The following is a 115,977-nucleotide window of genomic DNA, read 5'->3' as shown; positions in this document are numbered from 1 at the left end:
ACGTGTTCATCCAATGTCCTTACGTCCATCCACCATGGTCAAACGAAAATCTCATTTTTCTACTCTCTCCTCCACTTCTAAACCCACCATTGACTACAGCAATGTGGAGCCCATCACCTACACCCAAGCTAAATCATACCATCAATGGCAAACTGCAATGCAAAGTAAGATTGATGCCTTACTTGCTACCAAAACTTGGACCCTTGTTCACAAGCCACCAAGTGCAAATATCGTTGGTAATAAATGGGTTTATCGCATTAAGAGAAAACCCAATGGCACAGTTGATCGCTATAAGGCGCGGCTAGTCGCAAAGGGTTACCATCAACAATCTAGAGTTTATTTTCATGAAACATTTAGTCCCGTTGTCAAAGCCACTACCATACGTACCATTCTCGCTTATGCTACAACTCAACAGTGGCCTCTTCGACAACTTGACGTCTCAAATGCATTTTACATGGGTATCTTGATGTTGATAAATATATGGAGCAGCCAAAAGGATTTGTTGATGCTTCCAAACCCCATTATGTCTGTAAGCTTGCTCATTCTTTATATGGACTCAAACAAGCTCCACGAGCTTGGTTTGAGCGGTTGAGCACATTTCTATTTTCTCTTGGTTTTATTTCCTCCAAAGCTGACACATCTCTATTCATTTATACTAATGGTGCTACCAAGATTTTTATTCTTGTGTATGTAGATGATATTATTATCACAGGTACTTCTACTCATGTGATTCAGTCCTTTATTGAAGCATTACAATGAGAATTTCCAGTCAAGGACTTAGGCAACCTTTCCTACTTTCTTGGAATGGAAGTCATTAATACACAAAAAGGATTGCTTTTGAGTCAACAAAAGTACATTCAAGATCTTCTACAACACACGGGAATGGCTAATGCTAAAGGATGTTCCACGCCTATTGCTACTGCTCCTCCATTGGCTAAAGCTAATGGCATTCCACTTGCAAATGGCACTTAATATCACCAAACTATTGGTGCCTTACAATATGCCACAATAACTCGGCCCGACATCACCTTTGCTGTGAACAAGCTATGTCAATATATGCATTGTCCCACTGACCTTCATTGGCAAGCTATCAAACGATTGTTATGGTACTTGGCTGCTACAATCTCTTATGGCTTGTTTTTCTCTCCAAATTCAAATTCTGCTATCCAATGCTATACTGATAGCGACTGGGGCGGTTGTAATGATGATCGTCGTTCTATTAACGGTTACGCTATCTATCTTGGCTCCAATTTAATTTCTTGGGTGGCAATGAAACAACCTACCATAGCACGATCTTCAACTGAAAGTGAGTACAAATCTATTGCAAATGGTACGGCAGAAGTTCTTTGGCTGCAATCACTTCTTCGTGAACTTGGGGTTGAATCAGCCACTCCTCCCACACTTTGGTGTGACAACATTGGTGTTATTTACCTCTCCTCCAACCCAGTTTTCCATGCTCGTACAAAACATATCGAACTGGACTATCATTTTGTTCGTGAGCGTGTTGCTTCAGGTCAACCTCAGATTAAGTTCATTGCAAGTGAGGACCAGATTGGGGACATCTTCACCAAGCCTCTGCCTACAGCTCGTTTCCTCTTCTTGCACAGTAAACTTCGCCTACTTCCCCGGCCGGCATCTGCTTGACGGGGGGGGGGGGTGTAAAGAGCTTTGTATAGCTATTAGTATTCCTTTATTCTTGGCAATGATTACATTTGTATAGCTGTTATATTCCATACCAGATGCACATGTTATACTGTCATAGTTATTTTCATAATTACGTCATAGCTGTATATTTATGTGCACATGTTATACTGTCATAGCTGTATATTTATGCTTTTCATAATTATGTCATAACTGTATATACTCATAGCTGTATATTTATATGGCTTTCATGCCTAAGTAATAATACAATTTTAGCTTCCTCTTCAGATGCAACTATGAATCAATTAAAGCACCATCCATTTGATGTGTCCAAAAACATGAAGTATTACCATCATCTACATTCACATTCGTTGTTGAAGGATTTTTCCTTTTCGGCACTATTGATAACGAAAAAAATATATAATGAATGAAATATAGCAATGATGCACTTATGGAAAATACCAACAAAATATAATTAACTAAATAAACAATATTATTCCACAACACAATAAATTGATCATACTTCATTTCATAAAGAATGCCAAATGTTAAATTGAAATATATTAGAAAATCCGTAAATAATAACAAAATCTAATAATGAAAGTAAATACAATATGAAAAAAAATATCATGCATTATAATCAGCCCAGATACGAGTTGTTATAGAATTCTTCAGCAATTCCCGCATTCTAGCATCTTCATTATTATTGCTATTATTATGATATTCCTCTTGCGAAATGTTACGCTTGGAAAGTTCATTATCAACTTCTGCAAGTATTATTTCATTTGGATCTACACTTATTAAGTAATTATGCAAAACGCAACATGCAAAAATAATTTCCTTTTGAGTTTCTACACTAGAATATGGCTCTCTTCCGCTTTCTACTATATGGAATCGCTTCTTAAGTAATCCAAATGCTCGTTCAATTGCATTATGCAAAGATGCATGTCGAAGGTTAGATAATTCACGTACATTTTGCGGTGCATTTCTTGAATACTCTTTTAAATGTTATCGCTCATCCCTATAAGGTGTAATAAGTTCACTTTTCAACATTAATCCGACATCAATAATGTAGTATTTTCTTATGATAAGTAACTTTATCATTATTTTGTGAACTAAAATAATATATTTAATGCCTAAGTAAGTTTAATTTTTTTAAGTTACATTCTGGAATTTTGAGTGGACATTGTTTAGAATACATCTTTAATGATTTTGAATCATATGCTATCCCTTCCCACCAGGTAATACATATGTGAATTTCAAATCGAATGTGCATGTAACCAATACATTTTGTGTTGGATAATCTTTCCTTCCACGATATATGGGAGCATCTTTGTTAGAAACCTTTACACAATTATGTCTTCCATCAATAGCACCGACACAATCCTTACATTAAACTTTAGAATTAATTCTCAAAGTAATCTTCACCAATATAAATATTTACTTAAGTAGAAATTTAGTCACCTTAAAGTATTGATAGAATCTATTGGTGCTTTCTCTTTCCAAAGGAATTTGTGATCCATTGGGTTGTTTCAAAAATTTCTCTTCCAACTCTATTATAGCTTGTAAGATATTATGGAAGTGACAACTTTTTGACTCCCTAGAATAAAGAAAAAAGAAAGAAACTACACGATTGGTAACATTGTGTCCTAACAAGTAAAGTGATTTTGCAACTTGTTCTTCGACAATTACTCACATTGTTGATCTAAGACCACCCTCTCTAACTAAAATATCACACAGTTCTACAAACACTAAAGAGCGCATTCTTATTATACGTTGACAAATATCACTTGAAAGTAATTGTGTCAAAACTTTTTCTCTAACTTGTTCTCCTTCAAGCCTCATTCATGTGTCAGATGACTCTTAATATGTTTAAGCTCAAGCTTACGTCTCATATACCAACAAATTGTAATACAAACAACTTGTGCTATTGCTAAGTGTTGCATGAATTTGAATTTCATGATAGCATTATCTCGAACTTTTTGCAATTTCACAATATAATTATCTCCAATATAATGATCACCCATCTAAAATGAAATTTAATTTATTTTAATGCATGTTTAATGATATAACTAAAGAATAATTAATACTTAACAACACATGTAATATGTACCACTTAAGAAAATTTAATATGTAGGAAAATACAAATTAAATTTAATTCACTATCTGAAAAAGTATTGCAAGAATAAAATAAAGCTTAAATGAACAATTTTCAACATATAATAGCCTATATAATATTACAAAATCAAACCATATGAACAAAAAATGAAATAAATGTAAGTTGAGCAACTAACTGTGATTAAAACTTAAATAATTTTTTTAAATGGAAAAGTATATTTGAACTTATATAGTTTGGTTTGCCGGATGTTCTACTTTTTTTTTTTTTTTTTAATTTACTTTATAATTTTGTATCTTTATTTGGCAACTTAAACAAGAACATATTATAAAATAAAAACAAGAGTCTTTGTACCGGGCAAAAAGGCAAATGTTTATAGTAAAGAACAATTCAAGCAATTTCATCAAAGTAAAGGGAGAGGTTTTATTCGACAAAAGGTTTCATTCCAAATATTTTAAAGTCTTAAAAATAAAAATTTTAATATTTTTTTAACTAATTTCTAATATTGCAATTAACAACAAAAAAAAAAAAAGTTTAAAATATATTTTCCAAGAAAAATAATTTTTCATGAAAAATATTTTTAAAAATTCGTTATTTTTCAGTGGCCACAAAAGTTTGCAACAAAATACCAATTAACCTTGTTAAAACTTTAGAGCATAAGATCCTTTCACGTGAATGGTAAAAGAAATAGCTTTAAATTTTGTTTATTAACATCCAATAGTTAAAAAACTTCAAGCATACAAACATAGGCTACTGCGTACATATATGCAAAGAAAATTTACCAAAATAAATCTAGGTGCTCATATGCCACTAAAAATTTAAGTGCATCGATAAAGGAAAATTATGCAAAGACAATAACTCATGAACTAGATGTTCACTGTCTTTATTGGCTCATTATATAATTTAAGTGCTGTATTATTTATTATTACAAAAGTAACTCAAGAAATTCAAATAAGATAATTAGAACAATTCTAAGAATTTGGCTTTTTGACTAAGATAAAAAGACTTCTAAGGTAATCAGATGAGAAAGTAAAAAAATTTTAACTGTGCATCCACTTCCAAGAATATAATTGAACTAGCAAACTAATTTGTGCTTTAATTGCAATGCAGACCCATTTACATTTCACAACAATCATAAATTTTTCTAGCCGTTAAACTTAGCCCAAGCCAAACTTGATAGAAATTGATAGCAAATGTTTTCGGCAAAAACTTCAAAGTGCAGTAACAGAATTGGTTAAGATTAGTGCTTTGGGATTAGTCTATATTCTGCAAGACCAAGTTAATGCCCAACGATACAGTTCTCGGATATCAATATACAGTAAAATAACGGTGGTCACAACAAAAAATATATAACGAGATTGATTCATTAGCTTTCAGAAAAAAACTTTTTCATGAGCAGCATTAATGACTAGTATCAGAGTAATAAACTCAAAAACATATCTGAATTTGTTTCACATTGAATGTTGAAACAAATCGACACTAGTTACCCAAAACAACTTCCAACACATGAAAGCTAGATAAAGGCTATAAATTCGAAAGAATAAAAAAATTCAAACAGACTGTGAAAACTATTGTGAGAAAAATATAAGATTAGTTGGCGCGATCTACTACCAATAGAATACAAAATTCATAGTAAATTGAACAGAACTCATAAACGGGTTATAAAAGATTGCGTAAAGGATCAAATTTGGAGCATTCATATTATATGAAAACAAAGGAAAGAAAGTAATACCATGAAGGCAAAAGGTCGTCTATGAATTATGTGAGTTGAGAAGGAGATTATCTATTGTTGGTGGCAACAACTAGGAGTTGTCTATGGTTGGCAGCAGCCAACTTGCACAATCGCCTTATAGAAAAAAAATTTTTGAAAAAGGATCAAGGAATAAGTACTTAAATAGAATATAAACAATAAGGGCAAGATTGAATTTTTAAATATAGCTATGGGTAATTTTGAAAATTAATTTTTTTAACAAATCCTTACACCCCAATTCGATGGGTTTAAGATTGGATATTCTAGCTAAAAGCTAGATAAAGGCTATAAAATAAAAAAAAATAAAAAATAAAAAATAAAAAATAAAAAATTCAAATGGACAATGAAAATTATTGAGAGAAAAATATAGGATTAGTTGGAGCGATCTACTAAGCAATAGAATAGACAATCCATAGTAAATTGAACAGAACTCACAAACGGGTTATAAAAGATTGCATGGAGGATCAAATTTGAAGTATTCATATCATAGGAAAACAAAGGAAAGAAAGTAATTACCTTGAAGGAAAAAGATCGTCTATGAATTATGTGAGGTGAGAAGGAGATTATCTATTGTTGGCGGCAATGACTTGGAGTTGTCTTCAGTTGGGTTAACTGACTTGCACAAATGACTTACAGAAGAAAAAGTATTTAAAAGGAATCAAGGAATAATTACTTAAATAGAATATAAATAATAAGGGCAATATTGGATTTTGAAATATAACCATGGCTAATTTTGGAAAGTAAATTTTTTAACACATCTTTACACCCTAATTCGATGGGTTTAAGATTGGAGATTCTAGATGAAAGCTAGATAAAGGCTATAAATTTGAAAAATAAACAAAAATTAAAACCAACTAGGAAAATTATTGAGAGAAAAATATTTGATTAGTTGGAGCGATCTACTAGCAATAGAATACACAATCCATAGTAAATTGAATAGGACTCATAAACAGGTTATAAAAGATTGCATGGAGATCAAATTTGAAGCATTCATATCATAGTAAAACAAAGGAAAGAAAATAATTACCTTGAAGGCAAAAGGTCGTTTATGAATTATATGAGTTGTGAAGCAGACTATCTATTGTTAGCAGCAACGGCTTGGAGTTGTCTATGGTTGGCATTAACTGACTTGCATAAATGACTTATAGAAGAAAAAATATTGAAAAGGAATCAAGGAATAATTACTTAAATAGAATATAAACAATAAGGGCAATATTGGATATTTAAATATAGCTATAACGGGCTCCCCACCCTCTTCTTTTTTCCATCTAATTTGTTTATGTGTGCACTATAGGATAGGATAAAAAGATGTGAAATGGTTTCACAGGATTCAGCCAATTGCCGACTTGGTTATTGATAGAGTGAATAGATATGCCAACAGTACATTTTTGTTACCACGAGGTATATTGGCAGCTGCGGATCATTTGGATAATTTTGAAAATCAAAATTTTTAACACATCCTTACTCCCCAATTTGGTGGGTTTAAGATTGGGGATTCTTGAAAGCTAGATAAAGGCTATAAATTCGAAAAATAAAAAAAATTCAAACCAAATATGAAAATTATTGAAAGAAAAATATAGGATTAGTTAGAGCGATCCACTAGCAATAGAATACATAAATCCGCAGTAAAATGAACAAAACTCACAAACGGGTTATAAAAGATTGTATGGAGGATCAAATTTGAAGCATTCATATCATAGGAAAACAAAGGAAAGAAAGTAATTACCTTGAAGGCAAAAGGTCGTCTATGAATTATGTGAGTTAAGAAAGAGATTATATGTTGTTGGCAGCAACGACTTGGAGTTGCTTGCATAAACCACTTATAGAAGAAAAAATGTTGAAAAGAAATCAAGGAATGATTACTTAAATAGAATAAAAAAAATAAGAGCAATATTGAATTTTTAAATAGCTATGGGTGAAATTCAAATTTTTTAATTAATCCTTATACCACAATTCGATGGGTTTAAGATTGAGGAGTTTATATGGGTTCCCAATGACAGCTTTTTCGTAAGTATACAAAATCACAAACAAATAATAAAGAGTGAGTAAAGTATCATTCCACGAGGATTGTATACTAAGTGTAAAAATTATTTTAACCTATTATTATTTAAACAACAATATAGAGAATAATTGTAAAATTAAAACATATAAAATAAAGTGATTAAAAAGAACTCAAGCAAGTAATTCTTGAAAGGAAATCAAAAATTAAAAGCTACTAGGGATTATAACTTGACTTAATTCTATCCAATTTATTCTATTAGTTTGATAATCAATTTTAATTTTTCAAGCAGGAGAAACAACCTAAAATCACTAACAAGTTCTCCCAATGTATTGTTAGCTATTTTAACCCGGTTTAATTACCTATCTTCCAATAGCGCAATCAAACATAAATTAAATCATTAAGTTTTATGGTTTGTTTATGAATTCATAACCTAAGGTCGTTAACTTATGAAAACCCCCCATGAGTCAAACCATATAGATTCCGCATCAAATTATTATTCTCATATAATTATTACCTTTTTCATATCAAAAACCATTCTCCCGATAGTGATTAATGAAATAAATCAATCTAAGGGAGAAACTCTGCCTGGAAGCATTCAATTCAATAATAAATTATACTTTGAACAAAGAAAAACAAATCTAATATTATAAATTGGAATAGAAATTAAGCTATATCAAATCCCTAGTATAAGAGTTTAGTTCGACATATTAATTAAACAAAACTCAATTAAATTTGTAAATAATCCCATAAAAAATAATAAACAAAAAGAGAGTTTAGAAATAAAAATTAGTCAACGATTGGCTTGAGCGGCTTCCTTGAATCATGATACCAACTTGAATACTTAAAGTCTTAAAGAGAGAGAAAATTTATGTAGAAAACAATTGAACAAGAGATGATATATACAATGCATGGATTCTCTTAATCATGGCTAGTCTCTCGCTTTATATAGACTTTCTGGAATATCTTCGTATTTGTTTAGGAAAGTGAATCTCTATTGAGTAAGAAATTTTTTGGAGATAAGAAACTATTTAGACTTTGTATTTCTTCCCAATTAGGACTCTCCCAACGTCTAAATATGACTTCAGCTTTAATAAGGTACATCCCACAATATCTTCATATGGGCAGTACGGGCTTAATATGAAATTTCGGCCCAAGTTGAACTCTACAGAGTAGCACGGGGGTGCTACTTACTGTAAGTCTTTGACAATTGATTTTCTCTTGCATTTTTTGACTGGTTTCTTATAAAAATCTTGCAAAATTCCTCAAGATCAAGTGAAATATGATTCAATGAAGCTTTATTGAAAATCATAAATAAAAACTAATTAAAGTAATTAAAAATACTAAAAATACTAATAAAAATTATATTAAAAATACTATAAAAATAACATCTATCACCCAACCCTTGAAATAACTTTCGAAAAGCCATCTTCTCCTTTAAACCCTCTTCCCAAACAACTAAATAACCACCCTTTACAACCATGCATACTCTTCAAACCCATGAAATAACTTCCATCCAAACAATATGTAAGGGCGTTGGTCTTGAGTTCTACTCTCTAATCTAAGATTGTTCAATAGAAGAGTTTTATCAATACTTATAAGAAAAGAGGGACATAATACCTTGAGGAGCGGCTAATGGTAATTAAGGCGCACTTGAGTATAATAGACGATTTCTATAAGGTTAGAGGTATAATCCGTGGAAAAAAAAAATACTCATTGGGAGTGATAGTTACAACCCAAAATGACAATAGTCTCACACTTAAAGCTATGAGAATACCCGTGGTAATACTAAAAAAATGAGAGAGATATAATGTTGCATTCGAGTACTAAGCTTATTTAGTCTTTTACTTGATAAAAAAAAAGAAAAAAAATGAGTACCAGAAAGTAGTCAATGACTTGCTAATCAGGTATGGTCTGATTAATCTTGTTACTTATGTAAGGAGTGAGAAGTCTTAGGTTCGATACCTCCAGACCAAACACTTTCACCAATTTGATAGTTAAAAATGAGGTTACCCTTTACTGTGTAGCCCACAATGTTTTTTCGGCATTCAGCCTTCCAATGGACAAAGGAAAAGTAGTTAATGACTTGTTATTTGTTATATTATATTATATGCATGTGTGTGTGTGTGTGTGTGTGAGAGAGATGAGACAATTGGAATGCAAGCTTAATATAAATAATTTGGCCAAATGCATAGATTTGCCCCTAAAGTTTACGCGATATGCCTTGTGGCATCCTCAAGTTTGCAGGGAACCTATCATAACCTATACTTTTACATTTTAATTGATTATATGCCCATCGCCAAAATAAGTGTAAATGAGCAGATTCATGATTGAACTATTGTAGAGCTATTTTATTTTAGTGACAGGTATAGTTATTACTAATATATGAAAATGTACGGTCATGATACCTCCCTGCAAACTTGAGGGTGCTACAAGACAAATCGCGTGAACTTCAAGGGCAAATTTATACATTAGACTAAGGAATTTTTACAGGAGGAGATGATTGAATGTGCAATATCCATTCATTGGACATTTTATTTTCATTTTCATTTTCTTTTTGAAAATATAGAAAAGAGATGAAATTTGCTAGAAATTAAACCTCCAGTCTGCTGATTAAGAGGCATGCATAGGGATGGCAACCTACCTAATATTTTTGAGTACTGACTTAACCTGCCCTAATATACATAGATATACACACACACACATAAAGACAAGTTTTTATGTGGTGTCACCACGTAGGATTTTAAAGAAGTAACATGTGTAATTCTTAATTGTTTGCTTTATTATTATGTGAATATAACATAGAATTCCAAATTAATAACATGTGTAATGTTTTAATTGTTTACCTTTATATATTTGAAAATAAATTAAATTTATGATTGTTTATTGATTGAATTAAAACTGTGTTAAATATAATTGATTAATATAATGTTAGAGAATTAGTAGCATATTCAGTAACAATTTATATGACTTTCAATGATATGAATAAATTACTTAATTTATAGATTTTAATGATATGGACAGTTATTATTTTATATAAATTTCAAAATAAATTATTTAATACTAAACTGAGTAATTATTTATTTATTAAATTATATTATGTTAAATATAATTGATTAATTATAGCGTTATAGAATTAATAACATGACAAGGTAATGATTTATACAACTTTTAATTATTTAAATTAATTACTTATGGAATTTAATTGTAACATCCATTATTTAGTGCCAGAAGATTAGACAATGGATGTCCACTTGGTGCCGGAGACACCTTTTTAAGATATAGATTCAAATCTTATAACTAAAGATATGGATATTTTTTTTTTTAACTTGTTATAACTCTTATTAGTATCACATAAGCACATCATATTTCTTAAACTTAAATACCAATCATAAATCGTATCATTTATTTAAGCTCCTTCCCTTTTATATTCTTAATGTTCAATTTATGCAAAACGCATTTCATAAACTATAACAATTCATAAAATATAAATCTTAAACATCAATCATCTTATTAATATGACATTAGTTAACTTATTAGTTTGGCCCTTATAAACGCTTAGAAGGTTCAATGAGTAGATAAGGGAAACAGAATCAAATACAGACACTACAAAAAAAATAATCAAATACCTACAGAAATTACCGACTGAATCTTTTCTATAGGTATTTTACCTATACTTTACCGACAAACAGCGATAGAATTAAAGAAATTGAAAATTATTAAAAAGAGGAAAAAATAACGATAGAATTTGGTAGGAATTTAGTCGTTAATTACCGACAAAGTTCTTTTATAGGTAATTAGCAGGTAAAATTTTTTAGTGGGATAAAATTCTGACAAAAAACCAATATAATTAATGACAAAAAATAGTGACAAATATACTAAAAAAATTTCAGTCGGCGAATAACTTTACCAAAAAAATACCTACAAAAAGTATAGAAGTTAAACAAATCAACCCTAAAACAACAATTTTAGCAACAAAGTTTTTTTATATACCGACAAAACTTTATGTCGGTAAATTTAGGAATTTGTTTATAGTATATTATTTCGATCAATTCTTTCTTCTCTCAACTATTACATCTCTGCGTTCTCTCGTCTTTCTCCTTCATTTTACAAGAAGGTCTAACCTTGTTAGAGCATGATGCACCCTAACTGATCTATGCAGTGATTCTTCAACTTGTGTCTCCGACTGTTCATCTACTGTAATATCCTCTTGTTCTTGTTCCATGTGAATATCAATTTGTGGTTCTTTAACCTCTTCAAGTTCTACCTAGCTCCCATTTCTTCCTTTAAGGATAGACTCATTTTCTAGAAAGGTAGCATGCTTTTAGACAAACATTTTTCTTTCAGTTGAATGGTAGAAAAACTATCCAATAGTTTCCTTTGGATATCCCACAAACTTGCATTTATCTGATTTAGCTCAAAGCTTATCAGATACCATACGCTTCATATAAGCATCACACCCAAGATCTTTAGGTGTGATAAGACATGCATTCTGTTGGCACAAATCTCATATGAATCTTATCGATGGATTTGGATAAAACTCATATTTATAAGGTAAATCGCAATATTTAGGCCATATAACCCAAAAAGATAGAGGTAAGTCTGCAAGACTCATCATGGATCATATCATATCTAATAAACTGCAATTCGTCCTTTCTGACACTCCATTATGTTGGGATGTTCAAAGTGGAGTTCATTATGAGAAATTTTATGATAGATAATCTTGAAACTCTTGGCTTAAGTATTCTCCATCTCAATTTGATCGAAGTGTTTTAATAATTCTCTCAGTTTGTTTCTCAACTTCATTTTTTAATTCTTTAAACTTTTTAAAAAATTCAGATTTACACACACACACACACACGAATGGGAGTGGGAACATTGGGATCATAGAAAATGCTCCTACTAATTTTATGGATTGACAAAAATATCATTAAGGGTTTTAATTTTATTGGTTGAAAAACAATGGTAACTTAATTTTGATTGGTTACATCAATTTCCTATTTAAATCTGAATTATATTGGATAAAAAAAAGATATTACATATTTGTCTTATGAAAGGCTCACAACTTACCTATTCATCAATATACGAATATAAAAAATCCTTTATCTAAATTAATGAAAGAAGAATTCCTTTTATAAAAAATAAAATTTATTTTAGATGACATTTCAAATACTTAGAAACTAATGTATAGAATTAATCATTGACAAAAATGGAGAAAAATAGTCTAACTAAAAAAATACAATAGATATTTTTCTTTTACAATTTTAAGCTCCCCCAATAACAGAATGCAAAGATAGTGGATAAAGATCCTTAGCTGATGTGGAAGGACCATTTCAAAGGTCCTCCAGTTGAATACTTTGCTTCTGGCTCTAAGTTTTGTTTTCTTCACTGATTAGTTGAAAATGCTTTCTCATTGATTCAATCTTCAAATCATCCAAAACACTTGAATTCAAATCCAAATTTTTAACAAAAGCTTGTCCTTCAAGCATGCTCATAACTGAGGACACTGCAGGCCTAACTGCGATAGAGACGTTAGTGCATTGGAGAGCCACAGAGATCACTGTCTCAACATGTTGTTTGCTGTGGTCCTTATCGAGTCTTAGATCTACAAACTCCAGTAAACTCCCTTTCTTTTAAAACACATGCTTGAGAAAAATTAGACAAAAAAATATGTACTTGAGAAAACCCTTTTCTCCTAACCAATTATCAGCATATCCATTAACTTAAAGGAAAGAAACCAAGTAATTTTCATTTTTTTTTTCGATTGAATGAAATCGACTAATTTTCAATACTTGAATTTTCTTCCTTCACAAATCACATAAACAATAGCACAAGAAAATATTTGGGGATAATTTGTAAGAAAGAGATTTCCTACCAAATCAAGAAGATGAAAGTTGTCCTACTTCATATTATGTTTGCCATTAGTGTTGCTTCTGCCATTAGTGTTGTTTCTTCCACTAACAATTTCTAAGACAAAAATTCCAAAACTATATACATCTGCTTTATCAATTAAGTGATCCTGCATTACATATTTAGGTTCTATATATCCACTACCATATCAACAGTATCATATATTAAATATTAATATTTTTCTTTTCATTTTTAATAAAATTTTCAAGTCTTATATATTTTCAACTTTAGATTTTCCTACTTAAATAAATAACATTATTTTAGTTTTCCTACATAAACAATAATTTAATAGAGGGTGACTATTGTAGATATAAGAACACGAACTCATAAGGTTCTAGCAATTCTAGTGCTTATGTGGGTTTTTTCTTCCTGATCAAGCTTGGCTAGACCAAAGTTGATGTCTTTGGATCCAAAGTTTTATCGAGAAGCACGTTAGTGGCCTTTATGTCTTTATGTACAATCTTTAACCTTGATTCTTCATGAAGAAAAGCCAAACCTCTTGCTATGCAACACAGATATTGTGTCTTATGGGCCAATCCAAATTCAGCTAGTGTTCTTCACGACTGTTAAGGTCATCATTTTGAAAGTAAGCTTAAAGAGATTGATAAATAAATATACATATAACTATTCATATTTAGTTAGGATATGTTTGTTAAACTTATGAAACAAAGAACAAGCAGGCTGTTATTTTCCATATACTCATACATTAGCAACAATTGATTTCCTTCAATACAACATTCGTAGAGCTTTACAAGGTGAGGATGTTGCATAGCAGAAACCATGCCAATTCGATTCACAAACTCGCAATTTCCTTGCTTTGATTTAGAGGAAAGCTGCTTTACTGCAATTATAGTGCCATTTGAAAGAAGCCCATAAATTAAAGAAGATAAGTTTTAATATTTGGATTAGACTCTATTTGATGAGTCGAAATAGAATATAATTTAATAAAATTAATTAATTTCTAGTGCAACATTTATATTAGAAGTGCATTTGATTATATTATATTATATTATATTATACGTTTAATTGTAGTTCACTAAATGAGGTGTAAGGTCTTTCATTGTTAAAAGAGTCACTTTGTACTTTGATACCTCGGAAATAGGACAAAAACCACCTTCTCCAATTTTATTAGCATGATCAAAGTTATTTGTAGCATCTTTGATTTGCCTCAATGTAAATAAACCTATTTGTACGTCTAGACCTCTTAGATCTTTACAAGCAGTAGATTTTTAATTATCTGAACTGTTCCGTGGAAACTATAAATATTTTTATTTTATAATGTATAATAGTTAATTTTATAACTATTGTAGTATGAAGTTTGATATATCAAACCAATAAAGCTCAAATGAAGAGGAAAACCATAGAAATAGCAACAAAAACAAATAAATGAGTAATGAGAATTACCTTGATCTATTGTATCTTTGCACCATATACAACCTTTCTACCAGAGGAGACCTAGAACTAGCAAGATGATGACTACTACAGAAACCACAATGCTTGCAGAAATACTACTACCTTTTGAAGAGGAATAAATCTGCACAAGGAAAGAATGTCTAAAGGATTTTAACAATTTAACGAAAAAATGAAAAAGGAAAACAATGTTGCAAGTTTTGCTCCAACTTCAATAATGGTGTATACTGAAAGTGGAAACTTAAAAGGTCATTAACTCATGTGGAGTGACACAGATAACAAATATAAGAGGACTGTAAACTCCTCTTTTAGGAATACCAGTTGTGCCTTTTTCATTCCAATAAAATCATATTTCCAATGTTTGGCTCCTAACAATGGCGGTAAAATTTTTAATAACTGCTTTAAAAACCCCATTAGCATTATTCACAATGTTAAAATCTTTTTGTACACGCTTAACCTGTGTCAAAGGCAACAAAACTCTAGTATCAAATATTTTTGGTGAAAATTGTAGGAAAAATACTCAATTTTCCACTTGAACCTAATCACGATGTATAATTTACTAAAAATTAAGCATTTGGAAAGCTTTTAGAAAGAATTTTAAACTAAAAGACGAATTAAGCTCATTGTTTGACCGAAACAATAGCACTGACCAGGTCCTTAGTATATAGACCAAATTAATATTTTGGTTGGAAGTTACTATTAGAATTGATTCAAAAAAAAATTTACGTCAGAAATTAGGGGAAATTTGAGTTATAATTGCAAATTAGGGTAAATTATTATTTAGTCCCTCAGGTTTTACATAATTAACCAACTAATCCCAAGTTTTGAGAAAATATCTAGCTAGTCCCTCAGGTTTAACTCTGTCTAATTAAAAGGTCATTCCGTCCGAAAAGTTAATTTTTTTTCCGTTAAAATCAGTACAAAACAAAGGCAGACAGTCTGTAATGGCAAAGAATGCCCTTACTGAAGCTCCTATAACTATCAACAAGGTTTGACGAAATATGAGTATCACAAAAACGCAGAGAAAGGAAGAAAGGGAAAAAACAAACTCATCTCCATTTCGTTTGCTGGTAACAAGCGACAGCGTACATGTCTTCTTCAAGCGCAGCCGATGGAGCATGGGAAGGAAGGTATGTGAATATGTATTGCAAGTGTGGGAAAAAAGCAGGCATTAGGATCTCAGAGACACAAAAAAACAAAAATCGACTGTATTATTATTGTATTGAAAATGCATGCGGGTCTTTTCTTGGTTGGTGTAAAGCTATAGATTCATCAGATCGATCTCAAGGAAGCGAATTCGAAGTAAGGCAAAGAAGTGTAGCTACTGACTTGTTTGAATTTAAGGAAGAGATGTTGTACATGAAGAGGGAGATGATGAAAATGTACAGTGAGATTGTGACCATTGGAGGAAAAAGGGAGTGCTTAGAGTCGGAGATTGGCAGCTTGAAGAAGTTGATTTTCATATGCTTGATGGCTATCATGATGCTTTTCACCTTACTTGTAATGTTGCTGTTCAAGGGTAACAGAGGATTGTGAATAATAAATTTTTTTTTTTATATGTATTTAGGGTAGTTTGGTTAGTTTTTTGTAGTTTATGTTGTTTTTGTAGTTGGCTGTGTTAATATGGTGGGTTAGTTGTTGAATGTTAGTAGCTCAGCTGGGCACAGTCAATTTGAAGATGACTTGAATGTAATAAACATTCTGCAATGAAATATGTACTTTTTCTTAAGTATAGCAACTGCAAAGCAAAAATATTAATTCAAACTTGGCTCCCATGCAGAAGAGTGGTTACAAATAGTGCCATTGTCATTAGTCAAATGTTTGCAATTCACAAAAGACAAAAACAACATATTTACATAATGTGCATCCCAAAAACCCTACTCAAATCAAACTTGGTCCACACTTGCGTGTTTGCTGTCAAGAAAAAGACAGACACAATGCAAAAAAAAAAAAAAAAGTTACACATTTGTTCCTGTGCTTGCTAGAAAATCAAAAGATTCCTTGTTCTCCCTAACTTTGCAATCTGTTGTCAGCAGCAGCACAACTTCACACAAAATGCACATAGCAGGATATCCATACTGCAAGATGTGAAGCCCAAAATACCATCTGCAACACCTCAACAAGCCAAAACCACATCCGCATCATATTAGTTCACAAAAAAAACCATCTTCAACATTTGAACCAAAAAACCAAATCTGCTATCATTCTTAACACAGAGCAAAATACATATGTTCACGATATAGGATGTCCTCTCCCTCTTAAACCAGAAGCTCCTCTCCCTCACAAACCAGAAGCTCCTCTCCCTCTCAAACCAGAAGCTCCTCTCCCTCTCAAAGTAGAAGCACCTCTGTCTCTTGTTGCAGTAACACCTCTCCCTCTTGTTGCAATAACACCTCTTCCCATAGCAGCAGCAGCACCTCTTTCCACAATAGCATCAGATCCAGATGAATTTTTTCCTCCTCTTTGCACAAGTTATTTGTTCCTCTAATAAAACAAATGGTACGTAGTAAGTATTCACATAGTATAAAACATCATAGTAATTATTGAGATTGCAAAAGTGAATCTGACCTGAGATGTGGCTGGTGGGGCTTGCTCGCATGTTCTCTTATTATGGCCTAGTTGCTTGCATGTCACACACCTAACTGTGCAAGATCTTTTAGCTGTGCTTGGAGGAGCTTCTTCCTTTTGAAGTTTTCTCCTTTCTCTTGGTCTGCCAGGCTTCCTTTTAACGGTTGGAGGCTTTAGGAATGGAAAGTCAGTTTGTGGTGGGATGCTGTAATTTGGAATTGGATGAATGACTCCTTTGTAGGCTTTTACATACTTCTCTACTATGAAATACTCGTGACAAAAGTCTTCAACATTGAGTCTCATGTATCCAAGTGCAATGCAAGCATGTTTACATGGAAGACCTGAAATGCCCCAATAATTGCAGGTGCATGTCCTTTTCCCAATGTCAACAGCAAAAGCCACAGGCCCCTCTCTCACCTCAAACTCATTATTGTTGCTTGGTAGTATCTTGCATTGTCTAGATTCTTTTATCAATCTGTTCAATGTACTCTTGCATTTTGGAGTTACTCTCCCTTCCCAAGCAGAAGCCACTACAAACCTTTTATGAAGCATGACCATGCATTTCTGCCTAATAGAGTCTATTAGCTCAACAATAGGTTTGTTCCTCAAGTTTCCAAGCCAGCTGTTGAAACTCTCTGTCATGTTATTTGTCACATCAACGCTTTTAGCTGCTGGATGAAAGGCATGTCTACTCCAATGTGAAATAGGAATATCCAGTAACCATTTTGTAGCCCTTCCCTCATTCTTAGCCTCAACATTCTTCATATGCTACTTAAATGCATAACTATGGCTAGACTTAGCTGCCATCCAAAATTTCTTCCTCAACATCACCCCTGGAAAGCGGTTCTTGAAGTTCATTAACAAATGTTGACAATAATATATGCGGATTGAACCTTCAAACTGTGTCCTCACAGCCTCAAGCAATCCCTATGTTCAAAAAGAATTCAACATCATTAGCTAAATAGTTGAAAGTGAAATGTGAAATACTTTGGAGGAAGTTACCTGTTGTCTGTCTGAAATGAATGTCCATGGCTTTGACTCACATCCCGGTCCAATGCATTGTCTAAGACAGTCAAGGAAGAAGGTCCATGTTGCAGTGCATTCATTTTGAACAATTGCAAAAGCTAGTGGGAACACCCCCTTATTCCCATCTAGTGTAACAGCACTCAGTAAACATCCTCCAAAAGGGCCCTTCAGGAAGCATCCATCCAATCCAATGAGAGGCCTACATCCCTCCAAAAATCCCACTTTCATTGCTTCAAAACATATGAAAATGGAGCTAAAGACAAGTGGCTCATCCAAATTGTTCCTTGGCATTGATTCAAATTTGATAAAAGTTCTAGGGTTTGACATTTGAACTTGTGCAATGTATTCTTGCAACTTATTGTAGCTCTCAACGTGTGAACCTGCAACTTGCTCTCTAGCAGCTGTCCTTGCCCTATGAAGCTTCCAATATTCAGTCTCAATGCCCCATTTTGCCTTTAACTCAACTTGCATTAAAGCATAGCTCATTCCTAGATCAGTAGCCAATTGAGATTCCAGTTTCTTCTTCACCCACTTTGTTGTTGTAGTGGGATTCTTGTTGTTTAATGGCCTCGTGCATGTATGCTCAAGTTGTAGGGTTTTTACTACAAAACTCACTAAGTCTGGAGCCACACTAGCATGGAACCTAAATGTGCAGCCCTCCCGCTTACATTTTGCTGTCACTCTTCTACTATCATTCTTGATCATCCTCAGTATGAACCCTCCCCTAACAACATAATCCCTTAAAGCTTCCCTACAACTATCAACACTTAAGAATGCATGCCCAACTCTGAATTCAATGTCACCTTCAACTGGTGTTTCAAATATATTGTCATATATTTTCTTCCAAGGATCTCGTGTTTTCTTTTTAGGTCTTCTCCTTCTTGGTGCATCAACCTCCATGTCACTACTTTCAGCTGACTGTTCCTTGTCAGTATCAACATCACTGGGACCATCATCAACATCATCATTGAAGTCAACTTCCTCTTTTGGATTTGTTTCCATTCCCTCAGGTGTTTCAGCTTCACTACTCTCATCTTCAGTATCAGAAAAGAAATAGTCATCATCTGTGGACTGACTATCAACAACAGTTTCTGTTTCTCCCCCCTCCCACTCCAATGGTTGTTGTTGTTGTACTCTATCTCTAAAGCTGTAAGAGGCTCCAACTGCAATTGCTCTTTTCCCCTTCCTATTGTCCCTATTCACATTGGCCTCATGAACATTTGCCCTGCCTCTACATCGCCCTCTGCCCCTCCCTTTTCCCCTGCCTAACTGGTTTACATAGCCTGAATACTCAATGTTGTCAGCTAGCACAATATCCCACATCTGTGATCCTATCAACATTTCTGCCCCCTTCCCCTTACCACTACCTATACCCTCTGTATTTCCAATCCCAGCACCTACATTTTCTTGCTCAATAATGGTCACATCTCCAACATCCCCACTTATCTCAGTTTGTGACCCAATATTACTTTCTGCCTCCCTAACACCATTGCCTGGAACTTCCCTATTAGGCTGTAAATTTTCATTATGTAAACTCATATTATCTGCCACCTGACTGTGGAACACATTTGGCATAACAACACTCGGTTCACCTTGCCTCCTAACCAAATTCAGTTCAATATAATCAGTGTCCTTGAATCTTTCAAACATTAGAGTAACGTCTGCATCATTCTCTATTCTATAATTTTCAGAGCATGTAATATCCACTTTCCCATCCTTTATCTTGTGAACTTTGCATACGTTTTGTAAGAGGACAATGTAACTCATTCTGTCAGGTTGTGCATCATACAAATACACTATATCCCCTTCATATATGACCCCAATGGTGTAACTTTCAGGCAAAGCCATCAAATTCAAGTTTTCCTACATTGTAATTTAACACAGGTGTTACAAAAAACCCTCAATACATTATGATTAAGCATTATCATTATCATTATCATTACACACAAAACGTCTGCAAAAACCCTCAATACATTATCATTACACACAAAACAACTCATAACGATGCTTAAGCATTTCAATATACCAAAAATCATCATCATAAAGATCCTCAATAATATTGATTTTCAATTTTTTTTCAAACAAAAAATGAAGTGGGTCTGAGTATATGGTATTTACTTGAAAACAAAGCTTGAAGACTGTGATTCCACGCAAACGAAGCACTACAAGCTACAACCACTCAATTCGTTTCGTCAATAAACATTATTTTCTAGCATGGATTCTTCAACACTTCCACTGGAGATGAAGACGTTTTTGCGTGAGAGAGTTCGGTCTCTAGGACAGTTTGACCTACAGTTTCCCTCGCTTGGAAGGTCATACTTGTCCACGTCAGCTAGGGAGGGGCGTTTTAGTCTTTTAGTCTTCAATTAACGGAAAAAAACCAACTTTTCGGACGGAAGGACCTTTTAATTAGACGGAGTTAAACCTGAGGGACTAGCTAGATATTTGCTCAAAACTTGGGATTAGTTGGTTAATTATGTAAAACCTGAGGGACTAAATAATAATTTTCCCTTGCAAATTATAATATGATTAGCTACGTACCTGAATGTAAATATCAAAGATGAGCCTTCCAAGGCTGCTATATGTATTATCATCAGTACAAATTATTTCTGCGAAGTGGAGGCCAACTGTGTAGTTCCCATTTTCCATGTAGAAACCATAATAAGTAAGTTTGATCGGAGAAACATGTGCATTCATGAATAATGCAAAAGTGCCTCCAGAGAGTTTTATTGTATTTGTTCTCTCGATATAAGAATCTTTGGTGATGTTATTATGCATGAAATGTGAAGTAATGTAAAGTAAAGCATTATAAATAATGGTAAAATATAAATTGCATCAAAGTGAAGGTTTCCACAAATAAGAATTCGAGCCTTTGATGTTCATCCTCTAAAGGATGAAAAAATATGACTATCATAATCCAAATTCATGTTTATTATTGATTTGAATAATACCTTCAATTCTAGAACACCATTTAAGCCTCAAGGCTTTGTGTTAGACCCAACAGGACCAATGGAATCAAATTTAAGCATTGAGAATTAAATAGATAGGCTCCAGGATGGAAACCATGTTTGCCACAAGTAATGGCATGCACATTGCTCTTGTGGCGTGCTGGGTTTCACAGATTAGAGCTAGAACAGAGCATGTAAAGGCTTGAAGCCCATGTGGCTGGGCAAAAGTGGCGTGCACCACCACCTTATTGTTGACCCTGAACTCAGCACCAGGAGGGCCATGACAACCCACCCATGGTGCCGTGGGAGGGCCCATGGCACTATATGGGGGCCCCAAAGTGCTTTAAAGGTAGCCAACCCCTCTATAAAATGCACACTCTCACCTAATTTTCGGCACCTTTGCTTGATCAAGTATCAACGACTTTATTCCCCCCCCCCTTCCAGCACGCGTTTCGAAGGTCTTAAAATCCAATTTTGGTTTGATTTCCTTAATCGAACCAAAATTCGATTTGGTTCTCAATAGTCGATCTTTTTTACTTTCAATCACACCTTGGTCCTCCTTAGTCCAAAGCTATAATTAATTAATAATTAATTATTATAAGACTAATTTGGGTCCTCGTGCCCATCCTTTGCTAATTTGGAGAAAGACTCGATCTCCTTGATCGGGAAATCAAACTATGGAGCTCCTATCCAACCTGACCTGAGCACCACAAAATTATCAAAAGCCTTAAATCTGATCTAAGCACCTCAAAAGCTTTAGACCGGACTTAAGCACCTCAACTGGGGGCATCCACCCTGAGTCAAAGCCTCAAACAACGACCTAAGCACCATAAAATTACCAAAGTCTCAAACACTGACCTAAGCATACCAAAAAGCCTCAAACCTTACCCGAGCATACCAAAAAGGCTCCAACACTAACTTGAGCCCCATAAATTACCAAAATCCTCAAATATGACCCGATCATACGAAAAGCCTTAAACCAGACTTAAGCACTTCAATTGGGGGCACCCCTCAAAAACAAAGCTTTAAACACTAACTTGAGCACCACAAAATCTATTAAAAAGCCTTAGATTGGACTTATGCACCTCAACTGGGGGCATTCGCTCAAACCAAAAGCCTCAAATCTGTGCCGAGCACCACCAAATTATCAAAAGCCTCAAATCTAACCTGAGCATACTGAAAGCCTCAAACCTGACCTGAGAACACCAAAAGCCTCATAGCCAACCTAAGCACCTCAAGAACATTAACTGGGAGCAGTGGCCCCGAACCAAAAGCCTCAAACCTGCCATAAGCATAATTAATCACCAAAAGCCTCAAATCCAAGCCTCAAACATTGACCCAAGCACCACAATATTTCCTAACCTAAATTGCATGCTTTAATCCTGACCAAAGAAACGCTGACCTTCTTCTTTTGCCTATTCTGTCTTTCAGAGAATAGGCATGGCTACCGATGCTGCAACAGAAATGAGACAAATGATCACTGACATGCTCCGAGAATAAGAAACCTATTTTCAGAACATGCTTTCTAAAAAACAAAACCAACTTTAAACCTCCATAACAGCTCAGAGAGAGACCATCTTGGGGAAGTGAGAACCATGTTGAACTCTAGCCAAAACGACCCACTACAAGATCCTCTTCCACCTCTAAACAAAAATGTGGGGCCTAATGAGAATAACTCCCGCCAATAGCAATCCCACCACTCCAAAATATTAGCACTCTTACAACAAATGGCATAGTTCCTGAAGGTGCCACTACTTTCAATGCTACTGCTCCTTCGCCTCTGATCGGAGAAGACAATGCATATCTTGAAATGAAGAAGATGATGGAAAAGATAGAGACATTTGAAAAATTTTTAGAAAACATCAAGAAGTATGAAGACTTGATTGATGTGGATTCTCTTCCTCTCTTTCTTGACACTAGGCTGCCACCTAAGTTCAAGATGCCTAGCATGGATAAGTTTGATGGGAGAACCTACCCGCCCAAAGAAGCACTTGAAAATGTATATGGGGGCACTGACTCCATTTGGTGTGAATAACGAGCTCCTTGCATAGTTATTCCAACAGTCCCTCACAGGTGCTGTGTTCATTGGTTTGTCACCCTAGACAACAATAGGAAGAAGATATGGGACGAGATTTGTAATGACTTCAACTAGCAATACCACTACAACATTGAAGTGGACATTACTCGACGTGATCTTGAGACCACAAAGCAAGGGCATAAGGGATCCTCCTCCTTTCTTATAAGGTGGAGAGGCAAAGCTTCCTAGATGTTGAATAGGGCAACTGAATAAGAGCATATTGACATCATCATCAAGAATCTCTTCCCTTCCTACAAGAATCTATTAAGGACATAGTATTTACAAGAATTCAAGGCCCTGATTAGCACCACCATAAAGATTGAAGACTTAATTCAAGTTTGGTCAGATCAAGGAAAACCAAGCTTCTAGGTCCAAGTACAGGAAGACCCAGTAGGTTGGTCAACCAGTTTCTTCATCTACCAATAAAAAAGGAGGGGATGTGGCTAATCTAACTAGCTAAAGACAAGTTCCTCCTTCTATTGCTCGCTCTGAAAAGTGCACCTTCCTTGATTTTGGAGTACCTTTGTCTGTCATTTACTAGAAAATCGTTAAAGACAACCTCTTAAAGCCTCTTGAATCAAGAGCACCACCCAGCCTATTACTTAAAAGTTACAATATCAATGCCTACTGTGTGTTCCATCAAGGGGCAAAGTATAAAACTGATGAATGCAAAACCCTAAGATACAAAATACAAGACCTCCTTGAGAGTTGCCAAATCCCGCTTGCTCGACCCAGACCAAACATCAATATAAAGTCCTTGCCCCAACATTAAGCCAACATCCATATGATCCACTAAGAGGCAGAAATTGACTTTGTCTCCCTCATCCAGCCAATCCATGATGACCTCTAAATGGTGTTTTGGATAAGATCAATGTCATAATAAGGATTGAAAGACAGTACTCCTCTCCTCCTCTAGAAGCTCTTCCAAACCCAATAAGTTTTGCCAAAAATGCATAAGATCCAGTTTTGGGCCATAGCCTAAGAATGTCATACTGGAACAGTTGAAGAAGACCAAGGCTAATATTTCCATATGCGGTCTGATTTAATAATCATACAGTCACTACCAAGCTCTTTGCAAGGTATTGAATCAGTTCAAGCTCCTACGAACATTGCCCCTGAAGCTTTGGTTGCTTTTATAACAAGAAATCCCCCAGCGGCTGCAATCTCCTTCTGAGACCAGGAGATCCCCAAGGGAGATAACACCCATAACAATGCACTCTACATCACTATCCAGACTAAAGGAAAACTATACCTATGCTATTAGTAGACAATGGTTCAGCACTCAACGCCTGTCCATGGAAAGTTACAAGTTGCCTCAGACTCACTGCCATAGACTTCTTGCTTTACGATCAGATTGTGAGGGCCTATGATAACACAAGAAGAGATGTTCTAGGTGTGGCAGATCTAGAGGTCACAATTGGACCCTGACAATGACTATTCCATTCTAGGTTGTGGATGTGCCTGCTTATTTCAATTTGCTTTTAGGTCATCCATGGATTCATCAACAAATGGGTGTGGCCTCCTCTTTGCACCAAAAGTTGAAATTCCCTCATAAAAGAGCAATAGTCACTATTATGGGTGTAAATGACCTAAGTCAACTCGCGAGCTACTCGAGCTTAGCTCCCGAGCTCGAGTCTAATGATGTTCAGCACAAAAGCTCGTCGAGCATTATCGAGATTTTATATATACATATTATAATATTTATTTTAGACTTACTCGAGCCTCGAACCTCAAGCTTAAAATTTTTCGAGTCAAGCTCGAGCCTAAAATATTTAGGCTCATTCACTTTCGAGTCGAGCAAAATCCTATCGACTCGAGCTTTGAGCGTGGTAGGTTTGAGTTCGGCTCAGCTCGTTTGCACACCTAGTCACTATCCATGGAGATCTCGCTAGGAAAACTGAAGTCCTTGCTATAAGCACTCTCTTTGAAATCAAGATCAACTTGTTGTGTATCTGCTTTCGGGTTTTTCCTTTGACACAGTTCAATTTATTGAAGTAGAGCCTGGTACTGAATTATTCCCTATGGATTTTGACCTGCATAATAATCCATTAGTGGCTAATATAATAAGAGCAATGTGCTATTTTCAAGGAATGGGTCTGGGCCGAGATCAATAAGGCATACCCTCCATAATTGACTATTTTGTAACTGAGTTGCTTTTGGCTTTTGGTACAAGCCGACTTCCTAAGACTGAGAGGAGATGCAAGAAGCTAAGATGCTAGCAAGGAAGAGAGGTGAACCTCGGGACATTCAGATGCGCCCTGTACTTCAAAACTCTAAATGGTTATTTCATTAAGGAGGGAGAAACTAAATTATATTATCGTTTTCCTAAGCCTTGGTACTGCCTCGTATCAAAGAAACTAATCCTCGATTTTGAAATTTTCTTTGATGTCAAGCTCTCAATCGAAGATTATGAGCCTCCCTACACACTGCAAACTAACTATGAGGAAAACATGGAAGCTTCACTCTTTGATGTCTGTATGGTTAGTGATCAGATGGAAGCAGACCCCATTAGCCAAATCCAGCCTACCCAAGCACCTCTATAAAATTGGTCCTTGGAAGAGCCTGTCGAGCTATCCCCTATGTCCATCGAGTCTAAAGCCAAGTCTGAGTTAGAATATGAAGTTGAGTCAGAGTCTAGTTCCTTAGAGTCTATGTCTTCTATCTTCTTTGTCAAAACATAGTGGTCTTTTTATTGAACTTGATATAAATGTCGACTATGGCTCTTTTGTTCGTAAAAGTCAATAAAAATAAATAACTGGATTTTTACTGATTAGTCAATTTTTTTAATTTTTTTAATCAAATATAGAAAGCAATTTTATAATTATTCAAAATAATATATGAAACTGTAATTTTAATTAGTTATCCAAAATTAATTATGGGAAGGTAATCTTATTCAATACTATAGAAAGTGAATTTGGAAAAATCAAATATGGAAGGTCAAGATTGAATGGGGTGCGCATGAGTCGCGTATAGAGTGAATGGATTGTAATGGAATTTACATATCGAGTCATTATTTGTAATATCCAGTTTTTAAATTTTTTTTTTTAGTAGAATAATTAATATCTAAACTAAATTATGATCAGAATTTTTATATGATTATTTTTATCAAGATAGAAAAACACAACTTTTAATTATAAAAAAATTGACAAAAAGAAAGAAATTAAATTCCACAGGAATTGTACATATTATTTTCCCTTTATAGTTATTTACATTAAAAAACTATTACTTTTTCTATATGTATATATACACTATTTTGTTTTCTTACTATTCAGTTTTGGAGAAGAAATCAAAACTGGAATCTCATTAAGAGAAAATTGTATAAAGATATACAATATGTATTAATATATTTCTATATTTTTGTATAGAAATTGTAGTAATAAATAAAAGAGTAATCTTAGTTTGACATATTCAATCGAGTTAATATAGAACATGATACATGTACGCTCGCTTCACTTGGTAGCTGTTGACTTTTATAAGTCCAATATGATCATCTTTAAATTTTTTCGTTCTACGAGATGGAAGATTCAAACTTCTTTGTGTAAAACTATCCAAACAATAATACTATAAACAAAGTCACCGTAATGGCAGCGATAAAATAAATGCAAAAACTTTCGAAATGATGGCGGATCATAGAAGAACAAAAGAGGGCTTTTAGGTTTTCGAGAGAGATGACACACAGACTCTTTTCCATTCAATTATTTATCTGAGTTTAGTCTATATCCGCTGCTCTTGATAGCTACTATTCAGTTTTAGACATCTTAAACTAACCAAATAAAGCCTAAATAACATGCTAATACTTAATAACTCTTTGAATCAACTTTTCTTTCTTTTTTTTTAGTTTTTCAGTTGTAAAAATGCTTGAAGACATTCAGATATAATAATCCATTGATTTTAATTTGTCTCTTTGATTTTGTTATAGGCTGCTTAGTTCCAATAATTTTCATGGACAGTTGCCTGAAACATTTTCAAAGCTCACCGCATGAAGGATTTTGTAAGTTAATTTCAAGCTTATCTTAGTATATGGAAAAATGCACAAACTAAATCCTAATTTTTCATTTAAAATCATAACAACTATGTTTTTATAACAAAATGTAGTCAAATTGTTGATAACCAGTTCACAGGCCAGATTCCCAGCCTCATTGAGAATTGGACTAATCTTGCAAAATTGAAAGAATATTTCGTCCCTTTAAATTTTAGTAAAGAAATACTATCAGTCTCTTGATTAGTTGTCTGAACAAAATTCTGATTGTTGTAGAGTGATTCAGGCCAGTGGTTTAAGTTGGGCAATTCCATATAGAATAAGTCTTTTAACAAAGATGATGAACTGAATTCTGGATGGTCTATTGTTATTAAAACAAAGCCTCATGACTTATATGAAATGGGTGATGAGCTATAATTTGATTCACATATAGATACTACCTTAGCCAGTGACATAATTTTTGAAGAATCAGGTGAACATGCAACAGATGGTTGGGCAAGAAAGGATATAAGTGGCATTTCTGTTCATGAAGAGCATGAAGCAAGAAGCAATAATGCATCTGATGGAGAATAATGTATAATTTATAGAAGAATATGGTATCAAGAACTTCTGATTTCTATAATTTTTTTATGTTAATTATAATAATAAATATCTCTTGGTGATTTTGATTAGATTATATTCTATGCAAGGGCCATGGTGTTTTTCTTTTTTCTTTTTTCTTTTTGGCTTTTTGGAGAACTTAAAAACTTTAGAATATATATTTTATTTTTTGGTTGACTATCAAGAATTTAAGTTTTATCCAAGTATGGTTATGGATAAACTATCATTTTTTTAATTTTTTTTCAGTCACTATATCTTCTTTTTCTAATATTTATACTTTTTAATTAATTTATATTTCTGTAATCTTTATATTCCACCTATTTTATATTTTCTTCATTTTTAATCTCTTTGCAATTTTTCGTGTTTTGTCTATCTCTTTCTTCCATTTTTCCAGTTTGCTAATTTTTTTTTTTTTTCTCGAGCAGAATGATGAACTACTTAGATATATAATTAGGTTTGGCGAGACTTTTCTTTACTCATAAAACAAAATAAAGTAGATATAGCTATTTACGAATACAAGTTAAAATAAGCTTATAGATTACTTATTAATAATGTCAAGCAAGTAGCAGAAGGTTATTCCATAATTACTAAACCATATCTTTTAATAAACTGTTCAAAAATGTGTCATTCAATTTAAGTTGTAAAAAACATAATCATATCGCATTATATAAAGAATTTGAATTTTTTTTTTTAAAAAAAAAGGTGGATTTGATGTTTAAAGTATTATCTCTACTTCCTTAGAAATTAATTTTGACATTACAACATCAGGAAAGCAAGGAACACAGAAATGATTAAGATATTAAATCGTGCAAAAGAACAAAAAAGAAAATATACATTAAAAAAAATCATATAGAAAAAATAAAAACTTACAAGTCATTTATTTTAGCGTCATATTGTTGAATAATTTTTAATATAGCTCATATCTATTGTTCATAGAATTTGTTTGATAAAAATATACAATAATCAGAAGCGTACCTTGATCCATAACAGTAGATCTATGTTATGGATTATCTCATTGCGACAATTCAATTCTCACCGTAACAGCAGATCTATGTTTCTTCCTCTGGCCTTTTGTCCGTAAGTTTCTCTCAATGGTCAGAGAATTATCAACAGCTACAGGAGTTTGTTTTCACGCTCTCTCAAACAAGCTATCACCGTATGTATTTGAGGCAGCCATCACACTCTCTATTTTGTTTTCTTTTCTGTGTTAACCCTAAGCTATTGATTCCTTTATCTTTTTAAGGTAGATGAAGGATATTAAACCCTAACTGACCCTTATCCATTAAGCCCACTAACCATCATCTTGGACCACCTTAATTAGAACCAACCCTTTAATCACATGGGCCACATATAAATTATTAAATAATCTAACAATCTCCCACTTGGCCCATGTGCATTTCTCGAATCTATCATGTTTACCTTAATTAGAATTAAAATGATCGGATTATGGCGGTCACAAGTCATTAATCGACATGATTCCTTCCATATATCACAGATCACTTCAATTCATAAAACTTTAATGGAGAAACTATTCACAAAACAATAAATTGTCACAATCAAATGTTATTGTTATCTCACTCAAACCGTTATTGTATACAACTATAATGTGGATAACACATAAATAAGCAAAAACACATCTTTAATTGTATTCCAAATGTCACAATAATATGAGCAAAATAACCATATGTATATATATATACAAGTTTAAACATCATGCTAAAAAGGACTTATCCATAATGCCCATCCTATCAATATGGCCAGTGAAGATTTTGGATGGTAAGCCTTTAGTTAGCGGATCTGTTATCATCAGATCAGTATCGATATGCTCAATTGACACTTTGTGTTTATGCACTTCTTCTTTCACAGATAGGTACTTTAAATCCATGTGCTTTGCACCCTTAGAGTACCTATCATTCTTAGAGAAGAAGACAGCTGCGAAATTATCACAGTAAATTCTCAACGATCTAGCTATACTGTCGACAATGCCTAGACCTAAGACAAAGTTGCGGAACCACAATGTATGAACAGTGGCCTCAAAGCATGCCACAAATTCAGCCTCCATTGTGGAAGTAGCAATGACAGACTGCTTTCCACTTTTCCATGATACTGTTCCTCCAGCTAGGAGAAACAAGTAGCCAAATGTAGACTTTCTAGAATCTACACAACCGGCATAGTCTGAATTCGAGTATCCCACCACTTTTAGATGGCTGGACTTTCTGTGAGTATATGATCCTTAGTGCCTTGTAAATACCTAAGTACTTTCTTTGTAGCCTTCCAATGGTCCATCCCGGGATTACTTTGATATCGCCCTAACATTCCTACGGCGAAACTAATATCCGGTCAAGTACATGTCTGAACATACATTAAGCTTCCAACCACTGACGCATATGGAACAGACTCCATCTCTTTACGTTCCAAATCATTCTTAGGACATTGCATTTCGCTGAATCTATCTCCTTTCTGAATTGGAACTATTCCTGCGGAGCATTTTTCCATTCTGAATCTCTCTAATACCTTATCAATGTAAGCTCTTTGAGACAATCCTAACAATCCTTGTGACCTATCACGGAATATTTCTATTCCAATCACAAAGGATGCCTCTCCCATATCTTTCATTTCAAAGTTCTTAGACAAAAACTCTTTACATCATGCAACAACCCATCATCATTTGCAGCAAGAAGAATGTCATCAACATATAGGACTAACATGATGAAGTTGCTCCCACTGACCTTCATATAAATACACCGATCAACAGTGTTTTCTATAAAACCATATGAAGTGATGGTATTATTGAACTTAAGATACCATTGACGGGAAGCTTGCTTCAGTCCATATATTGATTTCTTTAACTTACACACCAAATTTTCCTTTCCTATGACCACAAACCCCTCTGGTTGGTACATATATACTTCCTCCTCTAAGTCACCATTAAGAAAGGCTGTCTTTACATCCATTTGGTGAAGCTCTAGGTCATAATGAGCCACCAAAGCCAAAATAATTCTTAAAGAGTCCTTTTTGGAAACTGGAGAAAAGGTCTCTTTATAATCAATTACATCCTTCAGAGTGTAACCTTTAGCAACAAGTCTGGCCTTATATCTTTCAATGTTGCCCTTAGAGTCCCATTTTGTCTTGAGAACCCATTTACAACCAACTTATTTTGACCCCTCAGGCAACTCGACTAAATCCCAGGCTTGATTACCACTCATTGATTGCATTTCTTCCTTCATGGCATTAAACCACTTTTCAGAATTATCACATTCTATGGCTTTCTGGAAGAGACTGGATCCTTATCAATGCTCAATTCACATTCATGCTCAAGTGAATAAACCACATAATCACTAGAAATAGCGGGCCCTCTTTGCCTTTGTGACCTCCGTAATGCTATTTCTCGTGAAACCACTTGATCATTTATGAATTGTTCATTATTTGTTGGTTCATCATTTATATGGTCATTTTGTGGGTTCGGAATGTTGTTTTGTTGTTCAACCATGTTGTTAAACCATGATACAACAACCGAAGAAGAGACATTAGGAAAATCCACCTGAGTTGGATTTTCAATCTGAATCTCTTGCACATTCACCTTACGTGGTTCACTGCTCCCACTAATTTGGACATTTTCAATAAACCGAGCATTACCAGATTCAACAATTCCCGTACTATGGTTAGGACAATAAAATCTATACCCTTTTGACGTTTCAGGATATCCTATGAAATATCCACTAACCGTTCTAGCATCAAGCTTCTTTTCATGTGGATTATATATCCTTACTTCCGCTGGGCAACCCCAAACATGAAGATGCCTCAGACTAGATTTCCTTCTTGTCCACAGTTCATAAGGGGTCTTAGGAACTGCCTTACTAGGAACCTTATTAAGTAAATATGCATCAGTCTTTAATGCATCCATCCATAATGATAAAGGTGTGAATACTCAAATTTTGACCTTGCTACAGTAAATTTGACTTTTCTACAGTGTCAATGCCGGACTGCAAACAGTCCGGCCGGACTGAAGGCCATTTTGGACATTTACTGGAAGTATGTCAATATGGTACTTGAAACGTCCGGAATTTCACGAGGATCGCAGAACCGGTCCCGGAATGATTTTTGGAGGTCGGAAACTCCCAAAAAAAGCTCCCGGAGCGAGACATGGTGGCCACCACCAGCTACGGCGGCGCCGGCCGCCGGACACGGCGGCTCCGGCCGCCGGACACGGCTGCAGCTGCCGCCCCACCGACTGGGCGGCACCTGCCGCCAGCTGCCGCCCATGCTGGGCGGCAGGTGCCGCCCCACCGACTGGGCGGCACCTGCCGCCCTCCCAGGCGGCACCTGCCGCCCAGCATGGGCGGCACCTGCCGCCCAGCATGGGCGGCACCTGCCGCCCCACCGACTGGGCGGCACCTGCCGCCCTCCCAGGCGGCACCTGCCGCCCTGGACCCAAAAATTGCCTATAAATAGGCCATTTTCAGCCTATTTCTGACTCCCCTGTCTGTGTTGACGGACGAATCCTTCTCCCTCTCACGCTCCTTGCGTTTTCTTTACCGCTTTTTGCATTTCATTTAATTTTTATTGCATTTTTATTGTGATATTTGGACATTAAAATTAAACAAATTAAAATTAATTAATATTTCCTAAGCGAGGAGCTTAATCTGGAGTTAAGAAGCGGTCGTCGATTAAATCAGGTATGTAAACAAAACTCTGCCTATTTAATTTTAGCACTTCATGCATATTTCTCTTCTACTCTTAATAATTCTACAATTGCATAAATGCATCCACGTCATTATTTTTTGGTAAATAAACTGTCTTAATTAAACACGATTAAGCTTAAATGTCCGGTTAATTAATAACCGTGGTATTAAAGTTTAAATTCGACAATATTGGCTAAAAGAGCCTAGTTAATTAATAGCTACGGTTCAATTGCCTTATTTCGAATAAATCTGGCTTAAGTCCAATTAATCAATAATTGTGGCTAAAAGCCTTAATCAATCACGTTTCGACAATAAATTGTGATTAAGCTCGAACGCTCGATTAATTGATAATCGTGGCATTAAAGCCTAAATCGCACATTTTGGCAAACTAATTGCCTAAAACAACACATTTTGGCCAAAGGCCTTAAAATCAACCATTTTAGCGACAAATCGCTTAAATTAATCAATCTTTTGGCCAAAGGCCTTAAAATCAACCATTTTGGCGACAATCGCCTAAATCGCACATTTTGGCAACAATTGCCTAAATCAAATCATTTTGGCTAAAAGCCATTAAAATCAACATTTTTGGCAACATGCCTAAAAATCAATCAATCTTTGGCGAAATGCCTAAACAAAATGAACAAAGCATACACACACTCATGCACAAAGCATACGCACAAAATGCACAAAGCATACACACACTCATGCACAAAGCATACACACACTCATGCACAAAGCATACACACAAAATGCACAAAGCATACATACACTCATGCACAAAGCATACACACTCATGCACAAAGCATACACACTTATGCACAAAGCATACACACTCATGCACTAAGCATACACCTTCAAAGCCCTTCGAAGAAGGCCTATCGAACTACGTTGACTTTGATCTTCCATTCAAACGGAAGTACGTAGGCACGTTCGGGATTTCACCCCAGGTGGCAAGTCGAAATCACTTAAACATTTTCATCGGTCCAAATACATCATTCACCCTGCAAAACATTCATTCATCGGTTAGTTCATCATCATGACATAGTCTCGGGATCCACCTCGGTTCCGTAGATCATGCCTTAATCATTGGGTTAATTAATCTAGTAATTAGGTTAATTAAAATTGGAGTCACTTAGGGTTTTTTCCTAGTTTACCCTAAAATAATTAAACAAGGTGGCGACTCACACATCACGTGCATTTCTTCCTTAGTCACATGCATCATATGCCTATATGTATTCGGGGGGAGGGGTTCACAAAAGGTACAGTATAATTATATAGCATACTCCTAACCATTTCCATAAAAGTATGATTTCGCTTTTCAGCTACACCATTCTCTTGAGGTGTATCTGGCATTGTGTATTGCGCACAAATGGCACGACTTTCAAGGAACTTTGCAAATGGACCTGGACATTGTCCATTTTCATTAAATTTACCATAATATTCACCACCTCTATTAGATCTCACCACTTTAACTTTCTATTTAACTGCCTTTCTACCTCATTAATGAATATCTCAAGGATATCCACTGATTGAGACTTTTCATGCAGCAAATATACAGAACCGTACTGTGAGAATCATCGATAAAAGTAATAAAATATTTTTCACCACCCCAAGAGGGAACATAAAAAAGATCACATATATCAGTGTGTATAAGTTCAAGCAATTCACTGCTTCTTGTAGCTGGATTCTTTAATGTGTGCTTAGTTTGCTTACCTTTAATGCAATCTATAAACACATCACAGTCAGTGAAGTCCAATTGAGGTAAGATTTCACCTTTCACTAACCTCAAAATCCTTTCTTTGGATATGTAACCTAACCTTTGATGCTACAAGAAAGCAGAACATTCATTATGTGCATTACGTTTATTACCTATATTGTGTTCAACATTAAACAGGGATTCAATAAATTCAACATCAAGATTAAAACGGTACAAACCATAAATCAAAGTACCAGAACCATAATAGTACTTATGTTTGTATAATGAAAAAACACTATTACAAATCTTAAAACTGAAACCAGCATTATCTAACCTCCCTATAGAAACTAGATTTCTACCACATTCAGGAACATAGAGACACTTTTCAAGATCCAGATAACAACCAGTGTCCAGTATCAATCTATAAGTCCCAATTCCTTCTATTCGTGCCTTCATTATGTTTCCCATGTATAGGAACTTTTCAGTTTCGTTTATGGGTTGGATCGAAAGAAATCCCTGTATAACATAAGATAATGAGTAGTTGCACCAGAATCTAACTGCCAGGTATTATTAGGCACTTCAATAAGATTTGATTCAAAACATACTGAAACATAAAGTATAGCTTTCTTTTCAAACCAAATCTTACTTTTAGGACAGTCCTTCTTGAAGTGACCATTCTTCCTACAAAAGTAGCACTCAATTCAATTCCTTACGGATTTGACCTTCATTGGGGCACTGTCCCTTTTCTTGCCTGTCTTCCATGATTTGTTATTGCTGCTGCTAGCTTCATTATGAAATGTGAGATTGACAGAGTGTTCCTTCAATTTCTTTAACCTCCTTTCCTCTTGTATCAACATGGCCTTGATTTCCTGAATGTTCCATTTTTTCCTTAAGGGTGTTGTAATTCACTTGGAACTGACCAAACTCAAGAGGAAGTGAGTTAATAATAAATTGAACTAAAAAGGATTCATTCACATCCATTCCCATTAATTTCAGTTTGGCTGCCAAATTCTGCATGCAAGTCACATGATCATAAATGGATTGTGACCAATCAAACTTCTTGGTCGTCAGCTCACTCATCAAGGATCCTACGATGGACTTGTCAGCTATGTCTGATTGGGAGTATTTCCTAATTTTCAGCATGTACTCTCTTGCATTATCTGTTTCTGGGCATTGATGGCTTAACATTTTCAGCCATTGTCATCCTCATTAAGTTCAAGCTTAGCCTGTTAAACCGCTCACAAGCCTCATAATGAGACTTGTCAGCTTTAGTGATGGTCTCTCTAATGGCTGCTGGCTTTCAAGAGACTAATGCCAGATCCAAGTCCAAAACTCCTAACTGATAATGGATTTGTTTTGACCAATAAGCATAATTCAATCCATTGAACTAAATCAACCTATTGCCTATAGCAAACATGTTAAAAGAAGCTCAACATTATACATATACTCATACATACTCAATAGTTTCCTTGCCACGATAATGATTTTGCAAATTAGCAAGCTGATTAATATGATGGTTATGAGGCCTCGGCTTTCTGCTTTTACTACAGTCATCAAGTAATGTGAATGCTTCTATTCCAACTTTTTTTATATTGCTTCAAAAAGCCATGTTCAACAAATTTCTACAGCCCTCCCTGCTTACATAAGGCCATACAGGCATAACCCATTTTATAGAATTAGAGCTTGTGATTCCTTTTCTTTTTTGTCTGATGCACTTTCGGTGGCCACTTCCAGGAAGCTGCAAGTTTAAATTCGTATCTATCTTGAAAGGATGAGCATCTCGTTGTGTGTGGTTAGGTTAGAGCTGCTCAAACTTAATTATTCACTTTTAAATTCTTTGCTTTGACTAGAAAGCAAAATGTGGATCCATAAGGATAACAATACTTTAAGTAGAGTATTTGGCAGTTGGCACTCGATATAAACTCCAAGGTTTTCTCCGAGACACAGTGTCTCCAGGCTGAAACACTGTACTCTGATGCTTTTAAATTAATTAACAAAGAGGGAGGTGATGTGGCAAATAAAATAATTTAGAGTATAAATTTTAAATTGAGAGTTATAATAGAATTAAAAACTATCGGAATGACTAAAATTATTTCTATAAATTATTTCTTCACGAAAAAAATAAAGAAAAATAAATTCTTAACTCTAACCACTGTGGGATAGGAATTTGTGTAACATTGTTATATGCTAACATTATTTTTAAGAATTCTCCATGTGACCATATGCTTTAACATATTGTTTCAACATAATAAAACCTATGAAGTGTGAATAACAAGAGAATATCAATTTGGTGAGTAAAATGATTCAAGGTTTTTCTCAGGCTTGAGTTTTCACGAAATTAGTGAATGTTATTTGAGGTAGAACGATATCATTGCATCTCATTTGTCTCCGTTAAGTTATCTCAGTATGACAATAATCATATTACCATAACATGTCTTTTCACTTACAAAATCTATCTACCTAGTATATATAAAAGTGGGAATAAGAGGGAATAATCGGATTACCTATAATAACCTGAATGAAATTTTAGAAATCCTAAAATATCGTTTTGGATAATTGTTAATAATTTTAGTTTATTGAATAACGTGAGTTTTAATAATTGATAAATTATGATATTAATCAATTGACTTTCTTTTCATAGTTCTTTTTAACTGATGTAAAAAGTTTACATTCGATTATATCTCTATTGCATTAAATTATTGCACAATTTCAAAACGAATTAATTACTAAATCAATCAACAATCATATTTATCTTTAACGGCGTCCATGAGTATTTGTTTAAACTTTAATTTCTATGGTATATGTAATTATTTATTGTATTCTAATACCGGAGTATGTCCCTAATCTTTTCTTTTAACATTTGTGTAAACTAAATTATTATATAAAATAGTATAAATATTTCAAATACACAAGAAAAAACCATGAAAAAATAATTTAAGAATTTTAAATACCAACATAAGTTTATTTTCTGAAAGATGTAATGTGGTTGGATATTTAATATAACACGGATATTTCATATAACACATGATATTGTTTTCAAAAAGAAAAACAGTGTGAATATATTATTTTTTCATAAATAAATACGATAATGAGACATTTGAAAATTTTATATTTTGTTTTATAAATTTATTTCTTAAAAATTTGATTCCATTTTTATTACAATTTAAAATATTTTATTTAGGAGGGAGGAAAAAAAAAAGAAAAAAGTATATTTTTTTATAACAAATTTTCAAATAGAATGAATATACACAGTTAAGCCTTTCAAAATTTTTAAATCTTTGCCTTTAAAATTTATTTTTAAATAAAATGAACATATCTGTGTATAGGATAAAGGACAGTTAAAAATTTTAATTTTAAAAATATATGTAATATTTTATTCTTATATCTGTGTATCTATAAATATTGAAACATATTTATTAGGTGGCATTATAGCGATAATGAATTTTAGATAAATGACGATATAAATTAAGGCGAAATGTGTGTGTGTGTGTGTGTGTATACATTGCTGTTTTATTAATTAATCGTTGTATTCACATTAATCTTATATGAAATTTTATTTTAACATTATAAAAATTTAAATAATATAAGATAAAAATTATAATCAATATTTAATGTTAAAAAATAAAAAAGAGTGTAAATAATAAGTAAAAAAGGACATAAAAAATTGAATGAGTACGAATAACGAGTGTAGTCAACGTGCAACGCATGTCATAAAAAGACTAATCATAAAAAAGAATTACACTGCAATTAGCAGCATGCAAAAATCTTACAATGAAGTCCGCCACAGAGTGACGTAAAATAAGCCTTAAATTTCTTGCTCACACGTAAAATGATTTTCTAAGCTCAAAATTGAAAGGGAAAAAGTAAGTAAAAACAATCCAAATATATATACGCATTAAGTGCAAGTAATTGCTGGATTTTGTTTGCCGCCACAGGTCACTTTGGCATTGGAACATGAAGCAGATTCAGTTGAAGGTTTATCGCCTATGTAGGTCAAATCTATATCAGAAAGTTCTACTCCTTCACAAGGAAATGATGAGCTACATTGGAAATCGACTGCTACAGGTGAAACTGATGTGCCCTTAATGTTTCTGAAATGAACATCACTAACCTTCACCTTAGAATTAGATGGTTGCGCCTGCATAATATTACACAACACTTTAAATAAATGTTGTCATAAGAATCCATCTTTTTATTGATAGGATTCCCTGAATTAATTACCTCCTTATCTTTGATACCATATTTCTGATCTATGATAATCGGGTTCTTTACATGGTCCATGATAATATCCTCGTAAACGATGCCACAAGCATTGCTGGGATCTGAATCGGAATATGTTTTGATTCTAGCACCGTTTGTAGTGTTTGAAAATGTGCAGTTGATCACAAGAATCCCGCTCACATCGTCCTCATCAGGATATTTGCCAAGGCTTCCGACACTAGACCACAATGACAAACAAAGAAATTGAAAATTTCATAATATTATTCTTAAAAATTGGAAGTACCCAAGAACAGAAAAGATTTAAAGAAAAAGTTAATTACCTGATGCCATGTCCCGGGCCACAAGTAACTTGGGAAACTGTAAGATTTGTGGTTCCATCTCCGATTGAGACGCAATCATCACCAGTTCCAATCATACTGTCAGTGACACTGATACAACTCGAACCGCTTATATGTATGCCATCGGTGTTCGGACTGTCGTCTGGAGCCGTTATGGTGAGATGGTGGAAGGCAACATTCTGACATTTTACAACGTGGTAGTGGAAGAACATGCTATTGAGGGAGGTGATCCCAGAAACTTCTGAATTGTTCACTTTATGGAACCTAAGCGACTAAAACAATATCCCAAAAAATAGAAAAATCATTTCAATACTATATAATCAAAAACAGCAACATAATTGATTAATTACATGCTTACAGCAGGAAGCTTCTGGCAATCCTTGTTTGATTTGCAGTCATTGTATTCCCAAACAGCGGGTCCTTGGCCGTCGAAAGTTCCTTTACCGGTCAAAGTTAAACCGTCGATAGATTCGAAGGCCATCCATTCTGGTGAAGTATATTCGCTGAGATCAGTGCTAGCCTTTACACACCCTTGCACCTCAAAAATCACAGGCCCTGCGCATGGCCCTTGAAATACAGTAGGGCCTGTTAAAAATGTTCCATCTGGAATAACAACTTTTGCAGGAGCAGTGGATTCGCAAGCTGCCTTCCACGTTTGTATAAATGGCTACATCACAGTTCCATCGTTAGTGCTTAATATAAGATATGGCTGCATTCAAAAACCCTGTTAGAGTTTAAAGTTCTGATATGTCTTACCATTGCATTGTTCGTTTTATCGTCTGCCTTAGCACCATGTTCTGTGACGTCAAAAACTGTAACTGCAGCACCGCTCGTTCCTCCAAGGGCACGGCGATTACGGAGACCCACAGCGGTGTGGCTTAGTGCACCATTGGCCAGACAAGAAAACAAAGCTAAGACCAGCACAGCTATAGCCTTAACCTTGAATGTTCCTGTGCTGGCCATGGTGACTTAAGCATCCAGACAATTACTTTTATCTATTGCTAATGTTTGCAAAATCTCATGAATTTATACCTCCTTTGAATCTATCTATAGTAATCTATAAAAGAAAATAGACTTAGTCCTACTCCTTTTCCTTCGATGCATTGTTTAAATTTAGCGCTACTATTTAGTGGATCATACATGGAAAATCCATGTCATTCCTCCTCCTTGGCTACCATCCACATCCTTATTAATCGGAAAGAAATGAAAGGTTGAACCACTCCCAATACAAGGCCAAAATTATACATGGGTTCTATTCTTATGAGTCTAAGTCAAGAGCATATTTTGGCTAAGCACAATTTAACATATTAAATTTCATCTTCCTACATCGATATACATATAACATATATGTACACACCCAACCGAGCTAATAAAAATAACGAGGTGGTGGTGTAGCCGGTGCTGGCACTGCTAGTGTTGATTTGCTGGTACGATATTCCGCAATTATGAAACCACCATACGTGAAAGCTGCCTCGCAGTCAATAGTTTCCTTGCCACGATAATGATTTTGCGAATTAGCAAGCTGATTAATATGATGGTTATGAGGCCTCGGCTTTCTGCTTTTACTGCAGTCATCAAGTAATGTGAATGCTTCTATTCCAATTTTTTTTTATATTGCTTCAAAAAGCCATGTTCACCAAATTTCTACAGCTCTCCCTGCTTACATAAGGCCATACAGGCATAACCCATTTTATAGAATTAGAGCTTGTGATTCCTTTTCTTTTTTGTCTGATGCACTTTCGGTGGCCACTTCCAGGAAGCTGCAAGTTTAAATTCGTATCTATCTTGAAAGGATGAGCATCTCGTTGTGTGTGGTTAAGTTAGAACTGCTCAAACTTAATTATTCACTTTTAAATTCTGTGCTTTGACTAGAAAGCAAAATGTGGATCCATAAGGATAACAATACTTTAAGTAGAGTATTTGGCTGTTGGCACTTGATATAAACTCCAAGGTGTTCTCCGAGACACAGTGTCTCCAGGCTGAAACACTGTACTCTGATGCTTTTAAATTAATTAACAAAGAGGGAGGTGACGTGACAAATAAAAGAATTTAGAGTATAAATTTTAAATTGAGAGTTATAATGGAATTAAAAACTATCGGAATGACTAAAATTATTTCTATAAATTATTTCTTCACGAAAAAAATAAAGAAAAATAAATTCTTAACTCTAACCACTGTGGGATAGGAATTTGTGTAACATTGTTATATGCTAACATTATTTTTAAGAATTCTCCATGTGACCATATGCTTAAACATATTGTTTCAACATAATAAAACCTATGAAGTGTGAATAACAAGAGAATATCAATTTGGTGAGTAAAATGATTCAAGGTTTTTCTCAGGCTTGGGTTTTCACGAAATTAGTGAATGTTATTTGAGGTAGAACGATATCATTGCATCTCATTTGTCTCGGTTAAGTTATCTCAGTATGACAATAATCATATTACCATAACATGTCCTTTCACTTACACAATCTATCTACCTAGTATATATAAAAGTGGGAATAAGAGGGAATAATCGGATTACCTATAATAACCTGAATGAAATTTTAGAAATCCTAAAATATCAGTTTGGATAATTGTTAATAATTTTAGTTTATTGAATAACGTGAGTTTTAATAATTGATAAAATATGATATTAATCAATTGACTTTCTTTTCATAGTTCTTTTTAACTGATGTAAAAAGTTTACATTCGATTATATCTCTATTGCATTAAATTATTGCACAATTTCAAAACGAATTAATTACTAAATCAATCAACAATCATATTTATCTTTAACGGCGTCCATGAGTATTTGTTTAAACTTTAATTTCTATGGTATATGTAATTATTTATTGTATTCTAATACCGGAGTATGTCCCTAATCTTTTCTTTTAACATTTGTGTAAACTAAATTATTATATAAAATAGTATAAATATTTCAAATACACAAGAAAAAACCATGAAAAAATAATTTAAGAATTTTAAATACCAACATAAGTTTATTTTCTGAAAGATGTAACGTGGTTGGATATTTAATATAACACGGATATTTCATATAACACATGATATTGTTTTCAAAAAGAAAAACAGTGTGAATATATTATTTTTTCATAAATAAATACGATAATGAGACATTTGAAAATTTTATATTTTGTTTTATAAATTTATTTCTTAAAAATTTGATTCCATTTTTATTACAATTTAAAATATTTTATTTAGGAGGGAGGAAAAACAAAGAAAAAAGTATATTTTTTTATAACAAATTTTCAAATAGAATGAATATACACAGTTAAGCCTTTCAAAATTTTTAAATCTTTGCCTTTAAAATTTATTTTTAAATAAAATGAACATATCTGTGTATAGGATAAAGGACAGTTATAAATTTTAATTTTAAAAATATATGTAATATTTTATTCTTATATCTGTGTATCTATAAATATTGAAACATATTTATTAGGTGGCATTATAGCGATAATGAATTTTAGATAAATGACGATATAAATTAAGGCGAAATGTGTGTGTGTGTGTGTGTGTATACATTGCTGTTTTATTAATTAATCGTTGTATTCACATTAATCTTATATGAAATTTTATTTTAGCATTATAAAAATTTAAATAATATAAGATAAAAATTATAATCAATATTTAATGTTAAAAAATAAAAAAGAGTGTAAATAATAAGTAAAAAAGGACATAAAAAATTGAATGAGTACGAATAACGAGTGTAGTCAACGTGCAACGCATGTCATAAAAAGACTAATCATAAAAAAGAATTACACTGCAATTAGCAGCATGCAAAAATCTTACAATGAAGTCGGCCATAGAGTGACGTAAAATAAGCCTTAAATTTCTTGCTCACACGTAAAATGATTTTCTAAGCTCAAAATTGAAAGGGAAAAAGTAAGTAAAAACAATCCAAATATATATACGCATTAAGTGCAAGTAATTGCTGGATTTTGTTTGCCGCCACAGGTCACTTTGGCATTGGAACATGAAGCAGATTCAGTTGAAGGTTTATCGCCTATGTAGGTCAAATCTATATCAGAAAGTTCTACTCCTTCACAAGGAAATGATGAGCTACATTGGAAATCGACTGCTACAGGTGAAACTGATGTGCCCTTAATGTTTCTGAAATGAACATCACTAACCTTCACCTTAGAATTAGATGGTTGCGCCTGCATAATATTACACAACACTTTAAATAAATGTTGTCATAAGAATCCATCTTTTTATTGATAGGATTCCCTGAATTAATTACCTCCTTATCTTTGATACCATATTTCTGATCTATGATAATCGGGTTCTTTACATGGTCCATGATAATATCCTCGTAAACGATGCCACAAGCATTGCTGGGATCTGAATCGGAATATGTTTTGATTCTAGCACCGTTTGTAGTGTTTGAAAATGTGCAGTTGATCACAAGAATCCCGCTCACATCGTCCTCATCAGGATATTTGCCAAGGCTTCCGACACTAGACCACAATGACAAACAAAGAAATTGAAAATTTCATAATATTATTCTTAAAAATTGGAAGTACCCAAGAACAGAAAAGATTTAAAGAAAAAGTTAATTACCTGATGCCATGTCCCGGGCCACAAGTAACTTGGGAAACTGTAAGATTTGTGGTTCCATCTCCGATTGAGACGCAATCATCACCAGTTCCAATCATACTGTCAGTGACACTGATACAACTCGAACCGCTTATATGTATGCCATCGGTGTTCGGACTGTCGTCTGGAGCCGTTATGGTGAGATGGTGGAAGGCAACATTCTGACATTTTACAACGTGGTAGTGGAAGAACATGCTATTGAGGGAGGTGATCCCAGAAACTTCTGAATTGTTCACTTTATGGAACCTAAGCGACTAAAACAATATCCCAAAAAATAGAAAAATCATTTCAATACTATATAATCAAAAACAGCAACATAATTGATTAATTACATGCTTACAGCAGGAAGCTTCTGGCAATCCTTGTTTGATTTGCAGTCATTGTATTCCCAAACAGCGGGTCCTTGGCCGTCGAAAGTTCCTTTACCGGTCAAAGTTAAACCGTCGATAGATTCGAAGGCCATCCATTCTGGTGAAGTATATTCGCTGAGATCAGTGCTAGCCTTTACACACCCTTGCACCTCAAAAATCACAGGCCCTGCGCATGGCCCTTGAAATACAGTAGGGCCTGTTAAAAATGTTCCATCTGGAATAACAACTTTTGCAGGAGCAGTGGATTCGCAAGCTGCCTTCCACGTTTGTATAAATGGCTACATCACAGTTCCATCGTTAGTGCTTAATATAAGATATGGCTGCATTCAAAAACCCTGTTAGAGTTTAAAGTTCTGATATGTCTTACCATTGCATTGTTCGTTTTATCGTCTGCCTTAGCACCATGTTCTGTGACGTCAAAAACTGTAACTGCAGCACCGCTCGTTCCTCCAAGGGCACGGCGATTACGGAGACCCACAGCGGTGTGGCTTAGTGCACCATTGGCCAGACAAGAAAACAAAGCTAAGACCAGCACAGCTATAGCCTTAACCTTGAATGTTCCTGTGCTGGCCATGGTGACTTAAGCATCCAGACAATTACTTTTATCTATTGCTAATGTTTGCAAAATCTCATGAATTTATACCTCCTTTGAATCTATCTATAGTAATCTATAAAAGAAAATAGACTTAGTCCTACTCCTTTTCCTTCGATGCATTGTTTAAATTTAGCGCTACTATTTAGTGGATCATACATGGAAAATCCATGTCATTCCTCCTCCTTGGCTACCATCCACATCCTTATTAATCGGAAAGAAATGAAAGGTTGAACCACTCCCAATACAAGGCCAAAATTATACATGGGTTCTATTCTTATGAGTCTAAGTCAAGAGCATATTTTGGCTAAGCACAATTTAACATATTAAATTTCATCTTCCTACATCGATATACATATAACATATATGTACACACCCAACCGAGCTAATAAAAATAACGAGGTGGTGGTGTAGCCGGTGCTGGCACTGCTAGTGTTGATTTGCTGGTACGATATTCCGCAATTATGAAACCACCATACGTGAAAGCTGCCTCGCAGTCAATAGTTTCCTTGCCACGATAATGATTTTGCGAATTAGCAAGCTGATTAATATGATGGTTATGAGGCCTCGGCTTTCTGCTTTTACTGCAGTCATCAAGTAATGTGAATGCTTTTATTCCAATTTTTTTTTATATTGCTTCAAAAAGCCATGTTCACCAAATTTCTACAGCTCTCCCTGCTTACATAAGGCCATACAGGCATAACCCATTTTATAGAATTAGAGCTTGTGATTCCTTTTCTTTTTTGTCTGATGCACTTTCGGTGGCCACTTCCAGGAAGCTGCAAGTTTAAATTCGTATCTATCTTGAAAGGATGAGCATCTCGTTGTGTGTGGTTAAGTTAGAACTGCTCAAACTTAATTATTCACTTTTAAATTCTGTGCTTTGACTAGAAAGCAAAATGTGGATCCATAAGGATAACAATACTTTAAGTAGAGTATTTGGCTGTTGGCACTTGATATAAACTCCAAGGTGTTCTCCGAGACACAGTGTCTCCAGGCTGAAACACTGTACTCTGATGCTTTTAAATTAATTAACAAAGAGGGAGGTGACGTGACAAATAAAAGAATTTAGAGTATAAATTTTAAATTGAGAGTTATAATGGAATTAAAAACTATCGGAATGACTAAAATTATTTCTATAAATTATTTCTTCACGAAAAAAATAAAGAAAAATAAATTCTTAACTCTAACCACTGTGGGATAGGAATTTGTGTAACATTGTTATATGCTAACATTATTTTTAAGAATTCTCCATGTGACCATATGCTTAAACATATTGTTTCAACATAATAAAACCTATGAAGTGTGAATAACAAGAGAATATCAATTTGGTGAGTAAAATGATTCAAGGTTTTTCTCAGGCTTGGGTTTTCACGAAATTAGTGAATGTTATTTGAGGTAGAACGATATCATTGCATCTCATTTGTCTCGGTTAAGTTATCTCAGTATGACAATAATCATATTACCATAACATGTCCTTTCACTTACACAATCTATCTACCTAGTATATATAAAAGTGGGAATAAGAGGGAATAATCGGATTACCTATAATAACCTGAATGAAATTTTAGAAATCCTAAAATATCAGTTTGGATAATTGTTAATAATTTTAGTTTATTGAATAACGTGAGTTTTAATAATTGATAAATTATGATATTAATCAATTGACTTTCTTTTCATAGTTCTTTTTAACTGATGTAAAAAGTTTACATTCGATTATATCTCTATTGCATTAAATTATTGCACAATTTCAAAACGAATTAATTACTAAATCAATCAACAATCATATTTATCTTTAACGGCGTCCATGAGTATTTGTTTAAACTTTAATTTCTATGGTATATGTAATTATTTATTGTATTCTAATACCGGAGTATGTCCCTAATCTTTTCTTTTAACATTTGTGTAAACTAAATTATTATATAAAATAGTATAAATATTTCAAATACACAAGAAAAAACCATGAAAAAATAATTTAAGAATTTTAAATACCAACATAAGTTTATTTTCTGAAAGATGTAACGTGGTTGGATATTTAATATAACACGGATATTTCATATAACACATGATATTGTTTTCAAAAAGAAAAACAGTGTGAATATATTATTTTTTCATAAATAAATACGATAATGAGACATTTGAAAATTTTATATTTTGTTTTATAAATTTATTTCTTAAAAATTTGATTCCATTTTTATTACAATTTAAAATATTTTATTTAGGAGGGAGGAAAAAAAAAAGAAAAAAATATATTTTTTTATAACAAATTTTCAAATAGAATGAATATACACAGTTAAGCCTTTCAAAATTTTTAAATCTTTGCCTTTAAAATTTATTTTTAAATAAAATGAACATATCTGTGTATAGGATATAGGACAGTTAAAAATTTTAATTTTAAAAATATATGTAATATTTTATTCTTATATCTGTGTATCTATAAATATTGAAACATATTTATTAGGTGGCATTATAGCGATAATGAATTTTAGATAAATGACGATATAAATTAAGGCGAAATGTGTGTGTGTGTGTGTGTGTATACATTGCTGTTTTATTAATTAATCGTTGTATTCACATTAATCTTATATGAAATTTTATTTTAACATTATAAAAATTTAAATAATATAAGATAAAAATTATAATCAATATTTAATGTTAAAAAATAAAAAAGAGTGTAAATAATAAGTAAAAAAGGACATAAAAAATTGAATGAGTACGAATAACGAGTGTAGTCAACGTGCAACGCATGTCATAAAAAGACTAATCATAAAAAAGAATTACACTGCAATTAGCAGCATGCAAAAATCTTACAATGAAGTCCGCCACAGAGTGACGTAAAATAAGCCTTAAATTTCTTGCTCACACGTAAAATGATTTTCTAAGCTCAAAATTGAAAGGGAAAAAGTAAGTAAAAACAGTCCAAATATATATACGCATTAAGTGCAAGTAATTGCTGGATTTTGTTTGCCGCCACAGGTCACTTTGGCATTGGAACATGAAGCAGATTCAGTTGAAGGTTTATCGCCTATGTAGGTCAAATCTATATCAGAAAGTTCTACTCCTTCACAAGGAAATGATGAGCTACATTGGAAATCGACTGCTACAGGTGAAACTGATGTGCCCTTAATGTTTCTGAAATGAACATCACTAACCTTCACCTTAGAATTAGATGGTTGCGCCTGCATAATATTACACAACACTTTAAATAAATGTTGTCATAAGAATCCATCTTTTTATTGATAGGATTCCCTGAATTAATTACCTCCTTATCTTTGATACCATATTTCTGATCTATGATAATCGGGTTCTTTACATGGTCCATGATAATATCCTCGTAAACGATGCCACAAGCATTGCTGGGATCTGAATCGGAATATGTTTTGATTCTAGCACCGTTTGTAGTGTTTGAAAATGTGCAGTTGATCACAAGAATCCCGCTCACATCGTCCTCATCAGGATATTTGCCAAGGCTTCCGACACTAGACCACAATGACAAACAAAGAAATTGAAAATTTCATAATATTATTCTTAAAAATTGGAAGTACCCAAGAACAGAAAAGATTTAAAGAAAAAGTTAATTACCTGATGCCATGTCCCGGGCCACAAGTAACTTGGGAAACTGTAAGATTTGTGGTTCCATCTCCGATTGAGACGCAATCATCACCAGTTCCAATCATACTGTCAGTGACACTGATACAACTCGAACCGCTTATATGTATGCCATCGGTGTTCGGACTGTCGTCTGGAGCCGTTATGGTGAGATGGTGGAAGGCAACATTCTGACATTTTACAACGTGGTAGTGGAAGAACATGCTATTGAGGGAGGTGATCCCAGAAACTTCTGAATTGTTCACTTTATGGAACCTAAGCGACTAAAACAATATCCCAAAAAATAGAAAAATCATTTCAATACTATATAATCAAAAACAGCAACATAATTGATTAATTACATGCTTACAGCAGGAAGCTTCTGGCAATCCTTGTTTGATTTGCAGTCATTGTATTCCCAAACAGCGGGTCCTTGGCCGTCGAAAGTTCCTTTACCGGTCAAAGTTAAACCGTCGATAGATTCGAAGGCCATCCATTCTGGTGAAGTATATTCGCTGAGATCAGTGCTAGCCTTTACACACCCTTGCACCTCAAAAATCACAGGCCCTGCGCATGGCCCTTGAAATACAGTAGGGCCTGTTAAAAATGTTCCATCTGGAATAACAACTTTTGCAGGAGCAGTGGATTCGCAAGCTGCCTTCCACGTTTGTATAAATGGCTACATCACAGTTCCATCGTTAGTGCTTAATATAAGATATGGCTGCATTCAAAAACCCTGTTAGAGTTTAAAGTTCTGATATGTCTTACCATTGCATTGTTCGTTTTATCGTCTGCCTTAGCACCATGTTCTGTGACGTCAAAAACTGTAACTGCAGCACCGCTCGTTCCTCCAAGGGCACGGCGATTACGGAGACCCACAGCGGTGTGGCTTAGTGCACCATTGGCCAGACAAGAAAACAAAGCTAAGACCAGCACAGCTATAGCCTTAACCTTGAATGTTCCTGTGCTGGCCATGGTGACTTAAGCATCCAGACAATTACTTTTATCTATTGCTAATGTTTGCAAAATCTCATGAATTTATACCTCCTTTGAATCTATCTATAGTAATCTATAAAAGAAAATAGACTTAGTCCTACTCCTTTTCCTTCGATGCATTGTTTAAATTTAGCGCTACTATTTAGTGGATCATACATGGAAAATCCATGTCATTCCTCCTCCTTGGCTACCATCCACATCCTTATTAATCGGAAAGAAATGAAAGGTTGAACCACTCCCAATACAAGGCCAAAATTATACATGGGTTCTATTCTTATGAGTCTAAGTCAAGAGCATATTTTGGCTAAGCACAATTTAACATATTAAATTTCATCTTCCTACATCGATATACATATAACATATATGTACACACCCAACCGAGCTAATAAAAATAACGAGGTGGTGGTGTAGCCGGTGCTGGCACTGCTAGTGTTGATTTGCTGGTACGATATTCCGCAATTATGAAACCACCATACGTGAAAGCTGCCTCGCAGTCAATAGTTTCCTTGCCACGATAATGATTTTGCGAATTAGCAAGCTGATTAATATGATGGTTATGAGGCCTCGGCTTTCTGCTTTTACTGCAGTCATCAAGTAATGTGAATGCTTCTATTCCAATTTTTTTTTATATTGCTTCAAAAAGCCATGTTCACCAAATTTCTACAGCTCTCCCTGCTTACATAAGGCCATACAGGCATAACCCATTTTATAGAATTAGAGCTTGTGATTCCTTTTCTTTTTTGTCTGATGCACTTTCGGTGGCCACTTCCAGGAAGCTGCAAGTTTAAATTCGTATCTATCTTGAAAGGATGAGCATCTCGTTGTGTGTGGTTAAGTTAGAACTGCTCAAACTTAATTATTCACTTTTAAATTCTGTGCTTTGACTAGAAAGCAAAATGTGGATCCATAAGGATAACAATACTTTAAGTAGAGTATTTGGCTGTTGGCACTTGATATAAACTCCAAGGTGTTCTCCGAGACACAGTGTCTCCAGGCTGAAACACTGTACTCTGATGCTTTTAAATTAATTAACAAAGAGGGAGGTGACGTGACAAATAAAAGAATTTAGAGTATAAATTTTAAATTGAGAGTTATAATGGAATTAAAAACTATCGGAATGACTAAAATTATTTCTATAAATTATTTCTTCACGAAAAAAATAAAGAAAAATAAATTCTTAACTCTAACCACTGTGGGATAGGAATTTGTGTAACATTGTTATATGCTAACATTATTTTTAAGAATTCTCCATGTGACCATATGCTTAAACATATTGTTTCAACATAATAAAACCTATGAAGTGTGAATAACAAGAGAATATCAATTTGGTGAGTAAAATGATTCAAGGTTTTTCTCAGGCTTGGGTTTTCACGAAATTAGTGAATGTTATTTGAGGTAGAACGATATCATTGCATCTCATTTGTCTCGGTTAAGTTATCTCAGTATGACAATAATCATATTACCATAACATGTCCTTTCACTTACACAATCTATCTACCTAGTATATATAAAAGTGGGAATAAGAGGGAATAATCGGATTACCTATAATAACCTGAATGAAATTTTAGAAATCCTAAAATATCAGTTTGGATAATTGTTAATAATTTTAGTTTATTGAATAACGTGAGTTTTAATAATTGATAAAATATGATATTAATCAATTGACTTTCTTTTCATAGTTCTTTTTAACTGATGTAAAAAGTTTACATTCGATTATATCTCTATTGCATTAAATTATTGCACAATTTCAAAACGAATTAATTACTAAATCAATCAACAATCATATTTATCTTTAACGGCGTCCATGAGTATTTGTTTAAACTTTAATTTCTATGGTATATGTAATTATTTATTGTATTCTAATACCGGAGTATGTCCCTAATCTTTTCTTTTAACATTTGTGTAAACTAAATTATTATATAAAATAGTATAAATATTTCAAATACACAAGAAAAAACCATGAAAAAATAATTTAAGAATTTTAAATACCAACATAAGTTTATTTTCTGAAAGATGTAACGTGGTTGGATATTTAATATAACACGGATATTTCATATAACACATGATATTGTTTTCAAAAAGAAAAACAGTGTGAATATATTATTTTTTCATAAATAAATACGATAATGAGACATTTGAAAATTTTATATTTTGTTTTATAAATTTATTTCTTAAAAATTTGATTCCATTTTTATTACAATTTAAAATATTTTATTTAGGAGGGAGGAAAAACAAAGAAAAAAGTATATTTTTTTATAACAAATTTTCAAATAGAATGAATATACACAGTTAAGCCTTTCAAAATTTTTAAATCTTTGCCTTTAAAATTTATTTTTAAATAAAATGAACATATCTGTGTATAGGATAAAGGACAGTTAAAAATTTTAATTTTAAAAATATATGTAATATTTTATTCTTATATCTGTGTATCTATAAATATTGAAACATATTTATTAGGTGGCATTATAGCGATAATGAATTTTAGATAAATGACGATATAAATTAAGGCGAAATGTGTGTGTGTGTGTGTGTATACATTGCTGTTTTATTAATTAATCGTTGTATTCACATTAATCTTATATGAAATTTTATTTTAGCATTATAAAAATTTAAATAATATAAGATAAAAATTATAATCAATATTTAATGTTAAAAAATAAAAAAGAGTGTAAATAATAAGTAAAAAAGGACATAAAAAATTGAATGAGTACGAATAACGAGTGTAGTCAACGTGCAACGCATGTCATAAAAAGACTAATCATAAAAAAGAATTACACTGCAATTAGCAGCATGCAAAAATCTTACAATGAAGTCGGCCATAGAGTGACGTAAAATAAGCCTTAAATTTCTTGCTCACACGTAAAATGATTTTCTAAGCTCAAAATTGAAAGGGAAAAAGTAAGTAAAAACAATCCAAATATATATACGCATTAAGTGCAAGTAATTGCTGGATTTTGTTTGCCGCCACAGGTCACTTTGGCATTGGAACATGAAGCAGATTCAGTTGAAGGTTTATCGCCTATGTAGGTCAAATCTATATCAGAAAGTTCTACTCCTTCACAAGGAAATGATGAGCTACATTGGAAATCGACTGCTACAGGTGAAACTGATGTGCCCTTAATGTTTCTGAAATGAACATCACTAACCTTCACCTTAGAATTAGATGGTTGCGCCTGCATAATATTACACAACACTTTAAATAAATGTTGTCATAAGAATCCATCTTTTTATTGATAGGATTCCCTGAATTAATTACCTCCTTATCTTTGATACCATATTTCTGATCTATGATAATCGGGTTCTTTACATGGTCCATGATAATATCCTCGTAAACGATGCCACAAGCATTGCTGGGATCTGAATCGGAATATGTTTTGATTCTAGCACCGTTTGTAGTGTTTGAAAATGTGCAGTTGATCACAAGAATCCCGCTCACATCGTCCTCATCAGGATATTTGCCAAGGCTTCCGACACTAGACCACAATGACAAACAAAGAAATTGAAAATTTCATAATATTATTCTTAAAAATTGGAAGTACCCAAGAACAGAAAAGATTTAAAGAAAAAGTTAATTACCTGATGCCATGTCCCGGGCCACAAGTAACTTGGGAAACTGTAAGATTTGTGGTTCCATCTCCGATTGAGACGCAATCATCACCAGTTCCAATCATACTGTCAGTGACACTGATACAACTCGAACCGCTTATATGTATGCCATCGGTGTTCGGACTGTCGTCTGGAGCCGTTATGGTGAGATGGTGGAAGGCAACATTCTGACATTTTACAACGTGGTAGTGGAAGAACATGCTATTGAGGGAGGTGATCCCAGAAACTTCTGAATTGTTCACTTTATGGAACCTAAGCGACTAAAACAATATCCCAAAAAATAGAAAAATCATTTCAATACTATATAATCAAAAACAGCAACATAATTGATTAATTACATGCTTACAGCAGGAAGCTTCTGGCAATCCTTGTTTGATTTGCAGTCATTGTATTCCCAAACAGCGGGTCCTTGGCCGTCGAAAGTTCCTTTACCGGTCAAAGTTAAACCGTCGATAGATTCGAAGGCCATCCATTCTGGTGAAGTATATTCGCTGAGATCAGTGCTAGCCTTTACACACCCTTGCACCTCAAAAATCACAGGCCCTGCGCATGGCCCTTGAAATACAGTAGGGCCTGTTAAAAATGTTCCATCTGGAATAACAACTTTTGCAGGAGCAGTGGATTCGCAAGCTGCCTTCCACGTTTGTATAAATGGCTACATCACAGTTCCATCGTTAGTGCTTAATATAAGATATGGCTGCATTCAAAAACCCTGTTAGAGTTTAAAGTTCTGATATGTCTTACCATTGCATTGTTCGTTTTATCGTCTGCCTTAGCACCATGTTCTGTGACGTCAAAAACTGTAACTGCAGCACCGCTCGTTCCTCCAAGGGCACGGCGATTACGGAGACCCACAGCGGTGTGGCTTAGTGCACCATTGGCCAGACAAGAAAACAAAGCTAAGACCAGCACAGCTATAGCCTTAACCTTGAATGTTCCTGTGCTGGCCATGGTGACTTAAGCATCCAGACAATTACTTTTATCTATTGCTAATGTTTGCAAAATCTCATGAATTTATACCTCCTTTGAATCTATCTATAGTAATCTATAAAAGAAAATAGACTTAGTCCTACTCCTTTTCCTTCGATGCATTGTTTAAATTTAGCGCTACTATTTAGTGGATCATACATGGAAAATCCATGTCATTCCTCCTCCTTGGCTACCATCCACATCCTTATTAATCGGAAAGAAATGAAAGGTTGAACCACTCCCAATACAAGGCCAAAATTATACATGGGTTCTATTCTTATGAGTCTAAGTCAAGAGCATATTTTGGCTAAGCACAATTTAACATATTAAATTTCATCTTCCTACATCGATATACATATAACATATATGTACACACCCAACCGAGCTAATAAAAATAACGAGGTGGTGGTGTAGCCGGTGCTGGCACTGCTAGTGTTGATTTGCTGGTACGATATTCCGCAATTATGAAACCACCATACGTGAAAGCTGCCTCGCAGTCAATAGTTTCCTTGCCACGATAATGATTTTGCGAATTAGCAAGCTGATTAATATGATGGTTATGAGGCCTCGGCTTTCTGCTTTTACTGCAGTCATCAAGTAATGTGAATGCTTCTATTCCAATTTTTTTTTATATTGCTTCAAAAAGCCATGTTCACCAAATTTCTACAGCTCTCCCTGCTTACATAAGGCCATACAGGCATAACCCATTTTATAGAATTAGAGCTTGTGATTCCTTTTCTTTTTTGTCTGATGCACTTTCGGTGGCCACTTCCAGGAAGCTGCAAGTTTAAATTCGTATCTATCTTGAAAGGATGAGCATCTCGTTGTGTGTGGTTAAGTTAGAACTGCTCAAACTTAATTATTCACTTTTAAATTCTGTGCTTTGACTAGAAAGCAAAATGTGGATCCATAAGGATAACAATACTTTAAGTAGAGTATTTGGCTGTTGGCACTTGATATAAACTCCAAGGTGTTCTCCGAGACACAGTGTCTCCAGGCTGAAACACTGTACTCTGATGCTTTTAAATTAATTAACAAAGAGGGAGGTGACGTGACAAATAAAAGAATTTAGAGTATAAATTTTAAATTGAGAGTTATAATGGAATTAAAAACTATCGGAATGACTAAAATTATTTCTATAAATTATTTCTTCACGAAAAAAATAAAGAAAAATAAATTCTTAACTCTAACCACTGTGGGATAGGAATTTGTGTAACATTGTTATATGCTAACATTATTTTTAAGAATTCTCCATGTGACCATATGCTTAAACATATTGTTTCAACATAATAAAACCTATGAAGTGTGAATAACAAGAGAATATCAATTTGGTGAGTAAAATGATTCAAGGTTTTTCTCAGGCTTGGGTTTTCACGAAATTAGTGAATGTTATTTGAGGTAGAACGATATCATTGCATCTCATTTGTCTCGGTTAAGTTATCTCAGTATGACAATAATCATATTACCATAACATGTCCTTTCACTTACACAATCTATCTACCTAGTATATATAAAAGTGGGAATAAGAGGGAATAATCGGATTACCTATAATAACCTGAATGAAATTTTAGAAATCCTAAAATATCAGTTTGGATAATTGTTAATAATTTTAGTTTATTGAATAACGTGAGTTTTAATAATTGATAAAATATGATATTAATCAATTGACTTTCTTTTCATAGTTCTTTTTAACTGATGTAAAAAGTTTACATTCGATTATATCTCTATTGCATTAAATTATTGCACAATTTCAAAACGAATTAATTACTAAATCAATCAACAATCATATTTATCTTTAACGGCGTCCATGAGTATTTGTTTAAACTTTAATTTCTATGGTATATGTAATTATTTATTGTATTCTAATACCGGAGTATGTCCCTAATCTTTTCTTTTAACATTTGTGTAAACTAAATTATTATATAAAATAGTATAAATATTTCAAATACACAAGAAAAAACCATGAAAAAATAATTTAAGAATTTTAAATACCAACATAAGTTTATTTTCTGAAAGATGTAACGTGGTTGGATATTTAATATAACACGGATATTTCATATAACACATGATATTGTTTTCAAAAAGAAAAACAGTGTGAATATATTATTTTTTCATAAATAAATACGATAATGAGACATTTGAAAATTTTATATTTTGTTTTATAAATTTATTTCTTAAAAATTTGATTCCATTTTTATTACAATTTAAAATATTTTATTTAGGAGGGAGGAAAAACAAAGAAAAAAGTATATTTTTTTATAACAAATTTTCAAATAGAATGAATATACACAGTTAAGCCTTTCAAAATTTTTAAATCTTTGCCTTTAAAATTTATTTTTAAATAAAATGAACATATCTGTGTATAGGATAAAGGACAGTTAAAAATTTTAATTTTAAAAATATATGTAATATTTTATTCTTATATCTGTGTATCTATAAATATTGAAACATATTTATTAGGTGGCATTATAGCGATAATGAATTTTAGATAAATGACGATATAAATTAAGGCGAAATGTGTGTGTGTGTGTGTGTGTATACATTGCTGTTTTATTAATTAATCGTTGTATTCACATTAATCTTATATGAAATTTTATTTTAGCATTATAAAAATTTAAATAATATAAGATAAAAATTATAATCAATATTTAATGTTAAAAAATAAAAAAGAGTGTAAATAATAAGTAAAAAAGGACATAAAAAATTGAATGAGTACGAATAACGAGTGTAGTCAACGTGCAACGCATGTCATAAAAAGACTAATCATAAAAAAGAATTACACTGCAATTAGCAGCATGCAAAAATCTTACAATGAAGTCGGCCATAGAGTGACGTAAAATAAGCCTTAAATTTCTTGCTCACACGTAAAATGATTTTCTAAGCTCAAAATTGAAAGGGAAAAAGTAAGTAAAAACAATCCAAATATATATACGCATTAAGTGCAAGTAATTGCTGGATTTTGTTTGCCGCCACAGGTCACTTTGGCATTGGAACATGAAGCAGATTCAGTTGAAGGTTTATCGCCTATGTAGGTCAAATCTATATCAGAAAGTTCTACTCCTTCACAAGGAAATGATGAGCTACATTGGAAATCGACTGCTACAGGTGAAACTGATGTGCCCTTAATGTTTCTGAAATGAACATCACTAACCTTCACCTTAGAATTAGATGGTTGCGCCTGCATAATATTACACAACACTTTAAATAAATGTTGTCATAAGAATCCATCTTTTTATTGATAGGATTCCCTGAATTAATTACCTCCTTATCTTTGATACCATATTTCTGATCTATGATAATCGGGTTCTTTACATGGTCCATGATAATATCCTCGTAAACGATGCCACAAGCATTGCTGGGATCTGAATCGGAATATGTTTTGATTCTAGCACCGTTTGTAGTGTTTGAAAATGTGCAGTTGATCACAAGAATCCCGCTCACATCGTCCTCATCAGGATATTTGCCAAGGCTTCCGACACTAGACCACAATGACAAACAAAGAAATTGAAAATTTCATAATATTATTCTTAAAAATTGGAAGTACCCAAGAACAGAAAAGATTTAAAGAAAAAGTTAATTACCTGATGCCATGTCCCGGGCCACAAGTAACTTGGGAAACTGTAAGATTTGTGGTTCCATCTCCGATTGAGACGCAATCATCACCAGTTCCAATCATACTGTCAGTGACACTGATACAACTCGAACCGCTTATATGTATGCCATCGGTGTTCGGACTGTCGTCTGGAGCCGTTATGGTGAGATGGTGGAAGGCAACATTCTGACATTTTACAACGTGGTAGTGGAAGAACATGCTATTGAGGGAGGTGATCCCAGAAACTTCTGAATTGTTCACTTTATGGAACCTAAGCGACTAAAACAATATCCCAAAAAATAGAAAAATCATTTCAATACTATATAATCAAAAACAGCAACATAATTGATTAATTACATGCTTACAGCAGGAAGCTTCTGGCAATCCTTGTTTGATTTGCAGTCATTGTATTCCCAAACAGCGGGTCCTTGGCCGTCGAAAGTTCCTTTACCGGTCAAAGTTAAACCGTCGATAGATTCGAAGGCCATCCATTCTGGTGAAGTATATTCGCTGAGATCAGTGCTAGCCTTTACACACCCTTGCACCTCAAAAATCACAGGCCCTGCGCATGGCCCTTGAAATACAGTAGGGCCTGTTAAAAATGTTCCATCTGGAATAACAACTTTTGCAGGAGCAGTGGATTCGCAAGCTGCCTTCCACGTTTGTATAAATGGCTACATCACAGTTCCATCGTTAGTGCTTAATATAAGATATGGCTGCATTCAAAAACCCTGTTAGAGTTTAAAGTTCTGATATGTCTTACCATTGCATTGTTCGTTTTATCGTCTGCCTTAGCACCATGTTCTGTGACGTCAAAAACTGTAACTGAAGCACCGCTCGTTCCTCCAAGGGCACGGCGATTACGGAGACCCACAGCGGTGTGGCTTAGTGCACCATTGGCCAGACAAGAAAACAAAGCTAAGACCAGCACAGCTATAGCCTTAACCTTGAATGTTCCTGTGCTGGCCATGGTGACTTAAGCATCCAGACAATTACTTTTATCTATTGCTAATGTTTGCAAAATCTCATGAATTTATACCTCCTTTGAATCTATCTATAGTAATCTATAAAAGAAAATAGACTTAGTCCTACTCCTTTTCCTTCGATGCATTGTTTAAATTTAGCGCTACTATTTAGTGGATCATACATGGAAAATCCATGTCATTCCTCCTCCTTGGCTACCATCCACATCCTTATTAATCGGAAAGAAATGAAAGGTTGAACCACTCCCAATACAAGGCCAAAATTATACATGGGTTCTATTCTTATGAGTCTAAGTCAAGAGCATATTTTGGCTAAGCACAATTTAACATATTAAATTTCATCTTCCTACATCGATATACATATAACATATATGTACACACCCAACCGAGCTAATAAAAATAACGAGGTGGTGGTGTAGCCGGTGCTGGCACTGCTAGTGTTGATTTGCTGGTACGATATTCCGCAATTATGAAACCACCATACGTGAAAGCTGCCTCGCAGTCAATAGTTTCCTTGCCACGATAATGATTTTGCGAATTAGCAAGCTGATTAATATGATGGTTATGAGGCCTCGGCTTTCTGCTTTTACTGCAGTCATCAAGTAATGTGAATGCTTCTATTCCAATTTTTTTTTATATTGCTTCAAAAAGCCATGTTCACCAAATTTCTACAGCTCTCCCTGCTTACATAAGGCCATACAGGCATAACCCATTTTATAGAATTAGAGCTTGTGATTCCTTTTCTTTTTTGTCTGATGCACTTTCGGTGGCCACTTCCAGGAAGCTGCAAGTTTAAATTCGTATCTATCTTGAAAGGATGAGCATCTCGTTGTGTGTGGTTAAGTTAGAACTGCTCAAACTTAATTATTCACTTTTAAATTCTGTGCTTTGACTAGAAAGCAAAATGTGGATCCATAAGGATAACAATACTTTAAGTAGAGTATTTGGCTGTTGGCACTTGATATAAACTCCAAGGTGTTCTCCGAGACACAGTGTCTCCAGGCTGAAACACTGTACTCTGATGCTTTTAAATTAATTAACAAAGAGGGAGGTGACGTGACAAATAAAAGAATTTAGAGTATAAATTTTAAATTGAGAGTTATAATGGAATTAAAAACTATCGGAATGACTAAAATTATTTCTATAAATTATTTCTTCACGAAAAAAATAAAGAAAAATAAATTCTTAACTCTAACCACTGTGGGATAGGAATTTGTGTAACATTGTTATATGCTAACATTATTTTTAAGAATTCTCCATGTGACCATATGCTTAAACATATTGTTTCAACATAATAAAACCTATGAAGTGTGAATAACAAGAGAATATCAATTTGGTGAGTAAAATGATTCAAGGTTTTTCTCAGGCTTGGGTTTTCACGAAATTAGTGAATGTTATTTGAGGTAGAACGATATCATTGCATCTCATTTGTCTCGGTTAAGTTATCTCAGTATGACAATAATCATATTACCATAACATGTCCTTTCACTTACACAATCTATCTACCTAGTATATATAAAAGTGGGAATAAGAGGGAATAATCGGATTACCTATAATAACCTGAATGAAATTTTAGAAATCCTAAAATATCAGTTTGGATAATTGTTAATAATTTTAGTTTATTGAATAACGTGAGTTTTAATAATTGATAAATTATGATATTAATCAATTGACTTTCTTTTCATAGTTCTTTTTAACTGATGTAAAAAGTTTACATTCGATTATATCTCTATTGCATTAAATTATTGCACAATTTCAAAACGAATTAATTACTAAATCAATCAACAATCATATTTATCTTTAACGGCGTCCATGAGTATTTGTTTAAACTTTAATTTCTATGGTATATGTAATTATTTATTGTATTCTAATACCGGAGTATGTCCCTAATCTTTTCTTTTAACATTTGTGTAAACTAAATTATTATATAAAATAGTATAAATATTTCAAATACACAAGAAAAAACCATGAAAAAATAATTTAAGAATTTTAAATACCAACATAAGTTTATTTTCTGAAAGATGTAATGTGGTTGGATATTTAATATAACACGGATATTTCATATAACACATGATATTGTTTTCAAAAAGAAAAACAGTGTGAATATATTATTTTTTCATAAATATATACGATAATGAGACATTTGAAAATTTTATATTTTGTTTTATAAATTTATTTCTTAAAAATTTGATTCCATTTTTATTACAATTTAAAATATTTTATTTAGGAGGGAGGAAAAAAAAAAGAAAAAAGTATATTTTTTTTATAACAAATTTTCAAATAGAATGAATATACACAGTTAAGCCTTTCAAAATTTTTAAATCTTTGCCTTTAAAATTTATTTTTAAATAAAATGAACATATCTGTGTGTAGGATAAAGGACAGTAAAAAATTTTAATTTTAAAAATATATGTAATATTTTATTCTTATATATGTGTATCTATAAATATTGAAACATATTTATTAGGTGACATTATAGCGATAATGAATTTTAGATAAATGACGATATAAATTAAGGTGAAATGTGTGTGTGTGTGTGCATGTATACACTGCTGTTTTATTAATTAATCGTTGTATTCACATTAATCTTATATGAAATTTTATTTTAACATTATAAAAATTTAAATAATATAAGATAAAAATTATAATCAATTAATGTTAAAAAATAAAAAAGAGTGTAAATAATAAGTAAAAATGGACATAAAAAATTGAATGAGTACGAATAACGAGTGTAGTCAACGTGCAACGCATGTCATAAAAAGACTAATCATAAAAAAGAATTACACTGCAATTAGCAGCATGCAAAAATCTTACAATGAAGTCCGCCACAGAGTGACGTAAAATAAGCCTTAAATTTCTTGCTCACAGGTAAAATGATTTTCTAAGCTCAAAATTGAAAGGGAAAAAGTAAGTAAAAACAATCCAAATATTTATACGCATTAAGTGCAAGTAATTGTTGGATTTTGTTTGCCGCCACAGGTCACTTTGGCATTGGAACATGAAGCAGATTCAATTGAAGGTTTATCGCCTATGTAGGTCAAATCTATATCAGAAAGTTCTACTCCTTCACAAGGAAATGATGAGCTACATTGGAAATCGACTGCTACAGGTGAAACTGATGTGCCCTTAATGTTTCTGAAATGAACATCACTAACCTTCACCTTAGAATTAGATGGTTGCGCCTGCATAATATTACACAACACTTTAAATAAATGTTGTCATAAGAATTCATCTTTTTATTGATAGGATTCCCTGAATTAATTACCTCCTTATCTTTGATACCATATTTCTGATCTATGATAATCGGGTTCTTTACATGGTTCATGATAATATCCTCGTAAACGATGCCACAAGCATTGCTGGGATCTGAATCGGAATATGTTTTGATTCTAGCACCGTTTGTAGTGTTTGAAAATGTGCAGTTGATCACAAGAATCCCGCTCACATCGTCCTCATCAGGATATTTGCCAAGGCTTCCGACACTAGACCACAATGACAAACAAAGAAATTGAAAATTTCATAATATTATTCTTAAAAATTGGAAGTACCCAAGAACAGAAAAGATTTAAAGAAAAAGTTAATTACCTGATGCCATGTCCCGGGCCACAAGTAACTTGGGAAACTGTAAGATTTGTGGTTCCATCTCCGATTGAGACACAATCATTACCAGTTCCAATCATACTGTCAGTGACACTGATACAACTCGAACCGCTTATATGTATGCCATCGGTGTTCGGACTGTCGTCTGGAGCCGTTATGGTGAGATGGTGGAAGGCAACATTCTGACATTTTACAACGTGGTAGTGGAAGAACATGCTATTGAGGGAGGTGATCCCAGAAACTTCTGAATTGTTCACTTTATGGAACCTAAGCGACTAAAACAATATCCCACAAAAATCAAAAAATCATTTCAATACTATATAATCAAAAACAACAACATAATTGATTACTTAGATGCTTACAGCAGGAAGCTTCTGGCAATCCTTATTTGATTTGCAGTCATTGTATTCCCAAACAGCGGGTCCTTGGCCGTCGAAAGTTCCTTTATCGGTCAAAGTTAAACCGTCGATAGATTCAAAGGCCATCCATTCTGGTGAAGTATATTCGCTGAGATCAGTGCTAGCCTTTACACACCCTTGCACCTCAAAAATCACAGGCCCTGCGCATGGCCCTTGAAATACAGTAGGGCCTGTTAAAAATGTTCCATCTGGAATAACAACTTTTGCAGGAGCTGTGGATTCGCAAGCTGCCTTCCACGTTCTTATAAATGGCTACATCACAGTTCCATCGTTAGTGCTTAATATAAGATATGGCTGCATTCAAAAACCCTGTTAGAGTTTAAAGTTTTGATATGTCTTACCATTGCATTGTTCGTTTTATCGTCTGCCTTAGCACCATGTTCTGTGACGTCAAAAACTGTAACTGCAGCACCGCTCGTTCCTCCAAGGGCACGGCGATTACGGAGACCCACAGCGGTGTGGCTTAGTGCACCATTGGCCAGACAAGAAAACAAAGCTAAGACCAGCACAGCTATAGTCTTAACCTTGAATGTTCCTGTGCTGGCCATGGTGACTTAAGTATCCAGACAATTACTTTTATCTATTGCTAATGTTTGCAAAATCTCATGAATTTATACCTCCTTTGAATCTATCTATAGTAATCTATAAAAGAAAATAGACTTAGTCCTACTCCTTTTCCTTCGATGCATTGTTTAAAATTAGCGCTACTATTTAGTGGATCATACATGGAAAATCCATGTCATTTCTCCTCCTTGGCTACCATCCACATCCTTATTAATCGGAAAGAAATGAAACGTTGAACCACTCCAATACAAGGCCAAAATTATATATGGGTTCTATTCTTATGAGTCTAAGTCAAGAGCATATTTTGGCTAAGCACAATTTAACATATTACATTTCATCTTCCTACATCGATATACATATAACATATATGTACACACGGAACCGAGCTAATAAAAATAACGAGGTGGTGGTTTAGCCGGTGCTGGCACTGCTAGTGTTGATTTGCTGGTATGATATTCCGCAATTATGAAACCGCCATACGTGAAAGCTGCCTCGCAGTCAATAGTTCCCTTGCCACGATAATGAGTTTGCGAATTAGCAAGCTGATTAATATGATGGTTATGAGGCCTCGGCTTTCTGCTTTTACTGCAGTCATCAAGTAATGTGAATGCTTCTATTCCAATTTTTTTTATATTGCTTCAAAAAGCCATGTTCACCAAATTTCTACAGCTCTCCCTGCTTACATAAGGCCATACAGGCATAACCCATTTTATAGAATTAGAGCTTGTGATTCCTTTTCTTTTTTGTCTGATGCACTTTCGGTGGCCACTTCCAGGAAGCTGCAAGTTTAAATTTGTATCTATCTTGAAAGGATGAGCATCTCATTGTGTGTGGTTAAGTTAGAACTGCTCAAACTTAATTGCTCCTAGCCATAATGGATTTAACCATATCCATGAGAGTGCGATTACGTCTCTCTGCCACACTATTTTGTTTAGGGGTTCCAAGCATTGTATATTGGGCAACAATCCCACATTATTGTATATTGGGCAACAATCCCACACTATTTCGTGTTTCCCCATATTTCCCATAATACTCACCACCACGGTTAGATCTCATAATCTTAATTCTTTTATCTAGTTGATTCTCAAATTCAATTTTAAAAATTTTAAACATATGAAGTGCCTTAGATTTTCCTTTAATAAGGTAGACATATCCAAAATGAGAAAAATTATCAATAAAGGTTATAAAATATGAAAGACTAGACAAGGTGGAAGACAAAGGACCACTAATGTCAATGTGAATAATTTCTAAAAGATTTTTACTACGAGTGGATCCCTTTCTTTTGTTCTTAGTAAGTTTACCTCTAAAACAATCAATGCAATCTTCAAAATTTGTTTTGTTAAGTGGAGGTAAAATATTATCTTTTACAAGTCTTTCAACTTTTTCTTTAGAAATATGACCCATATGTTTATGCCACAACATGGAAGACTTTTCGTTGGTCAAAGGGCACTTACAAATCGCTTTATCAACATGCATAGAAAAATTTTCAATTTTGGATAAAGACAATTTATAAAGATCATCACAAAGATATACATTTTTCACAATAGAAGAATTAAAAGACACATCAATTTTTCTAGAACCAATATTTAGAAAAAAAACCTTTCAAATCAAGTTTCTTAATTGAAATCCAATTTTGTCACATAAACGGTACATGAAATATATTTTTCAAACAAGACTGCAACCTGAATCTAAAACTAAGGCAACTTCTCCTACGAATTCGACTTTGACTTTATGCCCATTGCCTACGACCAAAAATCTTTCAAGTTCACTTGGCTTCCGTTTGTTTTTGAACCCCTGCAAGCTATTACAAATATGAACAAATACTCCAGTATCAATCCGCCAAGAATTAAGAGGAACATTGATTAAATGGGATTCAAAACAAACATAAGCAAAAGTGTTACTTTCCATATTTTTTAAGTGGATCTTATATTTTGTGCATTCATGTCTCCTATGACCCTTCTTCTTGCAAAACTAGCACTTTTCTTCTTTCTTTACATTAGCTTAAAGACCAAGATTGTGAGACTGACCATATTTTTCTTTGGGAACTTATTATAGTTACTAAACCCCCTTTTTCTCCTACGGATATTTTGGGTAGAAGGTTTAGGTTTGGAAATAACTAAAGCAATTGCTTCTTTCACCAAGTTTTCAACACCTTTTTCCTTAAGTTGTTTTTCCTCTTCTTGAAAACATTTAGCTATAAGCTCACTAATGGATGTTTTTCTTTCATAGCATTATAAGCAGTTTTTAGCAGACTAAATTGAGAGGCAGAGTATTAAAAACTTTGTAAACGATGAACTCATTAGGGAGGACAATTTTCATGCCACTAAGTCGTTTTTGGTAAGTAACCATTTTACAGATGTACTCTCTTACCCCACCTACCCATTCATATTTCATACCCATAAGTTTCCCCCAAAAGCTCTCTAGATTTAGCCTTATCAGTTCCTAGGTGTAAATTGCCTATCGCATCAAAAAGAGTTTTAGCATTATCGCTATCAGGAATAGAACCCAAGATATGTTCAACTACAAACTTCTTAATAGCCATCACAGTAAGGCGATTAGCTCTTTTCCAAATGATACGTGCATCCTTTTGCTTGGTAGTACTAGTTTCTAAGGGTACGTAAGGCTCAGGCTCATATAAGGCAATGTCTAGACCACTCATTCCTAAAGCAAGTTCAATATCCAATTTCCATTATTTATAGTTGGCTCCAATTAAAACCTCAATACTAGCAGATTGGTTGTTGGCAGCAAAAGTAATTGTTTAAGAGATTATCCCAACAAATATAAGAGAAAATACAATAATGGACAGTTTGAATGCAAGAATAAGCTTTATTCTAACGAGAGTCCAGGTGTATGATTATAAAATCTCTTTTGGGTAGATAATACAATATACAAATAGGTCTCTCAAATATTAGAGTAACATATATAGAAAACATAGACTCCCAAGAAATAAAATATATCCCTTTGGGTAGATATATTTTTAATCTATGAATTCTCCCTCATATTAAATTTCATTAAACCTTAATTTATTATATATATCAATTCCTTTAGAATAGATTAATATATATAAAAATCAGAAAATTCCATCTTAAGTACATCATGTAATGAAAATTTATAAATCTCTATGAATAATTCACTTTGGTGTAGATATTCATATCAATATACAGATTTTCTAGCAAGACAATATTTATGCCCAAAAAATTCTTTTAATTAAAAAACCATATCTCCAAGATATATACATGAATTGAAAATTGAAAAGGAAAAAATACAAAATTTATGCTTTGGTGATAAAATCAAAACAAATTGAACAACCAATAATTCAAGAATTCCATAATCAATTCAAAACACCCAAGCGTTTAGATTATTGATTCAATCACATATGCAATCCACACATCAAAATCGAATTTCAATTTTTATAAGTAGGCTCTAATACCACATGTAAGAATTTGAATGTGCAAGATACTCATATATAAATTGAAATTACATAAAATAGAATAACTTATAGGTTCTCTTGTCTGCTTCCATTGACACCATCTTAATCCCAAAAGCTAGGTTGAACTTGCTAGTCATATGCCCTATAGCCAATTTGATTGGTTATATTTTGGATATAATATTTCATGTAATAAATATTTTATTATCAATAAAAGACATTTATTTATCTTTTATATTCTATTGATTGAATCTTGGTAAAAAATAAAGTCCATGGCACAACACTGCTTTTCGAAATAAATTATAATGCGATTATAATTATGAGTTTCATATTTACATTAAAGCAATGTCTTTAAACATTCCTGGTCAATGTTCTTCTCATTATTGGATGATAATTAGACCTATTGAGACTAGTTCATATTATGTTCTTTTCTTAGGGAAGCAGCTATTCTCATAAGCTGAGATATATGTGATATCTAGAACTATATGTAGGTGCTTATTATTTAAACAAGTCCACTGAATTTATCTGCATGAGAATTTCATATGGAGAGTTACATGTGTCTATGAAATACTCAAGTGATGGTTGTGTAAGTGATCCTTTGACTTGAAATTACTTAGATATCTTGTGCGGGGATGACTATGTTTTGATTCTTCATTCACAATATCCATTCATGAATAATAAACAGTGATTTTTTGGACATAGTAGGAACTGAATCGAGATATTTGTGTAATTAAGAGAAGATTCATTACCCTAGGTAAATCAGAAAAAATGTTATCATTGTTCTCTGTTAGTATTGATTAAAAAATCGTTGCGCAAGGTATAATGAAATTCGCAAATTAGATTTGAAATTTAATTCAAATGATCAATGGCTAAGATTAAAAGAACCAACATGATTTAGTAAAGCAGACACTCTTCATGCCTAATTATTAAATCAGAATATTAATGATGAAGGAATACTAATTACACTGATAAATCACGTACTGAAAAGTTAAGTCAAACCACATTGACTTTCAAAATATTTGGATAGTATTGACATATTGGTAGACAATGTACTTGACCTTTAAATATTAATTAATTTAATTTATATTTGTTGCCAACATATTTAGAACCTAGAATGTCACATGCATTCTTGGATATGAAAAAGTGAAAATAAGAAATCAAATCAAATATGACTTGATTACAAATTAGTTTTGGGACATTAAGGATAAAATTGTTTTTTTATATTTAATTACAATTTTACCTAATTTATTGAAACATCCCAAATTTTTATTTTCGAAACTTTTAAATTTTTATTAAATCAAAAATCAGAAATTTTAACTGTGTGGGCTGCAAATATGATACAGTCTCAATTCGAGCCCAAATTGCAAGTTGGGCTCAAGCCCAAATATATTATCGGAATTTTCGATTTAAGAACACTTAAAATTTTTTTTTAGGAATAATATAGAACTCCAACTACTAATCTATTATAAATATATGTATATGTGTGTGACTACTATATAAATAAAATATCCTAAAATCAAATATCATGATTATTATGGTTATTATTGAACAAATCAAGGACATGTTCTAGAATCTAACAAAATAATTATATATATATATATATATATATATATATATATAAATCAAACCGAACCGGGAAACCAACTTGATTCGTCGAAAAACAGTAAAGAATCCATAAACCAAGCGAAAATCGAGTCAAATCATTGAATCAGACCAAACCATTTCAAATTGAACCGGAATGATCTAGAAACCGACCTACCTCTTTCTTCTCTTTTTCTTCCCCTTCCTTACGCCAGCGCCATTTGCCTCCTCTCATCCCACTTTCTGGCCATCGCTTGACGGAAATGAGATGGCGACAGGCCCCCTTTGCGATGGTTACTCTAGTTTCCGCCTCCCCTTTTGATGATCGAATCTCCAGAAGCACGAACAGGAGATTTTCTTTCCTTTCTTCTTCGACAGTTTCAATCGCCAGCGATATCAGGCGACTCCGACGACGTGGAGCTGCAAGGTGAGTCTCGATCAACTCAGCTTCTCCACGCGAACGTTTTCCATCAAAGAATCAATAGAAATGGTGGAGAGAACGGAAGCCACCATGAGCGGAGGTGTGGAGAGGGCTGTGGCGGTCGATTCGGCCAAACAAGCCACTCCTCCTTAAAACGACACTGTATTCGGCTTCCACAAATGATTTCGAGCATTTTGGTGTGCGAATTGCAAAATTCTGGGTTGCTTGGGATTTTTCGGCCACTGTGCACGGAGGCGGCAGCGATACTCCGGCGAGGCACCAAGAGACAGAATCTTTCTCTCCTCGCGTGGATCCTGGAATCATCACCCGAATTTCGATCGGTACGCCCTAAGACCTATCTCCCGATTTGTGTTATAAACTTCGAATTTAAAACTATCAATTGATTAAATGAATTCGAATAAATAATGAATCAAATATAATATTTGCTAGGAATTAGTTAACTGGTATAATGTAGTTACAAATTAATTTTGAACATTGTCAAATAAACTACATGAATTATTATTATAATTAGGTGATTTGAGGAGGAAGATAAATTAGAATTAGTTAATTGGTTAATTAGATGATCATTAGTCTAAAACTAGTTGGTTGTGCATAAGAAAAGTAAGATGAGCTTTAGTCGGTTAACGATTAGACACAAAATTTTGATAAATTAAGGTTTGGGAGGCCTAACCACTTTCGATATTGACTTAAAAATCGAATTTAAATAGGCAGTAGTTATAATTAGTTATCGTTAAAGTAAGTTTTAACAGCTTAACAAATTAGTTACCTAAAGCTATTAATTTAATTAACTTATGATTTATTAAATAATTTTATATTGGAACTGGTGAAGATTAAGGAATATGGGTACTTAAATTTGATTGATTACCCGACGAATGGATTGTGTGAGTTGATTATATAAGTAGATGAATGAATAATGGTTATGGCAAACGGGGTTAGTTGTTTTGAATTTGCCCAAAGGATGGGCTTTGAAAACGTACTATTGAATTGTGGTTTAGTCAAATTTTAGGGAAGGTGCTGCTGAAATTTTGATAGAATCTAGGCTAGTCTTAATTAATAATATAATTGATAGGTTTAATTAGATTAATTCTTTATCTCTACTTATATTATTATTATCATCATTATTCATTCATTTATTTAATTATTTATCTATTTTCATCATTATTGTCTATTATTGTTATTATTTATTTTATTATTGTTGTTTATTGTTAATACTATTTATTTATTTATTTGCATTTGAATATGGATGTCTAATTGTGTATTGCATTATGATGTTTAATTGATTAATATGTCTGCATTTAATTGCAATGCTTGATTAGTTGTGATGTGACAATGTTTTGCCATGTTTATGTGGAGTTGGAATGAAGTGGGTCACCATGGGTTTGTGAGGGCGGTCTACGAGACCGTTGGCCGTATGGAAGATCGGCGCCCCCATGTGCACCTAACATGATATGGATAATATGGATAAACCATAGGGTGACCTCCTGTTGATATGAGAAAAAAAAAAGAGAATGGAAAAACAATGAGAGGGCTGGTCAAATGAGAATTAGACCGGTTGGCCGGATATGGAGATCGGCTCCCTAGTGAACACGTTATGAGAGGGTGGGCTGTGTGTGAGGACGGCTCATTGGGGGTTTAGGTGACGCCACAGACTAATTTTCACGTGATGTGATTATGTGAAGATGTTAATAATTGTGAGTGTTGTTGTGATGCCATTTGTATGGCTATCTGCGTGAGCATATAACTAGTCGGATGACTAGATTAAAAAATTTGCACGTTTATGTGAATGCATGTGTTGTGCAATAACTATTATTCATTAATAACCTCACATGTCTTCTGTTTAACCTTTCAGGAAGTAGATTCTTCTAAGCCTAGTTAAAGCTCTATCTCTTTCCTTGCATAGCTAGAAAATAAATTTTAGAATTAGCAACTATTTAAATTATGTAGCCATATGTATAAGAATCTATCTGCTTGTGAACTCTGCAGTTGTAGAATTTATAAACTTTTAGTCGTGTATTAATATAGATGGAATAATTCTAAGAGCTCATATTATAAATGTGATACATTGTAAATTAGATTCGATCTGTGAAATGTTTAAGATGTTAAATTTGGATCGAAGTATAAAATAATTATGAGATTTATTTTGCATAGTAATATGGGCTGAATGTTTGAAATTTATATTGAAAAAGTGGAATTTTAGTGATTCAGGCTTACTACGGGCCTCGGGAGCCTTAAGCTTACCTAGGCCCTAGTGCCGGTCCGGCCCATGAAAACGGGTCGTGACATTTATTAAGTGTTGACTTAATTGATTTATGTGTAAAATTTATTAAGATAAATTTTAGATTAAATAAACCTAATATTTTAATTATGATTTATTTATTTAAATAAATAAATATAATTGATTAAATTGAAAATCCTATTACTATATGTATTATGATTTATTTATTTAAATTGTTTAAATAAATAAATAGGCACATATATAGTTTTATTATAATTTATTTATTTAAAAGATTTCAATAAATAATTATAATTTATTTATTTATGACATAATGCTTTCATATATAAGGTTTTAAGATACAGTCTAAATAATTAAAGCCATAAAACTAAAACTAAACATAGAGCGTAAGATAGCTAGCACCAGTATATTCTCTAACCTCTCAACTTTCTAAAATAGTTTTAGATTTTTTTGATTGTCGATTAGTGTTAATACTACTAAAGGCATGATACTTGGACGGTTTATGATTTGCGACAACCTAATCACATAGATCAAAGTTTCGAAAAATCTACAAAAGAGATATTCTTTTAAACAATTTTATTACTTTAATTGTTTAAACATGTCTTTATAATCATTTTGTTATAATTATCTCTTCTTGCTGGGTAATATTAATATTGAAATTCTAATAATAGTATGAGAGTCATCGTTTAAACATTTAAAATGTAAAACAATATGCTGATTATTGGGAATAATTTCGAATTAATTCATGCACTGAGATATGGTGTTTTGACAAAAATCAAATCTGGTGTTCTTTAAACTTCTCAGATCTATTTTTCTATTAAATTTGATTTAATAAAATTAATTAAAAAAATTTTTTGAATCTGAAAATGTTTATTGAAGAACACCATAACAAGTTAGTTTGTCTTGCCATCGCTGGATCGCCAGCCAACGTAGAACCGCAGGTGGCTGACAACGCGTCCGGCTCGCCTGAACATGCGCCGGCCCCTGCGAGAGCTTCGGTGATGGCTCAGCGAGAAGAAGGCAGGCTGCTTGTGCTTCGATTTAATAAATAAAAAAAATTTTGAAAAACTGGTTTTCCGGCGAAGTCCGCCGCCTCTTGGACTGACCGGTGGTCTCCATGCTCTTCCGACCACCATGCGACCTGCATCAAACCTCGGCATAGCCAGAAGCGACAGTGGCCATGGTGAAGCTCTGTGCGCGGCGCTAGGTTTCAATCGGTAACATACTTCCTGCTTTTGTTCAATTGGGTCCAAAAAAGTTTGGTTTGTTCAATGAAGTCCTAAAATTCGTTTTAATTGGGTATTTTAATTAATTTGGAATCAATTAAATTATCGGGCTATTAAAATTAATATTTAGTAAATTAAAATTGATTTTAGAATATTTTTTAATTTTGTTAGAAAAGAAAATTAAAAGATTTTAATTTATAACAAAATTATTTTGTGAATTTATTCCTAATTGGATTAGGAATAAATTAAATTGTTTAATTGTTTATTAATTCTAATATAATTAGAATTAGTAAAATTGATTTATGAAATAATTTTATAAATTATAAATTAGTTTTAATAAGGTTTGATACATGAATAAAATTGTTTTATTCATACATTGATTTTGAAAAATATCAAAAATAAAATTTTAATTGTTAAAATTTTATTTTCAGCACATATACCAATAATTGTCCTCACAATTATTTTGTTAAAATAGAAACAACCATGCACAATTATTCGTGGAACGACTACGTGCTTCTTCTCTATGTCTACAAACTCCCAATGGGTAGAGAATAATTTCTTTTTTTTTTACAGTGTAGACTAGAGAGAGATGACATATCATATATATATATATATATATATATATATATATATAGGAGACTATCAGGGTCTCCTGTCATAACCCTCATAGAATATTCAATCCTGACCCGAGTTAGAATTTAACCACACTTAACCCAATGATGGGATTATTATTTGCCGAATAACCTATGAAAATGTGACTTTTTTAGTCATATAATTTGGTATTTTTGATGGGTTTGTTGGTCTATGTGATTAAATAGATGCAGGTATTAGTTTGATTCTATTTATTTGCCTTTTTGGGATAAAATCACTAAGTCAGAAGATGAGGAGCTGCTGGATTCTTTTTGGAAGATTTATTCAAAGGTTTTGAAGAATAGAGAGGATCATGAGATTTTATTTTGATGGATTTGATTTGATTGTAAATATATTTTTCTCAGTTTTCTTTGAAATAGTCTTCTCTTCTCTTCTATAAAAGGGAGAGATGGGCTATTAGTTGGGATATCGGAGTTTTGAGTTAATAATTCTTTTCTTTAGTTTGTAAGCTTGGAAATGGCCATACGTGGCTGAATTCTTTCAATTCTAGCTTAAGGTTTAATCAAGTGCTAGTTCTACCGAAGTGTTGTGAAAATTGTTCTTCTTTTTACTCATTTAACTCTTCAGTATTTGTTTATCTCTTGCAATTAATGGTTTAGATGGATATTGTTGTTCTATTTAATTAAGTAAATGGCCAGTTATTTGATTAATTTAGAGTGACAGGTGCTAGTTAATATAATCAAATCCGTAATTGTTTGATTGAGTTAATAATTTGTAGCAATTAATATAGCTTGTTTAGAGCCAGATTTTCAAGTTATATTAAAGGGATAAACAATCTTCTTGAATAGACTACACATGTTGTTTATTAGATTGAATTGGGTCAAAATTAGTTATTGCTAAGGGATTAATCAAAGCGCGTTGTCTTGCTTATTCTGTTACTACGGAAAGACTAGGTTGTTTAAAGCATTTTTGGTAACCATAACCAATTTATTGATTATGTTAATGAGTCAATTTGAATTCAGTGATCAACATGAAGAACTAGTACAAGATTGACCTTGGCTGGAAATATTTCTCCAATTGAATTTCCCATTTTTAAATTACTATTTTTGCTAGATTCAATAATTTTTCCAATCCTCCCATTCATAATTCATTTTTATTTTCTGGTTTTAAAAATAATATTTTTAATCTCTAGTCTCTGTGGATTTCGACCTTACTCACCATTTTCTTCAAGTTCTTTAAATTGGTAGTGAGATTATTAATTTTGGCGGATTCGACACCGGCCAAATTTTGGCGCCGTTGCCGGGGACTAGAGTTAATTAATTATATATTTTTTTTATGACCAGATCAGATAGTACAGGTGATCTCCAATATGATTCTGAAATCGAGAAAACTGCTAGACGATTGAGAAAAGAGGCAAAGCAGAAGAAACAATTGTCTGCAGCTGCTAAAGTGACTCTAGAGTAAACAATTGATCCTGAAGTTCCTACAACTACTTCACACCTAGAAGAGACTGTTGTTCTTGAACTTTCTGAAAGTTCAGGTGAGTTTGAACCGGAAGAGGAGATGGCTGATCAAAGATTGGTTATTTTATTTGCCATCCGGATCTATTACGTCATGGACATAAATGGTAAGAACTTTCTTAGATAAATTCTTTCCTGCTTCAAGGGCTGCCAGCATTAGAAGAGATATTTGTGGGAGTCGACAAAAGAATAATGAAACTCTACATGAGTATTGGGAGAGATTTAAGAAAATGTGCGCAAGTTGTCTGCAACATGGGTTTTCTGATCAAGCCTTAATACAGTATTTTTATGAAGGTTTATTACCTATGGAGAGGCAAATGATAGATGCAGCAAGTGGTGGAGCAATCGATAATAAAACTCCCCAAGCCGCAAGGGAATTGATTTCCACGATGGCTGCAAATTCTCAACAATTCGGGTCTCGCCATGAACCTTCGAGAAATATTAATGAGGTAAGTGTTTCTTCTCTTGAAAATAAAATTAATGATTTAACATCTTTGGTTCAGAATTTAGTTGTAGGGAAAGGGTAGCAAGTTAAAGCTTGTGGAATTTGCGCCTATACTGGACATCCTACAGACATGTGTCCAACTTTGCAAGATGAAAGTCAAGAACAAGCCAATGCAATGGGAAATTTTTCAGGTCCTCAACGGAAATATGATCCGTATTCAAATACCTATAATCCGGGCTGGCGAGACCATCCAAATTTGAGCTATGGAACAAAGCCGTCAAATTTTCCAAAATTTCAGAATAGGCAGCCAGCACCTGATCATGGATCTTCTAGTTCAGGTATGTCTCTTGAAGACATTGTTAAATCACTTGCTACTAACACTATGCAATTTCAGCAAGAGACACGAACTAGCATCCAAAATTTGGAGAACCAAGTTAGCCAATTAGCCACTTCATTGGGTAAGTTAGAGTCTCAAGGTAAGTTACCTTCTCAAACTATTTTGAATCCGAAACAGAATGCAAATGCAATTACTTTGAGGAGTGGCAAGGAGCTGGAAATTCCAGCAGCAAAAAATTGTGTACGTGACTTGGTACCGGAGGAAGAAGTAGAGAAGGTTAAGCCAACCGATGGTGCGGAGTTGGAGAAATCTGAAATTCTTAAGATTCAGCCCCTTTTTCCTCAAAGATTTGCTAAGTCTAAGAGGGAAGAAGAAGAGAAAGAAATTCTTGACATATTCCGGAAAGTGGAAATCAATATTCCACTACTCGATGCTATCAAGAAAATACCTAGGTACGCAAAGTTTCTTAAAGAGTTGTGCACTAATAAAAAGAAATTATCTGGGTATATTGATGTGGGAGAAAATGTTTCTGCTGTGCTTCAAAGAAAATTACTCCAAAAATGCAAAGACAAAGGTATGTTTGCCATACCTTGTCAAATTGGTAATTTCGGGATTGATAGGGCTATGTGTGATTTAGGAGCATCGATAAATGTAATGCCTTATTCTATTTATTTGCAACTAAATGCTGGCCCTTTAAAAGAAACTGGGATACTTATTGTTCTTGCCGATAGATCTATAGTTTACCCCAAGGGAGTGTTGGAAGATGTGTTAGTTCAGGTGAATAACTTAATATTTCCAGCAGATTTTTATGTTATTGATATGGAGGATGATAAATCTTCTAATTCCTGTAATTTACTGCTTGGAAGACCCTTTCTTAGTACCGCTAGAACTAAGATAAATGTGTATGAAGGGACATTAACTATGGAATTTGATGGTGAGGTGATTAAATTTAATGTTTATGATGCCATGAAATTTCCCAATGATGTTTCTTCTGTTTGTGGCATAGATGTTATTGAACCATTGACTGAAAAAGTGCTTCATTTGAATGAAGAAGATAAGCTTAAGGTTGTGCTTTGCAATGACTTAAATTCAGAAAGCCTTGGAAAGCTTGAAGAAAAGTTTGTGATTGAAGAAGAATTACATGAAGTGGTGCTTGCATTAAAAGCACAAGACCCTAAGGTAAGTGATGGACCTATAATTAATTTACCTAAATGTCACCATGCTCTTTTGCCTTCTGTTTTGCAGCCACCAAAATTGGAGCTTAAGCCGCTGCCTCAACAATTGAAGTATGTGTTTTTGGGTGAAGAAGAAACCCTTCCAGTGATTATTTCAAATAAACTCAAGAAGGAGGAGGAGGAGAAGTTAATTCAGGTTCTTATGAAGTACACGAATGCTATAGGGTGGACTATTGCTGACATCAAAGGCATAAGTCCATCCATATGCATGCATAAAATTTTGCTTGAAGAAGATAGCAGGCCAAGGAGAGAAGCACAGAGGCGTCTTAACCCACCTATGATGGAGGTTGTCAAGAAAGAAATCGTAAAGCTTTTGGATTCTGGTGTGATTTATCCAATTTCGGATAGCAAGTGGGTAAGCCCCGTTCATGTAGTACCTAAGAAAATGGGCATACTGTGGTAGAAAATCCCGATGGTGAGTTAGTTCCTACTCGAGTTCAAAATGGATGGCGTATTTGTATAGATTACAGGAAACTAAATGCAGCAACGAGGAAAGACCACTTTCCGCTGCCATTTATTGGCCAGATGCTTGAAAGGTTAGCGGGTAGAACTCATTATTATTGTGTAGATGGATATTCAGGATTTTATCAAATTCCAGTTGCACCCGAAGATCAAGAAAATACAACATTCACATGTCCATTTGGAACTTTTGCTTACCGACGAATGCCATTTGGGCTTTGCAATGCCCCAGCAACGTTTCAACGGTGTATGGTAAGTATCTTTTTTGATTTTGTAGAGAACATTATAGAAGTTTTTATGGACGATTTTACTGTTTATGGAAATTCTTTTGATGAATGTTTAATAAATCTTGAAAAAGTTTTGGGAAGATGCTTAGAATCTAACCTTGTTCTTAATTATGAAAAATGTCATTTTATGGTTGATCAAGGGCTTATTTTGGGTCATATTGTTTCTTCTAGGGGTATAGAGGTAGATAAGGCAAAAGTCGATGTTATAAAATCGTTACCTTACCCCGTAAGTGTACGGGAAGTTCGCTCTTTTGTTGGACATACAGGCTTTTATCGGGGATTTATCAAGGACTTCTCAAATATTGCTCAACCTTTATGTAAACTCTTGCACAAGGATGCTGATTTTCAGTTTGATGAAGCCTATAAGCAAGCATTTGACATATTGAAAGAGAAGTTGATCACAGCCCCTATTGTTCAAAATCCAAACTGGAATTTTCCATTCGAGATAATGTGTGATGCTAGCAATCATGCTGTAGGGGCTGTTCTTGGGCAGAGAATTGGCAAGGAACCTCATGTTATTTATTATGCCTCAAGAACACTTGATAGTGCTCAAAGCAACTACTCCACAATGGAAAAAGAACTGTTAGCTATTGTATTTGCTTTAGAAAAATTCCGTTCTTATTTGCTTTGCACTAAGGTTATTGTGTTTTCTGATAATGCAGCTCTGCGGTATTTGTTGGAGAAGAAAGAAGCTAAACCTAGGCTAATAAGATGGATCTTGTTACTGCAAGAATTTGATGTAGAAATTAGAGATAAGAGGGGGTCTGAAAATTTGGTGGCAGACCATCTTAGCCGGGTACCTTTGACAGAGGAAACTCTACCTTTAAATGATGCATTTCCAGATGAGTATCTTTTCTCTTTAAGTAATAGTACTCCTTAGTTTGCTGACATTGTCAAATACTTAGTTACTAGATCATTGCCTGATGATTTAACTAAGCATGAACAAGATAAAATTAAAAGTGATGCCAAATACTATGCTTGGGATGACCCTTATTTGTGGAAATATTGTTCAGATCAAATAATTAGAAGGTGTGTCACTAATGATGAGGTTGAGTCCATTCTTACATTTTGTCATTCTTATGCTTGTGGTGGTCATTTTGGACCTAAGAGAAAAACTCGTAAGGTTCTTGAATGTGGATTTTATTGGCCAACGTTATTCCATGATTCATATATTTTTTTTAAAGCTTGTGCTAATTGTCAAAGAACTGGAAATTTAGGACATAGAGATCAAATGCCCTTTAATCCTATTTTGATTTGTGAAATTTTTGATGTGTGGGGTGTAGACTTCATGGGTCCTTTTCCTGCTTCTTTTAGTTACACTTACATATTGCTTGCTGTTGATTATGTTTCTAAGTGGGTAGAAGCTAAGGCTTGTCGAAATGATAATGCTAAAACTATTGTGGATTTTGTGAAGTCTAATATTTTTGCCAGGTTTGGAACTCCAAGAGCTATCATTAGCGATCGAGGGACACATTTTTGTAATAAGACAATGGAAGCTCTCTTTAAGAAATATGGGGTTACTCATCGAACTTCTACTGCCTACCATCCTCAGACAAGCGGGCAAGTGGAAGTATCGAATAGGGAAATTAAGTCAATTCTGGAGAAAACAGTGAGTCCAAATAGAAAGGATTGGAGTTTGCGTTTAGATGATGCTCTGTGGGCGTATCGCACAGCCTATAAAACACCTATAGGAATGTCTCCTTACCGAATGGTTTTTGGGAAACCATGCCATTTACCGGTGGAATTAGAACATCGAGCTTTGACAGCTTAGTTCGCAAGTGTACGAATCGCTATAAGTAATATATGAATGAGTAAGAGATCGTTCCCACGAGAATTGTAATCCAAGTACCAAAATTGTGTTATCTTGTTATTATTTAAACGATAATTCAGAGAATTGTTGTATAAAGTAAAATAAACAAAAATCAAGTAGACAAAAGTTGATTAAAAGGAATCAAGGGGTTGAAACTACTAGGGGTTTCGATTTCACTTAATTCTTTCCAATTTATTTCATTAGTTCATTAATCAATTTAATTATTCAAGTAGGGGAAACAACTCTGAATTTACTAACAAGCTCTTCCGATGTATTGCTAGCTATTTTAATTCCATTTAATTACCTATCTTCCAATAGCGCAATCAAATATGAATTAAATCATTAAGCTATGTAGTTGTTTAAGAATTTACAATTTATGATTGATAAATCGTAAAAACCCCCCCATGAGTCAAACCATATAGCTTCCGCATCAAGTTATTATTCTCATGTGTTTTATTAACTCTTTTCATATCAAAGATCCTTCTTCCGATAGTGATCATTGAAATAAATCAATCTAGGGGAAAATTCTACCTAGAAGCATTAAGTTCATTAATAAATCATAACTTGAATAAGGAAAAATAAATCTAATTGCATAAATTGGAAAAGAAATTAAGCTACATCAAACCCCCTAGTATGAGAATTTAGTTACACATAGTACTTAAATAAAACTCAACAATACTTGATAAATATTCCATAATCAGTAAAGATAATGAAAGAAATAAACAAGATTAAGAGTTTAGAAATAAGAACTAGTGATAAGTTGCTTGGATGGCTTCCTTGAAACACTTGACAACTCTTGAATGCCTAACTAAAAGAGAAACTATATACAAGCTATGAGAGAGAGAATAGATGTAGAGTGGAATGTAATGTGTGGGATGGGATGCTTTGAGATGAACTCTCCTCTTCTTTATATAGACTTCTTTGGTATAGGATTCCATATGGTTTAATGATCAAAGTCTTCTTTTGTTAGGTTGTAAAGCTCTCTTTTAGGTCTCCATTTTCTTTAATCATGACTCACCCATGTGCATAGAGTTGATCTTGGTTTGCATGTGAGGAAAGTTGTCCGAGATTTGCTTCATAATTTGGTGGAAGTTGGTTGGCAACTTTTGACTAAATTTTAGTTTTCTTGATTGGCATGGGCGTGCTGCCTGGCACGGTCTGGGGCGTGCCAGGCTCTGGAGGTCTGGGGCTCTCAGCACGGGCCATGCGGTTCCGCACGGTCTGGGGGAGTTCCAGGGCACGGGCGTGCGTACTGGCATGGCTGCGGGCGTGCACTCTTTTGGAAGTCTGGAAGTTGTGTAGCACGGGCGTGCTTCAGCTGCACGGGCCAAGCTTCTGCCTCCAGTGCGCGCACGGGCGTGTTCTTCGGCACGGCTTGGGGCGTGCATCTCTCTGGAAGTCCGAGAAATTTGAGGCACGGGCGTGCGCCTTAACATGGGCTGGGGCGTGCGCCTTCTGGCTCTTTGCTTTGATTTACCTTGTGTTTGGCACGGCCGTGCGCCTTAGCACGGGCTGGGGCGTGCTAATCATGTTTTGCCTTATTTTTGTCCTTTTCTTGCAAAATCCTACATTTTTCCTCAAAAGTCAAGTGAGTTGTGTTTCAAGGAAGCTTTTAAATAAAAACATAACAATATTATATAAAAACTAATTTAGACAAATAAAAATTGCTAGAAATCTTAGTAAAAATTACAATAAAAACATTATAAAAATTAACACTATCAAGCTTATTGGGCTGTAAAGAAGTGCAATATGGACGTGGATGCTGTTGGAGAACATAGGAGGTTGCAACTATAGGAGCTAGAAGAGATTAGAAATGATGCTTATGAGAGTTCTCGGATTTCAATTTCAAGAAAGCAATTTTTAATTGGCCAGAAAGTTTTACTCTATCATTAAGACTGAAATTGTTTCCAGGAAAGTTAAGGTCGAGATGGATTGGACCTTTTGTGGTTATCAATATTTTTCCTCATGGTGCAGTGGAAATTCAAAGTTTAGAGACTAATAAAATTTTTAAGGTTAATGGGCACCGATTGAAACCATTCTATGAGGGATTTTCAGCAGCAACAGAGGAAATATCATTGGAAATTCCTAAAGTTCAGGTTTGAAAGTAGGAAGTTTGAAAATAAAAGAGTAGATGAATAAAAAAAATAATAAAGTTTCTTTTTGTTTTATTTTAATTTTATTTATTTATTTATTTATTTTTAGTCATCTTCTTTAATAAAATGATCCAATTTGATTGTTTTTGGATGCAGAAGCCGTGATCTTTCCTTGGGAGAGTTTAATGGAATATGAAATTTTAATAGGCCTTATAAGCGTCAAGTGTGGGCTTTTTCTTATTATATTATGTTCTCCTATTTTGTTTTTGACTCATATATACAGCACGTGAGTAAGGTGAGAACAAAAGAAAAGAAAGAAGAAGTGAATTTCATTCAGTCGACATTCCCAGACTCTCTCCCCCATGCGAAGCAGAGATCGTTCAGTCTCTGTTTAGATCGCCCAACGCCAGCAAAAATATAGCCCAATCAGTAACTTCGGAGCCATTCCCTCTTCTTCTAGTAGCAGTGTTCGAAGGTTTTGTACCCAATAGATGCGTCCCTTGTTTTGGTTTTAGATCACAAGTCCAGCAGTTCAGGTAAGTTTTCTTGGACATAAATTTCAATTTCTATTTTTTTTGCTTGGATTTGTGCTGGGTATTACATTGGGACAATGTAATTTAAGTGTAGGGGAGGGAATTTTGAGCTAGAAAAATCATTAATATGAAATTTGGGTTCAATTGCTAATTGTTTTGGTTAAATTTTGCTGGGTATTGTAATAATCAGCAGCAATTTTGTTGGGTCTTGTTAAAATGTGAGTAATTTGTTCTAATATTTGCTTGAATTTGATATTGATTTTGGGTAGCTGAAATTCTGATGATTAGGAAATTTTATCTTAACTTAGAACAGCCCTTTGAATTCAATAGAAAAACCCTCTTAATTACTTAAGTAAAGTTAATTTGGTAGCTATTATCTCTTGTCCATTTAGAATAAATTATTGAATGTAGTTATTCTTTTTGACATAATAAATGAGGCTTGAATGAATCATGGTTAAATTTCTGAATTGCTTGATCATAATTCACATCCATTGCTTTTCCAATTATTGTATAAACAGCTTGGGTATGGAGTTGAATATGTGTGTGTTTACTTTTGAATTTAAGGTTACCAAATCAAAAAAAAAAAAAAAAAAGCAAGTAATTAAATTAAGACTTGAGCAGTCGAGGTACTCCGCTGTCCGAGGTTGGGCAAAGAGTAGTGTTAGTAGCCACTTGAGTTTGTGACTCCAAGTACCCGCAAGCGGGTTACCAATGATGACACACTCAGGCAATTGATAAATGTTCAAGCACACACAAAAAAAAAATCAAATAAAAAATAAATAAATAAATAAATAAAAGTTCAGCATTATTTGTTTTGTGTGTGATTGCAATGATTTTGTGTTACCAAGCTGTTTAACAAAAGCAATGGTTTAATTGATATGGAATTTAAATTGCATGTTTAAAATTACAAAGTTCAAGCCTAGTCTATTATGTTTGAAAGAATGTAAATTCAATTCTTTATTCTCCATAGATTTCAGATTTGAATATTCAACTCAGCTTTACTTTTGTAATTAAGGTTGCTTTTCTAAAGATGTTCTTATAAGAGTTATGAAGAGTTGGGTGAATTTCCTTTTGTGTAGATTGAGCTTTTCCTTGAGGACAAGCAAATATTAAGTGTGGGGGAATTTGATGGGTTTATTATTTGTGCCGAATAACCTATGAAAATGTGACTGTTTTAGTCATATAATTTGGTATTTTTGATGGGTTTGTTGGTCTATGTGATTAAATAGATGCAGGTATTAGTTTGATTCTATTTATTTGCCTTTTTGGGGTAAAATCACTAAGTCAGAGGATGAGGAGCTGCTGGATTCTTTTTGGAAGATTTATTCAAAGGTTTTGAAGAATAGAGAGGATCATGGGATTTTATTTTGTTGGATTTGATTTGATTGTAAATATATTTTTCTCAGTTTTCTTTGAAATAGTCTTCTCTTCTCTTCTATAAAAGGGAGAGATGGGCTATTAGTTGGGATATCGGAGTTTTGAGTTAATAATTCTTTTCTTTAGTTTGTAAGCTTGGAAATGGCCATACGTGGCTGAATTCTTTCAATTCCAGCTTAAGGTTTAATCAAGTGCTAGTTCTACCGAAGTGTTGTGAGAATTGTTCTTCTTTTTACTCATTTAACTCTTCAGTATTTGTTTATCTCTTGCAATTAATGGTTTAGATGGATATTGTTGTTCTATTTAATTAAGTAAATGGCCAGTGATTTGATTAATTTAGAGTGACAGGTGCTAGTTAATATAATCAAATCCGTAATTGTTTGATTGAGTTAATAATTTGTAGCAATTAATATAGCTTGTTTAGAGCCAGATTTTCAAGTTATATTAAAGGGATAAACAATTTGCTTGAATAGATTACACATGTTGTTTATTAGATTGAATTGGTCTTTCTTATTCTTAATGCTACCAATATATTTTAATTTTAGGTGCGTGTCAAAATTAGTTATTGGTAAGGGATTAATCAAAGCGCGTTGTCTTGCTTATTCTGTTACTACGGAAAGACTAGGTTGTTTAAAGCATTTTTGGTAACCATAACCAATTTATTGATTATGTTAATGAGTCACTTTGACTTCAGTGATTAACATGAAGAATTAGTACAAGATTGACCTTGGCTGGAAATATTTCTTCAATTGAATTTCCCATTTTTAAATTACTATTTTTGCTAGATTCAATAATTTTTCCAATCCTCCCATTCATAATTCATTTTTATTTTCTGGTTTTAAAAATAATATTTTTAATCTCTAGTCTCTGTGGATTTCAACCTTACTCACCATTTTCTTCATGTTCTTTAAATTGGTAGTGAGATTATTAATTTTGGCGGATTCGACACCGGCCACCCAAACACATTCCACTAACCCATCAATAAATTTCTAGTAGGCTTAACCCAAATATTTTATAAAACCAAATAAAACACAATCAATAAGCTCAAATAAATAAATTTCTAACATTTATATCTGCCATCTCTGTCATATCAAGTGAGTTAATGAGCTCTTTAAGCTTCAACTTTCAGCGTACATCGTTGTTAAAGTTAGAGCAGAACTTACAATCTTGCTTTTCCTTTTTATGTTTTCATGAAATAACAAATGTTCTTAATACTTTCATTCTGTAGGTTTTGTTCCCCATTCAGAAGGCGGTGCTAGTAGTAGCAGTAGTAATATGTCTGTAGGCACAAAGGTCGGTCATGTGGTTACTATGGTAGTTATCATCTTCCTGGTTTTAGGTGTTCTTGGTGGAAAAGATGTCTGTGGTATAAAGACACAATAGATCAAGTTATTACTATAATAGCTGTCAACTTATTTGCTTACATTGCTATTTCTCTGAATTTCCTCTTCATTATTGACTCAATATGTAAAAGTATATTCCAAGAGCTACAAAATTAACTAATAACATAACGAAAAGAAAAACAATTATTTTTGTTGAGAATACGAAATTTTGTAGTTTCCGTGAAATAATTGTGATAAAAATCTACTTTGTGTGATAGATTTGAGGGGCCTAGAGTTATAAATAGGTTCATTGACATTGCGACAAATAAAAGCTGCAACAAACAACTTTGATCATGCTAATAAAATTGGAGAAGGCGGTTTTGGTCCGGTGTACAAGGTATTGAATACAAAGTTACTCCTTACACAATCAAAGATAATTGCTGCTAGAACCCAAATATAATATGGAATTGAGAGCTTAAGACCATACTTCTATATCAGAGATGTTCTAGAGTGGGCTTATGTTGAGGCCTACCTCCTATTTGGGTCAATACCTTGATGGACCCTATGTTGGACCATCATATAATTATTATTTGTTGAGAAATTGTAGTAAATGTCATTTTTTAAAATTTATTTTTACAGAATGTCAGTTTGACTTTAAGATTTAAATTATTGTCATTTGTGATATATTTTGACTAGTGTGCCCTTTTTTTTTATTGGTAGGGCATTAATTTATTAATATTTCAGTGTTTTAATATATTAGTGTTTCCTTTTATATTAATTTCATATTTCAGTATTTTAATATGTTAGTGTTTCCTTTTGTATTAATTTTCTATTTTCACCATTGTTTCCTCTTTTTTTTAGTATGTTAATAATATTTTTCTGCTATCGTTTTTTCAGCCCTCATTATTTTCTGATGGTTTTTTCTTCTTTTGTTGTCTTTTATTGCTTTCTTATCGTTCTTTTTCCTTTTGTTGTTTTTTTTTTCTCATTATTAGTGTTGTTCTATGATTTTGTTTTTTCATTCATAAGGTATATTGATTTTTATTTTTGATCTGTTGTTTATTGTTGAAAATATTTCTATTAATTTTTTATATAATCAGTAACTATTGTAAAAATAAGATAGGACTCAATTTTTTTTGGATTGATACGATACAGTATATATGTATACACTGTATTTACTTGGTTATCGTAATTGATTGGTTTGATTCAATGTGTTAATTGATATATATATATATATATATATATATATATATATATATATATAGTATGTACTATGTATATTGTATTTACTGTTGCTATTGTCGTAGTCGCGATCATTAGTAGCATTACCTTCTTTTATTATTTTTCTTTTTTTAGTATTTTTTTTTTTGGCAATGTTTTCTTTTTTTCAGTGTTTCCTTTTGTTTAGCGGTTTTTTTCAGTGTTTTCCGTTTCTCTTATAAGGTCAGTTTTGGTATTATTGAATTCTTTTTACCAAATTTGTTATTATTTTAATAAGTATTCTTTTATGACATTTAGTTAAAAGTAGAATATTAAAATCTAACACTTCCTTAAAAGCCCCCCCTTTTTTTTTATGCAGGGCTTTCTACCAGATGACACCCTAATTGCAGCTTTCCTCTAAATCAAAGCAAGGAAATTGCGAGTTTGTGAATGAAATTGGCTTAATTTCTAATATCTAACATCCTCCCTTGTAAAGCTCTACGGATGCTGTAATGAAGGAAATCAATTGTTGTTAATGTATGAATATATGAAAAATGATATCCTTGCTCGTGCTTTGTTTGGTAAGTCTAACAAACTTATCCTAACTAAATTTGAATATTTTTATATATAATTATATCAATCTCTTTAGACTTACTTTAAGTATGATGCCTTAAAAATGTCCTAAAGAACACCGATTGATTTGGATTGGCCACAAGACAAGACCTGTGTTGGTATAGCAAGGGGTTTGTCTTTTCTTCATGAGGAATCAAGGTTAAAGATTGTGCATAGAGACATAAAGGTCACCAAAGTCCTGTTGGATGAAAATTTAAATTCTAAGATGTCTGACTTTGGTCTAGCAAAGCTTAATGATGCAAAAAATACTCATATAACAACCAGAGTTACTGGAACCTTATGAGTTTTTTTTTTTTTTTAATAAACCTATATCTGCATTTTATTTTGGAAAATACTTACCTATATGAGGGGTGTTCCTTATATACTTGGCCAACAATTTATCCCATTTAAACATAGGCTTAATATATAGAATACTCCAAACTTGCAAGTTTTTACAATTTCACTCTAATTTGACTTTGTTCTGTCAATTTTACCCCCATTTTTAAATTTTTGTAGTAATAGCATCTTCAATGCAATTAAAGATGGAACTGCAAATAAAATGTTATTTTCATTTTCTTAAAACATTAGTAATAAAAAAAAATTTAAATAATCTTTGAATATCAAATTATTTTCACATCTAGTGAATGAAACATGTACAAGTTTAGAAATATGATATTTAAGACATGTGTAACTAAAATGATTAAGAAGTTATTTTTTTTATTAAATACACAATAATTTGACTATATTATCAATCCAAAAATTACTACAATTAAAATTTTTTCCATCCTTAAGATATATATATAGCGTAAAACAAAATCTATAATTAAAAAAAATATTTTATTAAGTTAATTTTTATTCCATGCTTGGAGGTTTTTTGGTGAGTAATAGAAGTTTATATTATTAAATTATAAAATAGAATATTTATTTCAAACATTAAAGTTTGCACTACAAAAAAAACGCCATTTTGCGACCGACCAATCGGTCGCAAAATGGCACAGATCGGTCGCTAATTTCGCTTAGCGACCGATCTGAGACCGATAGATATCGGTCGCAAAATTTTTTTGCGACCGATGATTTCGTCGGTAGCAAAGGAGCGACCGATATAATCGGTCGCAAATTTGAATAATCGATCGCAATTTTTGGTCGTGGTTCATTTGGAAACTCTGTCGCAAATTTGGTCGCAGAAAAATGTGTTGCAATTTTTAAAATTGGTCGCAAAATGTAAATTTAAAATTTAATTTTTGGTATCAAATCGGTCGCAAATCGGTCGCAAAAGTGAAAAAAAATAAAAAAAAATTAAATATTATTATGAAACCATAATTTTTCCGCACCTGTGAAAATTGACATATACATATATATATCACACACGCAATTCAAGAACAATATAAAAATGTAATTTTTATTGTACTGAACAAAATATCAAAATACAAATGAAAAACTAAAAAGGTCCAAAATCAAATCTACGCTGCTGCTCATCTGCCGGATCCGATGTCGGATCGCTGGGAGGAGTACCTGCTGGATGTGATGTAGCGCCAGGAGGGGTGACCAAGGTATCGTCTGCATCATCGGGATCAGGAGCCGGTAGTGGCTGCTGTTGAGACGTCGAAACATTTCGGTCTGTAGCAAGCGCAGGATCAGAGGAAGAAGTAGCAGCACCGGGCTCACCGGATAGCCGCATCACGTGCGCTCTAAGCTCTGCAATCTGTCTCTGTTGATCAGCAAGCTGAGCCCATAATTCAGTATAGTGCTCGTCAGTGTGCTCGGGCTGTGGTCCTGCGCTGGCTGTAGAAGCGTGAGCTGCTGAGCCGTAGTAAAACTGTGATGCCTGAGACCCGATGCCATATACCTTCCTCTTCTTCTCGCCCCCTACAGCCTCGAGATAAAGCGCTATCTCGTCAATTCTTGACTCAGCTTCAGATTCTTCGGTCTGAGAAGTAACAATACGCTCCGGAGCTGTAGTATAGTTCTCCTGAAAACAAAAAATTAATTAATCAATGCAATTGCAAGCTTTATTATATTAAACTTTGTACATCTTCGGAATGAGTAGAGGGTAAATGTAAATATTATTCATTGTTACTTACATTGAGGCTCACCGCACGTCTGTCGACAAACGTATTCAGATCGTGGTCCTTCGTGTGAGTGTATGTAAACACCTCAATCGGTGTGGGCTCACGACCTAATTTTTCAGCCTGTAATGAATTTTTATGCATGATATATTAATATATATAGTGTCCTTTCATTAAACATCAGTTTCATATAAAGGGACTAGTTCACTTACTAATAATCGAGCTATCTCTATAGCAGATATTGATCCGCCTGTGTGTCGAGAAGGTCCTGCTCCATCACCGCCAGTCTCACTGCGCCTTTTTTGTGCAAATATCTCCCGCTTTCTCTTGAATGCAGGATCCTCCCAAGCCTTTTGCCAGCTCTCCCATATCTCCTGAAACATGCACTGCTGCTTCTTACCGCTTCTTCTCATCCTATAGGTGAAGTCAGCATATCGATCAACGCATATCTTCTCCCAGGCTACTTTCAGCATAGCCGTAATGGCCTCGTCCCATATGAAATGTTTTTGCAAAAAAATGAAATATAGCATTTCAACACTAAGGAGGTATCTTGATGAATTGTAAACATTGAATGATGATATAACTTAAACCAAAGAGTACCTGAAACTCCTCCCAATAAAAGTCTCTCGCCTCTTATGGTACGGCATCCCATGTGTATCCTTCTTTATGCAGCTGTAGCTTGATTATCCTCAAAATTTGCCTCGTTGCTCGAGAAGATGGATATATGCTGAAAAAAAAAACAGAAGTGAAATATAATTATACGAAAGCATCACAATCTGAACAAAATATGCCTGTGGAAAAATTGAATAAGTATTAACTGTCCTGCTACCAAACTGAGGGTGATACGTGGATCTGATGAAGCTGCAAAAGAAGTGACAAATGTTATAAATTTTTAGATAATTAATATATAATTAAAATGACAGTTATGACATTTATGATTACCTTGCACAGTAGGTGACTGTGTAGCTGGTGGAGTCTGTACTGGTCCAGAAACGGGGGTAGAAGAGGAAGGAGCAGAAGGATGTGATGGCGGCAGTACTGGTCGCTGAGCAGAGGATGAAGCCCCAGACGTACCTGAAGAAGGATGTGATGGCGGTAGTACTGGTCGCTGAGCAGAGGATGAAGCCCCAGACGTACCTGAAGAAGGATGAGGGATCGACCCTCCTCGTCCACGGGCACTGCGTCCTGGGCCACGACCTCCACGTGAACCACTGCCGGACGCGTCAGAATCAAACGCTCTGCCTCTAGCCATCTGTACTGCAGATATCAGAACCTAGATAAAATGAATTTATACAATTATATGAATTGTAGAACATGTGGTAAATATGAGTAAAGAAAGTTAATACCATTGAAATTCTTCATTAATAATATTAATTAGATATACATTTATCAATTTGTAACAGTAAAACTGCTCTAAGTTTTAAGTGTCTTCAATATCATCTGCTTCCTCCTCCTCTTCATCAGCTTCCTCTTCTTTATATTCATCTTCTGAGGTACCCATGATGATTTGATCTTCTTCCTCTTCATCATCTGATGCTCCTATTTCAACATAAGATCGGCTTTCATCATCCAATCTATCTGTTAAATCTTCAACAACTTGCATCGGTTGCGTTTCAACCCTAACTTCTTGAAATGGCTCCGATACTGCGAGTGAAGCAGATTGTTTGGTTTCAAGTGCATGAACAACTGATCTAGCCTTGGTTTTACACACTGCCATCCAATCACATCGATCTCGTTTAAACGATGGATATGGGACATAGTACACCTGTGCAGCTTGCATTGCCAACACAAAAGGTTCATACTTTGTATATCTTCTTCTTTGATTAATATCTACCAGATTATACTTAGGATGAACCTTCGTGCCAATGTTTGGCGTAGGATCAAACCATTCACATTTGAATAAGATTGTGCACTTCATTGGTAGGCCTGGATATTTTAACTCCAAAACCTCAACCAATTTCCCATAAAAATCGTTTGACACGTCACTGTAGTTTGATCCCTTTATGCACACACCGCTGTTCATTGTCTTTCTGCTTCTCCCATAACCCTCAATGTGAAACTTGTAACCATTTACAAAGTAGCCAGAGTAGGCATTAGCAACCGGTAATGGCCCCTTTGCCAGATCCGTAATAAATCTGTTACAAATATCGATTCCCGAGCTTCTAGCCTATGGGAAATAGTAATGACATGAGTGAGATTTAATAAATGTACATTCCATGTTGTGTACATTGAAAGCAACTTACATAATATTTGAACCATTCTGCAAATTCGGTGTCTAGCTTTGCATCAACTGCAGTATCAGTCAAATTGGGATTTTGAAGCACAAAAGATTGATATATTTCCTATTTATTAACGAACCAAATTAGCATAAGTATGATTTAACAACGGCCCATGTCAAGTTTAGACTGTTTACATTATGTATACTTACTGTACATATGGTGTGATCTCTTCGCAATTGAATAAAATATAGGTTTGAGCCGCTTGTATCTCTGCATCAGTCAATCGTCTTTTTTTTTATTTACCAATCGTACGCCCAGGATAGGTGAAAATTTTTAGATTTCCTTCAAACTCAGATTGTACGCGATCTCCTCCGTCATCGTTACGTGGCACTCTCTGATGCTTGGTGAAAACATGTTGGTCAAAGTAGTGTGAACAGAATGTGGAAGCTTCTTCCACCAAATATGCATTGCAAATGGATCCCTCGACCTTTGCCTTATTCCGCACATTCTTTTTAATTTTCTGCAGGTGTCTGTCATTGTACAATGCCAATATGTAAGTATAAGTTCAAATAAATGATGTAATCATTAGAATGAGATGTTAGTGAATCACCTCTCAAATGGATACATCCATCGATATTGTTCCGGTCTTGCTAAACGACATTCATAGGGCAAACGAACCGGCAGATGTTCCATAGAATCAAAGAAGCCGGGTGGAAAAATTCGCTCCAACTTGCACATCACTACTGGGATTTCTCGCGCTAATTGGTCCATATCATCGCATCGGATAACAGTCATCATCAATTCCTTGAAAAAGAGACTCAATTCTATCATTGCTTCCCAAATTTTTCCTGGTAATAATTCCCGGAATGCCACAGGGATCAATCTTTGCATAAAAACATGGCAGTCATGGCTTTTCATGCCAAACAATCTGTACTTCCTCATGTCCACACATCTACCCATATTTGAACAGTAGCCATCTGGAAACCTTAATGATCGTAACCATTTGCACAATAATTGCCTTTGGGGTTTATCTAAACAATAACATGCCTTTGGAAACTTACCAGTAAGTACAGATTGCTCGAGTTCTGGTCGACGACAAATTTCCTTCATGTCTGCTCTCGCTTTTGCATTATCCTTAGTTTTCCCTTCAATGTTCATGACAGTGTTGAACAGATTTTCAAACACATTTTTTTCTATGTGCATCACATCAAGGTTATGACAGATAAGAAGTGAACTCCAGTATGGCAAATCCCAGAAGATGCTTCGCTTTTTCCACCCGCTATTCCTGCCAATTCTTGTATTTACCTCATCTGCACCTAACTCTGTAACTTTCATAAGCCCCAGATCTTCAATTTCTTGTAATATTTCAGCTCCAGACTTCACAGGTGGAGGGGGTTCAACAATAGTCGTGTTCTTTCTAAAGCATTGTCGATTTCTCCTCCAAGGGTGAGATTCTGGTAAGAATTTGCGATGACAATCAAACCATCATTGTTTACCTCCATTCTTTAGTGTAAATGCATTAGTGTTTTGCATGCAATGAGGACAAACCAATTTGCCAGCCATACTCCACCCAGATAACATTCCAAATGCTGGAAAATCACTGATGGTCCAAAGCAAAGTAACTCGCATTATGAAATTCTGATTGGTCGAAATATCGAATGTTTCAACCCCATATTCCCATAAATAATTAAGTTCGGCAATCAAAGGCTGCAGAAACACATCAATTTTATGTTTTGGATTAGTAGGGCCAGGAACAATAACACACAAAAACATATATTCATCTTTCATACACATTGACGGTGGTAGATTATATGGTGTGACAATGACAGGCCATGATGAATATTGTTGTCCTGATTGGCCAAACGGCTGAAACCCATCAGTACAAAGCCCCAATCTCACGTTTCTCATATCAATAGCAAACACAGGATGAATATTATCAAAATGTTTCCACGCTTCAGAGTCTGATGGATGAGTCATTATACCATCATCATATTCATGCAAAGCATGCCATGTCATGTGTTCAGCTATCACCTTAGATGCATATAACCTTTGAAGGCGAGGAACAAGAGGGAAATAATACATTTTCTTGAAAGCCTTCTCTCTTTGTACTCTACTAGTCCCTTGACCCCGCCGTTGATATCTTGGAAGATTACAAAACTTGCATTCTCTGAATTCCGAGTCAACACCCCAGAATATCATACAATTATTACGTCAGCAATCAATCTTTTCTACCGATAGTCCCAATCCCCGAACTAATTTTTTTTTCTGATAAAAATTATCAACCATTGAATGGCCTTCAGGCAACATTTCCTTTGCTAACTGCACAAAATCATCGTAACACCTTTCTGAAAAATGGTGCTCCTCTTTCATGTGTAGTAATCGTGCCACAACAGACAGAACTGAATGATTCTTGCATCCAGGCCACAATTCACTGTTAGCTGCACTTAGCATGTCAAACAATTGTTGTGCTGCTACGTTTGGCGATTCCTCCACATTATCCCAATCACATTGTACTCTACTCGCATCGATTACCATATCATTGCATTGATTACCATACAAAAATTGATAAGGCTGAATGATAGTGTTATTTTTATAGTGTTTTCAATATAGTTTTATTAGGAGTTTTTAGTATTTTTAATTACTTTATTTAGTTTTTATTTAATTTTATTATATTTTTATTTAAAAGCTTCCTTGAAACACAACTCACTTGATCTTGAGAAATTTTGTAGGGTTCTTGCACAAGAAAAGGACAAAAATGAAGCAAAGTATTCAAGCACGCCCAGCCCGTGCTTCCTAGCACGTCCGTGCCAAACATAAGGAGCCTAAATTAAGTCAAGATTGCCAACTTATTCCCACCATTTTCATGAGATCACTTTGGATACTTTCTTCACAAGCAAATCAATCCTTAAGCTATGATTGAGAGAAAATTAAGGCTTGATTGAGGATTTTAATTCCTAACAAAGTTGGACTTTATTCCCTAAACTATGTGGAATTTTCCTTCCAAGTAGTCTATATAAAGGGAAGAAGATCTCATATCCAAGATGATCCCATCCCACACATTACACTACACTCCACTCTTTCTTTCTCTCATTTTATAGCTTTGTATATAGTTTATTTTTAGAAGTTAAGTATTCAAGAGTTGTGCAAAGGTTCAAGGAAGCCATCCAAGCCAATTGTTACTAGTTCTTATTTCTAAACTCTTAATCTTGCTTATCTCTTTCATTATTCTTGATGATGAAATATTTATCAAGCATTACTGAGTTTTATTTAAGTGCCATGTCTAACTAAACTCTTATACTAGGGGGTTTGATGTAGCTTAATCTCTTTTCCAATTTATGCAATTAAATTTATTTTTCCTTATTCAAGTTATGATTTATTGATGAACTTAATGCTTCCAGGCAGAGTTTTCCCCTGGATTATTTATTTCAATTATCACTATCGGAAGAAGGATCTTTGATATGAAAAGGTTAATAAATCACATGAGAATAACAACTTGATGTGGAAGCTATATGGTTTGACTCATGGGGGGCTTTCATGAATTAACAACCTTAATTTATGGATTCATAAACAAACTACAAAACCTAATGATTTAATTCATGTTTGATTGCGCTATTGGAAGATAGGTAATTAAATTGAATTAAAATAGCTAGCAATACATCGGAAGAGCTTGTTAGTGAATTCAGAGTTGTTTCCCCTACTTGAATAATTAAATTGATCAATGAACTAATGAAATAAATTGGATAGAATTAAGTGAAATCAAAACCCCTAGTAGTTTCAATTCCTTTATTTCTTTTAATCAATTTTTGTTTACTTGACTCTTGTTTATTTTACATTTATAAAATAATTCTCTAAATTATCGTTTAAATAATAACGAGATAACATAATTTTGGTACTTGGATTACAATCCTCGTGGGAACGATATCTTACTCATCATATATTACTTGTAGCGATTCGTACACTTGCGAATTAAGCTGTCACTGAACTTCTAAACTTACCGAAATGGAGTGGCCTGACCCACTGGCAACTCGAGCTTCATCATGATGTATCCATTTGTAATAATTTTCCACGAACCCATTTTTGCACAAATGAAGTTTCACTGTATCGATGTCTAAGAAGGCTCGATTTCGACACTTCTTGTGATTACATGGACACCTCAACTTATTACCATCCATAAAATTGGGATTACCAACTGCAAACTGTATAAACTCCTCCAATCCTTGCAGGAACTTTTGTCTTAATATCCCATTGACCTCGAACTCAAGTACATCCAATCTCGATTATTTCGCATTTTTTTTACCTAATTAACAATGTGTTTATAAAGGGTAAATTATATGTAATTGCATTAGTCTAAACCATCCTTAAAACATGCCACTAATGTAATGTTCAATTTACACTTATAACTAACTAAGGTTATTTCTATAATAAGGGTAACTATATATAAATGTAAAATCACTAAGTTCATTTATTCAATACAAAGGTTATATATATATATATATATATATATATATATATATATATATATATATACACACCTACTATAATAAAGGTAAGTGTACTATTCTACATATTGAATTTTTTGGAAAAAAATTCGGCAGCATTTCGGCACAACACAATCAAATCTCAAATACAAAGACACTTCAGTAAACACTTCTATATCATACCAACATTCTCCAAAGGCAAAATGACCACTACTAGGCCTCCAATCCAAACTCATCATTCATTTAATAAAAACATATTTAAGAATAATAACGACAATAATATAAAATAAAGAAAAACACAGCCAAAACTTCTCAAGAAAGAGTTGCCAATAATTAAGAACATGTAATAACCTAATATTTAAAACACACACAAAAAAATAACAAAATAATAACTTGAATCGAACTAAACTGAATAAAATTAATTCACTTTGGTAGTTCAATTTTCTAATCTATGTTTAGCCGTGTTTGTATTTAACATCCTATCTAACTTCTTTTTTTTTTTAACAATTAAAAACCGTTTAATTCCATATAATAATAATAGATTCTTCAAATTTAAGAGCCTTACAATATTTACATATTCTAATTATCTTATCTAAATAGCAAGGATAAAAACTGATATTTTAAATTAATTAGAATGCAATTATAACATAGATTAACTGTGTAATTCTTTAAGTGCATGTAACTTTTGAAAAAAAAAATTTCATTTTCTAAAATTCAATAAAAATGTTTAGTGTCTCAAGAAAATGTTTACTATATATCTGTGTTTCTATGAGCAATTTTGAGGGGGTCTTTTTGATTTTTCTATGTAATTTAGCAGTTCTCATATTACTTTCTCTTTTATCAAGCAATTCTTTTTACTTATTTTTATTTTTTTAGTTTTTAGCACGAGTTAATTTGCTCTCTGCTTGATTCCTTTACATGTCGTTATGCATTTTTGGTGCTTGCTAAAAAATTGAGTCACATTTATGAATTTATTACCCAAAAATAGGATTCCTGCACAATTATTCTCTCTTACCTAATTTCTCATTACTGAAAAGGCTAATTTCATTATTGTATATTCTTGCTATGTGAATTGGGAATTATTTTTCAATTAGAAATTTGTATTTTGTTGTTGTGAGTGAAATGTTTTTTTTTTTTTTTAATTTTTATAAATGAGATGAAGACATATAAGTTAGAAGAAATAAATTAAAGTTCACTTATACATATAATTCAGATATTTTTCTTTCTTTTTCTTTTTCCTTTTCTTTTTTGTGTCTAATTATATTACTTGTTTTGTTCTTCTTTTCTTTCTTTTTAGAAAAATTTCAAAACTAGTTTTGTTCTTCTTTTCATTTTCTTTAATACCCAATCTATTTTCGTTAATTGTTTTTTTTTTCCAATCTTTTTTGTGTCTTTAAATTTCTGTTTTATTTCATAATTTTTCTTTCTTACCTCAAAATGTATTTTAAACCTTTTGTAATTATATACTTTGCTTTTAATTACTATTAGTTTGAACATTGGAGATATTGAACCAAATGATTTATATAGCAAACTCTAACTAATTTGGGATTAAACTCTAGTTGTTATTGATGTTTGTAACTCTAATTATAGTATAAATGCGATTTATTTTTCAACAAAATTTTAAAAAAAGGTTAAACCTATAACAGTAATATTATTTAACAATATTATTTTTCAAATAATAACAATAACAATATTAATAATAATAATTATTATAACATTAACAATAATAATAATAATAATAATACTATAACAGTAACAATTTACGCCAATAATAATAATAATAATAATAATAACAACAACATTAACAATATTAATAATAATAATAATAATAACAGTAACAATAATAATAAATTGCAAAAAAACACATAAATCGCAAAAGAAAAAAAAATCGAAAAAAAATAAAATGCAAATCGGTCTTACCTCAAATAATGTCCAAACGGTGGCGAACGGCGTTGAGGAGTGATCGGAGCGGCGGTGGTGGCGTCAGGCGGGTTGGAGCGTTCTCAGGAGGGGCTGGAGCGGCGCTGCGGATGGAGGAGAGGAGAAGAGAAGGAGAAGAGAGAAAGAAGAAGAAAGAAAAAGGAGAAGGCGTCGCGTTTAAAGCCCTAAAGTTTGCGACCGACCAATCGGTTGCAAACTTAATTAACATCGGTCGCAATTTTTAATTGTCCGACGTCGTTTTACTACGCGACAAAATTGTGACCGATTTGCGACTCAATACGTCGGTCGCAAAATATCGGTCACAATTTTGTCGCCAGTCGGTCTCAGAACTTATCCTTATTTTTGACGCGCTCAATTTTGCGACAGAAAAACTATTATTTGCAAAGCGGTCACAAAATTGGTCGCAAATCCGTAGTACACGGGTCGCAAACCGAAAACCAAATTCGCGGAAATTTTCAGCGCTAAAATCTGCGACTGTTTGTCTATAAGTCGCAAATCGGTCGCAAAATTGCGACCGATTTAAGTCCGTCGCAAAAATCGGTCGCAATGTGGCGTTTTTTTTTGTAGTGTTGATTGTGCAACATTAATTGTATAGACTAATGGAATTTTTTTTTATTTGTTAAATTTTTATGAGAGTCATATAATAATTTAAAAATGATGAAAATATTTTATTCGCAATTTCATCCTTAATTATAATGAAAGTTGCTGTTGCTATAAAAATTCAAATTTAAATTTAGAGTGAAATTATCAAAAAGGTTGAAATAGAATGAAAATTCCAAATATTCTGATATATTAGGCCAACAAAAATATTATCATTTTTTATTACCGGTTTGTCCCTTTTTCCCATTGAAATGACAATTATACTTTATGCATGCTAATTGTGGTTGTTAAATTTACTATTTTTTAAAGAAAAAATTTACTAATTCTATAGACTTAGTGTAGGCAAATATTTACGGGAATGTGTTTGATATTTTAATATATGATTATAAACAAGTATTATTTACTAAAAAAAGGGTCTAGGTTATTAAAATATGAAATTGTAAATTTGAAAAAAAAAAGATTTTAAATTTTTATTCCAAACTTAAAGCAAAAATATAAATGCCTAATATATTATTATATTCTCTATATTGCAGTGGATATAGCACATGAATATGCAATTCGGGGTCATCTATCTCATTAAATGTATATAGAACAAAAAAAACCAAATCGAACTTTTTTTGGGATTAAAACTAAAACAAAATTTTTTTAAAAAATAAAATAAAATAAAATTGAATATATTGGTATGATTTGTTGACCGTCTCTGCCTAATGTAACAAAATTTTCTCAACAATGCATGTTTCGATTTCTTTAAATTAATGCATATACTAGTATTTAGTTAGGGTAAGAGGTTTTTCTCAACTCTGTATATTTGTATAATCTTTTTCAGGCCTGTATTATAAAAGAGAGAGGGAGTTTATTGAAGCTAGCAGATCCAAAACTAGGCAACAACTACAACAAGAAGCAGGTAGAGACAGTGATCCGTGTGGCGCTCCTATGTACTGATGTCTCCTCAGCTGTTATCCCTACAATATCCTCAGTCGTGGACATGCTTGAAGGAAACTATTTGGATTTGATTTCAGGTGTTTTACGTGATGATTTAAACATTTAAAGCAATGAGAAAACATTTTCTGCAAACCAGTGAACAAATTTTATAAGTTAGCATAACTTTTTTAACAATAATTTGCATAAATTCCAACTTTCTAATGAGTGTGTAATTGATTTAATTTTACAAGTTAAAGTGTTCAATAAAATAAACTTAAAAATTGAAGTGTTTAATTGGTATAATTTTATAAGTTGTAGTATTTAATAAATCAAAGTAAAAGATAAGGGCGCTATAAAGTTAAAGTAAAAAAGTTGAGGGTGAATTTATGTATTTGATGGTTTGTTAGCATAATCTCAAGTTTTTGTTTATGGATTTGAAATATCACATCCCACGTAATTATAATTATTGACTTCTTTTTATGATTAACTTTCAACAAGTAGAAAAGAGAACTTGTATTCAGTTTACTGACGTATCTTATACTTAAAGGGGTAGCTTTATCATGTTTCTACCATCTTTATACATTTTATCTTGAAGCTTATCTTGTGGACCTCTTTAAGATCTTAACAATTTTGTCCAGCTCTTTAGGGTTTCATATATTATTAACTCACTAGTCACCATCAAGCTTTCTCTCATCTAAAGAATGAAATTACACAAAATGTAAACTGACGAACAACTTCAGTATTAAAAAAAATGGGGTTGGTTTCCACAACTTTGCTTCAATATAAACATTATAGAAGTTTTGGATTAAGAACATAATATTTACTGAAGGAAAAAATAAATGAGGTTCAATACATTTATATCAACAAGTGTAATTCCAACACTATTGTTGGATCTACTCACTACTCACTACGCATTTATATGAACTTTTCTCCTCATTTCTATTACTTTAGCTCTTAATCGCCATTTCCTCTTGAAATTAATTGTGGATGCTGGATGATAAGTGCATTATCAAGTGCTTTTATTGTCTATATTCGTATGCATTTTTGGGTTATTTATGTGCTTAATTCACTTTGTTAGACAATTTTTACCAATTAGACATTATTTTAGTTGCATTTGGAGTAATATGATTAAATTGGTAAAATTCCAGCATTTTTTTGTTATCTTGACCCTTGTTCGGTTTTTCAGGGATATCTGGAGTTGTAGACCTTCAAATTAGATTCCGTTTAATGCGCTGGAAAGATGAAATAAAGTTCTACAATTGTCAAACAGGAATCAGAAGCTAATTCAGTCTCAATATTGATCAAATTCAGCTCTAAATTTTGAAGCTATGTGCTGTATAACTGAGCACAACCTGTTCTGTTGTGGACTTCATATCTGGAGTTCCAAGTGTCCAAACTAACTCAGCCCAGGCCCATTGAATTCTTAGAAGACAGCCCTACAGTTGTTGTGAAGACAATTAAATGAAATGAAGTCGTTTTGGTCTTCAAAAATGTCATAGAAGATTAACGTTTTGAGCATAATTTCTGCTTCAATCTGATTTCATTTTTTTAGGTCATATTCTTGTCGTAGATGTCCGTTTTGGGCGAGCCTTAGCTCGTTAGAAAGCGAAGAGAGAGATTTTCAAATTTATTGAAGGAGTCAGAGCCAGATTTGGAACAGAAGATGCTGAAAAACAGGGGAGAAATCAGAACAGCAAATATTTTCTGTTTACTGCTTTTGAATTTCCCAATTGATTAAGGATTCTTTTTCCTTTTGGAGGTGTTATATATGGAGTGATTCTACAGCAGCAAGGAGGCACGTTTTTCTTCTCTTAGTTCATCTATTAATCTAGGTTTTTGTTCTTTATTCTTTGTTTTGGTGATTGGAAGCCATGATTATGAGTGGCTAATTTCTTTACACCAATTCAAGGGATTTATCATCCTTGCACTTTTGTGAGACTCGGGTTTTAAATGAGTAGTTTTTTCTTGAATATCTGTTGTTTCTTGTTCTTATTGAGTTGATTCTATTGAATTCTTTGCTAAAAAGGCCTATTAGTGAATTGTTTGGTAGGATTAAGTGCTATTTCAGATTTCATAATCCGTAATTGTTATGAAAGTTTGAATGTTAGTAGCAATTAGGTATTACTGATTATATTTCAGGTTTTCAGTAATAATCTATAGAGACAATAGGGTTGAATTAAATGGTTTATGCTTTATAAATTGTTGTTCAAGTTTAACTACTTCCTGATTCTTAATGCTTTTATTAAATTGAAAGGGATTGCTTAATACCCGATCGTTTAATAATTAGAGTTAATGAGGGTGTTGGGCTTAAGTTAACGAAATAGGGGAGTTTTGGGAATTTATCATGCTTTTTGGTAAATTTCAGTTAAGTATTCAAAGAGTAATTAAATCATAAGTTGTCTGTGATCAATTGTGCATTGGATTAGAAATCACCTTGAATTGGTTTTTCATCAATTTGCATTACTACTTTAGTTTAATTAATTAATTTTCTTTTTGAACTGTTAAGTTGAATTTTTCACAAACAAACTCCCCCTTCTTTTTAACACAAAAATTAAGATTTCAGTTTCTAAGATTCGACCTGAATTCACCACTTCTACAGTTAAATTCAGTAATTTAAATTTGGTGGAACCGACAAACATCAAATTTTTGGCGCCGTTGCCGGGGACTGAAAGTTTGTTAAATTTTGTGTTTTTATTTTATTTAAGTTTCTGTTTTACCTTGGTTTAGTGCTGTTGTTTCAGGTTTGTGGATAAAAGAGCAGTATTATTTTTGAAGAAGGAGTGTTCAAGATTTTTGGTTTATGACTAGAAGTTCTCAATCTGGTGAAATTCTCTTTGATCCTGAAGTAGAGAAGACAGCTAGGCGTTTGAGGAAATTAGCTAAATTAGCTAAGGAAGCTAATTTGAGTGAATATTCGTCTGAATGGACTGTTACGAATAGTGTAAATAATGCTACACGGGAATCAGTTTCAGATTCGGATCCTGAGATTGAAACCATGGCAGCCAGGACTTTAAAAGAATTGGCAACACCTAATTTAAATCAACAACCTTTGTGTATTCAATTTCCTACTTTAGATGTTGCTTTTGAATTAAAATCTGGTCTAATCCATTTGTTGCCAAAATTTCATGGACTTTCAGGTGAGGATCCGCATAAACATTTGAAGGAGTTCCATGTGGTGTGTTCTAGCATGAAGCCTCAAGGAGTTTCAGAAGAGCAAATTAAGCTTCGAGCTTTCCCTTTCTCATTGGAAGACAAAGCTAAGGACTGGTTGTATTACCTTCCTTCTGGATCGATTAATTCATGGAATGAGATGAAGCGAATATTTTTAGAGAAGTATTTTCCTGCATCTCGGGCTGCCAACATAAGGAAAGACATTTGTGGCATTCGGTAATATAGTGAAGAGAGTTTATATGAGTATTGGGAGCGGTTTAAGAAACTTTGTGCAAGCTGTCCCCATCATCAAATTACTGAGCAGCTGTTGATCCAATATTTTTATGAGGGACTTATGCCGATGGATCGAAATATGATAGATGCTGCTAGTGGAGGTGCTTTAGTTGACAAGACACCGGAAGATGCAAAAAGATTAATTGCTAACATGGCAGCAAATTCCCAGCAGTTTGGAATAAGAATGGATCACACGTCTAAGAAGGTTAATGAGGTAAGTACGTCTAATCAAACAAATTTCAGATTTAACTTCTTTGGTTAGACAAATTGCTGTAGGAAATATGCAAGCTGTTAAAACATGTGGAATTTGCATGGTTCCTGGTCATGCTACTGATATGTGTCCTACACTTCAAGAGGATGAACTAGTGTAGCAAGCCAATGCAGTAGGAAATTTTGGGCAGCAACAACGCAGGTATGATCCCTATTCTAATTCTTACAATCCGGGATGGCGAGACCATTCGAATTTGAGTTATGGGAATCAGCCAATGGAAAATCGCTACCAGCAGCAAAGACCACAAGTGAATCAACCATCTTCTTCCTCTCAAAATCAAGGTATGTCACTTGATGATATTGTTAAAGCTTTGGCTACTAATACACAACAGTTTTAGCAGGAAACTAGGACTAGTATTCATAATATAGAGAAGCAGATTGGTCAGTTAGCTTCATCTGTGAGCAAACTTGAAGCTCAAAATTCTGGTAAGCTTCCATCGCAATCTGTGATTAATCCTAAAGAAAATGCTAGTGCGATACTTTTGCGAAGTGGGAGAGAAGTTAATAATCAGGTTGTAAAAGAGTCAACAAAGAAGCACAAGCAAGGTTCAAAGGATTTTGATATTCCTGAAGTTGAGGTAAATTCTAAACTTAATGATGCTAATAATTTTGTTGTTCCTCCTCAATTTTGTTGTTCCTCCTCCATTTCCTAGTAGGTTGGCCAAGACAAGGAAGGAAGAACAAGAGAAAGAGATTTTGGAGATGTTCAGGAAGGTAGAGGTTAATATACCGTTACTTGATGCAATCAAGCAAATTCCCAGGTATGCTAAATTCCTTAAGGAATTATGTACTACAAAGCGAAAGTTTAGAAATAATGAAAAAGTTACCGTTGGGGAAAATGTGTCGGCATTCATTCAAAGAAAATTACCTCCAAAGTGTAAGGATCCAGGTTCGTTTTCTATCCCATGTAGAATAGGTGATTCTAAAATTGAGAAAGCAATGGCAAATTTGGGAGCATCTATTAATGTCATGTCGCATTCTGTTTTTCAAACTTTGAATTTAAATGCTTTGAAGGAAACTAGTGTTATTATTCAATTGGCTGATCGTTCTAATGCGTACCCGATGGGTGTAGTTGAGGATGTTTTGGTGCAGGTTGGGCAATTAATTTTTCCAGCAGATTTTTATATTTTGGATATGGAGGAAAGTGTTTCCACATGAAATTCTGCATTGATTTTATTTGGTAGACCTTTCTTAAAAACTGCCAAGACTAAAATTGATGTGGATGCTGGCACTTTAACCATGGAATTTGATGAGGAAGTAGTTAAATTTAATATTTTGATGCTATGAAACATCCTATTGATGAGCATTCTATGTTTTTCTCTTGATGTAATTGATTCATGTGTGCAGAATGTCGTTGAGTTGAGCAAGGAGGATGAGTTAGAAGTAGTGATTAGTCAAGGAATTCATGAAGAAAGTACAAACCAGCCCCTAAGTGCAGAAATTCAAGATGCAGTAATGGAATTGCAGTCATTACCATTAGTTCCAAAAAGCTACAAGGTTTCTAAGATTGATTTACCTAATCATACAAAATTTTTGCCTTCTATTGTAGATGCACCAGTTCTTGAACTCAAACCATTACCGGAGCATTTGAAGTATATTAACTTGGGAGATAATGATACACTTCCAGTTATCATTTCAAGTAAGTTAACTAAGATTGAAGAAGAAAGGTTGACAAGAGTTCTAAGAATACATAAGGAAGCAATTGGATGGACATTGGCTGACATCAAAGGTATAAGCCCATCGGTGTGTATGCATAGGATTTTGTTAGAAGATGATGCTAAGCTAAGTAGAGAAGCTCAAAGGAGGCTGAACCCACTGATGATGGAAGTTGTGAAGAAGGAGATTTTGAAGTTATTAGATGCTGGGGTGATTTACCCAATTTCAGACAGTAAATGGGTAAGTCCAGTTCAAGTCGTGCCAAAGAAATCAGGAGTTACGGTAGTAGCAAATCAAGATAATGAGCTGGTTCCAACACGGATTCAGAGTGGATGGCGTATATGCATAGACTACCGCAAGTTAAACTTTTCAACTAGAAAGGACCACTTCCCATTGCCATTCATTGATCAGATGCTTGAGCGGTTAGCAGGTAAGTTTTATTTCTGCTTTCTTGATGGTTTTTCGGGGTATAATCAAGTTGTGATAGCACCAGAAGATCAAGAGAAGACTACCTTCACTTGTCCTTTTGGAACTTTTGCATTTAGAAGAATGCCCTTTGGACTTTGTAATGCACCGGCAACATTTCAGAGATGTATGGTCAGCATATTCTCAGATTTTATTGATAATTGCATTGAAGTTTTCATGGATGATTTTACAGTGTATGGTGATTCATTTGATGCATGTTTACATAATTTAAATTCTATTCTTGAACGATGCATTGAGAAAAATCTAGTTTTGAATTATGAGAAGTGCCACTTTATGGTAGACCAAGGAATTGTTTTAGGGCATGTTGTTTCTAATAGAGGTATTGAGGTAGACAAGTCAAAGGTTGATTTAATTGTGAATTTACCATACCCCACAACCGTGAGGGAATTGCGTTCTTTCCTTGGTCATGCAGGTTTCTATCGAAGGTTTATCAAGAATTTTTCTAAGATAGCAGTACCTTTATCTAGACTATTGTAGCAGGATGTTAAATTTGAGTTTTGTGAAGAATGTAAGGAGGCTTTTGACAAGTTAAAGTCAGCACTGACGACACCTCCTATTATTCAAGCTCCTAATTGGTCTGTACCATTTGAAATTATGTGCGATGCAAGTAATTATGCGGTGGGGGCTGTTTTAGGGCAGCGTGAGGAAAAGCTTTTTCATGTGATTTATTATGCATCCAGGACATTGAACTCTGTGTGAAAACTCAAATTTTGAGGCTCCAAAAGTCAGTTTTCCCGGACTGTAAACAGTCTGGCCTGCTACAGTGCCTTGCCAATTAATTTGACTTTGCTACAATTAATTTGACTTTGCTACAGTAAATTTGACTTGTTGCTACAGTGAGTTTGACTTTGCTAAAAGCCAATTTTTCCGGACTGCAAACAGTCCGGCCGGACCGAAGGCCATTTTGGAAGTTCACCGAAAGTATGCCAATATGGTACTTAAAACGTCCGGAATGTCGCAACGATCACGGAACAGGTCCCGGAATATTTTTCGGAGACCCGGAACTCCCGAAAACTCCTCCGGAGTGAAAAAGCCCAAGTAACCGCGGCCGAGCACGGTGGCTCCGGCCACCGTGGCACCTGCCACCGGTACCGGCGGCACCTGCCGCCGGACCGCCGGCGGCCCCTGCCGCCGGACCGCCGGCGGCACCTGCCGCCGGATCGCCGGCGGCACCTGCCGCCGGCGACCCATTTTTGTCTATAAAAGGCCACTTACCTCTTCAATTTTGACACCTCTGTCTGTGTTGACGGACGATCTTCCTCCCTCCCACGCTCCTTGCGATTTCTTTACCACTTTTTGCATTTAATTTAATTTTTATTGCATTTTTATTGTGATATTTGGCCACTAAAATTCAACAAATTAAAATTAATTAATATTTCCTAAACGAGGAGCTTAATCTGGAGCTAAGAAGCGGCCGTCGATTAAATCAGGTACACAAACGAAACTCTGCTCATTTAATTTTAGCACTTCATGCATATTTCTCTTCTACTCTTAATAATTCTACAACTGCATAAATGCACTCACGTCATCATTTAGACAAATAAACTGTCTCAATTAAACACGATTAAGTTTAAATGCCCGGTTAATTAATAATCGTAGTGTTAAAACTTAAATCCGACAATATTGGCTAAAAGAATCTAGTTAATTAATAACTATGGTTTAATCGCCTTATTTCGAACAAATCTGGCTAAAAGTCCAATTAATCAATAATTGTGGCTAAAAGCCTTAATCAATCGCGTTTTGGCAACAAATTGCCTACTGTTTAATCAATCACATTTTGGCAACAAATTGCCTACGGTTTAATCAATTTTGGTAAACAAATTGCCTATAAATTAGATTAACCACTGTCTAGCGACAAATCGCTTAAATCGAACTTTTTGGCAAAATGCCTTAAATTAATCAATCTTTTGGCCAAAGGCCTTAAAATTAATCAATTCTGGCGACAATCGCCCAATCAACACTTTTGGCAAACAGGTTGCCTAAATCGACACATTTCGGCCAAAGGCCCTAAAATTAACCATTTTGGCGACAATCGCCTAAATTACACATTTTAGCAAACGAATTGCTTAAATCAACACTTTTTGGCTAAAAGCCTTAAAATCAATCAATTTCGGCTCGAAGCCTTAAAATCAATCAATTTTGGCTCAAAGCCTTAAAATCAACAACTTTCGGCGATAAAATCGCCTAAATAAACCATTTTGGCTAAGAGCCTTAAAATCAACGATTTTGGCGACAAATCGCCCGACAACCATTTTTGGCACAAATGCCTTAAAACCAACATTTTTGGCGACGAACGCCTAATCGAATCAATCGATCCTTTGGCAAAATGCCTAAACAAACATGCACAAAGCATACACACACTCATGCATTAAGCATACACCTTCAAAGCCCTTGAAACAAGGCCTATCGAACTACGTTGACTTTGATCTTCCATTCAAACGGAAGTACGTAGGCACATTCGGGATTTAACCCCGGGTGGCAAGTCGAAATCACTTAAACATTTCGTTTGGTCCAATTACATCATTTACCTTGCAAAGCATTCATTCTTTTGGTTAGTTGATCAGCATGACATGGTCTCGGGATCCACCTCGGGTTCGTAGATTGTGCCTTAAACATTGGGATAATTAATCTAGTAACTAGGTTAATTAAAATTGGAGTCACTCAGGGTTTTTTCCTAGTTTACCCTAAAATAATTAAACAAGGTGGCGACTCACACACTCACGTGCATTTCTGTCCTTAATCATATGCATTCATATGCCTATGACATTTGGGGTAGGGGTTCACACTCTACACAGCGCAATTACTCCACAACTGAAAAAGAGTTCTTAGCTATTGTTTTTGCTTTAGATAAATTCCGGTCATCCTTGCTTAATTCTAAAGTGATTGTTTTTTCTGATCATGCAGCTTTAAAGTTTCTCTTAGCAAAGAAGGAAGCAAAGCCAAGACTAATTAGATGGATTCTTCTTTTACAAGAATTTGATCTACAAATCAAGGATAAGAAAGGTGCTGAGAATTTGGTAGCTGATCATTTGAGCAGGTTGGTGACACAAGAGGATCCAATTCCTTTACAAGAATTATTTCCTGATGAGCAATTGTTTAAATTACAAGGTATGATCCCTTGGTATGCTGATTTGGTGAATTATTTGGTTACTAAGACTATGTCTTTTGATTTAAGTAGAGCTAAAAAAGAAAAATTGAAGAGTGAATCTAAGTATTATGTATGGGATGAACCATATTTGTGGAAATTTTGTTCTAATCAAATTATTAGGAGATGTGTCCCTGATAATGAGATTGAATCAATTCTTGTTTTTTGTCATTCATTTGCATGTGGTGGTCATTTTGGACCTAAGAGAATAGGTAGAAAGATAGTGGATTGTGGTTTTTATTGGCCTACCATTTTTCATGATGCATATATTTTCTGTAAAAATTGTGAACAGTGTCAAAGAACAGGAAGTATATCTCAAAGGAATGAGATGAGTTAGACCCCAACACTTGTATGTGAAATTTTTGATGTGTGGGGAATCGATTTTATGGGTCCATTTCCTTTTTCTTTTGGTTTTATTTATATATTACTTGCTGTTGATTATGTTTCCAAATGGGTGGAAGCTAAAGCCACCAGAACTGATGATTCTAAAGTTGTTGTAGATTTTGTCAAGTCAAATATTTTCAGCAGGTTTGGAATTCCTAGAGCTTTGATCAGTGACAGAGGCACTCATTTTTGCAATAGAGCTGTGGAGGCATTATTAAAGAAATATAGTGTTTTTCATAGAGTTTCTACAGTTTATCATCCTCAAACAAGTGGGCAAGCTGAGGTATCAAACAGAGAGGTGAAGTCTATCCTAGAGAAGATGGTGAAGCCAAATAGAAGGGATTGGAGCCTTAGACTTGATGATGCTTTGTGGGCTTACAGGACAGCCTATAAGACACCCATAGGTATGTCCCCTTACAGGTTGGTTTTTGGTAAGATGTGTCACCTTCCTGTTGAGATAGAACATAAGGCTTTTTGGGCTGTTAGAAATTGTAATTTTGAGTTAGATGCTGCTGGTGTGGAAAGAAAGTTACAATTGCAGGAGTTAGAGGAGATTCGTCTTGATGCTTATGAAAATTCTAAGATTTATAAGGAAAAGACAAAAGCATTTCATGATAAACTAATTTTAAAAAAGGAGTTTGTGGTTGGGCAAAAAGTTTTATTGTATAATTCTAGATTAAAGTTAATGCACGGTAAGTTGCGTTCTCGTTGGATTGGTCCGTTTATTGTTACTAATAGGTTTTCTTATGGTGCTGTTGAGATTCAAAGTTTAGGAACTAAGAAGGTGTTCAAACTCAATGGCCATAGACTCAAGCCATTTTATGAAGGCTTCCAAGAGCATTCACTGGAAGAAATCAAATTGAGTGATCCAATTTATTTAGATTGAAGAAGATGTTGTGACCATGTCGAGCTAACGACGATAAAAAAAGGCGCTTTTTGGGAGGCAACCCAGATTTTTGCTTTATTTTATTTATTTATTTATTTGCAAATAAATAATGTCATCTTCCTCCTTTTGCTATATATTTATTATCTGGATTCTTTTAGTTACTCTACCCAGGTATGTTTTCTGATATTCCTTTCGAATTGTTTTGGTTCTTTTGCAAATTATACAGGTTTGAGGAAATTCTGAATTTGGGATAAATGTTTTGTGAATGATTAAATGGTGTATTTGTGATCAAGTTTTTGTTGAGTTAGTAGATTCAGTCTTATATAGGTTTGTGCTAGTCAATAATGGTAAATATGACTGAATACTGATAGGAAATTATGCTTTTATTCATTGACTTGATTACTTACACTGAGACCGCACTGCCATTATTCTGTTCTCATATTATTGCTGAAATTGGATTTTAGTTGGTATATTAGGCATTTTTAGTTTTCTTAGGTTTGTGCAGATTCCTCAGAATTTAAAGTTCCCAAGAGATTAGTTGATTTGTTAGTTCTTTGCTATTTCCTTGAGTTAATTATTGACTCGAAAACGGTTAAGCTTGTGTTGATAATTTGTGCCTAAATTTTGAATGATGTTAGGATTTGAACATTGTAAATGAACTGATTTTCAGGTGCAGGGCTGGATAGGTAACAAGTGTTGCATATGGTTGATATTGTTAATAATTTTGGTCGAAAAAGTGACCAGCCATTCACTTGTTTGCTTGTTTGTCTGGCTTGTGTTTTGCATTTTATTCTGTAGCAGGTATCCTTTACCAGACAACAGCTTGGCTTTTGGTTGTAATTTATTTGATCAGCGAAACAGGGCAGTTTTCTATTACTCTTGAGACCTTCCTCTTGTGATTTAATTGTGATTTGTCCACATTGAGGACAATGTGTAAAGTAAGTGTGGGGAAGGGTTTTATTATTAGGGGTGTTTTTTTTTTTATGATTTTTATGCTTCATGGTATAATAATGCTGCTGAATTTATGATGGCATATTGCTGAAATTTTGAGCTTTCTTTTGTTAAATAGCTATTGCCATACAACTTATTTTGCTCATTTGTTTCTTCTGCCATTTGATTATGATTGGTTGAGTTAGATGTCAGGCACTTATCCCATGAATTTTGAGTAAAATTTTTGTTTGATTAATGATTTGAGCTGATTTTTGGGATTACTCCAAGGGTTTATTGTGTCCTTTAAGTAAGACTTGAAACTCTAATTTTTACGAAAAACTAAAGTTGCAAAGAATTTTATTCTTGGGTTTGAACAGTCCTTTGAACTAGGTTGAAAAGCAATTTCAATTAGTCTAACTAAGTCACTTTGAATGTTTTTGACTCTTGTGCATTTTCGAATAATTTGTTAAATTTGTGACTCTTTTAGACCTAGAATTTGAGGCTTCAGTTTAATTTTTATTGTATGAGCTAAATTTTGACCGTTACTTCTAGAATTCTTGGTACGATACTTAGGTACAAAGATGAGCCTTTTATGTGTATGTGTTTTTAAGTCAAGAGAAAAGTCGAAATGAGTCAACAAGTGTAAGACTTGTAGCAGTCGGATCGCTTCGCTGCCCAATAATGGGTAAAGAGCAGTGCTAGTAGCCACTTGAGCTCGTGACTTCATATACCCGTAAGCGGGTACCATTGATGACAACTCAAGCACACGATAAATGCTCAAGCTTCTTGACAAAACAAAAAAAAAAAAAAAAAGAGAGAAAGAATAAAGAGTTTTCTTTTGTTTTTATTTAGTCTTTGCATGGTCGCGATGAATTTTTGTACTTTGGTGAGTTACCAAATAATTCTTTAAGGAACGGTTATCAACTTTTTGTTGCATGAGCTTAATTTTATATATTCAAGCCTTGGATTTTATGTTTAGGAGAGTCTAAATTCAACTTATTAGTCTTGCTTGCACTTCATTCAAACTTAGTCAATTTAACTTTGCTTAGTAATTGACTTTATTTTTCCGATTGTTCTCATAAGGATTGTTTAGGGTCGAGAAGAGTTCTTCCCTTTATGTTTGAGCTATGTTTTGTTGAGTTTTAAGTCATGCTTGAGGACAAGCATGGATTAAGTGTGGGGAAGTTTGATAAGTGCATTATCAAGTGCTTTTATTGTCTATATTCGTATGCATTTTTGGGTTATTTATGTGCTTAATTCACTTTGTTAGACAATTTTTACCAATTAGACATTATTTTAGTTGCATTTGGAGTAATATGATTAAATTGGTAAAATTCCAGCATTTTTTTGTTATCTTGACCCTTGTTCGGTTTTTCAGGGATATCTGGAGTTGTAGACCTTCAAATTGGATTCTGTTTGATGCGCTTGAAAGATGAAATAAAGTTCTACAATTGTCAAAAGGAATCAGAAGCTAATTCAGTCTCAATATTGATCAAATTCAGCTCTGAATTTTGAAGCTATGTGCTGTATAACTGAGCACAACCTGTTCTGTTGTGGACTTCATATCTGGAGTTCCAAGTGTCCAAACTAACTCAGCCCAGGCCCATTGAATTCTTAGAAGACAGCCCTACAGTTGTTGTGAAGACAATTAAATGAAATGAAGTCGTTTTGGTCTTCAAAAATGTCATAGAAGATTAACGTTTTGAGCATAATTTCTGCTTCAATCTAATTTCATTTTTTTAGGTCATATTCTTGTCGTAGATGTCCGTTTTGGGCGAGCCTTAGCTCGTTAGAAAGCGAAGAGAGAGATTTTCAAATTTATTGAAGGAGTCAGAGCCAGATTTGGAACAGAAGATGCTGAAAAATAGGGGAGAAATCAGAACAGCAAATATTTTCTGTTTACTGCTTTTGAATTTCCCAATTGATTAAGGATTCTTTTTCCTTTTGGAGGTGTTATATATGGAGTGATTCTACAGCAGCAAGGAGGCACGTTTTTCTTCTCTTAGTTCATCTATTAATCTAGGTTTTTGTTCTTTATTCTTTGTTTTGGTGATTGGAAGCCATGATTATGAGTGGCTAATTTCTTTACACCAATTCAAGGGATTTATCATCCTTGCACTTTTGTGAGACTCGGGTTTTAAATGAGTAGTTTCTTCTTGAATATCTGTTGTTTCTTGTTCTTATTGATTTGATTCTATTGAATTCTTTGCTAAAAAGGCCTATTAGTGAATTGTTTGGTAGGATTAAGTGCTATTTCAGATTTCATAATCCGTAATTGTTATGAAAGTTTGAATGTTAGTAGCAATTAGGTATTACTGATTATATTTCAGGTTTTCAGTAATAATCTATAGAGACAATAGGGTTGAATTAAATGGTTTATGCTTTATAAATTGTTGTTCAAGTTTAACTACTTCCTGATTCTTAATGCTTTTATTAAATTGAAAGGGATTGCTTAATACCCGATCGTTTAATAATTAGAGTTAATGAGGGTGTTGGGCTCAAGTTAACGAAATAGGGGAGTTTTGGGAATTTATCATGCTTTTTGGTAAATTTCAGTTAAGTATTCAAAGAGTAATTAAATCATAAGTTGTCTGTGATCAATTGTGCATTGGATTAGAAATCACCTTGAATTGGTTTTTCATCAATTTGCATTACTACTTTAGTTTAATTAATTAATTTTATTTTTGAACTGTTAAGTTGAATTTTTGACAAACAAACCCCCCCCTTCTTTTTAACACAAAAATTTAGATTTCAGTCTCTAAGGTTCGACCTGAATTCACCACTTCTACAGTTAAATTCAGTAATTTAAATTTGGTGGAACCGACAAACATCGCTGGACTTTTTTTTTTTATTTTTTTGAGTATTAGGAGAGAGGAGATTCAAATCTGAATCTATTGTCAATTCTTACATGCACTTATCATTAGACTATGGCTTGGTGTGCTGGAAGCTCGACATTGACGGGGAGTTTACAAATGTAAAAATTTGGATAATTAAAAATAAGGATGCCATTTTATATTTATGGAGAAAATAATATTTTAATTGATCAATGGAATTATATGTATTTTGGGAGTTAAGAAACTAAACTGGTACAAATTTGTTGATTTGAATTATTGGACATGTTAGATGCCAAATTGAGTAGAGTTATGCAATTACAAAGCATAGCTTTCATAATATTTTTATAACTTTAAAAGTGAAAGATTCTAAACTCTTGTTCGCTATGTGACAAGTTCTTAACTCTCTCTTGTTTTCGTGACAAGTTAAACCTAGTTTTCTTCTTTGCCTACCTTCCTTTTACGTTTTTTCTCAAGTGGCCCTGGAGGATGCTAACAGGACTCATCATTCTTTAGAAGAACTTTATGCTTGGTTGCGAGTGGAAGAAGAACAAGGTCGTTATGAAGTGGAAGAGGATAACCAGCAGTCCAACCTAATAGATTCACCTTTGTGTGTAGTTAGGCGATTGTTAACTGAGAAACTGGTGAATTTTATAGCCTTCAAGAACACCATGGCAGCAGTTTGGCGGCCTGTAATGTCAATCATAATCCTAGCCACAATTCTAGCAATCATTGATTCATTTTCAACAGAGATTGATTCTGTATATATTTGATTAGCTATGTTTAGGGTATTGCCTTACATAGCTTATTCCCTTCTTAATATCTTGCTACTATAATTCTATTTAAATGATTCTCTTCTATCAATAATATTATCAGCTTTTGCAATTACTTATATGGTATCAGAGCTTGATCCAAATTCTTCTCTTTTTTTCATACCTTCTTTGCGATCATGACAACTAATACCAACCAAATCCCTAACGATGCTGACCCCACCTGTTGACGCGTGGATTTAAGCCTCCACCTGACCCGATGATGATATGAGGACAAAGGATGAGGTTTCACAATAAACCAGAGGTGTCTGAATCAAAAATCGAACCAAACCGCCCAAAGGAGCCTGACCCATGTTAGGGCTGCGTCACGCAGCTATCACCTGCGTGACGCCACTTCTAGCTGCGTTACGCAGCTCTAGCGGGTCTGACACCTTTGGCGCGCGCCCGTGCAGTGGCCTGCACTGTTTGTATGGATATGCGGCAGCTGTACGAAAAGTAAGTCGCGTCACGCAGGCTTACAGGTGCGTCACGCATCTCATACCCGCGTGACGCGACTGCCCTATCGCCCTATTCATATAAATACTGCATTACACAGCAAAAAGGGGACTTTTTGGAACTCTTCTCATTTTTCTCTCAAAAAAGACTAAGGCATTTTAAAGGCAAAGAAAACAATTGCGGCCAGGGTCTTTCCTCAAAGACTCCAGTGAGTAACTTTGAGGAAGATTAAGCCATTAGGCATAGAGGTTAAAAAACTAAAAAAAAGAAGAGAAAAAGAGAAAGAACACTAAAAGGAGAGAAAAGAAAGGCTTTTATTGTTAAGTTTGGACGTTGGACATCTCTGGGATCGTGAAGTTTCATCCTTAGATCAATCATATCGTATGCAATCCTCAAATCTGAGGGTTAGGTAATCATCTAATCCATCTTTTTGCATTTTTAGTTATTTATTTGTGAAAACTTTATTTGCTTAACTTTTTTAGTTAGTTTGGTTTGGGTTAGATTACATTTTGCCCATTTTTGAACGTTTCTGGATCATATTAAACCTCTGTTGATAAAAAAGGACACGTAAAAAGGGGATTTGAATGGTAGTTGCGGACCAGAGCAGCCGCGTCACGCAGTCCCTACCTGCGTAACGCGACTGTTCATGTCCAAAAGTCTTTAATTTAGATCGGACCACCTGCGTGACGCAGCTATTCGCAGACCCAGGATACTTTTGTATTTAATGTGATATTTTGAATGGATAATCAATAAAACTGAGAATATTAATAAATCGCGAATAGTTCTGCCACGCAGCTTGGAGTTCCGTCACGCGACTGTTCTTCATAGAACAGCCGCGTGACGCAACTATTCCAATTTCCAGTAATACAATAAGAGTTGCGCCACGCGAGTGTTCTTCATAGATCACCCGCGTGATGAGACTATTCTAAAGTTCCCCTATGAATAAGGATACCCGCGTGACGCGACTGTTCTTCATGGAACAGCTGCGTGACGCGACTGTCCTAAAAATTTCAGTGTGTTTTCCTTATTTCACCTTAATTTTATATTATTAAGTGGGCTTTAATCTTAATTCAAAAATGATCGATCATGGGCAAATTAAATTTTAATCAAACCAAACCATTTAACTTTTAATGATCTTGAGGTTGTTAGATTTTATTTTATTTTTTTTATTATTATTCATTGTTTATTATCAAATTCGGTTTGTGGTCCGCCTTTAACCATAAGGCAAGAGCGGGTCTTTTCTTTTACTTTTAGTATGTGTTATGAATGGATGGTGGATGATATATCTTATTTGTGATGAATGCAATGGATGAAAATTGATTGGGACGGTTAAGTAATTTTCCACATAGGAACTCGGTTCGATTCATTCGGGTGGGTTTAAATAAATTGGCTTTTTCTAAAATAAAATCAATCTAGAAATTGTAGGTTAAAAGAGGCCGGTTTTTTCCGGGCGTCGGCTTCCAACGGGCCGACGTACCCAATTCCCTTACCTAGAACCTCATTGGTTCGCTTGACCAGTTTTCCGAAATAAAAAGCCTTGAATAAAATGGGTTTAAAATGGAGTCACTTTTACAAAAATAAAAACGGTCCCATTGCCGAAATAATGGGTGGCGACTTAAAATGTTTTTATAAGACCGATTTATTCGGCATCGCGTATCCAAAAAGGTTTTATCACTCTTTTCAATAAAACATTCAAGTAAAACAAAATAAAAAAATATGTTTTTTCCGGGGAAAACAGTTTGGCGACTTCACTGGGGATTTTGCACCCACTATCCCCGGTTGTTTTTAATAAACAATGTAGTGGTTGCAGTTAGGAATTGACTCTAAAGGCCTACTATTTCTAAAATAAAAATTGGTTAGAAAAAGCCGATGGAAAATTATTAACCGTCCGTCTGTGTTTAAATGCTTTGATTTTTCTTAGGATCCTTGCATTCACTCGCATTTCTCTCTTCTCGCCTCATTCTACCCGTATCACCCTTCGGTACTGGTGTTAAGTTTGACGGTGGATCTAGCCTAAACCTCGCGTTTTAGGTGCATCCATCCGAGAATTAACATTACTACCAACCGCAAGCCTAGTACTTTAAAGGTGCGTCAAAAGGAGTAGGCCCAACAAAGGCCGAATCCTGTTTGTGGAACCCAGGCTTTGTTAAACCCAATAAGACCGAAGCCAATGCATATGGTTGAAAGCCTTAGTTACTTCCCCTAGGGTGCACCCGGTGCTATATGCTATTGTAATGCCACATTCATTCCCGAGAGTTTATATCGTCAGTCTCAAAACCCCCTGTTGGTTGTCGAGATTAGACCAATACCTAGGAAACAGATGTCGGAATTTATACCAATGGAATCCGTGTGTGGGAGAAATAAGGTTGGAAGGCATGCATTTCCCAACTCCCGTTCCCCTGTATGATATAAATTGTGCATATGCTGTGACATTCATGCACCATGTAACACTTTCCTTTTCAGCCATGCATTAATAAGAGCTAATGTTCGGTATGGACATTTGATTTTGATTTTGAGACCGGATCTCGAATTCGCTATGAATAATATAATGCAATCACTTACAGTAAACTAATACCCATAAGAAAAGGGAGTTATAAGGGGGTTGCAGTTTCTTTGTATTCCAACATTTCTCGCATTATCTGAAAATAAGTGAGAGATTATAAAATTCTGTAACAAAATAACAGAAAATCCTGCTTGGGACCATATGTTCCAAGGCAAAAAGTAAGGATATAAAATAATAAACAACAAAAATAAAATCCCGCTCGGAAATTCTTTCATTCCGAGGCAAAAGTTAGGGATTCGAGAGAAAATAGTCAACCGTAAATCCAAAAGGAACGATTGACGACAGATAATGCTTGAAATGTTCAAATACAAAATAAGTTATTG

General features: G+C 33.9%; 8 protein-coding genes, 2 non-coding genes and 2 pseudogenes across 10 annotated transcripts; 2 read left to right on the top strand and 10 right to left on the bottom strand.

Moving 5' to 3' along the window:
- Positions 1-2,268: 2,268 nt before the first annotated feature.
- Positions 2,269-3,668, bottom strand: LOC149494754 (uncharacterized; annotated as a pseudogene).
- Positions 3,669-12,770: 9,102 nt separating this feature from the next.
- On the bottom strand, positions 12,771-21,684 carry LOC149494753 (putative leucine-rich repeat receptor-like serine/threonine-protein kinase At3g14840; annotated as a pseudogene).
- Positions 21,685-38,088: 16,404 nt separating this feature from the next.
- On the bottom strand, positions 38,089-39,967 carry LOC149494752 (exopolygalacturonase-like). The gene is made up of 5 exons (XM_089723578.1): positions 39,718-39,967; positions 39,320-39,628; positions 38,944-39,233; positions 38,624-38,840; positions 38,089-38,540 (listed from the first exon to the last, which is right to left on the bottom strand). Exons 1-5 carry the CDS (start codon positions 39,922-39,924, stop codon positions 38,298-38,300), a joined length of 1,266 nt encoding a protein of 421 aa, XP_089579704.1. The 5' UTR covers positions 39,925-39,967; the 3' UTR covers positions 38,089-38,297.
- A 2,701-nt stretch (positions 39,968-42,668) lies between these two features.
- Positions 42,669-44,547, bottom strand: LOC149494751 (exopolygalacturonase-like). Its single transcript, XM_089723571.1, has 5 exons — positions 44,298-44,547; positions 43,900-44,208; positions 43,524-43,813; positions 43,204-43,420; positions 42,669-43,120 (listed from the first exon to the last, which is right to left on the bottom strand). The coding sequence occupies exons 1-5, from the start codon at positions 44,502-44,504 to the stop codon at positions 42,878-42,880; spliced, it is 1,266 nt and encodes a 421-aa protein (XP_089579697.1). The 5' UTR covers positions 44,505-44,547; the 3' UTR covers positions 42,669-42,877.
- A 2,702-nt stretch (positions 44,548-47,249) lies between these two features.
- LOC149494750 (exopolygalacturonase-like) lies at positions 47,250-49,128 on the bottom strand. The gene is made up of 5 exons (XM_089723577.1): positions 48,879-49,128; positions 48,481-48,789; positions 48,105-48,394; positions 47,785-48,001; positions 47,250-47,701 (listed from the first exon to the last, which is right to left on the bottom strand). The coding sequence occupies exons 1-5, from the start codon at positions 49,083-49,085 to the stop codon at positions 47,459-47,461; spliced, it is 1,266 nt and encodes a 421-aa protein (XP_089579703.1). The 5' UTR covers positions 49,086-49,128; the 3' UTR covers positions 47,250-47,458.
- Positions 49,129-51,827: 2,699 nt separating this feature from the next.
- Positions 51,828-53,706, bottom strand: LOC149494749 (exopolygalacturonase-like). The gene is made up of 5 exons (XM_089723569.1): positions 53,457-53,706; positions 53,059-53,367; positions 52,683-52,972; positions 52,363-52,579; positions 51,828-52,279 (listed from the first exon to the last, which is right to left on the bottom strand). Exons 1-5 carry the CDS (start codon positions 53,661-53,663, stop codon positions 52,037-52,039), a joined length of 1,266 nt encoding a protein of 421 aa, XP_089579695.1. The 5' UTR covers positions 53,664-53,706; the 3' UTR covers positions 51,828-52,036.
- Positions 53,707-56,407: 2,701 nt separating this feature from the next.
- Positions 56,408-58,284, bottom strand: LOC149494748 (exopolygalacturonase-like). Its single transcript, XM_089723575.1, has 5 exons — positions 58,037-58,284; positions 57,639-57,947; positions 57,263-57,552; positions 56,943-57,159; positions 56,408-56,859 (listed from the first exon to the last, which is right to left on the bottom strand). The coding sequence occupies exons 1-5, from the start codon at positions 58,241-58,243 to the stop codon at positions 56,617-56,619; spliced, it is 1,266 nt and encodes a 421-aa protein (XP_089579701.1). The 5' UTR covers positions 58,244-58,284; the 3' UTR covers positions 56,408-56,616.
- A 2,702-nt stretch (positions 58,285-60,986) lies between these two features.
- Positions 60,987-62,860, bottom strand: LOC149494747 (exopolygalacturonase-like). The gene is made up of 5 exons (XM_089723642.1): positions 62,617-62,860; positions 62,219-62,527; positions 61,842-62,131; positions 61,522-61,738; positions 60,987-61,438 (listed from the first exon to the last, which is right to left on the bottom strand). Exons 1-5 carry the CDS (start codon positions 62,821-62,823, stop codon positions 61,196-61,198), a joined length of 1,266 nt encoding a protein of 421 aa, XP_089579768.1. The 5' UTR covers positions 62,824-62,860; the 3' UTR covers positions 60,987-61,195.
- An 11,103-nt stretch (positions 62,861-73,963) lies between these two features.
- Positions 73,964-78,393, top strand: LOC119371564 (uncharacterized). Its single transcript, XM_089724426.1, has 5 exons — positions 73,964-74,308; positions 74,387-76,002; positions 76,425-76,692; positions 77,260-77,327; positions 77,703-78,393. Exons 1-5 carry the CDS (start codon positions 73,964-73,966, stop codon positions 78,391-78,393), a joined length of 2,988 nt encoding a protein of 995 aa, XP_089580552.1.
- On the bottom strand, positions 74,012-74,118 carry LOC149494746 (small nucleolar RNA R71). Its single transcript, XR_016321922.1, has one exon. It is a non-coding gene; the product is annotated as a small nucleolar RNA R71 (small nucleolar RNA).
- A 22,759-nt stretch (positions 78,394-101,152) lies between the features above and the next one.
- Positions 101,153-101,259, bottom strand: LOC149494745 (small nucleolar RNA R71). Its single transcript, XR_016321915.1, has one exon. It is a non-coding gene; the product is annotated as a small nucleolar RNA R71 (small nucleolar RNA).
- Positions 101,260-101,305: 46 nt separating this feature from the next.
- On the top strand, positions 101,306-108,065 carry LOC149494744 (uncharacterized). Its single transcript, XM_089724425.1, has 8 exons — positions 101,306-101,452; positions 101,610-101,790; positions 101,878-102,086; positions 102,523-102,605; positions 102,693-102,765; positions 102,856-103,594; positions 106,555-106,758; positions 107,257-108,065. The coding sequence occupies exons 1-8, from the start codon at positions 101,306-101,308 to the stop codon at positions 108,063-108,065; spliced, it is 2,445 nt and encodes an 814-aa protein (XP_089580551.1).
- The last annotated feature ends 7,912 nt before the right edge of the window (positions 108,066-115,977 follow it).

Source organism: Jatropha curcas, chromosome 7, assembly GCF_041381405.1.
Source record: "Jatropha curcas cultivar XTBG-Jc1 chromosome 7, XTBG_Jcur_1.0, whole genome shotgun sequence".
Classification (NCBI taxonomy): Eukaryota; Viridiplantae; Streptophyta; class Magnoliopsida; order Malpighiales; family Euphorbiaceae; genus Jatropha; species Jatropha curcas.
This window is presented reverse-complemented; position numbering and strand designations above follow the sequence as displayed.

What these genes read in the sequence shown, in the direction of transcription:
- LOC149494750 (XM_089723577.1), bottom strand. Translation starts at nt 49,085, where the DNA reads ATGGCCAGCACAGGAACATTCAAGGTTAAGGCTATAGCTGTGCTGGTC. An exon ending in ATAAAACGAACAATGCAATG is followed by an intron (nt 48,790 to 48,878) that starts GTAAGACATATC and finishes ACTGTGATGTAG; the next exon opens with CCATTTATACAAACGTGGAA. An exon ending in ATTGCCAGAAGCTTCCTGCT is followed by an intron (nt 48,395 to 48,480) that starts GTAAGCATGTAA and finishes ATATTGTTTTAG; the next exon opens with TCGCTTAGGTTCCATAAAGT.
- LOC149494749 (XM_089723569.1), bottom strand. Translation starts at nt 53,663, where the DNA reads ATGGCCAGCACAGGAACATTCAAGGTTAAGGCTATAGCTGTGCTGGTC. An exon ending in ATTGCCAGAAGCTTCCTGCT is followed by an intron (nt 52,973 to 53,058) that starts GTAAGCATGTAA and finishes ATATTGTTTTAG; the next exon opens with TCGCTTAGGTTCCATAAAGT. An exon ending in GGCCCGGGACATGGCATCAG is followed by an intron (nt 52,580 to 52,682) that starts GTAATTAACTTT and finishes ATTGTGGTCTAG; the next exon opens with TGTCGGAAGCCTTGGCAAAT.
- LOC149494751 (XM_089723571.1), bottom strand. Translation starts at nt 44,504, where the DNA reads ATGGCCAGCACAGGAACATTCAAGGTTAAGGCTATAGCTGTGCTGGTC. An exon ending in ATTGCCAGAAGCTTCCTGCT is followed by an intron (nt 43,814 to 43,899) that starts GTAAGCATGTAA and finishes ATATTGTTTTAG; the next exon opens with TCGCTTAGGTTCCATAAAGT. An exon ending in ATGGTATCAAAGATAAGGAG is followed by an intron (nt 43,121 to 43,203) that starts GTAATTAATTCA and finishes AATATTATGCAG; the next exon opens with GCGCAACCATCTAATTCTAA.
- LOC149494748 (XM_089723575.1), bottom strand. Translation starts at nt 58,243, where the DNA reads ATGGCCAGCACAGGAACATTCAAGGTTAAGGCTATAGCTGTGCTGGTC. An exon ending in ATAAAACGAACAATGCAATG is followed by an intron (nt 57,948 to 58,036) that starts GTAAGACATATC and finishes ACTGTGATGTAG; the next exon opens with CCATTTATACAAACGTGGAA. An exon ending in GGCCCGGGACATGGCATCAG is followed by an intron (nt 57,160 to 57,262) that starts GTAATTAACTTT and finishes ATTGTGGTCTAG; the next exon opens with TGTCGGAAGCCTTGGCAAAT.
- LOC149494752 (XM_089723578.1), bottom strand. Translation starts at nt 39,924, where the DNA reads ATGGCCAGCACAGGAACATTCAAGGTTAAGGCTATAGCTGTGCTGGTC. An exon ending in ATAAAACGAACAATGCAATG is followed by an intron (nt 39,629 to 39,717) that starts GTAAGACATATC and finishes ACTGTGATGTAG; the next exon opens with CCATTTATACAAACGTGGAA. An exon ending in ATTGCCAGAAGCTTCCTGCT is followed by an intron (nt 39,234 to 39,319) that starts GTAAGCATGTAA and finishes ATATTGTTTTAG; the next exon opens with TCGCTTAGGTTCCATAAAGT.
- LOC119371564 (XM_089724426.1), top strand. Translation starts at nt 73,964, where the DNA reads ATGGTAAGAACTTTCTTAGATAAATTCTTTCCTGCTTCAAGGGCTGCC. An exon ending in GTTTAATAAATCTTGAAAAA is followed by an intron (nt 76,693 to 77,259) that starts GTTTTGGGAAGA and finishes CTTTGCACTAAG; the next exon opens with GTTATTGTGTTTTCTGATAA. An exon ending in AAAGAAGCTAAACCTAGGCT is followed by an intron (nt 77,328 to 77,702) that starts AATAAGATGGAT and finishes TTGTCATTCTTA; the next exon opens with TGCTTGTGGTGGTCATTTTG.
- LOC149494744 (XM_089724425.1), top strand. Translation starts at nt 101,306, where the DNA reads ATGGATCGAAATATGATAGATGCTGCTAGTGGAGGTGCTTTAGTTGAC. An exon ending in TTCTTCCTCTCAAAATCAAG is followed by an intron (nt 101,791 to 101,877) that starts GTATGTCACTTG and finishes TTCATAATATAG; the next exon opens with AGAAGCAGATTGGTCAGTTA. An exon ending in GATGCTTGAGCGGTTAGCAG is followed by an intron (nt 103,595 to 106,554) that starts GTAAGTTTTATT and finishes CTGATCATGCAG; the next exon opens with CTTTAAAGTTTCTCTTAGCA.
- LOC149494747 (XM_089723642.1), bottom strand. Translation starts at nt 62,823, where the DNA reads ATGGCCAGCACAGGAACATTCAAGGTTAAGACTATAGCTGTGCTGGTC. An exon ending in GGCCCGGGACATGGCATCAG is followed by an intron (nt 61,739 to 61,841) that starts GTAATTAACTTT and finishes ATTGTGGTCTAG; the next exon opens with TGTCGGAAGCCTTGGCAAAT. An exon ending in ATGGTATCAAAGATAAGGAG is followed by an intron (nt 61,439 to 61,521) that starts GTAATTAATTCA and finishes AATATTATGCAG; the next exon opens with GCGCAACCATCTAATTCTAA.